At 54.6% G+C, this 140,798-nt stretch overlaps 3 protein-coding genes across 5 annotated transcripts; 2 read left to right on the top strand and 1 right to left on the bottom strand.

The window, feature by feature from the left end:
* The first annotated feature begins 1,836 nt into the window (after positions 1-1,836).
* On the top strand, positions 1,837-42,966 carry Znf469 (zinc finger protein 469). The gene is made up of 3 exons (XM_057754148.1): positions 1,837-1,884; positions 28,903-28,965; positions 30,277-42,966. Exon 3 carries the CDS (start codon positions 30,404-30,406, stop codon positions 41,822-41,824), a length of 11,421 nt encoding a protein of 3,806 aa, XP_057610131.1. The 5' UTR covers positions 1,837-1,884; positions 28,903-28,965; positions 30,277-30,403; the 3' UTR covers positions 41,825-42,966.
* A 9,800-nt stretch (positions 42,967-52,766) lies between these two features.
* Zfpm1 (zinc finger protein, FOG family member 1) lies at positions 52,767-111,327 on the top strand. Of its 3 annotated transcripts, none has more exons than XM_057754401.1 (10): positions 52,767-52,877; positions 76,153-76,275; positions 79,256-79,405; positions 96,849-96,982; positions 105,711-105,810; positions 107,224-107,430; positions 108,035-108,265; positions 108,455-108,550; positions 108,636-108,782; positions 108,953-111,327. In XM_057754401.1, the coding sequence occupies exons 1-10, from the start codon at positions 52,829-52,831 to the stop codon at positions 110,716-110,718; spliced, it is 3,003 nt and encodes a 1,000-aa protein (XP_057610384.1). In that variant the 5' UTR covers positions 52,767-52,828; the 3' UTR covers positions 110,719-111,327. The 3 variants fall into 3 exon arrangements, with proteins under 3 accessions (XP_057610384.1, XP_057610383.1, XP_057610385.1); XM_057754400.1 differs by lacking the exon at positions 52,767-52,877 and adding an exon at positions 53,299-53,685; XM_057754402.1 differs by lacking the exons at positions 52,767-52,877; positions 96,849-96,982.
* A 13,701-nt stretch (positions 111,328-125,028) lies between these two features.
* On the bottom strand, positions 125,029-133,999 carry LOC130863297 (thyrotropin-releasing hormone receptor-like). The gene is made up of 4 exons (XM_057753209.1): positions 133,785-133,999; positions 130,556-130,946; positions 128,686-129,082; positions 125,029-127,867 (listed from the first exon to the last, which is right to left on the bottom strand). Exons 2-4 carry the CDS (start codon positions 130,912-130,914, stop codon positions 127,472-127,474), a joined length of 1,152 nt encoding a protein of 383 aa, XP_057609192.1. The 5' UTR covers positions 130,915-130,946; positions 133,785-133,999; the 3' UTR covers positions 125,029-127,471.
* Positions 134,000-140,798: the final 6,799 nt, after the last annotated feature.

The raw sequence follows: 140,798 nt of genomic DNA, 5'->3' as shown, positions 1-140,798 counted from the left end.
TGTGTGTGTGTGTGTGTGTGTGTTGGGGTGGGGGGAGATCAAAACAAACATCAAAAAGAAAAGAAGGTAACATCTTCCAAGGTCTCCGAGGTGGGGGACTCAACTCTAGGGCCTAGGAAATCCAGTTGCTGAGGCACCCCTGCATTCACAGTTGCTCAGAGTGTTTTCTGGGGAGCAGGAGATCCTGGGTCCACAGGCCAAGAATGATGCTGAGGAAATGTGATCAGAGTCCCAGTCCTGGGGTACAGGGCAGGACGGGGGGCCTCTCAGCTACAGCCCAGGTTCCGTTTACATTCGCAGCCATTTCTGGCTCACAGCCACGAGCCAGGCTGAAAAGTCCCAGGAAGATCAACTTTGCACCACGGTTCGCTAGAGCTCATAGCAAGTCACAGGTGAGTTGTTCAGTATAGGCCTTGGGACCTGCCCAAGGCCAGGAGTTTCCCAGGAAGCAGTCTGGGAAGCCTGCGCGGAGCCTTGCTTTGCATGATAAAGGTGTTCCTCAGAGGAGTGAAACCGGAACTTCTGAGTGGCTGCTCGACCCTCGGTGCGGGTAGGGAGCTGTTGAACTGGCTAGCTCTAACAGGGCCCCGTTCCGTTCCGTTAAGAGCCTTCACCTGATCATTTACCATTGAGAAGCCAAAGATCCATGGTCAGATGAACCATGACCTGGTTCATCTAAAGTGAGGAGTGTCCTCAGTGGTCCTATCTCTCTCGGGATCTGGTTTGTGAGCTCACATCTTGGATGTGTATGGTGTCTGCATGCGTCTGGAAACCAGAGATCGGCCTCGGGCGTCATTTCTCAAATGTTGTCCACTTTGTTTTTGGAGATAGGGTCTCTCGTTGCCCTGGAGCTCACCAATTAAACTGGGCTGCCTGGTTAGCAAGGCCCGTGGTTCTGCATGGCTCTGTCTCCCCCCCCCCACACACACACACTTTTTACCAGCATGCTGGGGCATCAAACTTAGGGCTTCATGCTGAGCTCAACACCTTAACGGAACCTCTTCCAGTTTTGTGGCCCCTGTCAGGTCCCTGATCTGTGAAGCTTAGGTTAATGTATTGGATGTAGCACTTGGTCAGATGATCTTAAAGAGTTCGGTCCCTCCTCTCTAGGGACCTAAATGGCTCCCCACTGTGTTTCGATGGGCCCAGTCCCAAACTGGATGAGGGCCCAGCAGGAAGTCACCAAGGTTGGGGACCGCAAGCTCCACTTTTATGACAAGAGCCCCCTGTAGCACCTTGGAGGGCCAGACTTGATGGGGTTGGGGAGCGGGTTCCTCAAACTGAAGTTTCCCTTAAACAGGTGCCAGTTGTGACCGGCCTCCTGACCTTCCGGGCCAGAAGCCAGAGGAAGAGGTTTAGTTGCTTTTGGTGACCCGGGGACTGGGAGGACAGGGGGATGGATAGAGCTGCGACTAGAAGCCACACAGTGGAATGGTGGCAGCTGTTTCCCAAGTTGCGCCGAAGCCAGGCTTTCCGCCCAGCGGCGTGCCAGCTGTAAAACTGGCCAAGGAGAGGGGAGGGGAGGAGGGTGGCCGGGGAGAGAGTTTCCCACCAGGCCGGCGTGGCTAGGTGGATCCCATGAAACCAACACCTAGGAAAAGCCGTGCTAAAAATAGCCGGGGCGGGGCGGGGGGCAAGCGTGTAACCCAAGCCGGGGCGCTGCTGTCGGGCTGCGTGTCCGGCCTCCGCGCGAGCGCTGCCCGCGGACCGGCCCGGGAGGCGGCCCTCTGCTCGCACCCCGCCCCAGGCGCAGCGCGGCGGCTCGGTGCCCGGCGGGCGGGCGGCCGGGGCGCTGCGGGCGGGGATGAGCGCTGGGGCTGCGCGGGCCGGGCGCGGGCGCCCCGCGCGTCCCTGGAGCTGGAGCTGCGCGTGGCCAGGGCGGAGGTGAGTGGTGCTGTAGTGTGCGGGGACGGGCGCGGTCACCGCGCTGCGCTCAGGGCGCAAGACTGGCCTCGGGTCCCCACTCGAAGTGAGACGAGCTGCGTGCGCCGAGTACCAAACACGGGGCATCTTGACCGAGGCCCTGGGAGAGCCGTTGGCGATGTCGCCGGCTCTTTGCGAAGTGCAGAGCTAGCATCGCCAGCGCCCTGGGGAGTCAGAGCTGCGGGGCTGAGGGAGGTGGTGCGGTGGCTCATTCATTGAGCCCTGGAGCCTTTGGTCTGCGACCTCACTGCTGCCCTCTCGGGACATCCTAATGTCCGATGCCGCGGGCTTGATGGGGTTCTGTTAAGGTACTGGAGGGTCGCCACGCTGTTGCTTCCGCCTGGAGGCCCATCGCGCCCCCACCCACCCTGTGCTTTGGGGCAGCTCCGCTAGAGAAGTCCACAGAGTTAAGCGAAGCCTACCGCGGGGACACTGCGCCCCTCGTGGCGATGGTGGGAAGAGGAGGGTATCGGGATTCATCCCGACTTCAGTGACCGCCCAGACCCTGTCCTGCACCCGGGACCCCGGGGTGGAGACAGCAATGCACACAGGGGACGGTGGAAACGGGGCAGCTGAGCTGCTGAGTGGGGTTCAGGCTCCAGCTGAGGGAATGGACTGATTCTCTGCCGGCTGGACTGACCGGACTGTGTGGGGGCTGTGCCACGTGTTACTACTGTGTTTAATCTTCAGCCGTGAGATGGGTGGGACCCCATGCTCTAGATGAAGAAAGAGAGGGTCGGAGTGGCCTGTGGTGCCCCGCTGGAAAACAGCAGAGTTGCTGACAGTGTCTACCCACACTGCCAGCTGACTCTGGTCCAGTCCTGCCTGGTAGAGGGACAAAGGTGTGTTGAGGCCTCTGTGTCCTACGCTGTCCCAACTGTCTTGACTCAACCAACACCCAAATCCGGAAAATAACAAGATGAGCAAGTAAAATGCCTGGGCGTATTGACAGGGCTAGTCAGGAAGAGCAGGAGCCGGGCAGGAGTCCCTTTAAGATGGCAGCCTTCTTCCCCCCACGAACTTGACCTGACAGGTCCCAGAGGGCTGGGCAGAGCCAACAGAGTATGTCTTCCTAATGGTGAATGGGAGGAGGACCGCCCAGGGTCGCTGTGAGGTGCAGTCTGGGAGATACAGGTGAGAGCCAGTGAGTGAACTCCCTGCTGGCAGTATCCCAGGGCTTTGTGGAGGTCAGCAAGTTCCAGGATTTCAGAGCCAAAGAGGGTTCTAAGGAGGCCATGAACTTACAGCGTTCATCAGTGTTCTGGCCTCCACAAGACCCTATCCTCCGGGTCATTGGCTGCTTGCATGCCTCCAGTGATGAGATCCCACCCCTTCACGGCAGCCTGAGCCTGCTGTCCTGCCACTGGTAGAGGATCTGTTTAAGTTTGATCCAGAGCTCCTAGCTGTCAGTCATCTGGAGTGACAGACAGCACATTAAGCTAACACCCACAGCTGCCCTTCACTTCCTACCAAGTCTTTGGTGAGTGTAACTTCTCTGACTCAGCACTGCCAGCCAGAAAGCAGCCTGCCACCTGCCCTGGGGAGACATGCCCTGGTCTCTGCATGCCCCTCACTCTTGCTAAATACCAGGGTGGCCTGGAAGCAGAGGCCAGGCCACACGCTTACCGGTACTTATCTGCAGCCTGGACTTCTGGGCCAACCACCCCTCTTGAGAATAATTCCATTTCTGTGCCTGCTTCCAACTCTAGAGCTGTAACCGAGTGTGGGGGAGGGGCAGACCTTCCAAAGAGTACCCAGGGTGGGAACATTCATGGCAGGCTGTGTGGCCTTGGACAAGTCACCAAACCTCTCTGAGCCTGGGTAGCAGAAAGATAGAAAGACCCGTGAGGGTGTAAGGTTCCAGCTGATGGTCTACGCGGAGGCAAGTAGCCAGGCACATGGGACGCCATCTGCTTCTTCTCTTCCTCAGCACCCTTCCTTCTTCACCTCACTTCCCCCTGGAACTCCTGGGTTAAAGGGAATGAGGAAGAGTGAGCTTGCCCTCAGTGCAGCTCCTACATCCCACACCTGCCCTGGGCTCCAAGCTCGGGACACTCATTTCCCTTCCCACCTGGGACACCTCCCATTCTGTCCCTGTCCTTCCTGGCCATCACCAGAGCAGGTGAAGCAGTATCCACTCCCGCAAAGGAACAACACTGCCAACATGGTCCAGCCCCTTTCCAAACAATGCTCTGCCCCCTCGGACTATGACTGATGCCCTTAGCCCCACTCTCTGTGATGAGCCAGGATACTCGAACCCAAGCATGGCAGGAGGGCGATACCAAGTGGGCTCAGGGCTTTGTGTTGAGGTGAGATGGCCTGACCATTACCAGGAAAGGTTTCTGTGTCCTCCCCCTTTCTCTGTATGCTTACTGTTCCCCCTGGGGGCTGGAGCTGGGGCAGTAGATGCCGTCTAGTGTTAGCCTACAGTACCATCATGAAGTCTACCAACAGCCACCAATGGCAGAAAAGTGGGTCAGTGCAGGTGGGTAGCTGTTCGCTGCACTAGGGTACTTAGCTCACCAAGACTCCACACACCTCAGGGTTATTTCTCCCCAGAAGAGCATTTTATCTTATATATCAGAGCCCCCACATTGGCCCCATGATGTCTATGCTGTAGGTGAGGGGCTGGTTTTGTTTCCAGTGATTGCACTCAACCGTGTGTGTGTGTGTGTGTGTGTGTGTGTGTGTGTGTGTGTGTGTGTGTGTTGGGAAATGACCTCCCTCTCCAGAGACCCCAAAGATTCGGGATCCCCTCCTCAGGTGTTAACCTTCTAGTGTACATCTCTCTCTCCCCACGATGTAGGAAAGGTTGAGAAGTGGGCAGGGAGGCTATTGGGATCCACCCAGAGGTGCTGCAGGCCTGGCTTGGCTGTGGTCAGCAATGAGCTCCTGCTCCAGATGTTCTTCAGAGCTGGTCTCTGCCCGCCTCTCGCTGCTGCTGCTGCTGCTGCTGCTGCTGCTGCTGCTGCTGCTGCTGCTGCAGAAGTTTGCATTGAGTCCAAACTGGAGCAAGTGTGCCTGGCACAGTAAGCTGGGGGCTGTGACCTGCCTTTAAACCACCCGCTTCCACGTCCAGCCTGGCAGGATTGAAGTGGTCACTGGGAATTACACTGTTGTTTAAATGGAGCCTGCCCTAGGGAGGCAACGCCCAAGCTAAGCTCTGCTTATGAGCATGGAGGACACTGGCCATACACCCAACACCCAGCCATTCCAGACCTCCCCATCCAGTCCTTCCCATCACCCTGGGCTTAAAGAAAGAGGGCTCCATTATCTGCTGGGAGCTGGGAACCAAGTTCTCTTTTCTTCTAGGTGGTTCTCACCCCCACCCCTCCTCCACTCAGTCCTGCTTCCTCCAGATCAGAAGGGTGATCCCCATGGGTGAGGAGAATATGAGCTTGGGGACCTGTGAGCTCCAGACCTAGTTTCTTTTCTCCTGGCCCTTGTAGTATGCAGGACCAGGATAGACTTGGAGCTGTGATCTGCATAAAAGTGGCCAGGAATGGAGACCTCTCTGCCTAAGCCCTCCCTAACCTAGGACCCTGAGTTACTGAACAGACTGTTTGTGAGAGTCCAAAGACAGGTGAGAGCTATGGTAAATGGCCTCGCATGTGAGTCGCTGCAGACGATGCCCAGGAGACAGGCTGAGGAAGCTTCCCCTCCCATCCCGGCTCCTCCTGCCGGTGCCGGTGCCAGTGGCCAATGGGGGACATTCCGTCCCCTGGCTGCCTCTCACAGTGTCTGTCCTGTCTTTGGCTGCTCCATGGCTGGCATCTCAGCCAGCCACCTAACAGAGTCAACATTCATGAGCTGCATGAGCAGCAGTCAAGGCCCCAACCGGCTGGGGCCCTGCAGCGCCTGCAGAATGTGACCGTTAGGAGCGCCCCTGAGTGGCATTTTCCACATTCCTCGGGGGCCACCGGCCAATCTGGCTGTGGCCATGTGTAAACAGGTTGCTCTGCAGGACCTGGATGTGGCCACTGGGCCACAGGAGCAGGAGTGTGGAGTCCTGAGACCATGGCTTTCCAGGCCAGGAGCCAGGCTGCTGGTCTGGTCCTAAAAGAATCCGCTCTTTTGGCAGAGGCTGGGGTGCAAGCTGTGGTGGGTACCATCACTGTCCACGGCAGCCTACAAGGCAGGGGCCTTTTTTTTCCCCTCACTTACCACACAGCACCCTTTCAAAGTGTAAAGTTCTGTGGACTTTAGCATGCAGACAGAGCTGTGCAATCACGATCTAGTTCTAGAACATTCCATCCCCTCCCCCCAACTCCTCCCAGCCTCCAGCAACCACTAATCTCCTCTCTACCTCTATGGATTTGCTTATTCTGGACATTTCATGTACATACGCTCATGCTTTGCGGCTTTCTGCGTCTGGCTTCTCTCACTGGATGTCATGTGTTCAGAGCTTGAGAGGCTGCTTCTGTCAGAGCATCGGCCTGTATCTGGCTGGACAGTGTCCTGCTTTGGGCACCACATACTCATCCCTGAAGGAGATGTGTGGTCACTATGCATCTTGCTGCTATGGGTATTTGTGTTCAGGTGTTGTATGGGCGGATGTTTTCGTTTCTCCCTAGTGGAGGATCTGGGCCCATGGTTGCTCACTGTGTGTCCCACCATACCTGTGCCTTGTCAGATCTGCACAAGTCAGTGAACAGTAGGAGCCACTTACTCCTTCTGAGGATGAGGGCTGTGGACTCTGGTGAAGAATGCATTGTTCCGGGTTGGATACCCACTCCGCAAAGAGAGCAGGGGACAGATCTATCCTGTGAGAGGCTTTATCCCATCCCTCCTGAGATGCCAGAGCCTCCACTTTCTCACCTCCGTGGGCTGTGCTCCAGTCCCTGAGCAGAGAATACCCTGCCTTCCTCGTGAGACGCTGAGCTACCCAGCCCCTGAGCCACTCCTGCAGGAGACTGGTCCTTGAGGAGGGATCCTAGAACATGATCAAAAAACACATCCTACCAATCCTTCTTGCAGCCCCCTTCAAGAGAGCTGGCAGTTGACTAGGGTCACCGTGTGTCCAAGATGGTGGCTATCAGATCCTTGGGTAGCCACTTGATAATGTCTCTGAACCACCATTGAGTGAGCGTGGGCAACCTTCTTGCTCTGCACATAGAAAGGGGTTTTCCTAGGTCAGATGGGCCATTCAAACCTGTCTCAGTCCCGTCCCATCGTGCATCCCTGGAATGCACTCAGAAGAGGCAGACCAAGTGGGCAGGATACACACAGCTCTTGGTACGGCACTTACCCCAAGCTACCCAGTGATAAGTAATGACGGTCAGAGGGACTAGGCCAGGCTGCCTAAACCCCTGTGGGCCCTGGACAGGAGGTTACTGCTACACATGTGTTTCTGCTGATTTAGACAGAGCAGCCATGTAAGGTGGATATGGGCTTGATAGGAAGAGGGCTGGGACTTATGTGGCCCTAAAGTTGGCACCAAACACCTAGAAGCCAGGCTGCATCGTAGGGACAAGGGCTGTGAGAGTTCACTGTGCCGGGAACACAGGCTGGGAGAGGAGGGAATACGGAACCAGCACCTCAGTGGGGAAGATGAGGAGAAAGACTCCAAGGTGGTTCCAGGAAATTCAGGGAGAACATGGACAGGCTGCCGTGGAGCCCAAGCCATGCAGACTGATAGTTCAGGGGCTTCCCCTCCTCGAGGGCCCGGAGAGTGGCCAAGGGGAGGTGCCCAGGCAAGGCCTGCAGGGGTGGTGGGACTCTCCCTAAGTCTGCCATCTCCCCAGGCACAGGCTCCTGTTGCCCTGTTTTATAGGTGAGGAAACAGGTGAAGGGACTTTCCAGGACATTTATGGAGAGGGTTCAGGTGCACTCAGAAACTCACAGGAAAAGGATCTCCGTAAAATGCTGCTCCAACGGGTACTGGCCCAGTGTGAGGCCACCAGGGCCGTGCTGTGGTTTGTCACCCAGGGCTTGTTCTGTGGCTATCAGGCCAGGCCCATGGTACCTGTACTGGCCCAGCCTGAGAACAGAACACAGCTGTGGCCAGGGCATGTCTACGTACTGTGGTGTGTGTGTGTGTGTGTGTGTGTGTGTGTGTGTGTGTGTCAGAGGTCAACCTCAGGTATTATTCCTCAGCCACCATCCACCTTGCATTTTGGAGACAGGGTCTCTTACTGGCCTAGAATTGGCCAATTCAGCCAGGTTTGCTGACAGGGACTCCACCGGTCACCTCCTCACCAGTGCTGGGGTTACAAGCACATGCCACCATGCCTGACTTTTCTTGTGGGTCCTGAAGATGGAAGTCAGACTCTCAAACTCAGGGTGTAAGCACATTTTGGCTGCTGTAATAGACCATTGTTATAAAGAGTTTGACCTCGCTGTGTGTTGGTGCTGGATGATACGTTCTCCTTGTAAACCTGTGATCCCATCGTCATTATGCCCGCTTGGCTCCTGGCTTTGCGCTGAGGGCTTCCAATGCCTTCACCTGCCGCCTAGCGTCCATAATGTTCTGCCTCTTCAGGCTTTTGCGCGGGAATCGCCTGCATTGCTGGTTGGCCAGCGGCAGGGTGAGGTATAACCCTGTTGCTCCCTTTGGAGCAGGTAGCTAACGGAGACCAAGAAGGCAGGTCAGTGCCTGAGGACCCAGGAAAGACTCCCTGGAGCTATTGGTCTCTGAGGTTGATTTTGAAGGATGGCAGAAGTTTGTTGAGCATTCATGATAGGACAGAGGGGTCTGAATAGAGGATACGGCACGCGCAAAGGCTAGAGACACGCCCCCGTGGGTACGGCACGCGCAAAGGCTAGAGACACGTCCCCGTGGGTTGTCCTGGACCCCTCGTGTTTCCTGTCCACAGCTTCTTCTGCACAGCTCCTATCTGTATACCACACCACTGCCCACGAACTCAATCCACTCCAGCTGGCCTCTATATTGCTGTCATGAGTTAGCAAATGGAATGGAGCTATGGGCCGCCATGTTACCCATCTGTTGAAGCCCCAGCAAAAGCCATACTTGTTGAGAACGTATTTCCTCAACTTCCCAATAGAGAGACAAGATGTGACAACCCTGGGAGAACTAAGATGTCCAGAGCATATGCTGAGTCCCAAGGGGACAGCACTGGCACCAATAAAGAGGCTCAGAGTGTCCTGGGTCAAAGTCACCAAGTAATCCCAGGGGAAATAGGTTGTGCTATTTATTCATGTGCTGTGAATGTGGCTGTCCGTGTCTCTCAGCTCTGGCATCCATGGTCCGGGTCTACCTCTGGGTTAAGCCCTTGGGACAGCATCTCCAGCCATCTGTGGACCAAAAGAAGCCTCTGCTTCTCAGGCCGACGCACACTACTTACTGGAGAGAAGGCTTCTGGGCCTGCGGAACACCAAGAATCCGCTTCCACAAGCCTTGACTACGAGAAGGGGGCGGGCTCATCACAGACACCTCTGAGGCTCCCCAAGAAATCTCTCACTTTGGAGAATGGCAGCTGATCTGGGAATTTTGGGAATGTCCAAACATTGTGCAGGCTCTGGTCAGAGCGGCTCAAAACCCAGGATCGTATACTAAGGTGACCCAAAGACAGAAGCTGGGGGTTACATGTGGACATGGAAGGAGTGGTAGGATGTCTTTGTTGGTCCGTTTGATTTTCACGCTGGCCTCTTTCTCCCATTCCTGGATCATGACACCAGTTGAGGGCTGTCACCCTTCAGAGTTAAGGACCTCGTGGAGCCCTAGTGCAGAAGGGCCTCTGGGCGTGGACGTGGGGTGAGTCGGGATGTGGGCGGACAAGTTGGTCCCTACAATCTCAGTAAACATCTGGCCACAGGGCCCGGCAGGAACCTGACCTTGTGGGTACCACTCGGCTGGCAGCTGTGACCAGTCTATAAATACATTCTGAACTGGACCAGCCCACATGCATTCCTGCCTCCGCACCCCAACTGCCCTCCCAGCGGAAGACAGGCCGCCAGGGGCCTTGTGCCTGGCCAGGCAGTCACTCCTGGTGAGTGGGACTATGTCCACCCTGAGGTCAGCTCAGGGCTCATAGCATCCGATCGTTATCTGAGTACCCGCAGCCAGCCCAGCACCGGCGTCTGCATTTAGCTTGGGGAAAAGCTCCCGTGCCGGCAGCCTGCTTTTCTTGGATGTCTAGGCTGTGTTTATGCCAGGCTGGAGCCTGGGGAGTAATTAGAGTCTCCAAGGGACCTGCCTGCCCTGGGTGGCCTGGGTCTGGGCACCAATGCTCTCAGAGCCAGGGACCCTCTTGGGGAACGGGGAAAGGGGGAAAGGTGGTTTTGGCCCAGGCTAAGCAGCCAGCATTCAGCAGGAGGGGACTTCGAGTGGGGTTAGCCCTGAAGCTGTGAAGCTTTGTTGAAGTATGTTACCTCTTGGAGCCTCTGATTTCATCCAGAGATCACAGGCCCAGCCTTTTTTTGAACAGGGTGAAGCTGGCAACTGATCTGACAGCCTTTGCACGCCACGGGCTGGCTCTAGTGCCCCATGTTATTGTCCCCACGGAAAGTAGAGCTGGTGCTGTCCCCAGATTCTCACCCGGGGGTATCTTAGATACATTGTCTAGCCAAGGCCACCAGGGCTCTCAAAACATGAGCAGTATTGACCTCAGGCAGGAAGGTCCACATCCTCACCTGTACCGGCTACGCAAGATGTGTGTGACATCCAGTGTCCTTTGAGAAGTTGGAGTGGCCACATGAGGAAAAGCAACGGGTGGCAGGACCTTGATGGGTGTGACTTATAGCAAACCACTTATATTCTACATGAAATGTGTGTTTTTAAGTATCTGAGATATGTTGTCTGGTTTTTAACTCCCAGCTTCAAAGGCAAGGGTCTGTTTGTGTGCGTTGCATCTTGGGAGCCACACATGGCATGGAGCAAGGAGACCTGGAGCACGCAAGACAAATGTCCCAACCCTGGCCCTTTGGGCCATTCCTAGAGTTGTCCTGGGGTGGTTTCCCCAGGACACTAGCTGTGAATCATCATTGACTTGGTTCTAAAGACCAGGGGCATCAGGGGTTCAGAGTCGGAGGATTGCAAGTCTCCCAGACGGTGGCTGTGGCATCTAGAGTCTGTTCAGTGTGGCTCCCCTTGTGACCTGTGGTCACTGCAGGCACCCACGTCGACTGCACCCATGACCCTCCCAGCAGCCTTTCCTCCCTCCCTGTCTACAGGTGATTTTATCTGTCTCATCCTCTGCGGCTGCTTTACCAGCCCCTGCTTCCCTCTCTCTTCTGGGATCCGGACTTTACTACCAGCTTGCCTCCTGCAGCTTTGGGATTTCACCCGTGGCTCCCCTGGGAATGAGTTATCTCTAGCGACCTTTAACCTGGAGGGAGTTCCAAACAAGAGACAGTTTCTCTTATGACTGTGGTGAGCTCATTTGGGGGGCCCCATGGGCAGGCAGATACATATATTTCATACATCCTTGTAAACATGTGTACTCTTATGGAGCTATATGTTATTCATGTTATTACATAAATAACGTGTAAGTATACATAAAAGTATATACTGTCACATGTTTGCCATATATTTTTATGAATTGCTTGGTGATTGAGTTTGAGTGTGCCATTCTTGACTATCTCAAACATCGAGTGGGACTTCACCCTGATTTTTGGTGCCTGTAGCAGGTGACAATAATATGCCACTTCCCACTTGTGAGATTGCAAGACCCCACAGGCAGACAGGATGACGACCAATGCGTAGACTCTAAAGTCAGACTCCTGAATTCTGCACTGGGTCATCTCCAATCCAGGGAAGCTACGGGCACACGGCACTTGGGATGTCGTGTCAAAAGCACGTGTGAGCTGGCATCTTTGGCCTGGATCAGTTAGAAGCAGGTGCCACATCCAGAGAGCTCTTGCTTTGTATTCAGTGCCTGTGCCCAAATGCTGTGACTTTGGCTGTGTAGGTATCCTTGGCAGGGCAGAGTGAGGGCGTCCACTGACAGTGTCCTAATGGCAGAGATGAGAGAGGGTAATGTGCTGCCTGGGCTCAGGTTTCACATTCAGCAAGCAGAGGTCCTCGGAGGGCACCAAGGTCACCCGTCATTTCTAGATTCTGCTGTACACTTGACCCTGTCTCATTTCTCCCCATGACTCTGCCCTTTGTTTGGCTGTCCTTGTACTCTGGGCTCAAGTGTGAACAATAGAAATGCAATTCAGACTCCACCGAAAGGAAGTTACTGCCTTGTGAGCCTAAGATATATGCAGAGTGTGTTTCAGACAGAGGTGTATCCAGGTTCCCTGGCGGTGCTGTCAAAATCAGCCACATCCCTTGTCTCCAGTCTCCAGAAACCCTCTCCAGGGTAGCTCAGAGACCACACACCTCAACCAGTTTCTCTAATCTATGATGGACAAGCTCTTCTGCAGCCAGCTCAGGTCATATCTATTCCAGAACCTGCAGTATGATCAGATGATCAGCCCCTCCCAGGGCTCCAGGGTGGGACTGCTCTTCCTCCCTGCCCTGCGTACCTTTGTCCCCAGCTCTCTAAGGCTGTTGTTTGGGCTAAGATGATTGCTAGAAAGGACACAGTGGTAGAGAAAAGAGGCTGGGCGGTGAATTTCAGACTCTCTGGGCTAGAAGGCAAGGGCACACGGCTGCTAAATTAGCAGTATGGGCCATTCTGTAGACATGAATTTGGTGTTAATACACACGAGAATGCATGTCTTCCGTATGTGAAGTAGATAGGTTGAAGGATAGCAATGAGGAAGACAGATGATAGGGGGTCCTATGAAGGCATACATTACACAGATGATCAGGGAATGGATGACTGGAGAGAGAGAGAGAGAGAGAGAGAGAGAGAGAGAGAGAGAGAGAGAGAGAGAGAATTGATAGATGCATAGATGACAGAGGAACAGATGATTTTAAAAATTGTTTAATGATGCATACTTCTCGGTGAGACTTAGGAGATTTGAACAAAGATTTCATGGCCTGAGAGTGGAGGGTCCGCACGGGAGAGGCCTAGGACTCTGTGCCACAGAGCACTTGGAGCTGTGTGTGGGCATGGGCACCAAACTCAACAGTGGTACATGTACCTGTGCCCAGCTCCCACTGGAGATGAGAACACTATACCAGAGGCTGTCGCAGGGGCCACAGGGTGCCCAGCAGCTGAGTGGGCAGAGGCCTTCATTAGGTAGCTACACAAAGCCTGTTAGGAAAGATGAACCGGGAGCCAAAGGCTCTGTCTATAAAGAACACACAGGAAGAGGGTCCTGTGCCCAGCCTGGCCCTTGTTCCTGAAACCTGTGTGTGATTCTGTCACTGGGCCCAACTCTAGTCCCCAGCTCTTTGAAGTAGCAGTGGGCACTGGGTTCTCCCCAGCACTAGTCCTGTCCTCACACACCAGAGGAAGGGTCTCAGAGTGGGCACTGCCCTTCACCTTCAGAGATGTCAGGCAAGGAGCTGCTACCAAGACACAGGACAGCCGTCTGCAGCTTCTCGTCCTCTGCAGTTTGGGGCTCCTTCTGCTCTTGCCTACCCACTCATGGGGACTGCTTTCAGTTGGCAATTGGATTCTGAGTTCAACCCCCGGGGGGCATTTCGGGGAGTCTCAGTGCCCTCTACTCCCCTCCCTCTACATGAGAGCAGAGGCAGCAAAGCTCCAAGGCCCAGACTTTCAGGATGTCACTTCCTCCTGTTCATGTTAGTTGAAATAGGACAGGGGCCAGCCTGGGCCCTGGGAAGGAGACAAAGTTCCTGTCTTGATGTGAGGGGCCACAGACCCTTGGTGGCCACAGGATGTTCCCTGTGGTGTCTGTTGGTTCAAAGATGGTAACAGTAGAGACTGAAACAAGTTTGGGTGAGGAGCTCTTTATGGTGAGTGTCTGGGAGCCACAGATGGCCAGGGAGTGCAGCAGACATGAGCCTATGTGGGGAGACAGTGGCATGACAGAGACAGTTCCCCTCTAGTGAGCCTGATGTCCAGATCGTCCACAATGTCTGCATTGTTCCTGTGCAACTACGCATCTAATGGTTGGGGCCTTGGTAACTACAGCCGCCCCCACCCTTCTCCTCACCCAAGTCTCAGGAAGCTGGAGCCAGGACCCTGGGCAGCCGCCCCCTCCCTCACTGCCCCCTCCACCCACCCCAGGGCTCTGCCATGCTGGGCTCAGCAGATGAACAGGAGTCTGGGACACAGTGATGTGGTTGGAAGAACACCTTCCCGTCCCTGATTTGGCTTCAAGTGGTAGAAACGTGGTGGCCCTGTCCCAGTGAGCTGTGTCCTGTGTGAGCCACTCCTATACTTCTCGACCTGGATTCTTTTCCAGGAATCCAGGAATTATGTCATTGCTACCCCAGCAGGGATTAATACAAAAGTCAGCCCAGATATGGCAGTAGATCTTGGGGTCAAGGTGGCGTCAAGGAGACATCTTTATTGTGGGGTCAGGTAGTTTCAGGGGAACACTTCTGTCACCTAGTTCCAGAGCCACTGCTGAGGCCCAGAGTCCACAGAAAGTCTTCTGGGATTGCAGACCTGAGTTGGGTTCTCATTCTACCCCAACCTAAGGGGTCACCCTGAGCTCCCATCCCTTGATAGGGTGGATGGATACTGGATAAGTGGCCCTGAGACACAGCCTCTGAACCCTAGCATCCATATGACCCCACCACCAGGAGTCCAGAAAGAGCTGTACACGCACAGGCCGGCAGCCCACAACCTGGCTGAGGGACTAGCCAGCAGGGACAGCAGCTGCTCTTCCAGATGCAAGAATGAGATAGACAGGGCCCAGGCTCAGCCTCTGCCTTCCTAGGGTCATCCTCTGCCTGCCAGTCAGGCCAGGAAGGAGCTTCATCTGGGCCGCTGTGGGTCATGGGACCTCCATGCCAGGTGGTCCCCTTGGAGCATGAGATGAGATGTTTTGTAGCAGCCACTTCCTCTCGACTGTGAAAACAGCATTGGCATCTGAAGGGCAGACCTTGTCAGTGCCTCACAACCTCTTTAAAAAACAAAACAACAACAACAAAGAGTATATGTGGTGTGGTATGGGGGTGTGTATGTGCGTGCGTGCATGAGTGTATGCTTGCGTGTATGTGTGTGTATGTGCGTGCATGTGTGTGTGTGCGTGTAAAGAATGTGTGGGTAGGTGAGTACCATCTGCTGGGCACTGTGCCAAATGCCAGAAGCACAGCAGTGACCCTGTCCCAGGCCCTGCCTTCTGGAACTTCCTGCTGATGCAAATTCACCCTCGTCTTCTTGGGTGCTCTTTCCGTGCTGAGATCTTTGCATTCTGAGCAGACACTGCAGTTGGAACACAGAGTCACAGATGTATGACAAGCGAGGCCTTTGAGGGAGGAGAGGCCTGGAGTGCCTGTGGGCAGAGGGTGCTGTGTGACCACGTTGCCTCTGAAGATCCCCACGGAGATGGATGTATCCCTGCCTCAGTTTACCCTACGTAAGCTTACCCTTTGTGGTCGATGGAGTCCGTGCCTGCGCCAAACTGGGTTCATCTCTCCATGGGCTGGCTCCCTTAACCACTCATTTTACTGGAGGGAAAACCGAGGCTGGAGGGCCAGCCCAAGGACACTGATTCTGTTAGGCTGTCCCAGGGCTCTGCTGACTAATGGCTGGCTGGGACTGAGAACAGGAAATATGACATCTCCAGGGAGATGACAGCAGAAACCATCAGCCACATACATCAGAACAGAAAGCCATGGAGATAAGAGTCTACAAAAGCTGCGTGAGCTCACAGAGGAGAGAAGCAAGGAAGGAAAACAAGCGTAAAGGAGGCCCCAAAGGAATCAGGGCCACACTGGTAGCCCCATGCAAGGTCCTGCTCCCCAGTTTCCTGCCTGGTATAGATTCCCCCTGGTCTATGGTAAGCCAAGGATTCACCCCTGTATTAATGTGGCTGCTTCCTCTATATGTCTAGCAGGGTGATCGTGTGTCAGGGTTTCCCTAGAACGGTCCCTGATGCCCCATCCTAACTGGCCAAGTCTTTCCTGTGTTAACTCAGTTCAGTGGCCTCTAAAACCCTTTGACCTGGTGCATAACCCTGGGCAGGTCTCATACATGTCCTGGGAGATGCTCAAGACTGTCTTAACTAGAGTAGAATCAGACAGGCTGCCCATGGGACCACTGTCCCACACCTGCAGGCCCGCTGCCGTCTCAAAAGCAATGGGAAACAGGGAGGTGCTGCTTTCTGTGATACAACAGCTTCCTACCAGTGGGGTTTGATTGAATCCGAATGCTTTCAGAAACAGCCAGAACTTCCCCAGTGATGGTTGCGCTCATGTTTTTACTGTAGATCACTTTTAAACTTCCGCAAAAACAGCCATTGAGGTGTTGCCTGCCCCACACCCAGCCACCAGACAGACAGGGGGTGCCACCCTGGGCATCTGATTTCATCAGCCTGTGTTCCTCACTCGTTCTGTATTGTCAAAGAACATCAGAGATGCCAGGCTATACTGCTGTAGGAAAGCCATATCATTGTAGAGACTTCCGCCAAGACAGCAGGCACCCTGCGTGGCAAGCATGAGAGACAGGGCTGGCATCTACAAGGTGTGCTGACAAGCCATCAGTGTGAGTTGGTCACCTATGCCATCTCAACTAGCACAGTGTCTTGGTGACTGTGTCCTAGTGGTATCCTTTCCTCAGCCTCTTGGAGAGAGGGAGGACCACAAGGAGACCCTACCCTAGCTACAGGGCAGGCCCCAGGGCTACCTGGAATCTTCTGAGACAAAAGTTCCTAAGCACACATGCGCCAACGCATAACTGAGTGCACTCACCAGCCGGCTTAAGTCTTCTGGGCTGATGAATGTGGGGCGTGGGCACAGAAGGGCACCCTGGAAAGGAGCTGCAGACAGCCAAGGTGGGCACAGAGGGGCACCCTGGAAAGGAGCCGCAGACAGCCAGGGTGGGGCAAGCAGGTGTTAAATGAGGTCTAGTGTGGTTGTGAGGCCTAATTCCTGTGGCAGCCACCCAGATGTGTGACAGACCCATGACCCAGCAGTGAGTACCCAGCAGAACCACCTGTGAGTCCCCACGTGGGTTCAGGTTAGTTAGATACAGGGGGGAAAAACAATTTAAAGTAGGCTTAGCAGAAATGATACCATTGGCTCAAACAGCTTGCCTGCGGGGGAGTCCTTCAGGTGTAGCTAAATCCAGGTTCTGAAGCATGGACTAAGATGAGCGATTGGACAACGCCCAGGAGGAAATGTGAAGTGTTGGTACCAGCAGCAAGAAGATGGGAGAGGGGACCAGGGACAGATGCCCATAACAAGGGCCTTTTACAGGACGTGCCAGGGAGGAAAGCAGGCAGAGGAAGACCCCAGCCCAGACCCCCAACTGCAGACTGGCAGTCTTGGCCATCCCCACGCAGCGTGTGTTTGCAAGCCCGGATACTGACTACCCAAGCTTTTGTAGAAGCAGGAGAGGTGTCCAGGCTGAGCCTGGGGGCAAATATGGGGTTGGACTAGGCTCTGGTGCTTGGGTGGCAGCTGTTAGTTCTCATATTGCCCTGGGTCTCCAGCATGGTCTGTTTCCCACCTGCCTCGATTACCCCCTCACCCAGCACCTAGGGATACTGCCGACTGGACCTTGCTGGAGAAGATTTCCAGGGAGTGGACGCAGGTCTGCACTGAGGCATGCGAGGCTGTTCGCACAGCTGGGCCTGCAGACTCCAAGGGAATTTAGAGACCCCCCAGGAAATGCCAACAGATATTGAGGTCTCCAGACCCCAAAGCCAACCCCTCTACACCTCCGTGGTGGGGACCTGACTCATCTGACCTGTCCCAGGCCTTTCCTGCCAGGACCTTGCCCTACCTCTACCACTGACCAGGCCAGACCTGCTCTCTGCTATGAGCCGCAGAAGCAGAAAAGTCCCTGCAGCTCCATGTGGCCCTGTGTTCCCCGACACCCCCCCCGCCCCGACACACCCCAGAGCTCTTGGCAGCTGGAGAGCGCTAACGTGGCTGAATGGCTTTGGGGGACTTTGAAGGAGACTAATTAAAACCAGCTGAGATGTGGGAACTGGGAGGTGGGGAGCCAGGGGCGCTTTCCACAGGATGTGGAGGGTACAAAGGCCCTTGTAGTGGCCACTGCCTCTATGCTGTGACCAGGGAGTCTTGCTGGACCCATGACCCTCCCAGTCCACCTCAGCCTAGCTAGAAGTGAAACCCTTCTCACATGACTGTGTTTATAAGTGCACACATGGGATGTGTGACTCTCAGAGTGGTTCTGTGTGCATGCCTCAGTTTACCCACTATCCAAAGTTGCCCTGCAATCTTTGCTCGGTTGAGTGCTGCCTGCGGGGTCAGGGCCAGCCATTCAGCTTGATCAGCCTGTGTGGTGTTTATCAGAAGATGCAGGACTTTGTGGAAGACTTGGCTCTTGGTGTTTACATTATTAAAGCATCCCTTGCTGTGTGCCTGATGTCTAGAGAGGACAATGTGGGGAGAAGAGCCGTAGTCTCCACCTCTGTGGGAACTATTGCCTCTAACTGCACACACCTGGACAGCAGAGGGCTCTCATTGGCTTTGGTGGGGTCAGAAGACATGTTTGTGGTGGTTACTTTTCCATTGCACTGTTCACAGTGTCTGACAAGAAAAAAAAAAAAAGAAGGGAGGGAGGGAGGGAGGAGGGAGGGAGGGAGGGAGGGAGGGAGGGAGGGAAGGAAGGAAGGAAGGAAGGAAGGAAGGAAGGAAGGAAGGAAGGAAGGAAGGAAGGAAGGAAGGAAGGAAGGAAGGGCTTATTTTAGCCCACACTTGCAAACCGTTGGTTCCCTTCCATCATGGTAGGGAGAGCCTGGCAGGCAGCCCCATTCATGGCAGTGGGAAAGTGTGACAGAGGCTATTCACATCACCATGGGCCAGGAAGCAGAGAGCACACAATAAGAGTCAGTGGCAGGTACAGCCTTGCATGGTCTGCATCAGTGACCCACTTCCACCAGCCATGCCCCACCTCTTGGGGTTCCTAGGACCTCCCAAGATAGCTGGATCGAGCACTCAAAGCATGAGTCTGCAGCGGCGTTTCGGATCCTAACCACGGTAGTGCCCCCCTGCATCAACCCAGCTGGATCTCCCCCTTTCCTTAGGGCAATGTGGTATGCCCCACTAAGTCAAGGGGAAACTGTGGCTGCTTCCCCAGAAGCCCAGGTATAAGAAAGCCTCAGCCTCACAGCCAGGGCCAGGGAGATCCGTCATGCCTATTTTTTCTGATAGGAAAGTATAGTCTGGAAATGATGTTTTCATCGCTGTTGTTTTCATTTGAGCTAGATGTGGTAGCACAGACCTACAGTCCCCGAACTCGGGAGGCTAAGGCAGAGAGAAGTCCACTCTGGTGTGTGTGTGTGTATGTGCGTGTGTGTGTTTCATGGAGCTAAGAATGACCTTGAACTTCAGATCCAGCTGCTTCAGATCTGGTGCTGGGATTGTAGGTGTGCACCGCCACACTTGGGGGTTGCTTTTTGGGTTTTGTTTGTTTTTGTTTGTTTAAATGTGGTTCTGAGAATCAAACCCAGGGCTTCATGCTTGCAAGGCAAGTACTCTACCAACTGAGCTATAGCCCCAGCCCTCAGCTGTTTTTAAGTCAGAACCATTTATTTCCCTCGAGTGCTGGGTTTGAACCCAGGTACTCACTCAGGCAAGACAACACCTGTAGCTACACCCTGGCCCCCAAATCACTTTTTAAGTAGCTGCATCCACTCTATGTTTAGACCCTATGTCTGCCTCCCTAGTTCAGGTTGGGACAGATAAATACACAGCAGTGAAGCCACAGCCAGGGTCACTGAGAACGTCACCTGCTGGACAGTGTGCTCCCACAAACCCCAAGAGACAAACGGTTCTCAGACCTGTTTGCAGGTAGCACATTAAGCTCAGAGAGGCTGAGTCAGTTGTCTGTGGCTGCACAGCAAGGAAGTGCAGAGCCTGCCCTTTAACCAACACCTACAGAGAAGGATTTATGGCACAAGTGTGTGGGGCCAGGACCCTCTTCTCTGGGTCATCCTATCATCAATGGCCTGGCTGACCAAGTCCATGCATCAGGACCACACGTCATGGACTGTCAACTCCAAGGAGACTGGATCTGTGAACATGTGCCACCATGGCTGCCATCTTGGCCGGTGAAGCTTCCCCTCCAGCACAAGAGGCTCTGGATTCCCAGAACAGTGAGCCCTGCAGGTTGTGGATACACAGACCACCCTGAGATCCTTCCCATCACCTTCACTAATTGCATTAGACTTTCATACTTTGGGGTGTGATGTCCCCAGGGGTCTAGACTGGTGAGACGACCTGTGATGAGGCCCATGCCCGACAGTTATACCCCACTTGTGGAGGGGGTCTGAAGTGAGTGATAAGGGACTTGTCATGCCTTGACTCATGGGCAGCTGGGCACAGGCATCTAGTCAGATGTGGCAGCGCCGTGGAAAGCGAAGGGGGTTCCGACTGGTTACGGCACCTGTAAAGTGGGAATGCACCGAGCATCTGTGCTTGGTGTTGGCGTGTGTGTGATACACACTGCCTCCTCTAGATCGCCACATATTGTGGGGGCAAGATTAGTTAAAAGAGTTCTCAGAGGACACTCTGACACCCTTCTGTACTCCCCTTTGGGCAGAAAGTGGGAGAGACAAGCTCACTGTGACTTATTCCCTTTTTTGCTCTGGACATCAGGAAGCTCCTTCCATAAGACTTACCCTTCCCCTTTGTGTTGTGAGCTCCTCATCTTTACTAAGCTTGCTTTAGTACCTTTTGGGCAGAGAGTGTGCAAGTTTTGAAGAAATGGAGTTGGGCTGAGAGGATTAAGGAATACATGGGGAAGGCTGCCACAGTAGGCCACTGTGGAGACAAGCCTCAAAATGGCCAGATGACTAGAAATCTGTCCAGCAGTTATATATAAAGCCCCGCTGTATGCATAGAACTAAATATAAACTCACTCCTTCCCTCTGTCTCTTTCGTGCTTACTCCTGTTCTCATGGGCTTCTAAGACGGCCCTGTCCTCTTACCTGGGTCCTCCCATGTGGGACTCAAGCTGGCCTCACACTCTTCACCCAACTCCCAGGCCTCTTGCACCTTAGCCCAGCAAACACCCTCCAACTGGAAGAGGAAAACACCACAGAGAGGGAGCAGAGCAGGAGGGAGGGAGGAGAGGGGTGGAGGGAGAAGGAAGGAGGGAGAAAGAGCTGTGCTGGCCCCAGCCAACACAAGCCTGCAGCCCATGGAGCTGCCTGTGAGATGAATGTTAGCCTTATTCAACAGCACCCCATTTCCCTCAAACGGGCCCCTCTGTAGCCAGCTGCAGGAGCTGGGGCTGAGCCCAGTGAGGGGCATCCCTACTAGGCCCCTCTGCATGAGTGGGTCACATGACCCGTAGCCACAGACTCAGGTCAGTGTGATGTGTGAGGAAGTTCCTGACCTCATTGTGCCTCAGTTTCTTCACCTGCAAAAGTTGGGTGGTGACCGAGCCAGAGTGGGTGTGTGAGACCAGGACTCAGTTGTATGATCTGTGATTTTGGCAGGACCCACAGCAGGGATGCAGGCTGGAAACCCATCCATACTGGGGCAGGGGGAGACCACAATGGAGAGGAGTGACCTTGTGATAGAAATAGGAAGACCCCAGAGTGGGGAGGGAGATGGAGACCCTGAGGAAGGAATGGGGAAACCCCATGGTGTGAAGGGGGACTCTAGTGTGGAAGAATAAACCTGCTTAGCACGCAGGAGACCACAGCAGGGTACGGGAAATGATATGCTGTAGGTTTCGTGTGTGTGTGTGCATATCACATCTTGCATGTGATCCCTGCGTACAGGGAGAAAAACAGTGCCCTGGAGACAAAGCTGGTTGAAAACAGGAGGAGCACACACAGGTTGTGTGGCTGCAGTCAGGGGACTTTGCTGCTACCTGGCCATCTGCTGGCAGCTTGGCCAGACCCAGACTTCTAAGTCTTGACAACCTCTACCCTGCCACATCCCCAGAGCTGACCCTCACAGGGTCCTTCCCACAGCCTTCTGTGCAGACTTTAGCACATTCCTGATCCCCTCTGAGCACTGCTGCATGGGCAGCCTACAAGGTGGTTGTGAAAGTCACTAGAGCTTTCCAGAATATGTAAACCCTTTTAAACCCAGGAGACCTCTGAGGGTATCCCAGCTGGGCCAGTGGGACCAGTCAATCTCAGCCACAGCAGTGCCCCATTGGTGAGGCAGGATGCAGTGTGTGGGTGAATGAATGAGTGTGTGAGTGAATGAGTGATTACATGAGTGAGTGAGTGAGTGAGTGAGTGAGTGAGTGAGTGAGTGAGTGAATAAGTGTGTGAGTATGTGAGTGTGTGATGAATGGGTATGTGAGTGTGTGATGAATGAGTATGTGAGTGTGTGAATGAATGAGTGAATATGTGAGTGTGTGAATGAGTGAGTGTGTGAGTGTGTGAATGAGTGAGTGTGTGAATGGGTGAATATGTGAGTGTGAATGAGTGAGTGTGTGAATGAATGAGTATGTGAGTGTGTGAATGAATGGGTGAGTATGTGAGTGTGTGAATGAATGGGTGAGTGTATGAGTGTGTAAATATGAAAGAGAGAATAAGTGAGTACATGGAAAAATGAGTGAATAAGGGGTGTTTATGTGAACAGTGAATACGTAGGTGAATGTGTGAATGAACAAGTGAGTATGTGAGTGTGTGAATGAATGAGTAAGTGTGTGATTATGTTAGTGTGTGAATAAACGAGTGTGTGTGTGAATGAATGGGTGAGTGTGTGAATGAGTGAGTGTGTGAGTGAATGGGTGAGTATGTGAATGGGTGAGTGTGTGAGTGTTTGAATGAATGGGTGAGTATGTGAGTGTGTGAGTATGTGAGTGTTGAGTGTGTGAATGAATGAGTATGTGAATGGATGAGTGTGTGAGTGTGTGAATGAATGAGTGAATGTATGAGTGTGTGAATGAATGGGTGAGTATGTGAATGGGTGAGTGTGTGAATGAATGGGTAAGTATGTGAGTGTGTGAGTATGTGAGTGTGTGAATGAATGAGTGAATGTATGAGTGTGTGAATGAATGGGTGAGTGAATGAATGGGTGAGTGTATGAGTGAGTATGAATGAGAGAATGAGTGAGTGAGTGCGTGGACAAATGAGTGAATAATTGAGTGTGTCTGTGAACAGTGAATACGTAGGTAAGTGTGTGAATGAACGAGTGAGTGAGGACACGAGTGTCTGAGCCAGCTCTGGTGAGGACAGCTGACCCCGTGTGCCGAAAGGATGGTCACCGTCCGCAAACCACAGGCTGGATCCAGCCGACGGCTCCAGCCCACGCGGTAGTTATTTTGTCGGGTGAATTTGTTGCCAGGTTTCAAATGGGGAGATTTCGCTTTAAAACTTGCATTTCAGGCTTTTCCTGAGGAATCCTTAGTGTCCTGACAACTACAGCAGCCTGGCTGCCACGGCACCCACTGCCCAAGCAGGGCTTGGGAAGGGGGAGGCCCGGGGTGCGAGAGCCTGGGCAGGTCATCCATCATACCCTTTCCTCCAGAAGATGCAGGCCGTGTCCTCTGTCCCAAGCAGTGTCCCTGGCAATGGAGGACATAACTGTGCACATGACACAGAAATGCCAGCCCTCAGAATACAGTGGAAGAAGAGGTGTGGAGGCCAACAATTCTATGTTGGCAAGAAGGGAACTGCATAGGTCAGTCACCTGGAAATTGTCAGTACCAAGGAGGTGAGGGTCCCTGGAAACGGGTGGGTTCACACAGGGACCCAAAGGATGGGAAGAGTGGGGTGCCACCTCATCAGCCCCCCGGTGGCCCTTGGCTTTATAAGCCAAGGTGGATTGAGACTGCCCAGGGTTCCAAGCCCCAGGTTGCAGAGCAGCCACGCAGACAGCAAATTACAGGCTGGGTGGGGCAGCAGCACTGGGAGGATGTGGTAGGCCAGAAGAGCTTGCAGAGGAAGCTCCAGACTGTGAAGCCTGCTTAGGCTTGGGAGAACGGACATGGTGACCACCCTATTCACCTGTAGGCCCAGGCCTCTGCAAAGCCATGTATTGGGGCAGGGCCTTGGGGATGACCTGAAGTGGTGGGGTAGATCTGTGCATTTGGTCATTCCAGCAGGCTATGGCATTAGGAGCAGTCAATGTTGGGCTATGGTCACTGTAGTAGGCTTCTGATGTGGAGGGGATTGGGGGTAACAAAAGGGGTTTAGAGTCAGAGACCCAGGTGAGAGGTGTGTCTTGGAGCAGAGAGCAGCCTGCATTTGCTGTACGGTTTATTTATTTATTTATTAAATTTATTTATTTATTATGTATACAATATTCTGTCTGTGTGTATGTCTGCAGGCCAGAAGAGGGCACCAGACCCCATTACAGATGGTTGTGAGCCACCATGTGGTTGCTGGGAATTGAACCTTTGGAAGAGCAGGCAATGCTCTTAACCACTGAGCCATCTCTCCAGCCCCTATGCTGTACGGTTTAGAAAGCCCTGACTATGAGGGAGGGTCCCTGGGACTGCAGAGTCCTAGCAGCCCCTATGGCCTCAGACCCCCCACAGGGGCAGCAAGAGGAACACATGGTGTGGACTCCTGTGTGAGCCATCCGCAAGAGCAGAGCAGCTAGGGGAGCCGGGAAGAACACAGCAAAGAGGAGGGTCTGGTACCCGTCGGCAGGAGCACCTGTGAATACGAGGGACAAACCCATGTGACTGAGCAGGACCGGAAGCCAAGGGGGCCACTGGGAGAAGACAGTGGGCAGGCCCTGCAATAGGAAGCCATGATGGGATCCCGCAAGGCTTCCTTTGCCCTCCCGGGCTGGGGCCTCCTGCCATTGCTGTGGGCCATCTGGGGAGGACATTCTGGTAAGAGTCAGCTCTGAGCAGGTACTTCGGAGTCAAGGTGCACTGGGCCACCCCTTCCCCAGGCTACTGTAGCCAGAGGGCACGTGTGACATCCTCTGCCTTGTACTGGTTACAGCTGAGCAGGAACCTCGGCAAAGGGCAGGGACATCTTCCATCCACCCAAATGGTCTTTCTCGACCATTTTGTTTTGTTTGTTTTTCTGGAGATAGAGTCTCACTATGTAGCTCTGGTTGTTCTGGAACTCACTCTGTAGACCAGGCTGGCCTTGAACTCACAGAGATCTGTCTGCCTCTGCCTCCCAAGTACTGGGATTAAAGATGTGTGCCACTGTGCCCAGCCGAAATTGATACTCTTAGATGTCCCCATTAGTCACTGGCCAGCCAGTCTAGACGAGCAAACCAGGCCTCTCGTTTCCAGCTGCCCAGTGACTGAGTGAGGTCACACACCTTGAGAAGGACAGCTATAATTGAGACGGCTGCTGCTCTGAGCCACGAAGAAGTTCATGGTCCCAGATGTCTTCTCTCTGTTCTATGGCCTTGGAAGAGTCCCTTCCCCTGAGCCTGTCCCTCACCTGAGTAGACTCTTAGAGAAGATGGCTGTGGTAGCTGTCTAGAAATGTCCTGGGCCTTGGGGCCCTTGCTGGCTACAGTTGGATGGGAGCCTTGACAAAGAACAGGGACCATTGCTGTTGGCAGGCAAGCCTAGGCCCACCCACTGCCCTCCTTTGGCCTCTCAAACCTCCACCAGAGCCAGTCCTAGAGGACAGAAGACAGCAGCTGGGCATGGCTTGGAGCATCCCATCCAGAGGGCCCTGTGCCATGGGAGATGCCACACCCATTTTAGAAGTGAGTAATCTGAGGCCAAGACCCCTATGCTGGGCTTGCACCACAGAGCTAGCTGGGATACTATTGTGGGGAGAGGCACAGACATGCTTCCCATGGGAGATCAGGACATTCCTCGTGTTCCCCAACCAAGGGGAATCTAGCCCCTCAGCCTCACTCTGCAGACAGTTCCTGGGGTTACAGCCACAGTCCAGGTAGCCACTGAGACAAGTTTGCCCAGGTGCTAGCAAGAGGCAGTAACTGCGGGCAGAGCCTAAGAGTGAACACAGTTGGAGAGAGTACAGCCCATGTGACAGGCGTCTGACCTGGAGCCCACACTCAGTGCCTTCAGTTCCTTATCTGTACTTGAGAAATGGGCGCCTGCTTCCTGGAGAGTGACAGCAACAGTGACGCCATGTAGCTAGTTCCCTGCCCCGATTGACTGGACAGGGCTTGTCCTCACATGGTCAGCACTTGGGGGCTTCCTTCCTAGAGCCGGGGCAAGTGTGTAGCCCTAAGCAATGCCAGTCCTCCCCCCCCCCCAGCCTCTACTCAACCCTCTCCGGCTCCTGCTGACCCTCGTATCCTTAGGCAACAAACTTATAATCACTTTTGGTGGGAAAGGGGTAGACAGGATCAGGAACGAGATGCAGCAGGGGAACCATACGCAATCCCTAGGAGTGTGTCAACCTCATTCATTCCTTGGGACACATTTCTTTGCCCATACACGGCCAGTGTGAACCTCAGGAAGGGGATAGGCATAGATGATCACCAGGTCACATTGTCCCAGAGGGGCAGCTCTTAGGGGCTACAAATACAGTTCCCTCTTATTTGCCCCAGGCACCGTCAACCCCCTCATCAGTGACCTGGCTTTGATAAAGCCCCAAGCCCATAGGAAGGTGGGAAGACAGCCCGGCCCACCTCATGCCCACCCTCTCACGTGTCTCACACCAAGTCCTGAGACTGTGTATGGCATCATGCAGCCTTCCTACTGCATGCCCAGACCCAGCCTAGGGCGCCAGTCTCGTCACAGATAAGACCACTGAGAGCCAGGCAGCACAGTCAGTGTGGTCATGGAAGGCACCCTGGGCTGACACCCCAGGTGCTGGAGCTGTGGAAGTCAGGTGCTCCCTCCTCAGTACACAGATGTCCACTCCAGACCCCATCTGTAGCTGTCCTAGAGCGGGGTCCACAATGGGATCCCCATTTGGAGTTCCCGGGACCACTGAGCCCAACCACACCTCTGCGTAGCCCAGGATCTTCATGATGGCAGGGGCACATGGTGTAGGGGCTAAGCTTGGTATTGAGTGAGAAGTGAGCTGTGTGCCAAAGCCCTGGCCATTGGGCACCTCAAGACACAGGGCTACCCCTCTGTTCCTTGGTGCCTAAGAAGTGCAGGTGACTGCCAAGGGCCTTGGAGAGCCGAATCATAACCCTGGGCTGTTGGCAGCACTCACTCCAGTCAGGGATGGCTTCCTAGTGGTGACAGCGCCTGATCAAGGCTGGTCCTGGAAGGTGTATGGTTAGCTGAGGAGCCTGGGTGCAGAGAAAGGTTCTAGCAGGCTTGTGCACAGTTGATGTGTGGAGTCTGAGTGAGCTAAACATCCCTTCTCGGGACCAGCATCATGTCTTTGTAGCACAAGGGATGAGGAGAGAGTGGCCAGTACCTGGCCTTGCCCTATGCCAGCTCTCAGATATTTGGGCAGCGGTGTGGTCCTGCCTTCAAGCAGGAATCTTGCCTTTCCCACTGCTACCTCCTTGTCATCTTGGACAACATTATTGTGCCCCCTCCCACTTACACTCCCTTATCTCCCTTCTGCTAAAGGATCTCATATATGCACCCCGATAAGGCAGTGCAGGCCCCGCTTCCCAGCCCCGTCCCAATGCCGGCCTCTACTTTCCCCAGAGTAATTAAGATAAATGCACCTGATAGCGTGCGCCGTATTCTTAAGCGCACCCTCTGGGCCACATCGCAGATATAATTTTACCTGCAGAGGTTTATCTGAGCGCTCGGGTAACAGTTTGTAAGGAAAGCGGCAGCGTTTGAAGAAACAGGAAAGGGGAATGGCTGAAAGGAACATCAAGGCATGGCGGCTGCAGCCCCTCCCCAGGACTCTGAGCAGCCCAGGCCGCTGAGAGAAAAGGAATGCCCCACCCCTCCAGGGATGCTGAGGCCAGCTGGGGATCTGGGGCTTGGATCTCTCCTCCAGTTCAAAAGGGTCTTGGCCTGCTGAAACCCACACCAACAGCGCCGAGGGGGTTTGCTGGGAGCCCAGGCAGGGGAGAACCCTGCTTATGGTGTCCATAGTCCTTGCACCTGAACAGGGAGCCAGGGCCTGGTACTCCAGCTCTAGGGTACTGATGGCAGAATATGGGTGCAAAGACCAAGGACAGAGTAGATTGAACAAGTGGAGACAGCTGTCCAAGAACCTGGGACCAGCCAGGATGGAAAAGATGAGAATCAGGTGCTGAGACAGGGACTTCAGGCTTCGTTGGGTGTGAGAGGCAAGGAAGGGTTTATGCTGTCTACATTTGTGTCACTGCTTGGCAGTGTTCCCACTGTGTCTTCTTGGGCAAGTCACAGACCTCTCTGACTTCTATAGCTGTTCTTTGCCTGTCTTTACAGTAACCTGGAAGCTATGAATCAGTCACACCTCATGCTTGCCTGGCACAGCATCTGGTGCAGGCATTGGCTAGTGGATGAGGGTGAACAGATGGATAAATAAATGTAGTTTGAATGCTAATGGGTCTTCATAATAAAAATCTGGAGTCAGGGATTAGGGGGTGAAGGCTGCTCTGCTTCTCTGATTTTTAGGCAAGCTTTATTAAAGCACAAACAAAAATATCACCACGGATAAATGGATGGATGATGGGTGGTAAATGCATGAATCACAGGTGGCTAGGTAGATGGATGGGTGGATGGATGGATGGATGGATGGTGAGTGGACGGGTGGATGGATGGATGGATGGATGGATGATGAATGGATGGATGGATGAATGGATGGATGGATGATGGATGGATGGGTGGATGGATGATGGGTAGATGATGGATGGGTGGATGGATGATGGATGGATGGGTAGATGGATGACAGGTGATGGATGTTGGGTAGGGGAATAGAGTTCTGAGCACGCTGGTGGGATTGCCAGTTTCCGGGCCTACTCTTCGGGGCCTGTAGGTGGTTTGACACAATGGCACTGGGCAGGCTAGAAGCCTCAGGTCTGATAGCTCCTGGAGTGTACAGTAGCTAGAACGCAGCTGTGGCAGAATGACTTACAACACCCGCCCCAGTGTGGCTGGCATTTACTCTCTCTGCTTCAAGACACACTGAAGAAAAACAGCAAGCTCTGTTAGGGCTCCCCTCTCAAGCAGGAACAAGCAAGGATCCTCTGGAGGAAACAGAACACCCCAAATTCTAACACATTGTCCCCTCTCTTTGCAGCCAAGAAGATCCTGTTCCTCAGGCAATTATTCAGAAGTCCAGTGAGGGGCTCCAGGTCCCCAGGTATGTCATGAGTACATGTGGGGGCCACTGTCACTGACTGAAGGAGGTGCCTTGTCCCTGAAGCTCCCTCCATCCCAGCACACCGCTCTTGTCTCCCACTCAGTAAATTGGCTGGCCTTTTTCTGAGCCAGGCCATCTGACAGGCAGTTCGAAACCGTAGCTCTGAGCAGCGTAGATGGCAGGGTCACCTGGGACCCCAGGAACCTAGCTCTGACGGCCCCTGGAGTGTGAGTGGCTAGGGCACAGCTGTGGCAGACTGGCCCACACCACCCACCCGCCAGTGAGCTCAGTTCTGCCCTAGGATGCTTCCTGAAGCCAAGAGGTTCACTAGGAGCCCTGCCTTCCCCTTAGCCCTCCATGAAGGCTCCTCTTCTTAGCTGGTGGTGTCACTCATCAAGTAGGGGCTTCATGGGGACCCTGGTTGCTCATGTACCCTGCCACCTAGTCCCTGGGAGTTTCTGGATCCAATGTGGCATGGCTGAGTTCCGCATTGGACTGGAAAGTGCCCCTCTGGAGGGCTCACTCCCTCCACTGGCAGTGAGGCCTTGGGAAAGTTGCCTGAGTTCTTTACCCATAATCAGAGGTGACAGAAGCAATTCTGACTGTCTGAGCCTCTGTGTGGACAAAGGACTCATATTGAGCAGCGCAGTGATGGTGTTAACACCATCAGCCCCACCACATAACAGGTCAATAAATAAGTCTTTCCCGAGGACCCAGTTGTCTGTCACAGTGAGGACCATAGAAGGGAAGGAGACTCTTCTCCAGGTGGGGAGGCTGGAGAGGAGCCTAGATGTGACAGATGAAGTCCCGTGTTGTCCTGTCCTGTCCCTGCCACCCAACCAAGTCTACCCTGCTCTCTGCTCTGCTGTGGTTGCTTCCCAGTGTGAGCGGTATGCTGCCCACTACTGGTGGACACTGGAACTTCATCTACCCTGAAGATCTGAGACAGGCCTGCCCTAAATTAATGGGGCTTTTCATGCCCAGCAGGTTGCGATTGGGACTCCTCTGTAGAGGCAAGTGGTCTTCTCCGATATTCAGACCCCTCTCCCTTTTTCATTTTCTCCCCCCACCTTCTTATCATACCTCTCTAATATCCCTGGCTCCATTTGTAGGGGGATCCTACTGTCCGAGCCAGTCACCCTCTTTACTGAGACAGGTGTTTCTGTGACAGTCACACAAGTGATTGCTGCTTTGGGCCTAGACATGGTCTCCATAGGAGACTTCAAAGTCTAGCATGGGCTTCCTGCCCCAGCCCACCCATAAGATCCAGCCCCCATGAACCTGCAGCTCATTTATGGTCTTTCCTTGCAGGTTTCACGCAGGACCATGAGTATAGGCTTCCCTGAGCCCCATCAGGGGGTGAGGATGGCCCCCCAGTCCATTACCTGGGCTGCTCCTCCAACCACTGCATCCTCCTAGCATCCGGGACCGTGGGGCCATGCCAGGAGAGCGGCCCCCAACTCTGCTCAGAAACTTGCAGCCCTGCCAAGTTGCCAGCAGCCTCGGGTGTCCCTCTCAACAGCCCCTCAAGGACCAAAGCTCTGCCAACAGGACCACCCGGGGCATGAGAGATGAAGGCAACAAGACCCAGACCCAAGGTTCCCCTGAAGCGCAGCTGTCTCAGGCCAAAGAGGTGAAGCAAGAGGACCTGCTCCTGAGAGCGCAGGCCCCAGCAGGAGAGAGCTGTGTACAAGCTTACTCATGGCTGGCTGGCAGGATGGAGAGCAGCCACCCACCGCTCCACAACCTAAGTACTTCAAGGATCAGATGCATCCCGGATGAGCCAACTGCAGACCCACGACATGAAGCCCTCCAGGTGTCAGACACCAAGGCTCTTCGGGTCCAAAAGACCAGAGCCCGCCGCAGGCCCAGCATCCCAAGGGCCGAGGCCCTCCCCTCCCCGGAAGAGAATGATTCCCAAAGGTGCTTTCAGGAGGCCCCTTCCAGCTTTACCTCCACCAACTGTACCTCACCAAGTGCCACCCCTGGGTCCTTCCCCCAGAGGGCCTCCCAGAGCAGTGGCACCAGCCCCCATAGGCCTGCTTCTGGCCCTAACATCCAGGCCACTGGGACCAACCCCTGGCCTCCTGCTGCTGAAAACAGCTTCCCTGGTGCTAATTTTGGGGTCCCCTCTACAAAGCCCAAGCCCTTCCCTGAAGGGAGCAGGGCTAGCAGCCCCCAGGGGGTCTCTGTCCCCTACCCTTTCCCTGTAGAGACGGCCCAGCATGAGCAGGCACCTGGGACAATGTTGTACACCTTCCGCCAGCCCTTGGTGGCTTGGTCTGAGGAGGTCCTGGGTACAAACCCCGCTTACCCATCCCTACCCTGCAACCCAGGCCAGTCAGTGGGAGCTAACACTCCCAGTGATCTTGGAGGTGCCCTCTCCCCACCTGGTGCTGCTCACTTGGTCCCAAGCCCCTTCCATGACAGTTTGCACAAGAGCATGACCAAAAGCCTTCCTGAAGGGCCCTCTCCCATTCGTGATGGACTGGGAAGTCCCAGGGGTCCCCCAAATCATCCACCACAAAGGCACTTTCCAGGGCAGGGGTACAGAGCTAATAGGGTGGGTACCAGCCCAGTGTCTCTGGACACAGAGCTGCCCACCCCTGGGCCACCACCCACTCATCTGCCCCAGCTATGGGATTCCTCAGCAGCTTCTTACCCCACGTCCACCCTGGGACCTGCGGTTGCTGCCAGGACAGCCTTCTTCGAAGACCAGCAGCTCTGCCTTCCCCAGAGTCCCCCGCTGCCCTGGTCCCCGGCGCTTACCACCCCTATGCCAAGTTCCCACCAAATGGGGGTGCTGAGCCAACTGACATTCCCCAGGGGGTCTTCTGAGTGGCAGGGAGACAGCCAGGGAGCTCTGAGTGCTCTTAATACAATCTCCAGGCCTGGGGAGACACGGACAGCTCTCAGGAGCAGCCCCGATCAGCCAAGCAGTTCCCCAAGGCTGCTAGCCTATGGTGGGCTGAAGGACCCTGGGACCCAGCCCCTGTTCTTTGGGGGTAACCAGCCCCAGGTGTCACCCCAAGGGGCCCTCAGCCTGCCCCCACCCAGGGTGATGGGAGCCTCTCCCAGTGAGTCCCCTCTTCCGTCACCTGCAACCAACACAGCCAGCAGCAGCACCTGCTCGTCTCTGTCACCACCATCTGGTAGCCCAGCCAACCCCAACTCTGAGGATAGCCAGCAACCTGGACCCCTCAGGTCCTCAGCCTTATTCCTGCCCCCGACCCATTCCCAGGAGACCAGCAGCCCCTTCCCTTCCCCAGAGCCCACACACACCCTCCCTACATGCTACCAATCAGAGTCAGCCAAAGCCTTCCCTCTCCCCACAGAGGGGCCAGGAGCTGAGGATGCCTTCAAGAGCCTGGAGGGAGCCCCATTCCCCCAAAAGAGCCCCTCACTGGGCAGAGACAGGGTGCAGGGCTTTGCTCCACAGCCACCACCGTACTCTGCCCAACACTTCTCCCTCAGCAGCGCCAGCCTGGACCAGCTAGATGTACTGCTGACCTGCAGACAGTGTGATCGCAACTACAGTAGCCTAGCAGCCTTCCTGGAACACAGGCCATTCTGCAGCCTGCTGCTAGCCAAGACCAAGGATGGCTCCCTGCAGCCCCCAGGGCTACCCACACCCACCACCACCTCAAAGGCACCCACCAATGCACACTCGGGCTTGCTTGAACACAACCAGACTGTTCCCTTCCTGCTAACCAGAGATGATCAGGGGGACAGCAAAGAAGACTCCCTGAGAACAGGCTTTCTGCCCCCCAGCCTGGTTGTTGCCCCATTCCCACTCCCCCCCACCTCGGACCTTGACATGGAAGATGATGCTAAGCTGGACAGGCTCATCACTGAGGCGCTCAATGGCATGGAGTACCAATCAGACAACCCTGAGATAGACAGCAGCTTCATTGATGTCTTTGCTGATGAGGAGCCTTCAGGCTCCAGGGGGCCCAATGCTGGGCATTCCCTCAATACCCAGCTGGGAGCAACTCCTAAGAACGCGACCCAGCCCCAGCTCCCGTCCAGAGTTGTCATGCCAGAATCTCAAACTCCCTGCACTGAAGACAGGGGCTGCCCGGCCCGAAACAGGCCCAAAACCCGCTCCCTGGGCTTGGCATCTACAGAAGCAGATGCCACCACCCTGGTCAAGCAGCAGAGGAGAGGGAAACAATTCAAGTTGTTTCGGAAGGAGCCGGGTGTGACCAAGGGCACTGATACCCCTGCCAGAGCCATCTGCCTAAGACCAAGGAAGAAGGGCCACAGTGCTGAGAGGCCCCAGCCCAAGGACCGTAGAAGTCAGGCTCGCAAGGGCCATGCTCACGTAGACCACAGTACCCCCAGGACCACCTCTAAAGAGACCAAGAGCTCCAAGCACCTGCAACTGCCCTCTGGGAAAGACACCAGGAAAAGGAGGGGTGGAGGTGGCTCCTGGAGCAAGGAACTCATCCACAAGATAGTACAACAGAAAAACAGATGCCACCGGCGGCAAGTACCACGTGGCCAGGTCTCCTGTGTCTCTCTGTTGCCTGCAAGACCACCTAGCACCCAGAAGGGCAGGCTCAGGGGCCAAGGCTATCCCTCTGAGTCTGAGGAGGAGGGTGGCATGAAGCAGCGGGATTCGGGGGGTTCTGCCCAAGACTGTTCCCGCCACAGCCGCCAACGGTGGCGCCAAGGCAAGAAGAGAAAGAAAGAGGATGCGACCCAGGACCCAAGAAAGGTCATGAGGCAAGAGCCTGGTGAAAACCTGGGCTCCCTGACTCCAAAGAGGACACACAGCCTGTTGCAGAGTTTGGATGCTAGAGAAGTCCCTGTGGAGAGAGGCTCTGAGCATAGTGATCACCCCACAGTAGCCCCAAAACATCCTCCACACGTCCTCACCACCACCGAGACCCAAGAGGAAGCAACCCTGGGCTTCCCCCAAGAGGTCAAGAAGCTTGAAGTTGCTGCTGAGCTATACCCAGACACCACAGAACTCACAGAGAGGTCCGGTTCTCCAGCAAACTGTGGTGAGAAGAGCCCCAGACCCGCTGCTCCAGTGCTCCCACAGGCTGACAGCCCCAGGCCATCCAGCAGTCACCCTGAAACACTATCAGGAAAGAGCATGCCAGCACCAGATGTAGGCTATCAACTGGGTACCTCGGGGTGCATGGAGTCCCCCAGTTTGCATACCGGAGAAGACTCCTCTGCTGCTCAGCCTGGAGGGCACCTGGCACCCATTGATAAGGCGGCAGATCCTTTCCACACTGAATCCACAATCCCGGTTTTCGAGAACTCTGGTTCTGGTTGTGACCTTGACCACTGTGACGGACACTCTATAGGATGTCCTGCTGCCAAAAGAGGGCCCCTGCCTAACAATGACACCCCCTGTGAATTGTTCCTCGGATCCAAGGACCTAGCTAACTGCTTCCCTGAAGATCTGTGCTCCAAGCCTTTAGCTATGGACACACCACCAGCGCGTAGCTGCTGCCTTGGGCGGCAGAGTATGGAGACTCTTGAGTCAGCTCCACCAAAGAATCCACCCTACCCGGTTGAAGCAGACCCAGGCAAGGTGCCTTCGCCACTGACCTTGGAGTCCACATCCCTGTTTGCAGGGCTGCCTGAGGATGGATTTGACCCACCGCTCTTTGACAGCTTGTCTGCAAACAGGGTCACCCATGTGCCCCTGGTGTGTACTGACCCTCTCCCTAAGAAACCTCTGACAGATCCCCTATATCCCCCGTTCTTGCTGCTGGAGGAAGTTTCTCCGGTGCTGCCTGGCCCCTTTCCTGGCCTCTTCAAGGGAAAAGTACTCAGTAAGAAGTGTGGCTTTGAGCAGACAGTGCCTCCCAGCCCTCCTCCTGTGCCTGAGAACGGAGGTGACTGTAGCGTTAGCCTAATGAGCAATCTGTGCGCGGATGAACTAGAGATCAAAAGGTTGGTGACTGAACTAGAAAGCCAGCTGCAAGGGGAAGGGAGCACACAGGGGCCCTTGGGAGAGCCTGAGAAAGCTGCACCAGAAGGCAGGATGGACCCGAGCCCACGGCAGGCCTCCCTGATGCCCGCACCTCAGGCCACCTCACCCCACAGAGACATCCTCTCAGCAGCCAACCTTACAAGTCTTGAGAGGTCAAGTTCACAGCAGGAAGGGGCCCTCAGGAGCCCCCAGAAACAGTGGTCGTACCTAGTCTCCTGCCACACAGGCAATGCAGCAGCTCCCCCAGGTACCCAGAAAGACCCTGGTTCTGGGGCTCCTCTCAGTCCTGAACATTTCGGCCTCAGTTTTCGGACAGTGCAGGAGGCCAGCATCTCCAGCACAGACTGTCCAGTCCCCCTTAGTGAGCCTTTGCCTGACTCCAACAAGCGACAGGCACCCTTGTTACATGCCGAGAGCTTAGTCAAGTACAGCCCAAACCATGAGCTTTTGTTTTCTAAAAATAATGAAATTTCTGGGACAGGGGAAACTTCCCCACAGCTGCTTCCCAGTAAACATAAAAGAGGGCATTCTCCAGACCCCTGTGAGGCCCAGGAGCCCTGCCCAAGTTCCTCTGCACTAGAAGGATTCGACAACCCCGGTGTCTACCTGGCCTTAGAGCCCAACTGGGTGCTTAAGGGTGAAGAGGGTGTCACCTCCCCTCCAAGTGTTAGCTCCAGCCATGACTCCAAAGGACACCTTGAGGGTCAAGCAGGAAGTCCCATGGGAACTATGCTTACCAACCCCATTGCAAAGGATCCTGGCTTTAAAGATGAGTCTGTCCCTGCAGGGGCCTCTCCACTCTCTACTCTCCAGAGTGGCAAAGCTTGGTCCCATCCCATACCAGATCCTTCCTGGGTGACCAGTGCCCCCCATGGACAGAGGCCCCAGGAACCAGCCTGTGCCTCCTTTCCTCTGCTCCAGATCCTGGGTGCTAGAGCCAAGAGTGAAGACAATACTCAGGGCCTTCATCCTGGGGACCCCTCGGAGGCCAGTGTGAAAGGGGGCTCCTCAGGGACTGTAAAGATGCCAGCTCTAACTACAGACATCCGAAAGAAACGAAGTTCCAAAGTAGATGGACATCTGGGCTCACCAGGTCAATCTAAAAAGACCAAAGGCCGAGGTCAAGCTAGCAGATTTCAACCAAATAACTGGAGGAGCCTGGGGAACCCGGACACACTCACTAAGGTTGGGGCCCGTTTGGAAGAGAGGCCGGCCAGGAGCAGAGGGGCATGTCAGGGGAACCGAGCAGCCCGGAGCTTTAGGGAACAAGCAATGCCCTCTGCAGGTCTCACCCACCCTGATGGCACATCCTCGGCTTCCATCCTGACCACACTTCCTCTCCAGATGGAGCGAGCAGAGAGAAGCCCAGAGAGGGCGGTCAGCCCACCGCTGCTGTTTAGTAATAGGGACCTGGCCCTCTCCGCCACCTCCCCAGCCACACCTACTCCCAATGACCTTGAATCCCTACCACAGGAAGACCCTGGGGCCAGAGTCAAGCCTATTGGGCCACCAGCACCTTCCTCCTATGCAGAACTACCCAGCCCCTTCCATCAGCCAGCCTATGCTGTCTTGGCACCTCTGGGAAAGGCCAGTCATGGCCAACCCTCCAAAGATGCTGGGCCGCTAACAATCCCTACATCACCGGTAATAAGCCACTGTGGCTCTGAAGTGACTTTATCCCACCACTCACTCCCAGGGACCAACGGTCCCGAAGACCCTTCCTCGGGCCCACTTGGCCCTATCAATTTCTCAGCCCCTGTAATACTTGACAGGGACAGCCCCAAAGGTATCACAGTAAGAACGTTAGAAGATTCTGGAAAAGAGGAGCTGAGGACATCTCCTGCCCATGCCACTGCTCCTCCCCCAGAGGGTCCCAGTTCCCCCAAAATAATCATCAAAACTGCCCCTCTGACCAGCATTCCCACCAAAGATGACCTAGATTCAGATGAGAGACTTGAGGTGCCAGACCCCCACTGCGTGGAAATCCCACCCCTCAGCAGCCCAGAAAGGACATACCGTAAGGACCCTTCCTTAGGGACCCAGAGCAGCACACCCTGCCCTGGCCACAGCAAATGCCACAGCATTGTAGCTGTGCCCACAGACCTTGCTACCCTGGGGACTACAGGACCAGACTCTCAGATCTGCCAAGAAGATGAGGCAGCAGCCAGCATGGAGGAACAGGACAACCCAGGGACACCTGGGGCAAGACACTCTGATGTGACACAGGTACCCAGAGCCAATGCCCGAGGCACGCCTGCGGGGCTCCACTCGGCCCTGACAGCCTCTCTAAGCTGCACAGCCCCTGACTCTAGGCCTGAGTCTCCTCAGCACGGAATCCATATCTCTCACCCTTCTCCCCAGAAGGGCCCCTTCAGCCCCCAAGAGTCTAAACGGAGGCCCCGGGGCTTAAAAAATAAGCCAGACTCGACAGGGAAGACCCCAGCCGGGCTACCCATGACCTGTGAACTCTGTTCAGCCTCTTTCCTCTCCAGAGCAGGCCTAAGCCGGCACAAAGCCAGGAAGCACCGGCCACGCAGGGAGGCTAGCTCCCAGCTGAGCCCCATGACCGTGCCAGCTTGCCAGCCTCCAGATTCCATGACCCAAGCATGCCAGACCCCTGGGAAGAGAAGCTGCAAGGTGCTTGGGAAAAGGAGATCAAGTCACTCACCCATAGGCCCTGACCACTCTTCTGAGCCACCTCTCCTCCAAGCCTCTACACCTGAGGACACCATGGGTCCTGAGATGCTGAAGGTGACTAGTGAGAAATCTGAGGGACGCAAGACACCAGCTGTTCCTCTCAACCAGCGACCACACACCCCGGGTCTGACTGAGCAAGGAAAGGGTGCGAAGGCTCCGGCCTCAAAACCAAAGAGACCAGATGGCTGGCCAGCAGACCAGCTCCATCCCAACCTTGCAGAAGTGAGAGGCCAGAGACAAGGTGGGAGACCTGCTGATTCCTCCAGCCACCCAGAGAGGAAATCAAACAGGAAAGGGAGAAAGCCAAGAGTGATGAGGGAGAAGCATGGTCCTAGAGGCACTGCCCACGTGATTTCAAACAGGGACCTCTCAAATCCATCCGCCACATGTGGTGATCTTCTGACCCCCTTGAGCCTCTCGCCCGAGGGAGAATGCAGGGCAGCTGTTAGACGACCACCTCTATCCCCCACGGTAGAGCCCAGAATGCTGGAGGATGATACAGAATTGGACACAGGGGTCCTGGGTCCAGAAGCAATGCCGGCACAGAATGCCCCCCAAGAGTGGCGAGTCTGTCAAGGGATGATAGAGAGAGAACAACCAGATGAACAGAAGGCAGCCTGGGCACAGTGGTTCTGGGGACCAGGAGAGGCCAGGCCATTGGACAGTGGAGGAGAACCATCACAGGCTGTTGAGAGTCAACCTGCAGAGGACGGCAGAGGGACCAAAGGTAGGTCAGATGGAGGCGTTGGTAAGGGGACATCTGACTTGCCTGATGGCACACACAGTCTTGAAGTGAACAGCACCATCGGCAGCTACCCCCAGAGTCCTATCGATGACTCAGAAACCCCGAGGGAAGTTCCAGGGCCCAAGGGCACCACTCCTGAAGCCCCCAGCCCAGGTCAAAGGGAACCTCTAGACTTCGATGACGAGGTATCCTTCTCTCAGCTCTTCCCCATGGATGGCCGCCTCGCTCAGAAGAAGAACCTACGTGTCTACGGGAAGCGCTGCAAAAGGCCAAAGCGCCCACCACCAAAGGAGCCTAGCCCTGAGGTGGTAGACAATGCTGTGCTCCTCTCCACACGCCTGCCCACAGATCTCAGTGACTCGGGCTCCCTCTGCCTGTCCCGTGAGGAAGAGGACCTGTGGGATGATGAAACCAGGAGTTTGCCCGAGTCCCTCCTCCTGGATGGGCTCCTGAGCAGTAAGGCACCTGGCCTTGACCCCTGGACCCCCAGCTTCAGCCTGTGGGCCCTGGATTCCAACAGAGAGGCCACCGATATGGAGGATGAGCCCTCCTGCTTCACCGAGAACCAGGATGAGTGGTCTGAGGCCATCCCTCAGCTGCACATGGTCCCAGCAGCCTGGCGAGACCTGGAGCTGTGTAGCCCTGCCTGTGAAACACCCTCTTCCCTTGGAGACATGAGTCCGGAACCCCCTAACCTGGAAAGAGAACATGATGTTAGGCTTTCTGGGAATGCTAGCATGCCCCCACTTTATGTTAAAGACTTTGAGGTGCTCAGCTCCCAGCTGGAGATACAAGACCTGTGCTTTCTAGGACCCTGTGATGACCTTGCTGACCTCCCCAACCCGAGCATCTTAGACTTCCAAACCACAGCAAACCCACAGGGGCCTCCAAACAAAAGAACAGAGGAAGCTGCCAGGGCCAGGGGAGCCAAAGGCAGAGATCGGCCAGTGAAGGGCAGGAGGGCCTCCTACAAGTGCAGGGTGTGCTTCCAGCGCTTCCACAGCCTTGGTGAGCTGGATCTACACAAGCTGGCACACAGCCCCTCACCACCCCCTACTTGCTACATGTGTGTGGAGCGCAGGTTCAGCTCTCGGGAACTTCTTCGGGAGCATCTGTGGGAAAAGCACGTGCAGGGCAAAGCTGGGCCATGGGCCTGTGGCATGTGCCTGAAGGAGGTGGCCGATGTCTGGATGTACAACCAGCACCTGCGGGAGCATGCAGCCCGCTTTGCCCGAAACGGACAGGCTCGGCGAGCCCTGGGAGACCTGCCAGGGTGCTTGGAAGGGGAGGACACTCTCACACACTTCCTGAACAGTATTGTGGAGCGAGCATCCAAACCCCAGAGGACGAAGCACTCAATTGGCAGGGCCAACAAAGAGGCATCAGAGCAAGAAGGAGAAGCAGGGAAGAAAATCCCAAGGAGAAGGGTAAAACACAAGGTGCCTGGCTCAGTCACTCCCAGCCAAGGCCAAAATGGTGCCTTGCTCCCACTCAGTCCAGCAACTGAAAGAGGCAGCCCATCTGTTCTGACCAGCAGCTCTGCCATCTGCTCTGGCTCTGTCAAAACACCCCCGACTCCATCCCCAGACCCCTGGTCCCACAGTGAGTCCCTCCTCCAAGCGGTCCCAGTGCATGAGGACTGCAAGGACCCCTCCCGTGACTGCCACCACTGTGGAAAGCAGTTCCCCAAGCCCTTCAAGCTGCAGCGCCACCTGGCGGTGCACAGCCCACAGCGTGTCTACCTGTGTCCCCGGTGCCCACAGGTCTACCCTGAGCACTGGGAGCTGAGGGTGCACCTGGGCCTGACCCACGGGGTGAAAGAGGAAAGGGAACTGCCACACATGCCTCTCTATGCCTGTGAGCTCTGTGCCAATGTCATGCATGTCATCAGGAGGTCCTTTGTCTGCAGCTCTTGCAACTACACCTTTGCCAAGAAGGAGCAGTTTGACAGACACATGGACAAGCACCTGAGGAGCGGCCAGCAGCCCTTCGCTCTCAGAAGCGTTAGACGGCCCGGAGTTCCTGGGAGGAAGACCCAGGTCCCCCAAGACGTGCTACCCAGCAAGCAGCACAGGGTGGCCGTGCCCTCCAGCTCTCCTGGGCCCAGCACTGACCCAGTCCCATCCACAAGCAGCCCCCCTCCTAGAGAGGGCTCCCTCCCTGCACTACCCCTGATCTGTTCAGAGACAGCTCCTAGCCCAATACTAGACCAGCCCAGTTCTCGAGAGAGGCCTCTGGACCAGGCAGACCACTCACTCAAGGGGAGCAACTCACCATTGACTGGTCAGGACCTTCCACCGCCATCCCTGTCTCCTTTCTCGGCTGCCTCAGCTGAAGGTACAGGTGACTGTAAGCTGGACAGAGCCCTGGAGAAACCAGAAAATGAGGCTTCCTTAGGCAGCCTTGATCCATGTAAGTGGCAAACTCCCCCAGGAGAAAAGAGAGCCCTTCAGCTGTTCTCAGGAAAACACAGGAGCCCGGGCACCCGAGGCAAGTGTGCCCCTGGCTGTTCCCCAAGAGACCCTTCCCAGCTCCAGAAGGAGAGGCTAGCGACCGCACACCACACGGTACCTGAGGGGAGACAAGAGGTTCCCTCCCAGAAGGGAAGTGCCACCAAGCCAGGGACCTGCTTGAGTTCCTCCAAGCACAGATCAGCAGCGCCCCCTAGCAAAGTGCTGAAGCTGCCCCCACCGCCAAGAAAACCTATAGGGGTGGGGACCCCCACATGTGGAGGGCTGGTCCAGACTCATGAGGAAAAGGGAAGAGCCAGCACTTCTAAAGTTAAGCTGAGACCCGGCTCTCAGGGCAGTGGGGGTCTACAACCCCCCACTCAGACAGGGGGTGGCAGCCAGCCCCAGCCAACCAGTGGACAACTCCAAAGTGAGATGGCTTCCACCCCCACTGAGCCCAACTGTCCTAGCTGGGGGAGCTCCACCCCTGACCAGCCCCCACCTCAAGCCCACACCAAGGGCAGCACCAGGGGTCCCAGAGAAGCTGATCAGCAGGGGGTCCAATTGCATTCGAGTCCCAGGGAGAAAAGAGAAAACAATGAAAAAAAGAGGAAGGGCCAGGCCCTGGGACTAGCCAGGCATGGAAACATGGAGAGCATGGGGAGAGCCCCCTCCGCCCCTGAAAAGTCATCCAGGGCCCCTCGAAAGCAAGCAACTCCCAGCCGAGTTCCCCCTGTCAAGTCCAGACCCAGTAGCCAGAGCGGCAGGACAAGGCCACAGTCATCAGCACAGAAGAAAGGGGACCTGGGCCACACTTCTGAAAAGGGCTCCTTCCCCCAGGCAAGACCCCTGTCCAGGCCGTACAAACGGGTCAGAGCTGTCTATGGCGTTGAACACACGGAGCCCCGAGAACACCGGACGGCAGAGGCCCAGAGCGACCTCCTCAGCCAGCTGTTTGGGCAGAAACTGACCAGCTTCAAAATCCCTCTAAAGAAAGACAATTCCCAGTAGTCCACAAGAGAGGGTGCCTGGGGGCCCAGCTGATGGGCTCTCTGTCTGGCCTTTGGAGTTAGAGGCAGCTCAGTTTGAGACCACTCGTCTGTTTCTCTGACTTCCCACAAATTCTGCAACAGATCAGAGAGCTGATTGCTGCTGGGGCCAGGGCTTTGTGCTGGAGGGCTAGGGTTGAGGGAAGGACCAGCCTCAGTTCCGCTGAGATTGTGCACCTGCTTTCTTGGTACCAAGTACTTAGAGTGGATCACTGAAACCATGTCCTGTTGGCCGGGTGCTTCCCACGGTAGAACCGCATTTGAAGGTTTTCACAGGGTCCCCTATCTCCTAACAGGGAAGCACATTAAGGCAGCCAAGCCAGACAGTGGCAGCTGCCTTGTCTTGCTGCTGTTGCTAAGATTCCACAGTGACCTTGGAAGTCACATGAGAGAGGACCCACACTCTCTACTTGGGCCATTTCTGAGCCACCTGGTCCTTGAGAACGTGACAGGACCATCCCCCAACCACAAAGTCATGCTGGCCTCCAGCTGCACTGCTCATGTTCCCAGCACCTTGTCCCCAGGGACTGGGTTCCTCTGGGGGATGCAGAGAAAGCCGTACTTTGGCCAGTGCCCAGCGGATCCCTCGGCCCTATGGCCCCTTCCTAGTGCCTTCCTCCCCCATGGGGCTCTGTTTCTAGGTCCCAGAAAGCCTGATCCAAAGGTTCTGGTGCTATTCCCATGCTGTAATGTGAATACAGGCTCCCTGGTCTTCTTTGACCACAGGATAGTTAGGGTGGGGAGACCTAACCAGGGAGGCTCCAGCCCAGGCCTTGAGCCTCACAGGTTTCCCCAGTTGAGCTCCAGTCCCAGGGTCCCAGCAGTGAAGGGACCCTCAAGGCTGGACTGTGGGTGTGGTTTGTGCACTGGCATGATCCTGCCAACTACATACCTGCCGAAATAGCATTGTGTATCAAAATGGGCAGGAGGAGACGCTTCCCGTTTCTCCTAGTGAGTCTTAGAGTTTCCTGCCTTGTTTTTGTTGTGTAGTTTTTAGCTTGGGTGCAATGTGAGTGTCAAAAGGTTTTATTTTGACATTTTAAACAAGACCAAATCAGGCCCGAACTGCCTCCGTAGAAGGTGCTGGGGTCTTTCAGAATGCCTCTTTCAAATGGAAAAAGACGTGGGCAGGGGCCCCTGAGGTCGTACTGTAAAAGTTACAGCTAACTCGTCTTTTCAAATATATTCCCACTATTTTCGCAGAAACTGCCTGGCTCTGTGGCATCTTTTCTTGCTCCTGCTTCTCACTGGAGCCCATATGTGGCTCAGGAAGCACTTGTTTTGATGGTCATTTCCCAGGGCCACTGTGTGCTATGAACCAAGCCGAAGCTTGGGCAGGCCAGAGAGGGACTGAAGGGGGATAGGAATCCTCTAAGATGGATTTGGGAAAGCAGAGACGTGGATGAGGTGGCATAAACAGGACCAGGGAGGGGCGGGGAAGGGATTTGACCTTACAGGGCCCTCGCTAGTAGTGTTTGGGCCAGAGATGCTCAGAGGAGTGGCTTATCTGGTTTGGGTCTTAGAAAATATTTGAAGGACTCCAAGACGGAGACCCAGTGGACCAATAGGGTCCACTGTCCTCCCCATCCTTCATCAACAGGGTTCAAGTAGCTCCCCAGTTAGCAGCAACCCCATCACCTAGGACTAGAGTTGAGTTACTGGTCAGATGTCAGAGACTGGTGGAACTCTACCCTCACACACACCCTAAAGAGCTGACTTAGGGTCAGTTTCTTAGAGACATACAGGCTCTACCAGAGCTTGACATGAGCAAGCCTCAACCCCTGTCCATGCATGCCATCCTGTGACCCATATACACACAGAGGGTATAACCCTAGCCTGACCACCAGGTGGCAGCATCCACCCAGCCTGACTTGTCACCTGAGCACAAAAACAGTCCTGGGGAACCAGTGGGTCTCAAAACACTGTGAGGGAGCTAGGGATTTCCAAATGCATATGCATCCGGCAGGCAGGTACCAATGGGAATACACACTGCACACATGGTCCACACGTGAGTGCTCTCACGTGTACAGGCACTCTCTGAAAGTACACCTGCTCAGCCTCCAGGACACATCCAGGTGCCCACTGCCTGACAAATACCTGATCTGTGTGATTTGGGATGCATTTGACAGGCAGGGACTTGACTCTAGAGAAGCACAGGGTAGGCTTATGTTGAAGTGAGAGCCAAGAAACCATGAGTTACCCAGAAGGGGGACTGCAGGGACTCCCAGGCCTGGGAATCATCAGGGCTACTATCCCACAAACCTTTCCCATATCCTCAGGCAGGGCCACTTCACCCCTGAGGCACCAAGGCCCCTCCTGGCTACCATTTCCCCTCAGGAGCTGCCTCAAGGGGAGGAGAACATAGGCAATAGCTTTCCACAGCGTCCGTTACAAATCCCCAGGTCTATCTCAGCCTGCCTAGGGAGGAGGGGAGGAGAGATGGCCAGGCCTAGGATCAGATGGGGGACAGGCAGAAACTCTGAGTTTCAACTGGGGACCGGACAGCAAGAGGTTCAAGAGAGCCATTGGCAGCGTGGACAGACACACTTGGTGTTTCTATGGCTTGAGCCCATAGTCTCTGGGGAACTGAGGCTGGAGGTTCATGGGAATGTCTGCTATCATGTCAGCGTGGCTCCAGGGATGGATGACTGGGGAAGGAAGGAAATGAAGAAAAGGCAGGCACAGAAAGACAGAGAGAACTGGGCTCAGAGGGCCTAGGTTCTCTGATGGAAAAGCCGCAGCAGCCCCAAAGCTCAGCGTGTTTATTATATAGAATCGAGCAGACAGGAGGCAGGGTTATTGCAGACAGCTGAGCAAGGAAGAAGGGTTTATGGCATACAGCTGGATGGAGGAGGCAGGTTGAGATCGTCTCAGGAGCAGTCTTTGGATCTTGATGGTCCACTGGGTCTCCACCTCAGAGCAGTCTCTGTAGGGAAGCGGTCTTCAGGCCGTAAACATGCAGGGTGAGAAAGCTATGGTGGCCATTTTCTGTACACATTGTCAACAGTTACACATGGACCAGAAGAGAAGACTTTGCCATTCCCCTCAGGTTCTGGGGTCCTTGACATGGCTGTGCCCGTGTCAACTACACACATTTACTCAGGATCTCACACACTCAGGCCTTCCTCTGCTCCCCCACAGCCTGCTTTGGACACTTCCTCGGCTTGGCTTGCTGTAGCACCTCACAGAGTCTGTGCTCCTGGGCCTAGGAAAGTGTGACTAGTGTGGGAAGAATGGAAAGGACTAGTGTGGGCAGGCAAGATGGCTCTGTGGGTAGAGGCATTGACGGTGCAGGCCTGGTGGCCTGTGCTCAGTCCCCAGAACCCACAGAAAGGTGGAAGGAGAGCTGGCTCTGGTGTTTTCTGCCCTCCGCATACTCATGCACTGTCACACACAACAAGGCAGGAAGGACAAACGGACAGGATCCAGAAAGTCACCTTTAGGGAAACAGAAGCTGCCCAGGTGTGGGAGGGTACAGTATAATGCTAGGCGCCCATGGCTGGGTTCCTTGTCATGTTCCCATGAGGCGTTGGGGCTTGTAGATTCCAGGGATCCTAGGAACCCCACCCTGGCCCATTTGGGCCAGGCAGACCCAGTTGCAGCCTATAGGTTCTTCCAACTTCCAGCAGCTGAGGCGAGTGACACAGGGCCTGCCCCAAGCCACAGTCCCAAACACCCTAGGGGTGGGACATCATAGGCAGGCAGGCACAATGAGACCGGTCTGTTGCCCTCCCAGTGTGCAACGGGACCCAAGGTCACAGGCCACTTTCGCGTAGAACACAACACCGTCTGCCTCCCTAACTGCTGGCATGGCCTTGAGGGGAGAAGCTCAAGGCCCCTGGTCTCCAGCCCTATAGAGGTGGGGAGAAGAGGCGGGCGTAGTCTACCTAGGCCCAGGATTTGGTGGGGAATGGATAAATAGACCCCCAGTCTCTGTTTTCCAAGACACCCAGTGCTGTCTCTGGGGCCCCAGGAAGAGAGTATGTGACTGTCACGGTGATGAGAGTGACAGGATTTGGCTGCTTTGCTGCAGCCCTAAGTGGATATCATGCTCAACACACATCCTGCCACCCTGGCACCCAGCAGCTCTCTCCTAAGCCCCAGCTCCAGATGCAAGGCTGGCTGGCGCAGAACATCTGGGTATCACGACCAAGCCTTGGGCTTAAACGGGCTCTGTAAGGTCTCATGAGCGGCTGTGAGATGGGGAGAAATGGGGTTTGCAAGGCTCTGGGCTTGCCCCCATGATAAGCAGTCAGTGGAGAGAGAAAGCAGACAAAACAGCTGGGGTGTTCCACAGTGCTCCTACTGCAGACCTCAGAGTGACATCACAGTAACTCCCACAGTCCCCAGCAGGCCAGGATGGGGCCCCTCCTGTGGTGAGGAATGGGACATTAGACAAAGGCCACCCATGTTCCTCGATGGGGGCAGGATGAGTGGCACACAGCAGCTGCAGGCCGAGAGCAGCTGAGATCCAGCCAGGTGATGCTGGTCTCCTTGTTCCAACCCTCCTGAGCGCCCACGAGGGTGAGGGCGAGTCTAGCTTTGCTCTTGAGGTCCTGCTCTCAATAGACTGTCCACTGCTTCCTTAGGACAGCTGTGACCGCCAGGCAGACCTCTCTCCCCTCTACCTGAGCATAGCTGAGGGTCGGAAGAGCCCCTGAGGACGCTGGGCCTCTGTCCATGCCTGCAGTTAGCCCAAGAATCTTGGCTCACATTTTCACCAAGGGCTGCTCTCTAAGGACATCATGAGTGCATCCCAGACACACACTCCAGTGTGCAGGCATCTCTCTGAGTGGTCCTTTCTGACCCCTGGCAACGGGTCACGGTCCTGTCTTCCACCTGGCATGTCAGAGTCCTTGTGTCTTGCCTTAGTTCTGTTTGAAAGCAGCAGTTTGTCCCCCAGCATCTTGTCATAAGCAACTGTAGGAGCCACTGCACATGGACATCCAACCTGGCCATAGCTGGCCAAGACCTGAGATCCTTGGCACCTTGTATCCCACAGGTCCCCATGCCTAGGGTATAGCTGATGACCCTGGATGTCCAGACAGGCCACTTCATGGCCATCATCTGCAGCTGGCCCCACAGCTGGTGCTGAGTACCCCACTCCATACATGACTGCTGCCTTGTAACTATTCCAGTAGTCAGTGCTAAATGAGGATTCAACATGGGTGCTGGGTCTGGGTGCTGACCGAGCAGGTCCTGCTTCTGCCTCCCCTGGCCTCCCTCCAGCAACTGCAGTCAGCTGAGGTGACCGAAAGCCAAAGCAGGCTTCCTAGTGGCGTCTGCCTCAGGCCAGTCCATTGCCGGAGGGTTTAAAAAGCCTGTACAGTCATAGTCATGGTCCTTGCTGACTTCCCATTGGCTGGAGCAGGGCTTGGGCCAGAGTGGGGGTGAGCCGTGGAGGACTGGTAGGTGTGGCCTGCTCAACCCCACCTGGCCTCCCCCAGGTATCCAGCTCCCTCCCTTACCTTCTGATTTATTCTGGTCATTTTATCATGGGCCTCTCCTAGCCATGGCTGTACTGAGGAAAGCCCGTGAGTCAGTTTTATGTTGCTACAAAATACCGCGGTAACCATGCAGTTCAAATAAGAAAGGCTCCAATTCGCTCATAGCTCCCGAGCGTCAGGGCGAGCACCTGCATCCGCCCGTTTTTGGAGGGTGATGGATGGAGGGCATCTGTGGCCAGAGATTATAGGAGAAACAAAACCCACTTGTTGATTAGGAGAGAGAAACACCAAGAGGGGATAGGGACTCCCAGTCCCCTTGTGTGCAGATCCCAGTGACCAAAGGGCCTCTACTGAACCACAATTTGTAAGGCCCCAGCACCCCCAAACATTGCCACCTGAGAAAAACTCCAACATAGGCATTGGTGGAAGAGAGACTCAGCATCCTACAACCCCCATAGCACCTCCAGCTACAGTGTCCCCCTTCTTGACTTCCCAGAAGGACACATATCCTTCCATATTCTACACCTACCCATTGCATTTAGCCTTCCAGAGCTACCACAAAACTGGAGCAGCTGACCTTCCACTGTGCCCACCTCTGTCGCCATGTTCATCTTTCCCTGCTCTCCTCTGCCACCCACTGCCTCTAACCTTCCTGTGTGGTCCAAACCACCCATGACTTCTGTCTATTGTCTCCCTCTTTCTCTACCCTGCACCCTTGTGGCAGGGATGTCTGGTTCCTCGCTTATCCCACTGCCTCAGCTTGGCCCATCATCTTCGTGAAGAGAAGGAAGGACAGAAGGAAGGGGGGACAGAAGTGAGGCTGGGGGAGGAAGGAGGGATGAAGCAGGAGTGGTAAACATGCCGAAGGAAGCAGGTCCTGCGGGTGACATGTTCTCTGACCTCCGGCTCAGACTTCGGTGATGTCCAGGGAAGGCTGCTTCTGCCCGCACCCCTTCCTGGAGCAGGGATAGAAGTCACACGAGGAGTAACGTGAAGGGTGGATCTTGGCTTATGCTCGCGATATCCAATGACAGTGTCTTGGGGTAAGCCTGTGGTCCCTGGCTGTCAGAGGGCATGGCTTGTTAGAGACCTCAGCTGTGTCCATGGCCCTGGAGGAGGTGAAGGGCTTAGGCTGGTGGCCCTAGCCAACTCCTTCTCCCTCTGCTGGCTTCTGACCTCTGCAGTGGCCATGAACGGGACAAGGACTGTCTGAGCCCTCTCCCCAGAGCCCGTCAGAGCCATGGAGAACAGACCAACATTCCACACTGCCTAGACAGCCAGCCGGATCCGGGAGCCAGCCCCACTAGGCCTGCCTCCTTCAGTGGCCTCCTGGTTCCTAACTTAATTTATTTTGACATCCTGGCTGCCATTTGACCTCCTTAGGGAGTCACATGGTGTTTAAAACTCATTATCCTCCATTGAAACAGGAAGTTAATTAAACCCTTCACACAGCTGGCGCTGACGAATGTCAGGATGGGCCCCTGGCACGGCTGCCTGGTGTCTCCAGGGCCCAGAGTGACTGGCAGTAGAGGAAGAGAAGCCTGACCCAGGCAAGGGGTAGGGGAAAGGTCTGGGCCTCTTCCCCAAAGCAGAATTCAGCATTCATTCTAAGGCAGAGTGTGAGCATTTTTTTCAGGGGAAATCCAGCTCTGCCCTTACCTGCTGTGTGGCTCCAGGCAAATGACTTTACCTCTCTGAGCCTCCATTTATCTAGCTGGCAAATGGTAATTCTATCAGTTCCTCCTTCAGAAAGCTGTTATGATTGATATATGGACAAGGCAGTGCTCAGTTTGGAGGCTGGTACCATGGCGCCCGTCCTTGTCACTGCTAGTGAGGGATGACTACGTGCCTACTGCTGAAGGGCTGGCTACCTGCAGCTGCCTTTCAAGCTGGAACAGAGAGGAAAAGGGATTCCCTCCAGAAAGGTGAGCAGGATGGGCCAGGCGATGGACGGGAAGGGAGTACACAGTACCCAAACAGCTAATGCAAAGGCCCTGGGGCCACAGGACTTTGGGATCCACATGTAGGACCTTTAGAAATTAAGGCAGGGGGAAAAACAGGGTCTTATTCGAGGCAAGGCAATACTGGAACTTATGGCAAGCCTCTTGCTTCAGCCTCCCTAGTAATGAGATTAGAGACATGTACCACCACATCCAACTAAGACAAGTGTGTGTGTAATCAACATAATGGCTCCCATTGTTTCAGCCTCTCGTGGGGATGCCAGTGAACGTGGGGACCAGCTGGAGATGGAGACACTGGTCAGGGTGATGGTAACAGAGGGCCAGAGGAGATGGGGGCAAAGCCAAGTCCTAGAGAACCTGAGCCACCAGGACATGAAGCCACAGAGACTGGATGATCGCAGTAGCAAGTGGAGTTTGGGGGAGACTGAGGAGCCACTGCAAACTGTCATCTTGCAGTCCCGATATCTGGCCCAAGGCCACATTCCCCACATCCATTCTGGCCTCAGGTAGTCAGCCGCATGCTCCTGCCTCCCAGCCTCTGTGTCAGGGCTACTTCCACTCCTCTATTCTAAGCATCCTCAATCCTTCAAGGTCTAGCATAAGTTTCTAAAATGGGCTCTGCGTCTCTCAAAAGCCAGTGCAGGGGTGAATCGACACAGAATATGCCCATCAGTCCAAGGAGCCAGCCTTAGGGGAGAGGACCCAGCCAGACAAGACATAAACCTAGACCCCCAGGGCTGGGGGATGGGGACTGAGGTCTGAGAAGCTCTTGGTGATTGTAACCCACTTCCACCACCAGGAGGAAACCAAAGTCCTCCCCAAGGTCCCACCCTTCAAAACAACAGAAGAGGATCCAAGGCAGTTGGATCTGCAGTTTGGGCTGCATCCAGCCCAAAATTTAGCAGAGGACTCTGGGATTGCTTTCTGAGACCACATCCCAGCTCTCTGTCTCTTAGAAAGGATCTAGGCCTGTCTGAGCCTCGGTTTCTGTATCTGTGATATCCTTGGGCTGTTACCAAAACGGCAGCATTAAATGTCCTTGAATCACCCCGCTGCTTTCCGCCTGGAAGATGTCTCCTCCACAGCATAACCCTTTGAGATCTACACAAGGTTCCAGAAAATCCAAGCCACCTCTGATGGGAGCTCAAAGAATACTGACAGTAACAAAACCTCCAGCCTGTCCTGTGTGCTCATAGCCCCCTTGGCACCTCTCAGCAAAGCCCCTGGAGACCTACTACTAAGCCTTGGGTCTCCAGGAGAGCTGGAGCCCCTGCAACCACAGCAGGACTTCCCTGCTCTGAACAGAGTCTTCCTGCTCTACACAGGGAGTTGACCACAAGGCCCTTGGCTGAAACCATCCTGTTTCCCTGCTGGCTCTGGCTGTGAACTTGCCACTCCCAGTAGACACTCAGAAATCGGGGCCCACAGTGGGAGCCTGTGGAAGGTAGAGGGGAGGGAGGAAGACACTCGGGAAGCTGCAAGTCTAGGCAGTGGCAGGACTTTCCACTTGTCACAGAACCCTGGAGACACACAGCCCCTGTAGGGTTCAGCGTTCTGCTATCGTCATGCTGGGAATCTTCATTTTCAAACAGGACCCCCATATTTTCATCTTGCTTTGGGCCCCACAAATGATGCAGCCTGTCCTGGTCGACAGGCTCTGTGTGGTTGAGTGACGGACCTAAGCATGTCCTTTTCTCCCAGCCTGACCTCTGGACACGGCATCATACAAATAAATCAGATCAGACGAAGAAGGGTCCAAAGAGATGCCATCTCCTTTTCCTGCATCCCAGGCAGACATTACTAATCAAAAACCACAGTTTCCTCTCACGACTCTCAGATTCCAGCTCAACACAGGTTTTGTCCAGCAGCTCCAGCCTACGCGATACTTCCTGAGTACCCAGCTTCTCACCACTGCCCTACATGCCAGCTCCTAGCCACCTCCCAGGACCCCTCAAACTCCTAAGCCCCTTCCTGAAAAGCACCCTTCCCTTGAGAAGAGGCAGTACCCATGGAAATGGACCAGATGGATGCCTTGTCCAGTGCTGACATATCTTGGGGCCCCTAGACTGAGGAGACCCAGCAGATGTGGGGTTCCCAGTTCATTTGGGGAAGGGGTGGGAAGCTGGGCAACCATGTGCAGATCTTGGGTCCTGGCCTTGGTGTTCCCGTATGACCAAGGGAAAGGGTGCAGCATCCTGTCCCACTGGGCAGTCCTGCACAGGGGCCTTCACTGCATGGGAGTGATGGTAGGGAGGGGCTAGCCACCCTTCTCCTTTCCGCAAGGGCCTCAGCAACAGACACTGGAAGGAAACGGGTCTCACACCAGAACACCTGATACCTGGCATCTGGCAAACTTCCAAGGGGACATGAATGGTGACAGTTGTAACCCACTGAAGACTGTCTACCAGCTAGGTGGGGGCCAGGTGGCTTCCCTGTGGAGACTTTGTTTCCCCATGTGCTATGAGGAGGGGCAGTAGACATCAATGACACCCATCTGGATGTTCCATCTGGATGAGGACCTGACTCCTATCCCCAACTGTGACATCTTGAGCATGTCTCACATCTCAATGTCCTCAAAGAACATGAGGAACGTTCTTGACTGTGTGGGCCACTGTAAATCTGCCTGCTTGGGGCTGTATGAACAGGGAAGACTGGTGGGGGCTAACACCTTCTTAGCAGATGTCCACTGTGTCCGGCTGTAGTTAAGCAAGGACAACTGACCTCTGGCTCCTTCCGGATTTCCAGACAGGTCTGAGTTCAACAGAGTAAAGCCTGAGTTTCCCCAGCCCATTAGAGACAAGACGGACCCACTAGAGGCCACAACGCAACATCAGAAGCTGCAGAACCCAGGGTTGCTGCCTCCAGGAGTCTCATATTGAAGCCTCCTTCCATAGCAGAACCTTCATCACACTCCAAGTCTTGAACAACACAAATTCTGTGTCCAGGCCTGGGGCATCAGGACCCCACCGCTGGCTTCCTAGAACGCGCAGCACAAGGGGCAGCACAACTTAGGCCATGGGGGTGGAGCTCCAGAGCGGAGGGGCAGGGCCAGACGAGCCAGGGGCCTGCTCTGCAAGGCGGCTGAACAGAACAAGTCTCCAAGTCCTAACCAGGCCTGCGGACATAGCCTCGGGAAACTGAAACTAGCGAAGGAGGCTAGAGGTCTACCAAGAACCGAGGCTGGGAGTTCGGGACAGGGCCTGAGCGGCCTGGGGCCAGCCTGCAGGAGGTGAGGACGAGGCTGAGGACTGGGCAGACGTGGGCAAAGCTGGGGGGGGGGGGGAGGACCAGGCTAGTACGAAGGACAGGGCAGGGGCGGGACTGAGGAGGAGGGCGGGCCTGCTGAGGAGGGGCTAGGGCTGGGAAGGATGAGATGTGGGCGGAGCCAGCACTGGGAAGGACGGACTCCGGGCAGGACCAGCGCAGGGTGGTGGGGAATCCAGGGGCGTAGCCCGTGGGAAGGACGAGCGAAGGGGCGGGGTCAATTTGAGGACCGCAGAGCTTGCGTTCTCGTGAAGAGGACGAGCTGAGGGGCAGGGGCAATGTGAAGAGATCAGAATGAGGAACAGGGTCAATGTGAGCCTCACAACTGAGGGGCAAGAGCATTGTGAGGACGGGATCTTGGGCAGGGCCGATGGGCAGGGTCAGCGTGATAAGGTGGCTGAGGGACAGGGTAAAAGTGAGGAGGATGGACTGGGGGCGGGGTCAGTAGGAGAAGGCCGGGCTGAGGGGGTGGGGTCGGTGTGTGCAGAATTGGCCGAGGGGCGGGATCAGTGCGCGGAGGACGGGTGAGTGGTGGAGCCAGCGCGAGGAAAGACAGCCAGGCAGAGGCTGGGTGAGCACGCGGAAGCCCGGGAGAGCAGAAAAGGATTGAGCAAGAGTTTGGGGCGGGGCCAACGGGAAGGCCGTTCCGGGGGCGGGGCCGGCGGGGCGGGAAGGCGCGACGGCGGAGGATGGACCGGGGAGGGGCGAGAGGTGGAGCGGCCGCCAGCTACGCGAAGGCCCCGCCCGCCTGGCCAGCCTGCCCGGAGCGCCCTGGCGGCGGCCGCGGGATCGCCGCTTGCGGCTCGCTGCTCGCTGGTTCCATTGAGAAAAGCCGAGTGGCGGCGGCGGCGGCGTCTGAGCCGGAGCAGAGAAGCCGCCACCAGCCCGCCGCCCGCCGGGCAGTCCGCGCGCCCGAGCGCAGGGCCGTGGCCTCGGGCCTCCGCGGCGACGCCGGTGGCCCACGCGCGGCGCGGCGGGCTGGGGGCGCGGGCCGAGGCAGCTGTGGAGCCCACGGGCCGGGGGCATGAGCCGCCCCGCCGCGCCCCTGCCGCCCGCCGCCGCCCGCCAGGGGCTAGAAGCGGCCACCGCGAGGGCGCGAGGCGCCGGAGACATGTCCAGGAGGAAACAGAGCAATCCCCGGCAGATCAAGCGTGAGTCAAACTTTGCCCGCGTTGCCCGCCGGACCCCCGCTCGCGCCTAGCCTCCCTGCGCCGTCCCTGTGCGGCCGCCCAGCTCCGCTGCGCCCGCGACCTTCACCCCGCGCCGCGCCCCCCGCGCGGAGTGCCAAGCGCGCCGTAATCTAATCTGCCGGCGGGCAGGGCCCCCGCATCTCGGCATGGGCACCCAGAGGGTCCGGGCCCCGAGAGGGTGGCGGGTCCCTAGAGCCGGAAGGAGAGTGGCTGGGGGCGCGGCTCCGGCAGAGCCCGGCCACCTCGAGGCCTGCACCTCCCCCGCAACTCAGAGATGGTGCGGCGATAGGGCGGCCCTGATCTGGGCTCAGATAAAGTTTAAAATATTCCATTCTGCAAGTCCCATCCTGATAAGATCGCTCTGTCGGGACGGGCTGAAATTGTGATCTTATCTGGCGCGCTTGACTCGCCCAGGCTTTGTATCTAGAGGCAGAAGGAGAAAGACCTGGGAGTAAGGGGTACCTAGGGCTGCGGGGCTAGCCGGCGCCCACCGCAGCGCTTTGGCTGCTGAACGGCGTGGCTGCGGGGGTGAGGCAGTAGAGGCTGTTGCAGCCCAGGCGCTAGGCATTGACTGACCAAACCCCCTTTATCCGCCCCAACTCTGGAGTTTTCCATCTGACATCGTCCTGCTTGGGAACATATGGAGGTCTGACCCACCAACTGTCCCTGACAACTCTACATGGGCAAATAGTATTCTGTGTGCCCATGGGCACCTCTCCTTCCACCCCCGCATCCGAGTGGATAGTCTGAACCAGCCAGGGACCTCAGGGACTCGAGCGTCGTTTCTGCGTGCGTCCAAGTTTCTCACAGGTCCTCCCGTGGGCACTTTCCCGAATAGGACAGGCCCTCTACTCCTCCATCTCCCGTGCCCCCACAATAGGAGCTTCTTGTGCTCTCTGGGTCAGGTTGCGGGGCCACTTGGCTGCATTAGGAACGAGTAAGCACACAGGAAGAGCTCCTCCCCACGCCACACCAATAATAACTTCGCGCTTCTCCCGGCAGGGCGCGGGGCTTCCTCCCTGGAGCTTCCCCCTGGCGGGAGAAACAAGTCATCTGGGCTGCCCACGAGGTGACAAGGGAGGGGGGCATCCGGCTTCCCAGTTCCAGACGCCTGGCTGCCTCCTCTGCCCACATGACGCTGCTGCCACCAGGACCCAATGTGCATTCTAGCCTGTGAGAGTGTCCCTACCACTGAGGTCTCGGGAGAGGGGGACGAAGGCAGGAATCTGGGTTCTGGTAACCCGACTCCCCAAATTCGAGCCGGACCTGTTTTCTGAAAGTCTCCTTCTATCATGTCAACTCAAGTATTAAAGCCACCCACAGGTCCCGATCTGTGCTGGTTCTCTGGTTTCTTTTTCCCCTCCTCCCCTGTGCGCCTCTGCCGGGTTCTGTTCTTGCGTGTATGTGTGTGTGCGTGAGCGTGTGTGTGTTTCAGTCTGATGAGAAATGCAGATAGCTAGGGCAGGGAGATCTCAGGTTGGGAACGGATCGCCAGCGCTGATAAGGCCGCGGGAGCCCAGCAGAGCCCAACCCACTTGGGTCAGCGAAACCCCGTACTCTGGGAACCAAGACCGGGACTGTGCAGGAAAGCCCCTCCGACCCCCCTCACAGTACCCCACGACTGGAGCAGAGGAGGAGAGCAGGCCTGGGGGGGGGAGGGGGCCGGGCCCGGAGCCCTCTGTGCAACTCGTGGCCTGGGCTCCTCCTCCCTTCGCAGATCTAAACGCGTTAAGATGCGAACGTTGATTGTCACCAAGCGGCGGCGCCTGCCCGCCCGCCCGCTCTCTGCCCAAGGCCGTGCGTGAGGCCCTCGCAGCTGCGCGCCGGCTGCGCTGGCCTCACCTGTGGCGGGTCTCATGGTGCGGAGGGGAAGCAGGCTGAGCTCTAGGGGCCGCCGCCCTCCACGCCCCCACCAAAGCTGGGTTGCAGCTGCCCGCGCCTCCGTGCGCCTTTTGTTCTGCGCAAAGATAGATGTGCCGCTCTGATAAGGCTTGCTACCGATGGCAGCCGCGATAGCGCTTCCATTTATTAACTTCAAACGTGGGAGAGGGGGGAGGGCGAGGCAGGAACGCGGCCTTAGCCGGCCAGATGGCTGTCATGATAGACCAGGCTTCTGGAGGGGGCGAGGGGCAGGGTGTAGCTCGGGACCCCTGATGCCCTGGCCCGCCAGCTCTCCTCCTGCCCAGTCGATGTAAGCTCTGATAAGTGGGGGCCTAAGCGCGGGCTAGTCCGCCCAATGGTGATTGCCAAGAGTGATAAGAGGCCTTATCTATGGCCACCAGGCCCCGACGAGTTCGAGGCAACAGCAGTGTGGGGGCGTCCGGCGGCAGCAGGGGGCCTGGGCAGCAATAGAGGGGAAAACGGGGGGCGTCCATCTGGGACACTTTCCCCAAACACTCTCAATTGGCAAGAAGTTGATCTTCCCCCTGCGGCCAGTGGTACAGTCCATCAAAATGAAAGAAAACTGACTTCTTGCTGCCTGTGGGGAGGGGAGAGAGAGAGAACACTCCTCCCCTCATTCCAATTAGGTTGCACTGAGGCCAGGGGCGGTTTGTCACCTGCGAAGGGTGGTTTCCCCTGAATCATGCTGAGTTGCTTTTGGTTCCTGGCAAGTCTTAGGTGTGACTTGCGTGGAGTTTTATTTAAGAAAAACTCGAGGTAGTTTCCACTGACCTGACTGCTTTTGGGAAGTCCAGCAGGTAGACATCCAGAGAGATCTGTATAGATCTGCCTGAGCAGACAAGTGTTTATGGAGAACTCATTGCGTGCTGTGTGCAGTGGAGGGAGTGCTCTTTTGTGTTCCTGCTATATGCAGTTCTGTAGTATTGAGCACCTGCTGTATGCAAGCCCTGACTCAGCTCTATCCACGGTATGAAGAAGGGAGAGGAGAGAGGAGGCACAAGCAGGCGAAAAGTTTGGGGGCCACTTCTCAATACCTGGCCTCTAGACTGCCAAGGATAGGTCAGCCATGGTTGCACTTTGATGGATAGTAACCTGGCCTCAGTTTTCTGCTTTGGAAAACTGGGCTGTTTGGGGATGTGAGGAGCCGAAAGGCAAAGTGCCGGTGAGAATGAAGTCAGGAAGGCTTGCCTCAGTTTCCCTCTTTGAAAAATAGGGCTGAGATAAGCATTCAGGGTTACAGAGAGTCCCCAGGTCAGGCAGGAATTAGTGATCCCAGATGCTAAAAGACCTAGGTCCCTGGACAGAGGCTTAGAGGAGGCATCCCACCTGGTGCCGCCGCCCTCCGTCTCTGAGGAGGGGTTTTCACACATTCTTACAGTTCAGGTAAGCAAATTATTGGTAGCCACAGGATGACTAATTTGCTCCAAACTCAGAAGCCATCTGCCAACTCCCTCTGTCACCTCACACCCACCTACAGGGCCAGTGGTACTGACAGCACGGGGCAGCCCCGTTCCCAGGAGAGGCAGGGTGAAGCTCCAGCGGGAGCTGGGTGGGTTTAGCTGTATTTTATGGGCACGGAGCATTCTCCACTCCCTTGGCCGTATAGGTGGTGCCTGCTGTCAGGTCCCTCAAGGATACTGGTGGCCCATGACCCCTCCTGGAGATTCTCCTGCCTCCATGTCTTTCCTTTGTGGCTATGTCTGTCATCCAGAGCCCAACGAACGCGAGCTGCCCCCTTCAGCCTCGACCCTGATGTCCCAAGCCCTGGTCATTAGCACTGGCCTGGTACTTGATGGTCTCTAGAGTCCGAGAGCTCAAACGTGGAGCCTATGCAGAGTGGTCCAAGGCGGGAGGCCCTTTGTGGGGAACCCTTTCCTGCCAGAGGAGACCACACAAGGTCTCGAGTTCTTGCTCGGCCTTCTGATCCCACCTGCCAGTGGCTTTCCTACCTTTCTGGAGCCTGAGAGCACAGCAGATGGACAACATGGGCCAAAGACAGCAGCATTAGTGGTCATGGATCACAGCGAAGTGCTTTCCCTGTGCCGGGCCCGAATGAACTTATGAAAGCCCCATGCTCACATCGTTGTCCCTCCAGGGAAATGAGCACTAGAAATGAACTTTGTTAACTTTGTGTCCCAGAAAGTAGTGAAGCCAGAGAGAGCAGCGTGAAGTGGACACTGCCCCTTACTGTTGGGACCAGAACTCCATCAAGGTGTCTCACCATCCTCTGGCTTTTGCCTGCTCTCAGTCACAGGCCTTAATTTTCACATCTGTACAGTGGACCTATGGGCGGAGTGAAGGCCTCTGCGGTCTTTTGCAGCTGTCCTTGCCATCCTGGTGCTCCTCTCTGAGATGCTTCAACTCAAGGGCAGCCCCTGGGGAAACCTCACCCAGCCCTACTCTGGCCTGAGCCCCGGACCCAGTCCCTCTGGCCCAGGCCCCTCCCCGGAGGTCACAGGAACCCAGTATGGCACCGATTTAAGTGGGTCAGTTGGGGAGAAAGGAGGAGGAATGTGATGCCATTAATTGTGCCCCTTATCTCCTGTTTCTATGCCAACCAGACGGTCCCGGGGCTTGACGGCTCGTGAATAATACTGTAGGCCGGCCTATCTGCCATCGACAGGCCTCACGGAGGCAGCTGTTGCCTCCCGATTGGTATCACAAAACCCATGGACCCAACCCGCATGGAAGCTGCCTAGCCATGCTCAGGCCTTGGCTGGTTCCTGCCCACCACCCCCTTAGGCTGCCTGGAGGTGCCTACGGTCCATGTTCCCATTTCACAGATGGGGAAACTGAGACCACAGCCACACATTGCCTTGCAGACCTCTTCTGGCTGAAGAAAGTGTGGCACAGCGAGGGGCAGTAGCATCAATGGTCTTCAGGCATCATGTCATGCATGCCCCCACCCACTCCCATCTGCCAGATCATGTGACCTTGGCAAGCCCCATCCCTGTGTGGCTCACTATGCTCACCACGTGTCATTAGTCAGAGAGCCGACCCGTAGTTAAGAACTCAACTGCCTACAAGTTACGTGAGTGTGTGTGGCCCTTCAATGGGGTCAAGACAGCGCACTGGGGGCTCGTTCTCCAGTGGACACCTGGGGGCCCCAATCAGGCATCTTTAGCATCTGTCCTTCTTTACAAAGCTGTTCCACTGCACAGCCTCTCAGGTTCTGGGGCATCTTTGCTGCCACTCAGCTCCTCGGGCTTCTGAGGAGGAGCCTGACTCCCTCGGGTACCACTCTTTGGGCCACCAAAGCCAGATATTTGCTAGAAGGTTCTGCCCCCCCCCCAGTTGCCCATAGGACTGTGTGAAAGGCCTGTCAGGAGGGTGGGAAACTTGCTTTCCCATCCGCAATGTGGGGGTGACAGTGCCTGTCTCCCAAAGCAGCTTGCAGCCCCTCCCCTACGCCCCCCTTCCCTTTCCTCTCTCCCCTGTCTCTTCGTGATCAGGTCAGGTCTGTGGTTCCCCGCCTTTCTGAGATGGAACATCCCTGCTCCCAAACTCTTTTCCATGCGATCTCAGTGTGTTACACACAGGGGCCCTGCCCTTTGACCCACAGATGTGGAACAGATGTGGGATCCTGGTACCTCCCCTGTCACTGGCCAGCCTCTCCCTCATTCATATTGGCACTGATTTGTCAAGGGAGCACCAGGACTGTGCAGCCTTAGTGTGCGGCTTGCCTTCTGTGCACTGGTGATCCCTTGTCAGAGAGCCCAAGACCAGAGCCTCTGTGATCTTCCTTCATGTGACTCTGTCCTCTTCTCCCCTCTGTGCTCTGTAGTGGTCTGCATCCGGGCAACCGAGTAGAACCCCTCTGCCCTCCCAGGTTAGTGCCCTTCTGCAGAGGAGCTGGTAGTCTGGTGAAGGAGGGGAGTCTTGGGGTTGGGGGACACCAGTATGGGGAAGGTTGAGGAGCTGTCCATGGCACGTAAGCTGCCTGAGCAGAGCCCGTTATGTTTCAGCTGCAGGAAGCCGAGCTCTTACCTATGGGCTGGCTCTCCCACTAATGACACGTGTGAGCCCCACAGAGATGGGGCTTGCTGAGATCACGTGGCCTAACAGGAAAACACCCCTGGCCAACTTCGCATGTAGATACCCAGGCCTAGGAGCTCAGACCCTCCCTGGCCAGGACCCAGAGAACCACAGCAACTGCTGAGAGCCTAGGCAAACAGAAGCAGTCCATACTGGTGTCTGGTGATGGCTGCAATACTGGCTAGGGCTGTCCCATACCAACCCTGGGTGGTCTGTCTCTAAGGGACAGGGACCGCCCTTCCCCATCCTTCCCATTCCAGTGTGCATTCATCCTTAGTATATGGCCCTGACTGGGATACTCAGCTCCCAGGCCCCGCTTCTTCCCAGGGTCCTCATTCGGTGGCATCCCAGTGCTCAGCCAGCCTGGGTTCTGTCATCTGAGGAATGGAAACAGCAGGTGTTCCCCACTTAGGTGGGGGTGATACACAGGTACTTGAGGAACAGTGCTGTTCAGAGTAGACCAATCAGAGGGACCCTTGGTGGTATGACTCCCGTCGCTTGTGAACTCTGGAGAGAGACTCAGCCTGACTTCTCAGGAAATCTATGTGTAAGTGGCCCTTCCTGCCTCAGTTTCTCCTTGCAGAGTAGGACCCTAATAAGAGCACCTCCTTGTTGTGGTCATAGCGGGAGCTTGGTGGTGCACACAGAAGTGCCAGGTGACTTGTTACCAGGTGGACGCTGCTGGTCCTGCTGGCTTTGGTGTTGACATATGCCAGAAGCCTGAGTGTTGTGTGTTACACACCACCCTGGTGGCCTCTTCCCACCGCTGTTGTGGGTGAGAACATCAAGGCCTTGCTCAAGGCCAACCAACACAGAAGCTGGATCTGTGGCCAGGGTAGAGATTTTCTGAGCGGAGATCTGTAACCCACAGGGTCAACCCCACCATCCTGCATGTCTCTGGGGCCTCTACAGGCTGACTTTTCCCTCCTCCCTCCTCAGCAGCCCTCTGGGCTTATGCAGAATTGGGTAGGCACATCAGCAGCAGCAGCACCTCCCACACAGCTCAAGTGTGTCGTGTCCCGTGTCCCGTCCCCCCCCCCCCCCCGGTCCTTCACCTGCTGGCCGTGAGCGCTAAGCCTCTGCTTCTCCGTTTGTGACTTGAGTGGTGTTTGCAGCGCTCTGCAGCCTCTCTGAGCCCGTGAGGCGTAGGCTGGTTCCCATGCCTCGAATGAACAGGGCTGCAGTAGACGCAGCCGGTGTCACCCGTCACACCAAGTGTTCCCGTGTGCTCAGCACTTCCTCCACATCTCTCTGCATCTCTCTGCATCCCTTCCTGAGGTTGGGGTTCTCCCTCTCACCCAGAAAAAATAGAGGGTTGGAGTGCTATTTTGGTCCGTAAGAAATGGAGGACCAGAGAAGCTGCCTCCAGGTCTCACAGCCAGGCATGATGTTCTCACTGTGGAAAGAGCCTGCCTGGGATGGTCTGCACAGCCCTGTCCGCTCCTACCGTACAGGTCGGTGCGCTATAGGGTCTTTGGGGCTCTCATGTGAGTCCCAACCCTGTGAGCCTCAGTTTCCCTACTGCACATAGCACTATGATGCCTACCTGGGGTGGGGGCAGGGGGAGAAGGATTACAAAGAGCTGACAGAGGAGACATGGCCAGGAAGAGCCAGTGAAAGGGAAAGGGGCCATTGTTCCCTCCCCCTGCCGCTGATGGCCCGTCCCCAGGTATATCTGTAATTCTGTCTCCCCTGAGACATCTTGTTGCCAGTTCCTCCTGACATCTGACTTCAAGCCCTATAGCTTTCCCTTATACTTTCCATCTGTCCTTAGGCTTATACTTCCCTCAGCTACCTGTTCTCTCACCCCAGGACTAGGAGTCTCGGCTTCTTCTGCAGAGCTCCCTTTGCTGTTCAGGGAACCGGCCCCCAGTGAGGGTCAGGGCCCACAGCTGCCCCTCTAGGACCCTCCGGTTTCTGCACAGAGGTTTGTGGTAGATGGGAAACAGGTTCAAAGCCCTGGGCGCCACTGGTGAGGATGACCCACTGGTCTCCCCGCACTCAGCTCAGCTGCCAGGTATCACTGTGAGCGCAGACTGAGTGTATCCCAGCCCAGCCTGGTCCCGCCAGCCTGAACAAACCTGGGTTCAAAGCCCAAATGGGGAAACCAAGGCTTAGGAAGTTGGAGGATCAGATCCTTAGGGGAGCCACCCTCTGGATGTTTGGGTTGGGAGAGAGCTATGGCCGCTGATTCCTGGGTGGGGGTGGGGCAGCCACACCCATTTTCAAGCCCAGAGTCTAAGACTCTCAAGTGGGTCCCAACCATAGCCAGCTCTGGTCCCAACATTCTTCTCCACTGTGCAACTTTGGGCCAAGGTTTTAGCAAAGATCAGAGCTGCGCAGCCTCATTGGGCTTCGCTCCCATGCTGCCTCCTCCCAGTTCCTGGACCACTACTGCACCTCCTGTCTCAGTCTTCCCTAATGAGCCCCACACCCAGCTCGATCAGGTACAGTTGCCCAGGGACAGGAGTATCCCAACACTCGCCAGGCCGCCTGGACTGTCCATGGAAATCAGGCCTTCACCCCGTTGGCCGGCCAGCCCTCTCCTGGAGCAGCCGCAACCTGGTCCTCTCTGCACTGTCTCTGGTCCCAGCCTCCTCCAGCGCAGGTTTCAGCTCCCGTGATAACTCGGAAAGTTGAACTGGCCCCATTACTGCACTGAGATGGTTGGCAAGATACGGCTCGATAATGGAGGAGATACCCACGTCTCGGTGGCCAGCGGCCTGGGCTCCCGCCCATTAACATTCCCCACCAGCGATCCGCGCTATCTCCTCTCCTTCCACTCCTCCCGCAGATAAGAATGGAAATTCTGACTTCATAGCTCACTGATTAAAGTGTCTGGATTTCTTGATAATACACAGATAAATTATGTTTTTGAAAAGGAAGGTAGGGAGGAGGGTGGAGAGAAAGGGGCCCTAGAGGGGCGCCCTTGGCTGGCTCTGAGGAGATGGCTCTCCCAGCCTCTAGACCAGGCTGGTAGCCACCAAATGTCCAGCCACTGAAACTGCAGCCAGTTAGGTCCAGCAGGCCCCACTCAGAGAAGACGCTGGCACACAGACTCCCAAGCCATAGGGTCCAGCCTATAGGGCTGATGGCAGCCTCTGGCACACACGCACAGCCTTGGGCAGATCTCCATACCAAAAAGGCCTTGTTTGCCCAGCAGACATGGTGCCTCTGCAACCCTCCCAGGCAGCTTTGCCTGTGTGCCCTGCTGCCCTGCAGTGCCTGGTCAGACCATAGGTAGTTCAGTAGGGGTCGAGATGCCCATACAAAGCCACGTCTACCGGCCGCAAGGGCTTCACAGCACTCCGAAACCCGATGGGCTCCAGGCCCATCCTCAGCCATCGTGCTTCCCAGCTCGGCCCAGCTGCCACTCGTGACAGGCGGCACCCAGATGGGGCTCGGGTGCCATTGCAAGCTTGTCTGGATAAAGCTGCCTCCTTCAGCTGATCCGAGATCCTTGCTGATGGTGTGATGTGCCAAGATTAGGGCTGCGCCAGGCTAATCCTCCCGCTGAGGGACAGGTAAGGCAGCCACGGGGGAGTGAGGCACCTGCTGTGTGAGAAGAGAAGCCAAGGCCTGTCAGCCCCGGTACCTCTCGGGGTGATGGCCAGGCCAAGCTAGCCCCATGAAGCCATGTTGAAACCCCACCCAGCCCAGTGGGGTGGGGGCACTCAGCTTTGCCCCTGTCCTGTGTTTATAAAATCACTCCTGAGAACTCAAACACTGGAATCCCAGAGATGAGAAGGCCTGAGGAGGTATAATGATCCCAGTGATGGCCACACTGAGGATAGCTATCCTGATTGAGTTGCTGTGTACACCCTTGGGCTTATCCTGCCTACAACACTGAGTCCTCCTATCATCCCACATTTCTCTTCTAATGCCTCAAGGCTCAGAGAGGTTGAGTAAATAGCCTAAGGTCATACAGGAGGCACTCGGACCTAGTCTGAGTCTCCTTCTACCTAGAAGTTCTGGGGTATTTGCAGTTATAACCCCCCCACCTCTATAAAGGGGCCTGGTCTCTCCATTTCAGAGAGAAGGAGAGGCCACAGAGAGGGCAGATGCTCAGCCCTACCAGCCCTGGATTCAGGAAACTTGGTCTGACTGGCCTTGAATCCAGAGACCCTCCTGTCTGCCTGGCTAACCTGCTGTGTCTACTTCTGCTTATTGCTTGTCGTCATTTCATTTACCCCATAGGCTCCTTTGGTGAGGAAGTTGGTTCGAGGGGCTGGAGGGGCAGCTCGGTCAGTAGAGTGTGGTGACTGGAGTTCAGATCCCCAGCCCCTATACGTGAGGCAGCCGTGGCAGCGTGCACCTGTAGCTTCCTGCTGAGGAGGCTGAGGTCTGCTGCCCCTGGGAGCCACCACAGCCCTCTAGGACAAACGGCTCCCACAGGGCTGCGTGCTGAGGTGTCAGGCTCAGGGTTCCACCTGGATGATTCTAGAATGTTTGTCTTTGTCAACCCAGGTCATTATCTCACCACCACCAATCACCGGAATTTCATACCTGGAGTGTTGTAGGTATGAAACCAGCCAACCCAGGACATGAGAGGGGGTTAGAGTCCAACCTGCCCACGGCCCTTCAGGCATCTCCCTATTCTAAGCCTCAGTTTCTGTATCTGTAAAGAGGGCTGTGGATGCTAAGATTGCATCCTGCAGACCCTGGATGTGTTCCCCAGAACCTTTAGCCATGTTTGCCGGCCACCCCATGGGCCCCATGCCCCCTAGCTGTGCCTACCAGATCTTAACCAGGTTGTTAGCCTCCAGGCCAAAGAGACATAGCTGGACTCTTGGCTCCATCTGCCCTGGTTGTGTGTCCTTGGCCCAGGTACTTCACTTCCCTGGGCCTGACTACCTTACCCATCAGACAAGGGAGTGAGTGTCCTTGCAGGTCCTTGTGAGGAGCTGATGAGACAGAGCTTGGGAACCCTAGAATCCTGGCAGACAGGTGCCTCAGAACCCCCACCCTCTCAGGTGCTCCTTGGGGCCTGTGTCTCCCTTTCCGGCTGGTGCCTGAGAGAGGGAGGCCTTCCTCCCTAAGCTCCACCGGTGTGGGAGGGGATGGGGTGGGTGTGTTCCGCCCTCCCAGGCCCCCAACAAAAAGAAGAAAGAAAGGGAACCTTGATAAAAAGAGTGATAGGCGCCATGCGTGGAGGAGCCGCTATCGCCCCATCTATCTGCCTGCTCACTCGCAGTTCTTTCCCCTTATCTCACCCCTCCAAATGCCAGGAACAAAAGCACTGCAGACTTACACATACTGCCAAGCCCATGGCCCAACTTGGGGCTGCCAGGAGAGATAGCCCCTAAATCTAAAGGAAAACTTGGGCCCCTCGCCCTCATCATTTTGCAAAGGGAGGACTCACATGGCCCATTCTGAGACATTGCAGGCGGGAAGGAATTGTCAGGGAGTGGGCACCTAGCGGTGGGGGAGGTTCTCATAGTACCCCTTGAGTATTGGCTATGTGACCTTGGCTCAGTGTCTTCCGTCTAAGGCACCCAGGATGGATTTGAGTTGTCAGGAATAGTTACAGTGGGACCTTTCCCATAAAGTTCCTTTCTGCCTGAATCTTCCTCAGATCTCCCAGAATCTAACACTTCCCAGAACACCCCTTACACTCAGTCCTACCTCTGCCTCCCACCCCTTCACTCCCACAAACCCCAAAGCCCTATCCATGTCTTAACTTCCTGGGCTCCTACAATCAACACCACTGGGCCCCGCCCCCAGAGCGGAGCATAGGCCCCTCCCACTACTGTCCAGCCCCTGCTAGCAGCCAATGAAAACAGAGTGCAAATGAGCAGACTTGAGGCTCAGGCATTGGCTGAAGTTCCATGGAGGGGGTAGGACCTTTCCTTAAAATGAGAGTGTGCACCTGTCCAGCCTAGACCAACAGGGTGGGAAGGCCTCCCAGGCTTCCCAGCTTTCTTCAGGATCCTTGTGTTTGCCTTGGACAGGCCGGCCTTTGAGTAACCTCTGCTGACCTCAGAACCTAAGCCACACCCTCGGGCACCAAGACCTGGTCATTCCACAAACAGTGCAGCCAACTCCAGTGCCAAATGAGAATGGGAAGGTGAGAAGTGGGGCCAGGACAGACGGCAAAGGCTGGCCGCTCCCCCAGCTCCCTCCAGACCCTGCTCGTGCAATTGTCCTCCTCCCTGTCTGCTCCCCTGTGACTCATTTGCTGTCCAGGCCTCTCTGGCCTTAGGCTCTGGTGAGGACAGGGATCCCTGTTTGTCACACTCTGGCTTCCTAATCTGTAAAACGGAAGGAAACCTAGTCCCTCAGCCTGCCAGGATGGTTTCTGGACCCCTCCCCTGCTCCAGACCTCGGTTTCCCCACCCACATCGTGGGGCCATTTGGGGTGCAGCAGGGGCTAGAATTGCTCATCCCATACCTGTTTGTTCCAAAGCCCGAAATGGACGCCTGACCTTGCCTCCACCCTCTCCACTCTTCAATATACTGTGCTGCAGAACTGGACCCACGGTCACAGCAAGGGGGCACACCGATTCCCGCAGCACCCTCAAGCCACAGGTGCAGTCTAGTGGCGGGATAAGGTACACCAGAAAGAGCCTGGGATAAGACCTAAGGGAAGAAGAGTCAGCAGTGACCTCATGACCTCAGTCTTGACCCCCCACACTCTGGGTCTCTGTCATCTGTTTTTATAACATGGGTGTGAGGGTCGGAAGTACATTCCTACACTAAGCCATCACCAGGCCTTCCGGGCTGAGCCTCAGCCTCTGCTAAAGGACCTCCTTTTCACGTGGGCCCGCCCCCAAAAGCACAGGGTGTCTATTACTAGATAAAGGCTACCTGTTTGGTTTCTAGATCAGCCTGGTCTGGCTCGGGGAGAAAGGGAAAGGGACTAGGAGTCAAGTCTGCCCGAGACACGGGCATTACCACAGACAGAGGAGCCTGAGGACTCCTGAGGGATCAACCATGTGCTTTGAGATGGAGACAGGGAAGGGACCGGGACCGGGGCACTGATGATGTGGGAGTCCCACGGTGCTGAGAGCATTCTTGGATCAGAGATGGAGGGGGAGATGCTGAGCATGGTTGGGTTGAGTTGGGGGAGGGGTGTGGGCACTGATGGTGTTGGTGAGGGTGTGAAATCACACAGCACAGGGTCTGGTGTGTGAGCAGGGCACTGAGAGAATGGGGCACACGTAGTGGGTTTGGGTTAAGCACTAAGAGCACTGTGCTCTGCCCAACAGCCGCCGCAGGCTCAAGATAGGCTTGGAGAAGAGTGGGCACAGCCCAGCCCGCCGAGTGAACTGCTTGTCACACAGGAGCCATCCCCTCCTGCCATCTGCCTCCGTTCCTCTGCCCTGTACCACGCAGCAATGGCTCCATTAGTGAAACCCGCTCACATCGCTCAGCTCTTATCGCCCATCTAGAGAAGGAATCACTCCGGGCCTCAGCGCCCATCTCCACCGTTCTGTTTCCTCCTCTCTTGCTCCAGGCTCTGAGCTGTGGCCTTGGCCGCCCCTGCCTGGCACGTGGCCCCCACAACCCCAGGCCCCATCCTGGCATGGGGCCCCCAGTGCACTTAGAGACCATCCTCAGGGTGCACAGCTCCAGCCCCGGTGGTGTCCTGGGCCCTCCCCCATGCAGCCCCTCCCCCAGAAGCATAGGCCATGGGTTCCCGGAGTGAAACAATCTTGTGTAATCTATCAGTGGCTATCAGGCCCATCGAGGGGAGGGACGGGAGTGTCTGGGCCTAGAGATGGCGCCAACCTTTAGCGTTGATAAAGTTTCCGAGTTCAGCGGTGATGAATGTTGAGTAAGCGCAGGCCGCAGATAGGATGTGGACTTGGCAGGCCCGAGGCTCCGGCTGAAACCAATCTCTCTCTATCAGCCAGGCTGGGCTTTCTCAGGCCCCCAGCCCTCTTCCCTCCTCCTAGCCTCCCTTTCTCTCAGCCTTGCCCTACCCAGGCCCCTGCCCCGGGGGACAGGGTAGGACACCAACTTGCCACTTAGAAGTGGCCTGAGAGAGGGACCAGGCTCAGGTCAAGGGGAAGATCCTGAGGGAGCCCACAGGGGTAGTAACTGTTGAAACCCCAGGGAACCAGGGCCCTGCATCCTCAAGCTTGACGTCTGACAGTGCTGTTCACAGATTAGACCTTAGCTCCTCCCCAGGCCTTTAGCCCTGGGTGCTCAGCTGGGACTTTCTGTGGTCCCTCCCTGACCTAGGTCTTCCTGCACACACTGCCCGCGTGCCCTCCCTGGGGTGTTCTCAGCTGTCGCTTAAATGCCACCTCCTCTGAGAAGTCCCAGTAACCCCCCACATCCCCTGTAGACTGAGCTAGCCCTCTGAGGTCCAGAGGCCTATATCCCTGTCTCCATCCCAGACTGAATGCCCTATCTCATCTGGGATGGACCTGCCTGGAACTTCCTGATCCCTCCCAAGCATCTCCATCCACTCTTCACCAAAGCTCTATAAGGTCAGATGTGGGCCCCTGAATCTTGCAGCCTGGGCAGCTCTCCATTGTGTATGTCCCCGAATAGCAGTGTGAGCAGCTACCCTAAGGCCAGGCCTTGGCCAGGATGGCTGCCTTCTGCTTCACTTTCCTCGTCTGCCCATGGAGTCTACATTCCTGCAGGGTGAGGCTAAGTAAGACTCTGACAGACCCAAGTGAGCTGTTGAGGGCAGTGTGCATGTGCCTACAGAAATCGGGGCTGAAGGAGCCAAAGCTTCTAAAGATTACAGATAACCAAGGAGGGGGCAGGGACATCCCCACAAAACAGGGTGTCCTGACTCCAACCATGCCAGGAACAGCTGGCAGAGAACAGTCTCTGATTCCAGGAACAAAGGGACCAGGGATGGAAAGAAGCAGAGATGGGAAGGAAGATGTGGGATCAGGGAGAGAAACAGGCCCAACAAGGGGAGAAACAAGACCTCAGTCCTGAGAGCCTCATGGACCTGTATCTGAATCCTACTCAGTGACTCTAGGCAAGGCCATCCCTGCTTCTCTTCACTGTGAACCAGATTGGGAATGGCAGGGCTCCGAGAGCCTTACCGGGAGCTGCTCTGCTGGTAGGGAGACCCTGCTACTCTGTGTCTCAGTTTCCCACTTAAAGCAGTATAAGAGCAAATTGGAGAGCTAGTAAGAGTCACGTGGCACTAGAGTTAGCCTGCTCAGAGCTCCAGCAGCCTGCCAGAGGCCCTGGCACCGTCTCTGGTCTCTTGAAGCACATGCCTGGGGTGCCTGGGTCCCACACAGACTAGCCAGAACAGCAACACCGAGGCCTGGGGGGCAGTGAAGCCCACCACATTCTGTCAAGTCAGAGCTGACTTCTGTGTGAGGTTTGGAAGCAGGAGTGGGAAAGATTTCCAGGAGGGGAGAACACTAGGCAGCCCTGCCCTGGGTGGGTTCACAGCTGCGTGAAGCCCTGGGTCCTCCGGGGACAGGCCAGGGAAGATGACTGACATCAGAGATTTTCAGTGACTCCTTTCAAAGTGTTTGGAACCAGCTTGACCCCAGGTCATCAGCGTGTGTTTCTTTCCACAAGGCGGGTCACATAGCGCTCTGTATTTTATCTGGGCTGTGTGTCGCCCCCCTCCACCTGTCCTTTCAGTAAAGATCTGTGCCTTTAAAAGCCAAGCAGCAGGAAAAGCCTGTATTTCATTGTGTGTGAATCATATCTCAATAGGATCTTTTTAGTGTTTGAATGCTGAGGTTTGTCTGGACCCGTGTTTACTAGATTATGGGCCTTGACTCCCCATCAGACCCCCTACTTGGTGCCTCTGTAAGACCGCCCAGGGACTAAGGAAGGTATATATCACCTTCCAGGATGTCCTGAGCTCCAAGTCTATGCCAGTTGGGGTTAGGCCCTCCTGATCCTCACAGCCAGGCACAGAAGCAGTCAGCAGGTCAGCCACCTGAGACTTTAACAGGGTAGAGAGAATCAGGCAAGACACAGACGGTCTTAGGGCTCAGACTTCTCAGAAAGAGATGTGAGCTCCCCATCCCAGGGTCTGTGGGAGTGCCCTCTGTGATACGCTGGGTAAGAAAGGTTACCTCTCTCACCCCATATCTATTCAACCGTATGCCACCCATGCAGTGAACAGTGTCTGTGTCCAGGTTGTAGATCCAAAAAGCAGTGTGCTCTGGCTACAGCCCCAGCTTGACTGTGATCACCAGGAACCCCAGGGAGCAGGCATCTGTCTCTTGCTGGAGCAAGTTGTACACTCAAGTGAACAAGCCATGCTATCTGACCAACACTTTTGTGACCAGCCTAGTTGTGGGCAGTGCCCCCTCTGGGCTCTGTATGATGGTGTCCTCCACCATTGTACTGTCTCTTCAGCACCTCCCCAGGGGCATCCTGAGTTGAGGCTGAGGTCAAGGTTGAGACAAACACTGAGGTTCAAGTGGCCCTTCACCCTTCCCAGGCACGGTGAGCACCTGCAGGTCTCTGACCTTGTAGTGTGCAACCTGATAAACTGTGGTGCCAAGGAGACAGACCACCCCACTAGAGGACTCTGAAGGGGAGTTCTTGAAGAGAGACTGAGGAGGGCCGTAGGGAGCTCAGTAGACACACAAGGAAAGGTCTGGGCACTAGTGACGGATGCCCGACCTGGAAAGCATGTAAGGTGGGCACATGCTGAGGGGCTTGGACCTTTCCACACTGTCAAGACAGCTTTGGGCCAGGTCCAAGTAGTAAGACTGGAGGTGAAGGGGACTGTGCTGTGAGAACCCGGCCCCACTGCACCGTATAATATGGCCTGAGGTGATCCTGAGGACTTGAGGTGATGGGGTCAGAGTCATCTCCGAGGTTCCTCAACTTGACCCTGCCAGTGCCATTAGAACTGAGAGTGAAGTCGAGTCTGCCTGAGGAGGAGGCTGCGTCTCTGGGTGTCATGTGCCTCAGTTTCCATCTCCCTGCACTGGCTGGATCAGAATCCCTGCTCCTGCTAACCAGGACCCACTGTCATAGGTCACAGTGCCTGCTAGGCAAGAAGGCTTTAGACCTTAGACTGTCTGACCATCGTCCTCCCCTGGTCTGAGTCCTGTGATGCTAAACTCCCTAGATTCAGCCCCTCAGGGGGGACAGGACTATCTTGCCGCCTGTCTGTCCCCGCCATGGCCCTAGTTGCCCGCTGCCCAGTGGTGGGAAAGTCTGTATCTGTTGCTATTTTCTCTCTGTTATCAGGGCCTTATCTGGCAGCTGGGTCCTGCTGGAGGCCAGGGTCTCCTTCCTGGCAGTGCCAAGCCATTCCAGTGAAGTAAGGAGGCTAGGGTTCTACCAGCCAAGGTGGGGGGTTTCCTGTTCCCTCTGATGGCCCTCCCCAGACCTGGAAGGAACAGCATAGTCACCATAGCCCAGACCATGCTCCCAGCCACGATCCCATATGGCTATGTGGACCCCATCCTCCTCAAGAGACTGCCCTCATTTTCCATGAGGGAATGGTCCTGCGTTGCCCGGCATGTGCTGCCCCTCTACCTCACTACATTCTCCCTGGCTCCCAGGGCAGTGAGCCTCATCTCTTGCCAGTCCTTGCCACCTCCTCCAGGAATCCACCCCACAACAGCTCTCCCTCCTGCCATGCACATTGGCACCTTTGGTCATTGCCTTGTCTCCAGTGCCTGGTCCTGAATCTGGCACACCAAGAGCATGGGAAAGGTTTGATGAGTGAATTCAATGCGTATGTAAGTAGATGAAGGAACTGGGATGAGGAATGAGGCTGCCTGTTCCCGGGGGCGGGTACCTGAGATCAGTCTCTGAGCTCTCTTGTCCATGGATGCCATGGGCAGGCAGCTGGTCCAGATCATCTTGGTTCCATTTATAGGAAGGGAGGAAAGAGTCTCCAGGTGATGTTAAAGAAAGGACCCTGTGCCAGGCTGGCTCCAGTGGGCCTTGGTCTGCTGGCTCCTGTTGGGTTTGGAAAGGTGGGTGCTGCCCTAGTTCTTACAGTGGTTTCTATCCCCACGCAGTGGTCTGCAGGGGTCTCACCCATGACCAGAATTCTATCTGGACCAAAGACAACCGTCCTTGCTGGCTGGGGGACACAGACTGTGGGATTTTGTCCCTCTTCAGAACCTGCAGTGACCTCCACCCTTCCGTGCAGCTCTCCAGAGCTGGGAGAGGGCCTGGTAGGGAGTGGGCATCAGCCTGCCACACAGAGTCTGCCTCCATAATTCAGTTTTAAAGCATGAAAAAGGGAGTTGATGAAATTCCGCTATCAGCTCTGAGCCAATATGCAAAATATCTCACCCCCAATCAAATAGCTATTATGTTTTCATTCCCAAGCGGCGTCCGGCCTAATGAGCAGGAGACGGATGGGCGCTTGGGCATCTGCTCCTTGTGATAACCAAGGGGCTCGGGGCACTGTGGGGGCTGCTCCCAGCGCTGTCCTGCCTGTGGGTGACCACCATGGTGGCCTGTGGATGCCACTGAGCAGAAATGCAGTCTTGTGCCCAGACATCTCCAACCTGGGCAGTAGCCAGGCAGTAGGGCCAGCATCTGCCTAACTATGGGTAACTGGAGGTGTGGTTCGAGACAGTGCTGAGGAGGCAGCCTATCTGCGCAGGTCCTAATGTTGTCCAAGCTCCTTTTTCTCCATGCACCATCCCCTCGCCTTTTCCTTGAGGACCATGGCAAGCTGCTCTGCCTTAGTTGGGTGGGCCACAGTCTACCCATCCATAAAGTGGATGCAACCCAGACTTCCCACTAGAAGGGTGTTTGGCACCTTATGAAAATGAAATTTAGATAGGACTGGCATTAGGTTTCCCACTCTACACCCTCACTGTTATTTGCCCCCATTCCCATGACACCCAGTCTGGCTCATATTACATATTCTGTATTACCTCTACATAGATCTAACTCAGTATGAACCCTCTGTGCCTTAGTTTCCCCTTCTGAGGCAGGACTGGAAGATGGCCTCACTGGGCTATCTAAGTGAGAGGGGTTAAGGAAGGACATTTTTGAAGTGCTAAGCTAAGGCCCCTTGTGCACGGTTGTGCTTAATAACCCCTTTGCCCTGCTGGGCCCTTGGTGGCAGTCACCAGTGACAGCTGGTGTTTGTAAAGCACTGCCCCCCAGCACCCTCAGCTGCACTCTGATGGTGCCAGCAAGCTGTCCTGGGAGGCTGCAGCTGTGAGAGAGTTTCCGTTCAGAGCTGAGGAAGACGGCGTACAGAGAGGTAGCATGGCTTGCCCAAGGTCACAGAGCAAGGACACAGTTTTATCTGCCACTCTGCCTGGTTGGGGACAGTGAGGGTCCCCAGAAGGACCCTAGCAAGGGACATCCTGGGGAGGAACGGTGTCCAGCCATGGTTCATGGATACCCCTGACATATAGGGCCAACGTCCCCCACTTTTCTACTTCCACAGCCCTTGCGGGTCTAGGTGTACCCGAGGGCCCAGTGCCAGCTTAGGCTCTGCTGAAGCCAATGGAGGGCTCAGAAAGCCGTAGCGGCTCCAGGCAGAAGTGCCGCATCCCATCTGTGGGCTTTCTCTGTTTGCCATGGTGATTCTCTCCTGCATTATCATGACCATTTTAATTGTTCTGGAAATGGATTAACAACGTCAGAGTAAGCTGCTTGTCATCCTGGCTTATTTCTCCACGCTCATCCACGAGGCTTTGTGAGGGGCACTTTCCCCTTTGTTCTGTAAATTGAGGAACATCCCAGCTCTAGGTGCCTGGGTGTGGGAGGTCCACTTGGGTGGGCACCAGATTGGGCTCCATGACATTACTGGGGAAGGCTGTTTCCGCTTGTGCCCCTCCTTGGCCCAGCTCAATGCCAGTCCCAGAGTTGCTGAGAGCAGGCTTCATACCATTGCTAGAACAGGCAACTGAGACTCCACCGTAGCCCTGTTTTCCAACCCTAGTTCAAGGTTATACAGGTCAAGGCATGTGTCTGCCCCTGTAGGCCCCTGTTCCTGGGAGGCTGGGTCCAGCGCTAGCACCTACAGAACTGCAGCTAGGAAACCTATCTCTTCCTGGGACTTGTGATGTCACCCCCATGCCCCAGGCTGAAGATGGACTCCCTCCTTCCAGACCTCAGAGACCAGCGTGGCGGGGCTCTGCCTGTTCATTAGCTTTCACGCCCACCCACTGTACTCTGTTGCAGGTGTACCCATTTTCTCCCACACACACATTGCCTGGTCTCACCCCTGCACTTGCTCTCATTCCTGGCTTAGGAACCAATGTGATTCTTTGGCTTTTCCTGCCCCCAGGAGCCACAGGCAATGTCATGAGGCCTATGCATCCTGCATCCTGGAGTGGTGTCTGGCCATCTGAGGCCAGTGTGAGCAGGATGGCACTGCCCCCAGTAGTGTGGTCTGGATTGCAGCCACCCTAGTCCCTCTAATACAGAATGTCCCCTATCACTTATGAAAGATCACTCTGTAAACCTGGTCCCAGCCTGGCCTCTATTCCATCCTCATGGGTCCCCATGCCATTGACATGATGAGTACCATAGATCCCACAGTGGCTTTAGTATTGGGTGTGAGCTAACACATATTGGTACTGATGGCCCTGCCAGTGGCCTGTGGGTCTCCCACAGAATCCCCATTCCCCCTGAAAAGAAGCAGCCCTGACCCGCTGTTCTGGGGAGCAGCAGGTTTTATTAGCTGTGTAAAACTAAGGGCCCCAAGTGTCAAAGGGGGTGCATCTTAGACCATCCCCCTGAAGACAATGGCCTGTCTCTAGAAATGGCTCTGAAGTGGTAGGACCATTGCTCAGTCAGTAGAGTGCGCTTGTTTACCATACACAAAGCTCTGGGTTAGATCCCCACACTGCATATACCAGGCTTGATGGTGCATGCCTCTAACCCCAGCACTCAGGAGGTAGAGGCAGGAGCCTCTACCACATAGTAAAGTGGTTTTCAATCTTCCTGACGCTATGACCCTTTAACACAGTTCCTCATTTGTGGTGACCCCCAACCATGAAACTATTTCATTGCTACTTCATAACGGTAATTTTGCTACTGCAATGAATCATAATGTAAATATCTGTGTTTTCCAATGATCTTAGGCGCGACCCCCAAGTTGAGAGCTGCTGGCATAGTAAGTTCAAGGGCAAACATGGAATACATGAGACCCTGTCTGAAAGACAAAACAAAACCAAAGATGGCCCTTGCATACCTTCTGTCCCCTCTACCTTAGGGTGTCCTCAGGCCCTCTGACACATGGTTTTGGGGGTTATTTTCTCCAATGTCTCAGGCTTCACTGCTCTGAGACTCAAGGCCCCTTCAATGCCAGTGGGTGTACCCTAGACACAGGCTCTTCCCCTCCTCGGTGACCACAAAATGACAGGACATGTGTCTCCTGCAAGCTGTGGCTTAAGAGAATAAGCTGGGGACCAGGCTGAGCAAGGGTTTCAGTTGGGCCTCAGTTCTGTTCCCATCACTGATACCCTGGAGTGACCTCAGAGGTTGCATCACCCCTGACCTGTGCTTCGTGTCCTCTGGGAGTCATTGTGGGACCATGGGAGCTTATTCCAGTCTGCCATCTCCCACTGCATGGTGGATGCCCCCCAAATGGTCTGGAGGGAGGGGAACAGAAGCCCAGTCCCCACTGTGAAGGATACCTGTGTCCTGACCCAGTCCAGCAGTCATGAATCTGCTATGTTTGTGTCCATCATGTTTTTGCCCAGTGTAGTGAGCACAAGAACTCACTGTTGGGGAGCTCTGGACCAAACCCCAAGTGTGGGGTGGCCTGAGAGTCTTCCTGTAGGAGATCATAAGCAAACAGTAGAATGTCTTCTGTGTGAGCCCGAGAGTCTGTGTGTGAGCCCGTGAGTCTGTGTGAGAGTCCGTGAGTCTGTGTAAGAGCCCATGAGTCTGTGTGTAAGCCCAAGAGTCTCTGTGTGACCCCGAGAGTCTGTGTGTGAGCCCGTGAGTCTGTGTGTGAGCCAGTGAGTCTGTGTGTGACCCCGTGGGTCTGTGTGTGACCCTGTGGGTCTGTATGTGAGCCTGTGAATCTGTGTGTGACCCTGTGAGTCTGTGTGTGAGCCCGTGAGTCTGTGTGTGAGCCCGTGAGTCTCTGTGTGAGTCTATGAGTCTGTGTGTGACCCCGTGAGTCTGTGTGTGAGCCTGAGAGTCTCCGTGTGAGCCCGTGAGTCTCCGTGTGAGTACGTGAGTCTCTATGTGAGCCTGTGAGGCAGGAAGACCTAAAGCATCCGTCTCAGCCCCAAAGGACCCCATGTTGGTTTCTATTGGGAGTGTACGGTTGGGAGGGGCTGAGACGCTTGTCTTGGCAAGCAGGTATCTATTACCTGAGGACAGACAGACAACATGAAGGACAAGGATAGGAAAAGCACCAAGCGACACCAAAGCTTAGGAATCGTTGCAGGGTAGGGGGTAAACACAGGGAGAAGCTAGCATACTAGATTCCAGGAAACTTACACAGCCTCTGCCTCAGTGAGGGGCTGACCCTGCCCTCGTCCTGTCCACTCTTCCCAGGCACCAAAACTGAGCCTGTTTGGCCATTAGGAAACCAAGGTAGCCTTATCCAGAAGCACCTCATGATTTCCCTGCGACTCATGTCCACAGGTTCCCTCAGAGATATGGAGGTTGGAGAAGAAACCCAGGCCATGGACATCAGCCCCATGGAGCAGGAGGCCACATCCCCTGAGGACCCAGCCATAGAGGATCCCCCAAGCCCACCCAGAGAAGGTGAGTGTGCAGATCAACATCCTCCTAGAGTTCATGGAGGGACAGAGGGCCTCAGCAGTCAGCTGCTGTCCCTAGGACCTGGAGAGAGCCAGGGGAGAGGGGTATCTGCTGTGTGTGAGTTGGAGGTCCAGCCTCAGGCTAAGGTGACTGAGGCCTGGGTGGGGAAAATCCAGTCCAAGGCTAGACCTCAGGAAAGTCACAGCCACTCCCAGCGTGTTTATCCCTGTGAAATGGTGTCCACGGGATCTTCAAGGCTGTGACTTGGGCTCCACACACAACATCAAGCTGCACCCAGGAAGAGCCGCGAGGCTTTTCAGAGGCAAAGAACACGCTGTATCTGCTGAACTGAAGGATCGAGGCCCAGAGAGGTTAAGAAGCTTGTCTGGGCTCACGGCCCACACTCTGGCCAGGATCTGACCTAGGTCTGGGTTTAGACTCATCCCACTGTCACGCGGCCCTCTTTTCTTACCCACATGACCTCCTTGGACTCTGCTGGGGCTCCTGGCCGCAGTTGTCCAGGTCGGTGCATTTCTGAAGCTGGAGTGGGGCCATGGAAGGAAACCCCGCAGACACCCACACTACCCAGATCCTAGGAGGCCAGTTCAGGCCAGGTGCGGGATATAGGGCAGTGAGACTTCAGATGCCCCCTGAAGTCCAGGGAAGAGGGACTTCACAGAGGCAGAGTCCTTGAGAGATCAGCATTTTGCTTGTGTTTTGGAAGCCGCTGAGTTCTGGAGAGATGGTAGAGAGGTACCTGAGGGATGGATACCTGCATCCTGACTCAGTGTGCTGGGCTCTACCTTTGAGTCTAAAGCCCTGCCATGTCTGTCTGCAACTCTGAGCTTCAGCATCACTTCATTCCTTACCCATGAGCCTTTGTTCCACCTGCTACCCCAAGCTGCAGGGGCACACCATTCCACATCTGCTACCCTTGCAGAGTCTAGACTCTCCCCACCACCACCCCAGTGCCAGAGATTAAACCCAGGGCTTCAAACATGCTAGGCAAGCACCGTATAATCGAGCCATACCCCATCTTGCCCACCAGCCTCTGATTGGACAATGTAGCTATTGGGTTACTTGGGAGGATCGTTAACTGGTGGCATGACCAGAAGCGAAGGAGAGACCGGTGGTGACTGGAAGCAGAGATCCCCAAGGAGCCACCTGTGCCACATGCAAAGAGGGCTGGTACTCTGGCCGTGGTCCCAGCTGGCCGTGGTCCCAGCAAGTGTATAGGGGACACAGGGACAGAGCAGATGGCACAGGATAGACAACAGCTGGGGGGGACGACAACAAAGAGGACAAAAGACCTGGGGAAACGGCTCAGTCAATAACGTGCTTGCCCGCAGGCTTGAGGACTGAGCCTCAGCATCTCTAAAATGTAGGTGTGGTAATGCATGCTTCTAATGTCAACACTGCGAAGGTGAACGCGGGTGTGTCCCTGGGGTTCACTAGCCAGGCAGCCTCGCCACATTGGTTGAGTCCTAGGCCAATGGCAGACAATGTCTCAAAAAACAAGAGAGAGAGCTAAAGACCTCCAAGGATGTTCTTTGACCATCGCACATGAAGAGGAGTGCACGCATGCGCAAACACACACACACACACACACACGCACGCACGCGCGCGCAAGGTGATGAGGGATGTACGGTAGAGCAGAACAAGGAGGACGATGAGGAAGGGGGAGGACTCTGATGACAGGACAACAGGGATGACAGACAGGTAATGGCAGAGGGGACATCAGAGAGAACTTCAGGAGCCTGGATGGGGAACAAATTCCAGAGAGACCTTCACCCCTGGGCGCTCCTCACTGTGCATCCCACCAGTGTATCAGAGTCCCTGACTGAATGTCTGCAGGCCAAGGACTCTCCCACATCCCTTCTTTGTTCCAGGCCCAGCACCAGCCTGAGGCTCTGGCCCATCCTTGGCAGCAGCCCTGGGGGTCAAGCACTGACTCCATCACTCTCAGCTCTCCAAGGAGACCTGCCCCAGGAGTGAGGTGGCAGGTGCCAGGCCAGTCTCCTCCAGTCAGGAGCTTATTCATCGTTACTGTTTGCTTTTGCTGGCATACAGTACTGAGGGGTGAAGCTGTCCATGGCTGGCCCTAGACCACCTCTGAGCCTCCGTTTTTTACGGGGTGACCTCCAGAAGAGCAAGTGCCATGCTCGTAGGCTGCTGCCTTATCTCGTCCACCATCAGTGCTACCATCAGGAGCTGCACTAAGGCAGCTGTGGCTGAGCTACCAAAGGGCAAGTGGTTGGCGGCTACTGGACTTTGACCCATGGCTTCCCGGGGAGCTGGTTTTTATCTGATTGGGGAGCTGGGGCTGCTGAGAGGGTAGGCGGGTGGGGCCGGGAAGGATCTGGGACAAACAGCCAGGCCTGCACCTGGCACCGGCAGCCGTGATAACGAAGTGATGGGCGCGATAACGGCGCAAGAGCATATCTGACGTTCAGGCGGGTCCAGCGCGGCTTCTCGCAGTGGCTGGAGCTCAGATGCCAGCCACTTTGATTTATAGCCAAAAATAATAGGACTTTTATACCACGGGATTGATTTATTTGATGTTAATCACAGCCCTTATCGTGGTATTAATAATCTGCTTGTTCCCATGACGTCACCCAGGGGGCTTTACAGGAGCGCATCGATCGGGGGCCACACTGGTTATCTGGCCCGCCAGGAAGGCAAACATGCCCTTTGGGCTGGAATTGGGTGCGGGGCTGGTGGAGGGGCCCAGCTGTTGCAGAGACCAGTGAGCCAGAGGCCACAGACCTAGGAGCACTGGGTGGGCACTGGGCTGTGACAGACAAGCGAAGGAATAATTATTACAGCTGTGATCAGCAGGTACTGGGGGCTTTACGAGGCCAAGAGGAAACCTGCTGTGTTAGATAAGGCAGGAGGGCAGGTAACTGTGTGCCCCCTGGCCTCAGTTTCCCTCCTGGTTATAGGCCGTCCCAGCAAGATTGTGACAATGTTTTCCTCTCTACAGATGTAAGTCCACCCACACTGCCAGCACCCCCTGAGTCCACAGAAGGTCCTGAAGATATGGGGATGCAGGAGTTGGCAGTGAGGCCCCAGGATGAAGAGAAAGAGGAAAAGGAAGAAGAGGCAGCCATGGCCAGTCCCTGGAGTGGGCCAGGTAACCACGCTGACTAGCCCAGTACAATATTGCTATGACCCCAGGGCAGCCTTGTTACAGCCTTCTGGGCCAAGTGGGAACTAGGCTCTCTTGGATTCTTCTGGAGACCACTGGTGCCCAGGTCTGTGCCACTGGCCCAAGCAATGTGGTCTGAGTTGTCTCCAGAGTACCCACACCCAGAGCTCGTGATGTAGACAGAAGCATTTGGAAGGTTTGGCAATGAGGACTGAGGAACAGCCCCCTGGAGGGGTATCTAGAAGATGTGACTGGAGCTGCCAGTCTGGGATCTTCCCCACAGCAGACTGTTGGGATGCCAAGCTGGCTAGTATCTCGGTGAGCTCAGGCTTGTGGGAGAAAGAGAACACCCGCCCTTCCTGGGGACTGCAGCCCATCTGAGGTTCCTAGTTACCACCTGCCCCATAGGCAGTCAGGCCTGTGCCTTTGCATATCTTCGGGCAGTGAGTGCGGCTGGTCACATACGAAGCTAGAATTGGCAGCTGCCTCTCAGATCTCCCAGGTCCCAGAATGTGGCAGTCATGGTACCCTTGCTCCTGGTAAACAGATACCATGGCCCAGGAGCACAATGGGGGCATCAGTGATTTCCAGGGTTGAGGACCACACTGTGCAGGGTAAGTAGGTGAGGTGGGGTAAGTGGTGTGTGTATCAATGAGGGAGGAGTTTGGAGACTGGGCATGTGGGTGAGCAACACATGTGTGCACAGTTACTGAGTCTCAGCTGTGTGTGAGCATCTTGGTCTTATCACAACCAGATTCCCATCGGTGGATAGAAGGCATATCAAGGGTCTTGCTGAGGGATCAGAGAAGGCCTTGTCAGGGCAGAGACCCTGTCCCTCCCCTGGGGAACTTGGGGTCCTAATTGGAAAGCGACAAACTTTTAACTGGACTCTCAACAGGGGGCAACTGGGTGGGGCCCTGAGGCATCAGAGGAATGCAGGAGTCAATTGGTGATGTCTGCCACGGGTGCTAAGGAAGATGGGTGGCAGGTGTGTGTGGGGTACCCGACAGAATAACAGCCTGAGGCCAGATGGAGAGGGGGTGAACCCAGAAGGCCACAGCCAGAATGGGGGACCCACACCCTATGTGGAAATTGAATCCATTCACAGAGTGTCCCATGACTGGCTACCCTGGGGCACCCCCCCTCTGATACCCTTTAGTACATGGATGCTTACTTAGCACACCACTCAGGGCTCTAGATGACCTGGCAGAAATTATGGCAAAGATGGCCACTCCTCCTGGGGTGCCTGGTGGGAGTTGGGTACTGACCCAGGGTCCTATCTCAGTTGAGGCCAGTGTCCCCAGATCACAGTACCATGATGAGAGTAATTGTACTTGGTCACGTGATCACATGGGTGCCTTTTCCGCTCACACGCCCAAAGCCATGGAACTGGGCAGAGCCATCTTCAGACTGCCCAGATTCTAACCAGCCCTATGCTGACTTAGTTTCTCCTGCTAGAAGGGAGTCCGTAAGAAATGACTCAACATCAGGAGCGTGTCCCTGTGTGTCCCTGTTCCATGTCCACAAGCATAATATGGACAATGCCTGCTGGGGGTGGCAGGGATCATGTGTGTCCACCGACTTCAGTGGCCGCTAAGCAGGTAGAAGGCATAGATGGTCCTTCCATCAGCCCCGTGGGGCCAGCACAGTGTCATACCCCCTCAGTGCAGGGCAGAGAGGACAGTGCACATCACTGACTGGGAACTGTTCTTGCCGCCGAGGCCCAGATGCCAGGTCATCCACATCAGTGTTGAACATTACTCACCATCCTCGTCCACACAAGTGTTATTACTTCATTTTTTAGATGGAGAAGCAAGGCCTTCACAGTTTGCAGCCTGCCCTGCCCCCTGTGAAGGCTATGTTCCATGGGCTGTGGTTTGGGGTCAGGGTGCACCCCAGCTTCCCGAGTTATTTGCATCCTCAGGGGCCAGGCGGTACCCTATCGGCTCCCACAGATAGGAATTTCTGTGCAGTGGGCAGCGATGGGGTTGATAAGTGGCCGCTGGCCAACCGCCATGGTAGCCATTGCCTATCAGCTCCTACACAGGCCGTGCTTATCACCCACTGGGGAAGCTGCTGGAGAGGCCCAGGGGGCCCTTATCTCCAGGGCCGCCCAAGCCTGTGATGGGGTTGTAGGGTTAAGGCTTGAAGGCAGTGCCCAGTCTGGTGACAGACCAAGTGGCCACTTTTGCCTTGTTGGTTGCCTTTGACTCTTTGTGACCTCTGTGACCTGTAGTCCCCATTACCACCACCACCACCATCACCAAACGAACCAACCCAGCCTGTTCCAGGGAACCTGCCCGAGAGGCGTCTTCCACTGTTGCTCTTTGGAGAGAAAGTATAGAGCTGACTTGGACTCCACATCTTCCTCTGGCTCTGTCTGGCTCAGAGAAGTGCCTGGACCCGAACCCATTCCCTTCTGCTCTGCCTGAAGTAAGGTGGTCACTGGACCCACGACAGAGCTGACAGTCCAGGGCTGGGATCTCCAGAGGTCTCTGCCCATACTGGATACCGTATGATGTTGCAACCCAGATGTGTAAATATCAGGGGCCACCTATTAGATTCCTCTCTTGATGAGACAGGATTTAAACAGGCCCCAGAAAGTGGCTGTCCCGGAACCTGGTCTTATTGCTTCTCCATAGCTGGTGTACATACACAAGACAGCTCATCTCCTACAGCCCAGGCCTAGAGCAGATGAAGACCTCCAGGAGGAGCTGAAAATGGCTTAGTGATGAAAGTGTTTGCCACATAACCATGAAGACTGGTGTTTCACATAAATACAAGTGGATATAGCCCACTCGTTTTCCTGTCAGACAGAGGATCCCCAGAGCAAGCTGACTAACAGTACTGGCCATTAATGACCTCTATCTGCTTGAGACCCTGCCTCAGTGAATATGGTGGGAAAATGATCAAGGATGACTCCAAGCAGCATCAGCCTTGGGCCTGCACACACACACACACACACACAGAGAGAGAGAGAGAGAGAGAGAGAGAGAGAGAGAGAGAGAGAGAGAGAGAGAGAGAGACTATACACATGCACAGGAGAAACAGAAAAAGAAAAAAAAGACCCTCAAGAAACCCCCATGTGGCCCTGGTTCCCATGCTGCCAGTGACACCCAGGAGCACTCACTTGACTGCTGCAGACCCAAGTATAATTTTACTTCCTCGAGAGCTTTATAAGCACTAGAGTGCAGCCCCAAGGTTGTACAAACCACCATCCCTGTCATGATCTCCTATCCTCTCCTGGTTTAGTCATTGCGCCTAGCTCCCTCCTGCCCCACAGCATCCCACAGTCTGGGTAGTGCACAGCGGTGCTTTGGTCCACTGTCAGGAGTTCTGTGTCTTGCCCTGGCCACTCAGTTCTTCACGAGCCCAGCTTTGCTGAGTGTCTCTGGGTGGGCTGCCATCCAAACCTCAGTTTCCTATTCTGTACAATGGCTTTGGGGAGAGTTGTGGTGCCTCTCCAGCTTGTCACCTACTAGGCAGTGTGGTTTCCCTCCCACGGGGTGCAGGCAGGTTCAGAAACCCCTCCAGCAGTTGGTTTTGCATTACCTGTGCACCTGAGCAACACAATGGACAATGTCTTGTTGCAGATCTGATGGCGACACCCTGGCCAGAGTCCGGCTTTGCACTGACCCCACAGTGTGGTCTCAGCACCCTCTTCTGGGCAGTGGGGATGGTGTAGTCGTGTGTAGAGTATAAAACCCAAGGAAAATGCCAGGAAAGTGCCTTCAGAGCACATGAGATAAAAGTCTGTAAGTGCACACAACAGGGAAGCCCTGTTCTCAGTGCTCAGAACAAACCAGATGATGCTGTGTAGAATGAGAGGGACCTAGATGGTCCTTCTAAGGCACACTGCTTCTTTACTGTTTGAGGGGTTTGTAGATGCCGGAGAGGGGAGCTTACAAGAAAAGAATGGCCATGCAAAGGCCCGGAGAGCTTGGAGCCTTGGCAGTCCATGAGCCAAGGGAGAGTGGAGTCAGAGGGCCTGCAGCCAGGGCCCTGTGGATTTGGGCCTGAGCCCAGCAGGTGAGGGGAAAGTGGAGGATTGGAGCAGTGGGGCTTGCATACCCCTGAGGCACAGCAGGGACACACCCTGGGTCTCACAGGGCCACAGGTCACACTGTGGACCCAGAGCTCTGGGAAGTTGTGTACAGGGCTCAGGATACCCTTGCTGAGACCCAGCCCTGGCTTCCCATGGTCCTCAGCTGAGTTCTAACTGGGAAGAAGGACAGAAAGTGAGAGACTCTGAGTTGTCATCTTCAAGATGACCTTGATTGCAGGAGTGACGGCTGTTTCCAATCCAGCTATGCAGATGGCCTGAAAGTAGATCTCTGACCTTGCACGGCTGCCTTACTGCGGGATGTGGGGACCTGTCCCCAGTGCCTGGTGCCTCTCAGTGCCACAACTCCTCCTGTCACCTTCCCTTCAATTCAGGAGGACTTGGCTTTCAGACATGCCGGCCCTGTCAGGCTGCACATCCCATCCAGCTCTGTCAGCCCCTCCCCCCCCCCAGTGGTCCATCTGGCATAGTCTTAAGCAAGTGGCAGAAGAGCATAAATAAACAGACTCAGAGACTGCTGTCAGTCAGGTAGCATGCTGTGGGGTCTTCTAAGGATTCCTCCAGGGCTGACCTCAGCAAGGGAATCAATAGCCTATCCAGTTCCTTCCACAAGACTCCTCAGAACTGGGGGACCATGACCCTCCCAGGTCTCCCAAGGCTGCACGCATTGTCATCACTATACCAGCTGTGTGAGGTCTGCCTGTGCCAGCAGAGTGGAGCTCCACCTGGGGGGCCAGGGCAGGTACCAGGATGGGAGACAAACTGAGTCACTATGGGGCCCCAAACCATTGCCTTGGGTGTGCTGTCCTGTAATGTGAGCGGAGAGGCCCAGAGAGTTCCAGCCGTTGTCAGTGTGAGTGCAGCCATAGCTAGCAGCGGGGGCAGGAGTCACCAGGACTTCAGCGGTGGCTCTTCTGCCCTGTGGGTGTCTTGGGCCTGGAACTTATTCTGATCACTGAAGTTTAAGAGCAGGGTCCAGAGGCAGAGCCTGAGGTTGAGGCAGACGGTAAAGGGAAGGGCAAGAGGACCTCAGGGTGACTTGGAAAGGCACACCGGCACCATGTGAACATGCTAGGTGACCCAGGAGCACCCCTTCAGCCATCCCCCAGGCTGGAAACCCCTAGAGGTAAAGGAGAGGCAACAGGAGAACTAGCCACCTGAGCTCCTCCAGGTTCATCTGCCTGAGTCCATGCAAGGATACACATTGGGCTGGGCCCCTGCCTGATCTTCTGGGAGGGTCTTTACGGAGAGACAGACCAGCAGGGGTGAGGGCCAGGGACAGAGGGAATAAGCAGGTAGCCATGGGGGCGGGGCAGCTTCCCCATCCAAGGTCAAGGTGCTAGGTCAAGGTCTGGCAGCATCCTGAGGCCCAGGGAAGATGTGGAAGAGAGCTCTGGCTGGGAATGATGCAGCTCCCAGTGTTCAGTACAGGCTCATGCACTTTAGAAAAGGGGGTGACTGTAGAATTCTTACTGGAGCATGTAGCCCTTGGGGAGGGCTAAGACCTGTAAACCCACCCCAGGCTCCAAAGATAAAGTAGAGCAGGAAAGGGGGGTCCTGTGGTCCCTTACAGCTGAGAGCTAGGAGATTGGCTGACCCCACAGTCCTGGCCTGAGGAAGCCCAACTAGGTGCTAAGGCCCCAAAGCCAGGCTGCCCAACTAGGGCAGAGTGTGAAGGGGTGAAGGGAAGAGAAGCCAGAAAGGACTTTGTCTCTTCCACCCAGGAGTTTCTTGGAGCCCAGAACTCTTTCCAGGAGCTGCTTTGAATTGAGTGAGAGCCAGTCAGCCCATCCCAGCTCCTGGAGGCAGGGCCAGGAAGGCGGGCCATGTACCAGGCCAGCGTGTCCCTGAGCAGTGTCAGTCAGCAAAAGGGGTGCCTGAGTGTCAAGGCCAAGTGGGGGAGCAGATGGTAGCACTAGAGAAGGACGAAGGACCCTGTCTCCAAGATGATGACTGAAAGGCAAATCAGGGGGGAGGGAGCTATTCAGACAAGGAGCTGGAATATGCAGTGAGGCATTGGGGCGTGGCATGATGGAGCCTTAGGGCTAGGGTGGGCATGGGGGAGAGTGCTGGGCACAGACAGGTCAGGGTTCTGAGCCATAATCTTTGAGGGCAGCCCTCGCAGCCTTGTCTTGTCATGGTGCTAGGGTTGGAATCCCAACCCTCAAACACTAGGAAAGCACTCCAACCCTGAGCCACACCCAATCCCCAAACTCTTGGCTACACAGTGGAGATGCGAAAGACATTGGGAGGTATTTGATCAGCTGCTGGGGAAACTAGATCAGAGTTAAAGCATCCCACAGTCTCGGGGTGGAAGGGGCTGCTGCTAGGGCCACAGGAGGTGTTGTTGGCCATTTCCTGCTGGAGGCCCCATTCAGATCTCCTGCCCAGGGTCCCAGGGAAGCAGGCGACTGGGACCCCTCCCTCCATGGAGCGGTAGCTTGTTATCTAGACTGTGTCCGGCTAACTAATCTCGCAGGCCCGGGGTTTCTGTGTGAACCTCAAGGCCTGTTATCTGGCGGCTGAGGCAGGACGGCTCGTCCTGATGGACAGCCTGGGAGATGGGCCGATATCTGGCCATGCTCCCCTCCCCACGGCTGACTAGCTGGCATGTGTGGGTGGGAAAAAAATCATTCCAGCTATTTTGTGTTATCATGGGGCCTGGCGTGAAGGGTGATAGGCCTATTTGTCTTAGATTAGCCTGCGGGGGAGGGGGCACTGGTAGATGACAGGGGTCACTCTGGGGTCAGCTTCAGAGTCCAGTCCAGCAGCTCGGAGCCCCTTTGAAGACTGTTCTTATGAGACTCCAGGGTTCCTGAGCGATCTGAAGCTAGGATGAAAAGACCTAAGGAAACTGTATCTTTACAGTCAGGCATATTATATTCTTCCTGAATCGTCACTGAGTTCCTCTGGGGCTGGAAAGACACAGGGAGGACCTTGCTTTTCTGGGATGTATTGGAGACACTGCCACCCCAGACATGATTCTAGATGGTGTCAGAATGGGACTTTCTGAGCCATTATATGTATATGTATCATCACCCACCCAGGAATAGTGTGTTGGGGCAGAAGCCACAGTGAAAGGCCTGAACTGAATGTACACAGCTAGACCTAAACACAGGGTGAGGAGAAAGGAGGCTCAGAGGTAGAGGAGCCCATCGAGTAAGGACTGTGGTAAGTAGGTGATTATCCTGGAAACAGGGTTCAGAGGTCATAGCCTTGGGTCAGCATGGGCCATGGGAGGATGGCTGACAGATGGAGATGAACCTCCCACTCCACCCCACCCGGCTGCCTGCTGGCCCTGCCCACATGAATCCTGGGCTAGCCTTGGCTCTGATTCTACCTTGATAACTGTTCTGAGGCACTGGGTCCTAGAAACCGCAGAGGACGGGGACTGTCACTAGCAGGACTACACAGGTGACCCATCATTGCCCTCCTCCCCATGCTGGCTCCCACTCCCTCCTTGCTTCTCATACATTGAGCATTGGGTTCTTGCCAGCCTGTTACAGATCTCAGGATTGAGGACTCCCTCTGAGCAGCAACTAGAGTGGCAGAAATGTGGCTGAGACATGGGGGCAGGGATTGGCTAAGAACCCCAGGGTCCGGGACTCTTACAGAGCTCTTTCTGAGACCTGATGAATGGCCCCAAGGCACAGCTGGTGGACTGGCATCAGGAGCAGTAGGAGACGAAGCGTGCAGGAAGGTCTGCTCTAGGAGCAGATCCCACTGGTGTAAAGAGAACCCCAAAAAGACTTCAGCAGAAACTAGAGTACACTATTCAGGCAGCAGGAGCCACTGTGGTACCCCGTTACAGATGTAGAAACTGAGGCAGATGAGCAAGTTGGACAGTTCTGGAGACAACTGAACAGGCCTACCTCTTAGGAGTGTCTACCTACCATGACATCTCAGCACAAGGGCATCTCAGTGGACACTGTAGGCAGAGGGTAAGTGGACGGACAACAGGACATCCAGTGGGAAATGCAGGTGGAGCCCTAGAAGGGGCCCCAGGCCAGGCTGCCCACCGCATTTGTCCTACTGACCTCACCCGCTTCCGGGACCCGCTGTCTGTGGCCAGGGCAAGCTATCTCGGTGGCGGCACTAATCAAGTCGCTTCCTTCTCCGCCCTCCCACCGGCTTCCTGCCCAGCTAGCAGCCCCACAGCTGGCCTAGACATCAGCAAGGGAGTCCTAGCCTCGCCGGGGAGCTTCCACCACTGCCTTCCAGCAGTTTCCCGCCTGTCCACTCCCCGGTTGTAAGGTCTACATGTCATTTCAACCCTAAGAGTCATGGCCTCTTCAGAATGGTGGCCTCAGGTCTGCCTTGAGCCCCACAAAGGATGGGCTGCTCTTGATGAGCCGTGTGTGTGGTAGGGGACAGCTGTTGTTACTGGTGCCACCTGTGTGGTCACTGCTGCTGTCTTGAGTTCCAGTGTTGGTACTGTCTTCAGCACTGCCTCTGGCTTACTGGCCACGGGTACCCTAACTGGCAAATCGGTCCTGCCAGTACCATCATCACGAGAGTAAGACCCAACGCCAACTGCCAGTCTCTTCTCTGTCATGCCCAATCCTGGCCAGAGCCACAGCTGCACCAGCTGTTTCTATCATGACCACCAGTATCTAGTAGAAATAAGACAGGGGCGTGAGGTGACCTTGGGTCTCCATCCTCGTTCCTCCCGTTTTTTACGGGAAGCAGGGATGGCCTCCTCCAGAAAGCTGTCCTTTCTCGCTGGGATGTGGAGAGGGGGACTAGGGTAAGGCAGAGAAGCAGAAGTGGGGCAAAGTTGTGCTTCCCTATACCCACGACTGCAATCCACACAGGTCCAGGGTCCACAGTACTGTGACCCATGGCTACTGGGACATGTTACCTCCCCTCTCTCTCACCCTGCCCTAGAAGGGAAACTGAGGCAGCATCACTGCCCTCATATGAGCAGCATTTATGAGACACCCCCCCATGAGACCCAACATGCTGCCAAAACTTACCCAGACCCAGGATGGGAGCCAGGAAGCAACCCCCATCCACTCCCTGCCAGCCCTATGACATACTGCTGCTCTTTGAGAGGCGCCCCTTCCCCATAGCCACGATGGCTCCTTATTTATTTATTTATTTATTTATTTATTTATTTATTTATTTATTACCCTTCTATCTCTGTGCGTAACTTTTTATTTCCTCATTGCATTTTTTCCATTATGGAGGCGGTGGACGCAGCTGATAAGATCGGTCCCCAGAGATGGGACAAAGGGGCCGCCGTCGGCTCGAGGGCTGGTCATATCCTGCACGCAAGGGCCCAGCGCGGCCTGAGATGAGGCGAGATGCTATCATATCTTATTGTGTCTCATGGGGGCCCTGCCCACCCGGCCCTGCCCCCAGCTGGGTTATCCAGGTCCCCTGGAATCACCATACGCCTTGGATTCGTCCTTCAATCCACTGAGCTTCTGTGCCCCCCAACCCCCACAATATGACTGGGTGCGTTAGATCCCAAGCAGGGACTTGATGGAGCCCTGGGCATTTATCCAGAATGACCATGAGTGTGAACTGAAGGGCAACGAGAATGGCCATTGTAGTGAAGCCTGAGGACATTTTGACCTTTAAAAAAATCTCTACAAGAGCTGGGCAGTAGTGGTGAGCGCCTTTAATCCCAGCCCTTGGGAGGCAGAGGCAGGTGGATCTCTGAGTTCCAGGACAGCCAGGGCTACACAGAAATCCTGTATTGGAGTAAAATTATACAAGAGAGTGGGAATCATTCTGAGAGATGCAGACTCCCTGGAAATGCTGTAGGAAGTCCCTGAACTGTCAGGCTTGTCACAGCTCCATGGCGCTTACGTGGAGCCAGCAAGATGCATACTGTCTCCCACCCCTGCCTTTGGCTAGTTCTGCCCAAATTCCCCCTGCCCCTAGGCCTACCCTGCAGACTCGCTGCATTCTAGATCACATGCAGAAAGTGGAATGGTGTGACAGGGCACTGTGCCCCCGGGGCAAGTGCCCCAGGACCACAAGCTGCAAGGCCCAGCCATGCTGGGTGCCTGAGCAGGGAGCGGCAGCAGAAGAAGTGGGGAATCTAGGGCAGGTCCAGCCTGCTAGGTGCTCCCCTTTTCTGAACCCACAGCAGCCCCTGCTCACACCATGTTATCCCATCCTCTTCCCTTTTCCGGTCAGGAAGCTTAAAGAAGGACAGAGCTCGGTCAGAGGCTTGGATTTGAACTCTCAGTGCCCCAATATGACCCCTGGCCTCCAAGTTCAAGATGAAGCTGACAGAGGCCTTGAAGGCCAAGGCTACTGCAGATGGATCTTCTGAGAGGAGATGCTAAAAAGCCCTTAAACCTCCTTGTCTCCCAACTTCTTCAGTGTCTGACCAACCCCGGGGCCAAGGCCGAACAATACCCAGAGCGACTGCGACCCTATAGTCAAGGCCTCAGTTTCCCCACTTGGGTATACCTCCTTCATAGGGGCCTCTGCTCTGTGTGCAGAGGGTCAGCAGGTGCTCGGGCCCTGAAGGACCAATGTACTCCAGGTGGTGGCTGCATCCCGACTTGCTGGCCTCCCCAGCACCTGCCTCGCTCTCAGCTGTTGGCCCCAAGATGTGGGTGCCTGTAGGCAAGGCGGACAGCTGTCACTCCAGGTCAGAAAGGACTCACCTTCCCACCTTGGCAATAGCAGCCACTTTCCAGGCCTTCACATGCCCTCAGATCCACCCTTCTGACCACTTAGACCAGAAACTGTGGCACCAGGAGGCACAGGACAAAAAACAAGGTGGGTGGGTACACTGAGCTGAAGCCAGGTGAAGCCAGGCTCTGGGCAAGACCAGAGTGTCCAGGCCATCACAAGTAGACAGGAAGATGTGGGGCCTCTAGGCTGATGGGGCTTTCTGTCCTCATCCTGGGAGAAGATGGGGGGAACATCTAGCATGGAGCTCTTAAGGAAGCCTAGTAAAGACATATCTGTGCTTCAGAGCAACCTGGAAGCCATGACTTGCAGCCTCCTCAGGCATGTGGGGTAGGTAGGAAAGAGCCTCTCACCTGGGTGTGGCACACAAGCCGCTAAAGGATCTGTGTGTCTGTTAACACAGGCCACGGCTGCCATGGTACTTCTACTTGTCTGGCTGCTGTGGCTGTTCCTGAAGAGACGAAGGTAGTGCCCCTCTCCAAGGAGTCCTGTCTTTGGGTTCAGTAGGGGGTGATCAGAGCTAGAAGCCTGGCTCCAAGCCATACCGGGGCCTAGGAAGAGCAAGTCACCGTCCTCTGGGCACTGTCCAGGAGGAAAGCATCCCTTGCTCGGTTACACCTATAGATGTACCGTCAGTGAGAGCCAACCCTTCCCCAGAACAAGCTTGGTTACCCCAGGTTCTGAGAGGCCGCCACAGATCCTAGAAAGGAAAAACCCCACCCTGCAGAACCTGCTCTTCCCAGGTGAACCCAGATCTGCCATTAGCAAGGGCCAGGGTTCAGCCGATAAAGGCTGGCTGTTGCTCCATGTCAAAAAATCAATACTCAACAAGCACAGTCCCAAAGACCAGGGAGGCGCCATGGGCTAGCTGCAAGGGGCAGGGCTTCAGCACTCTGGACCAGCCCTCCCACCCAGCACCAGTGATTGGGGTTCCCAGTGGCCCCAGACCCTAGGCCATGTTGACTACGCACACATACCCCACCCTGCACCTTTTCCTAGCCAGCAAGCTTGAGGCTGGCCTTTTCCTCCCCAGGGCCACCAGAGTGGCGGCTGGACCCGAGGAAGAGGTGGATGGGCAGGCAAAAAAGCTCCCAGAAGTAGGGAACAGAAGCAGCGGTGCTCTCCCGCCCCCCTGGGACCAGCTGCCCCTCCTCCCAGGCACAATACCCTCCTGGGTCCGGGACACATGATGCCTGGAATATCCCTGAGGGCTGGCAATCAAGGGACCTAGACACCTATTTCCTCTAAGGTTTGAGTCACTGTGAACAGGTGGGGGTGGGGGTGGGCGCAGAGAGGAATACAGCATGAGGTTTCCCGGGATCCTGGTGCAGCACCCCATGGACCAGCCCACCCTGAGCTGTTGTGGACACTGCTCTCCACCTGTGTGGCCCAGCGCTGTCTTTTGCTGCCATCCCAGGGGTGGGCATACATGATTCAGAGCAGAACTGCTTTCTGGTATGAGTGGGTCACATCCTTACCGGACTTGAACCCAGCATTCTGGTGACCCCCAGTCATCCCAGCCTGGCCAGAAATACTAAATGCTGTCAGAAATCAGACTTTAACAAAGCCAGCTGACCAATTCCCATTTCCCTGGTAGCTGGCAGCTCTGGGCACTCGCGAGGTCAGAACCTGCCTCCTGAGAGGCAGGGCAGAGAGCCTCCCATTTCCCATGGAGCTCATCCCAGCCTGCTGTGCCTCCGTTTCTGAAAGTTGTGCTTAAGCTTGTGTTGATGGTGTCTGTTGCTCTGCAGCTTTGCTGGTTGGTGCCATCACCTCCCTCTGTAGAATACCTGACAGAATCCTTCCATCTTGGCTGTGCCAGTGACCACAGGTTTGATGCTCCCTGCAAGTGAGCACTGAGGCCCTGCTGGGCTTTCAGGATCATTTTCTGCGTTTATTGCTGCTCACACTCCTATCTGTAAATGGGAACTCTTGTGACCAAGGTTGGCATACCCAGCTGCCTGACACAGGGGATTTGCTGTGAGTAAACCAGCACCACCTGAGTTGGGGTCATGAGTTTGGGGTCAGAGGGTACTGGCTGAACTCTCCTTAATAGCCATGTAACGTCAAGAGAGCCCCTTGACCTCTTCAAACTTGTTTTCAATACCTTCCCCTCCCCCACCGCCTCCCCCACCATCTTCTCTAAACATTGTTTAGCAGACAGAGAATTTGAGGCCTCAGCAACCAAGCCAGGGCAGGCAGGCATAACACATAGGCCCCTTTTTACAGCCGGATTTGCCTTTCAGTGTGACTTGGTCCAGAAAACATGTTCCCACCCCTCCTTCATCTGCTGTGTGACTCTGGGGGTCACCTGATCTTTCTGGGCCTTGGTTTTAGCGTGAGCAGATGTCCCCTGGGCCATACAGTTTGCCTACCCTGTTCTATATTCACGCCTGCAGAACCTTCTAGATGCCGCCAGACTGGGGCTTCCCTCCCTCCCCGCTCATGCCTTTTTCTTTCCTTTACTATGACTTTTATCAAAAGCAAACAGGGCGATTCTTGTGATAGGGGCCGCTCCCCAGCTGCCCTGTAGGAGCCACAGGGCGGGTTGGAGGGAACGATGGGCTGATTAGATAAAGTAGGTACTGGTGGTGAGCTGGTGGGCACCCACATACCAACCACAGACTCCACAGGGCATGGTGGGGGCTTTGGGTGGTTGGTTTGATGCTCCAGAAGCCCTGGTCATTGACACAAGGTCTGGTCCCATTTGAGGTAAAATAACCCTTTTGCTGACTCTCCAACACGCCACAGCCTCCTAGATGGGGCCATACTCACACGGGAAAACTGGGGTGACTCGGGTCTCATCAGAGGGCACTCTGAGGTCAGGGTTTAAGAGTAACCGTACGTGAGCCAGGCGGTGGTGGCCTTTACTCCCAGCACTTGAGAGACAGAAGCAGGTGGATCTCTGTGAGTTCGAAGCCAGCCTGGTCTACAAAGTGAGTTCCAGGATAGCCAGGTCTGTTATACAGAGAAACCCTGTCTCAGAAAAAAAAAAAGAGTGACCATGCTTGGGGAGCCAGAAAGATGGTTCCGTGGCTGAGAGCACTTGTTGCTCTTCCAGGGATCCAAGTTTGGCTTCAAGCGCTCTTGTCAGGGGGCTCCAACTCCAAGGGACTCTGACGCCCTCTTCTGGTCTATGTGAGCCTAGATACACACATGGCATACCTACACACAGACACACACACTATAAATAAAACATTTTAAAAAAAGGAAAAGAAAAGGAATGGCTACACTTGGAGTTGTGACCTTGGAAAATTTGCATAAGGTCTCTGGGCCTAAAGAGACCCAGACTCTCCCCGCCCCTGCCCAGTTTTTCAAGACAGTGTTTCGCTGGGCAGTCCTAGCTGTCCTGAAACTAGCTCTGTAGACTAGGCTGAACTCACAGAGATCCACCTGCCTCTACCTCTCAAGTACTGGGATTAAAGGCGTGGGCCACCACTGCCCAGCCAGACACAGGCTCCTTCAACAACACAGTAAACTGAGGCTCCAGCAGGACAGGAACACAGCCACTAGGGTAGTGTCGAGATGTGGCCTGTTGGTTTGAACACAGTTCTGCCACCCAGGGCACCCTAACAATAGCCAGATCCACCCCCAGCCCCAGCCAGGCTCCAGCTGAGGAGGTGGATCCTGGGGTGGGAGGGCGAGCGCCCTGAGGGCCGTGCATGACTAGCATTGCAAACAGAGAAATATGCATTAGGTTCCTCGAAGATGGTTCTGGGGAATGCAGTTAAGTCTTAGCACGTGTTCTAGAAGCAATGTGTACAGTTGTTTACTTGAATAAATTAGCCCTTGACCCAGTGCTGGGCCCAGAGTGACAGCCAGGTTCTTGTCAAGAGTCTACCAGAGAGCATTAGAGAAACTGAGACCAGGTCCAGACTATTTCAGCCCTGGAAGACGCCAACTGCTCCCTCCTCCGTCACCCTTCAAAAGGGTACTGAGGTTGTGTGGCGACTCTGACTCAAACCCAGCCTGTCTGCTGTGCACATTGCAGGTGGCTGTTGAGCCTCCCAGGTACGCCAGGAGGAACCCCGTAAGTCATATCTGGTGTTGGGCTATGGCCCAGAGGAAGAGGCCAAGGTTCATGTTAGGACTGCAGGCTTTAAGAGACAAAAGGCACCTTCCCCATCCTCCAGCTGAGGGAGCAGGTGACCAAGGCCTGAACCAGGCTGGAACCCATCATAACAGCCCACCATAGGAGCTGCCTGTGCCCATGAGGGCATCGGAACAGCATCCTGTTCCTAGAATCCCCAGGCTAGAAGCTGTGGCCCCAGTCCCTGCCCCCTGATACCTCTCAGGGCCCTGAAAGTGAGCATGTGCCACAAACCCAGAGACGAGATCATGACCACAGGGCCACATCCAGCCCAGGTCTCCTGTCACCACTGTGGAGCTCCAGGTTTTCTAGAAAACTCTCTGTCCAGCCCTCACCTGCCAGGTCTCCCAGCATGCCATTCCATCCCTAAGCCCGGGCTTGCTTTCTCGCACTAAGTCTCAGGGTCCTCAGAAAAGGACAACTTCTTCAACCCCGCTTTTCTGATCCTGTTTGACTTGCTAGGTGAGCATCTCTGCTGGGTGCTAGCTTAGTTTTTGGCCACAACGGGTTGGGGCAGGAGCTAGGTTTTCTACAAAACTGAATGTTGAACAGCACCAGGGCTGCTGTGCACAGTGGCTCAGGTCACCCTGTACAAGCTCCTGGAGTGGGCCTAGGATGAGGCCAGCTGCCCTCCCCTTACCTATCTGCCTCAGAAAGTAGCCTCAGACTGGCTGACCTGGATCCTGGACCAGAGAGGTGTGTTACCATAGTGATTGTTGTACATCCCCACCTCTCCTAGGCCTCTCCCAGTCCCTGAGCGCAGAGTGGGGGTGCTGTCCCTCTGGGAGAGGGGCCACAGCCCTTATCAGCAACCAGTCCTCTCTGGTAGTGCGTGATACCCAGAGGATGGGTTGACTGCCGTGGGAAATGCCAGCCATGTTCTTATCTGGAAGGCTGAGCCGTGGCCGTGAACTCTGATTAGGGTGCAGGGCCGTTTGCCGGTGGGTGAGTGAGGGGGTGGCACCGACTGCCTCCTTCCCCATGGGGGCTAGAGGCAAGTTAGAGCCCAGGGCTGTCCAAGAGGGCCTGGCCCCCACAGATGGCAGTGCCTGTGGGACTGTCCATGCCACGCCCTCAGGGTGACCTGCATCAACAGCCTCCCTACCTTGTGCCCCAGTTTGTGAGGACACAGCCTCAGACGAAGGTGTCCCCATCTCCTGAGGAATGTTCTAAACACAGAAGAGAAGTCATGTGGGGGCAGATGACTTATCTGTCTCAAGATCCAGGTACACCCTTCTCAGGATAGAACTTCTCTGTCCCCTTCCTGACACCCTAGGTGGGATGCTGGGTGGCCAAGCTTTAAATACAGACTCTTAAAGGAACTCTCTGCTCTGATCCCACTTCTGTCCTGAGGGCCATTATATGGGGACCAAAGGCATAAGCACCCAGAACAGGGGAAGCTGGCAGGTCACTGTCACAGCAACAGGTTTGGATACTGACACCTGCTGCCAGCAATGGGCCTCTCAGGGCCTCAGTTTCATCATCCACACTGGAAATAAATGTCACAGGAGCTGGTCTCTGCATCCCTCCTGGGACAGTGCTGCCCAGGCCTTGTCCCTGCTCCTGTAGATGGCATTGGCCCTCCTGGTGTCAGCTCTGCCCCTGTGGGGCAAGGAAAGGTGAGGGAGAGGGAGCCAGTAGGACAGCCCTGCACCAGGACAGTATCCTGGGTGAACTGCCGAGGGCTGGTCGCTTTTATGAAGGGTAGAGCCTGCCTTCTGGCCCCTCAACCCCTCTCCCACTCCCAGGCTGATAAAGGGGTGCGGGCTTCCTTGGCCTCCAGCCCTGGTCCACTGCCATCTTATCAGCCCCGGGGAAGACAAAGGCCCAGTTACAGCTCTCCACGGGGCCTCCTGGCGTATTTACACCTTATCTCCACCATTAGCTGGCCAGTTATCTGATGATCGTGCCCATTAAGGCCACAGCCTGCCTGATGGGGCTCCAGGAAGTGGGGCCGCCACAGCACTCTGGCCAGGGGACCAGGTCAGGCCATGTGAGGTCGCCACAGGCTGGCAGCCTAGGTAGCAGGTGGACAGGGCAGATGGTGTGTGGCCTGGGGAAGTACCATCCTTTGAGGGAATGACCATGCTCCTGCCTCATTTAAAGAAACAGAGGCTCAGCTAGGGCAGGTGGCTGGCCAGGTGTCTATGTGTCCCACAGCTAATACCAATTAGTATAACCAAGGGTCTTCTTGTCCCAGCCTGCAGGCTATGATCCATCAGAAGTTCTAGAAGCCTCATGTGCCATGCCCTCTGGCCTCTGTATTCTCCATCTGCCTTTCTTAAAGACAGGCTTTTATTTAGAACCACCTGCTAATCCTGGGTGATCTTATCTCATCTTTAATTTAGTCACACCTGCGGACCTTTTTCCACATGCAAGGGACAATCCCCTTTATAGGTGATGTCTTGTGAAGGGCCCCCATCAGGCCTCATGCACAAGGTTCTGCATGTAGTGTGTGGCCTACCTGTCCACCCCTCAGTGGTGTTTCTGCAACCCAACGTGTCCTCAAAAAGGACAAAGGTCTGGCCCTAGGACCAGACCAGGAGTAGGAGCTATGGGACAGAAGTGGGCTGGGGGGTCACCAAGCAGCCACCTCACCCCGCCATGTTTCCCTTCAGAGGAGCTGGAGCTGGCACTGCAGGACGGGCAGAGGTGTGTGCGGGCCCGACTGAGCCTCACTGAGGGCCTGTCCTGGGGCCCATTCCAAGGGAGCATCCAGACCACAGCCTTATCCCCTGAGCAGGAAGAACCGGTAAGGAGCTGAACCCTGACTGGCCAACCAAATCTCTCACCTTTACCCAATGGGGAACTTTGGTGGAACCCAAAGAGTCATGGGTAAATGGGAGGGATTTCCTGGGAGGACTCTGAAGGGCGTGATACTGGGCTTTGGGGGTTCCAGGGTGACTTCCTAGAGGAATGGAACCCAGCAGAGAAAAGGAAGGGGGTCCAAAAGGAGTGAGCAGCAAGGTTGGGAGGGAAAGGTGGTGGGGGATGGGGCGGGCAGCAGCTAAGGTAAGAAGTTGCTTCTGACAGGAACAGGTGCTGGCGTGGGCGTGGCTTTCCGGCCCTGGCTCAGCTGGCTCCCTATAGCAGCCCTGCCTGGGCAGATATTTCCTAAGGCAGTCTCCTTCCCGCCACACAACTGCATTGCCGTTTGTCTTGGACTTGCTTCTGAGACCACTTCTGTTATGGCAAGTCAGCCTGGCTTCCTCCTGCTGGAATGCGTGGGTTCCTTTTGAAATCATTTCAGATGGAAAAGGACACCAGGACACAGAGGTCTGAGTACACACATGGGGCAGCGACATAGACAGCTGATGGGCAGGAACTGGAGGGGCTTGCAATGTCCAACAGCTCCGAGGCTAGCCCTGTCAAGCCTAGGATGAGGTGTCTCTATGTGGTGTAGGCCGTGCTTCCTGATGTGGCATTTGGGTGTCGCTTGACCCCAGATATTCACTGGCCAGCCAATGCCACACGATGCTGGATTCCTTAGTCTGGACAGCCTCCTTAGTGTCCTTTGCAGGTGAGGCAGGGACTGCGAGCTGTCCTTCCCCTGCATCTGGAGGCCAGAATGCCGCACACACTCTCTCCTTCAGAAACGTCGCAAAAGCACAGACTGCTTGCACAGCGTCCATCGGCAGGTGGGGACCAGCAGACAGGTCCCTGGCACGGACCTCCTCTCACAGCCTTTTCTGCACCAGCCATATGTCGTGACTCAGAATCTCTGTTGGGACAGTCTTTCTCATGTTGGGAAAGGTTCACTGGGTTCAAATAAGCCACCTACAGAGGCTTGTGGCCTAGCCACATAGCCTTTCAGCCACCAGGATAGGTACACTTGTCCCAGGCTGTCTGGTGAGAGCAGGAGCTGGCCCTGGGCTGAGCATGTCCACCTGGGGTCTTCTGTGTGTTGTCCCAGGCAGACCCCTTCCTGCTCAGAGTCCTTGGGACCAAGGCAGTTCACATGGAACCAAGAGGCTTCCTTGAGCCTAGGCCTGCAGAGATGATAAGGTCAGTCTGTGCTCTGTGGAAATGGTGCCCTTGCCTGCTGGCGACCACATGGAGTAAGTAAGATAGGCCTAGAGTGGTAGTTGACCCTGTACATGTCCAGGTCAGCCTGGGGAAGGAGACTGGCCCAGGGAGAGATGTCATGACACACAGCACAGCTGATTAAGGCCCCGCAGGAAGGAAGCCAGGGCATTCTTGTGGACCTACTTGGTGAGCATGTCACTGCGCAGCAGACAGCAAGTGACTTGGAGTCCGTGTGCAAGCATGAACCTGGTAGCCCCTGTCTCCATGTTCAGTCAGGAAAACCCTCAGGTAGCAACAGGAGCAAAGGCAAGTCTGCCAGGAACTGGCACCCAGGTCCCGGTGTCCCCTGTGTCAATCTCCTCTCTATTCCTCGGGATGGTCAGCCTAAGCTAGGACAAATAAGAATGTCCCAGGCACATTCTCCATGGCATCCTCCCCAACCCTAGGGGTTTTTAAAATTTATTCTCCCCTTCTCTCTGTTCATCCATGTTTCCGTACACACGTACCAACACATACGTGTGTAGGTCAGAGGACAGTTTACAGGAGTTATTTGTGCTTTCTACCTCTTGGGTCTTGGGGAATGAACTCATATTGCCAGACTGCATATTGCAAGTGTCTTCACCCACTTACCCATCTCCTTATCCTCAAACGTCCCCATTTTATAGATGGCAAAGCTCAGGCCCTGAAGCTCTTACCTAAAACACCAGGATCCAGAAAGCTGAGGGAAAGCTAGAACCCAGCCCAAACTCTTCTCCTGCCATCTCAAGTCACCCCTCCTCACAAGAGCCTCTGTCCCTGTCACCTTTTGTTTCCAGTTTGTCTCCTGGCATAGCTCAGCCTGGAAAGGTGGCAGGAAGGTAGACTCCTGCCCAGGTGTGAGATGCTGGCCAATCCAGTGCAGTCACAAAGCCTCTGAGGCTCCTAGAAGAGGGAGGAAGCACCTCCCTCCCTCCCCTCTATCTCACAGAATTAAATCCTTGATTAACCCTTATCTCCCCAGCAAGGCACTATCTCTGCCTTGGCGCCAAGCGTCCAGACACACGGTACAGATGATTGATTTCTGAAAGATATGGGCGCCTTTGCGATACTTCGTTTATTGTCTAAATATTTTTGCTAACATTCAGCGGGCTCTTATCAAGTTCGACTGATGGGTCCCAGTTCTCCCCGCAGCCTGAGGAAGAAGTCGCCTCCTGCCCCATGGCCCTATCAGCCACCAGGCAGTTCCTCCTCTCCCCTTGGAGAAGGAGGAGGGAGCGCGTGGAGATATGAGGCCCCTTTCCTGGGTTTCTCTTAGGCTGGGGGCTGCTCACCATGGGGACGAGTTGAAAAGAGAAATTCCCCCCAACATGCCCACCCACACGAGATATCCAAGGTTAGTGTCCAGGAGAGAAACTGAGTCACGCAGCCCTGAGTGGAGAGGTGATGGTCTTGAATCTAAGGCTTGCTATGGTTTCCATTGCCTTTAAAAGGCGACAGTTGGAAAGGCTTCTTGGGGTCCCAGATCCAAGATGTACCCTCCCCAAAAACATTCAGAATGGGTTCATGAGGGAGGAGGGGGTGAGGGTGCTAAGTGGATAGTGGACTGGTCAGTGGTGGCGGGTGCATGGGTGGGTAAACGGGAGTAGATGGGTGGATGGATGCTGAACAGATGAAGATGGGTGCTAAGTGGATGGATGGATGCATACATGGTGACTCAGACAGATGGATAGATGAGTAGATGGATTCTAGGTGCACGGGTGAATGAGCGGGTGGGTCAATGGATAGGTGGATGTGTGGATGTGTGTTCACAAATGGGTTCATGTATGGATGGACAGATGAGCAGATCGAGGGTAAGAGGGTGATGGGTGGAAAGACAAGTGGATAGATGGTTGGTAGGTGGGTGGATGGACAGGTGGAGAAGCGGATAAACAGACACAGAAATGGGTATATAAGTGTATGGCGAGATGGATTGTGACTGCATAGCCATCCACCCCAGCCTGGCTCTGCTGGTTCTGCCTGTTCATTGTTCCCCTGAACTTACTTACTTTGGCCAGGAGCCCACCATAACATCAGTGAAGCCGGGGAAGGCCCATGACAGCTAAGCAGGGAAAGATGCTAGAGAGACTGAAGCGAGACCATCTGGACCCAGCCTCCACATGGCTTTGGGCAAATCTTAAGTATGGACTGGCCCCTAATGGCTTGGGGCCCTCTCACCTGAGGATTGAACTAGGGAGCCCAGACTCACCTCAGGCCCCATCCTAGCTAGGGACTTTAGGGAGTGCTGGGGCAGCTTGGTTTTCGAACCACATCCCTGTGTAACCAGGACATGCAGCCCAGCTGTGCCCAGACAGGGATAGGCTGTGTTTGTCCTGCCTTGCTGACCTGCTAAGGCGTTCCAAGCCCTGTCTTAGCACCTCAGAAGAGACAGTAGCCCAGCCTCAGGAACCTCAGCTGGAAAGGGCTGACTGGTGCACTCAGAGAGCAGGAAGATCCTGCATAGATGCCCCGAGTGCTACAGCCTGGTGTCTCAGTTACGCTCTGAAATAGTTGAAGACAGAGGCCACGACCCTAGTGGGTGGAGCCGATCCTGTGGGTCTCTGAGGCAGAGTCTGCCTGAGGCCTCTGGTAGCCCCAGGACCCTTGGCCCTCACTTTGTCTGCTACAGACTTCATGTCGGTCTCCTCTCCCCTTGCCCCTTCTCCTGTTTTTTTTTTTTTAATCTTATTTTACATACCAGCCCTAGTTCCCTCTCCCTCCCCTCTCCTGCTTCCTCTACTTCTTCTCGCCCCACCCCCATCCACTCCTCAGAGAGGGAGAGGCTTCCTATGGAGAGTCAACAAAGTCTGTCTCATCACTTGTGGCAAGACCAAGGTCCTTCCCTGTATCTAGGCTGAGCAAGGTATACCCCCCCCCCATAGGGAATGGGCTCTAAGAGTCTCTTCTTCTTTTAGGTCACTTGTTATTGGGCCTGCTCCAGGCACTTTCATATCTTCATTTTGAGATTCTGAACAGATTTGCAAAGACCCTTTCTCTAAGTGAGATCACTCACAATTCTGGTGACTTCACAGAGACTGGGATAGTCTGGAGTGTCATCCGGCTGGGTCGCCAGTCAGAAGCAGAAGTGGACTACTTCTAGTCTAGACTTGCGCCTGGCCTTGTGGGGGCCTGGGCACCCTTCTTCTCCAGGCTTCAGTTTCCCTGATGCTGTGGTAGGAGCTTAGGAAATACCCAACCGCCAGGCTCGCCATAGCCTTGGGCCACCTGCAGCTAGCTTGTCCATAGGCCCTGAAGCCCACTCCACCCCACCCCCCACCCCCAGATAAAAGGCTGGGGCCTGGAGGTGAGCAGCAGGCTCTTCCACACAGAGGGATGGCTGGCAAGGATGGCAAGAGTCATACACCTGTGACCTTCCCCAAGGTGATCGCTGCTCTCCTGAGTCAGAGTTGCTGCTGTGTTTCTCTGCCTGTGGTGGCCAGCACTCTCCCGGCTAGTCTAACACAAAGCCCAGTTAACAGCAAGCCCAGGCCTGATACTTGCTGGTCCCTTGTCTCCTGTTGTCCTTGGCCCTTAGCAGGCCCTGGTCCTTCCTTTTTACTATTTCCTTTGTCCCTAGAACCTGGCACACAACTGGCCTTCAGGAACTTAGGTGTGAATGACCGAATGAGTGACTATGTGACCGAAAGGCCACTGGGATGGGGCGGAGCTTCTCAGACCTTGGTTCTAATCCCCTGTGCATGGCCATCTTGGTGAAGTGGGCCATGGGCATCTAGGGAAAAGGAAGGAGCCCTGGGCTGCCCTCACTGAGGAAGATGAGTGATCAGTATTCGCACAGTGGGGGGACCAGGAGAGGGGCTATAACTGGAGTCACCCTGTGACCACAGGCCTCAGCTCTGGTTCTCCAGCCCATGGAGACCTGGAGTCCAGGCAGCAGTGTGGGATGCCTCTTCTGGGCCAAGCTGCCCACCCAAGAAGGCCTGCTTTCCCTATACATGGTTTTATAGCTGGACAGCAAGGTTTGAGAACAGCCTCGGATAAGACTGTCATAGCGGATGGTGCACAGATATGGTTTCTGATGGTTATCGGCCCATAGAGTTGAGACACTGACCTCTCTGTTGTTGGGGGAACGAGAACGGGCTCAGATCCACAAGAGAACTTAAAGTGGCTGACGTTATCTTAGTTTGGGGGCTGGGGATGAGTTTCAGCCAGGAAGAAGAGACAAATGGTGGCTTTAGGGGCAGCAAGTGAGATGAAAGCCAGGGCCCTTCCCTAACCTGGACACACCTGTAGAGATCGAGTGGAACCTGGGTGAGGCACTGAGACCAGGGAGAGAGACGGCTGCACTGTGCCTCTGATGGTCTCAGCAAAAGGGCCAGGCTGCGAGAATTAAACACAAGCCCCATACAGAAGATAGAGCTTGACTGGTACAATATGTGCCTAACATGCAGAAAACCCTGGGTTCAATCCCCAGTGTTACATAAACCAGGCATGGGGTACACACCTGTCATCCCAGAAGTCGGAAGGCAGAAGCAGGAGACTGATAGCTCAGTTATCTTTGACTATGTAGCAAGTTCAAGGCCAGCCTGGATTACGGGAGACAGGAGAACCTGTCTCATAGCTCTCCCCTCTGGAAAATAAAAAGGACCCCATGCAGGCCTGTTCCTTGCTGCCCATGGGTGGGGCTGGAGGACCCTGTGGGGCTTTGGCTGGTGCCTTCAACACCAGAGACGAGCTTCTACTCCAGCACTGCTCAGAAACAAGAAAGAGACTAAAGGACCTCAACCTGTCCTGCCAACCAAGCCACTACCGGAGGGGGTCAAAGAGTAGCCCCGGCTGCCGTGGAGGTTCTGGGCCAAACCAGGAAGTGACCAGGGATGTCAGGTGAGATTGAGCTGTGCTCCAATCTCCAGGGCCTGAGAGATCCAGACAGGAAGAAGAGGGAATATAACCCCTGTTCCAGATCCCAACCTACCCTGACACAGTTGGATGACAGCCCCCCTCCCCCAGAAACAGAGGAGAAGGACCACGGATAGAGGCGCAGGACATCTGTTTTGGGGCAGTCAGGATCTCATGACCCGTCCCTGGGGAGCTGATGTGATGATGGGCAGCAGCCCCTCCCCGCTCTGCTCCTCTAAGTTGCAGCCCATGCCGCAATGCCGAGGGGCGGGGGATGCGGTATGGTACTCCCTACACTGGGACCTCCACAGAAAGAGCCGCTTGTGCAGCGTCAGCAAAGTGGTGCGCGCGTTTTTTATCATGCCGTGAACATGCTGCTCCAGAGAGCGATAAGCGTTAAACCGACCGCGAGGCTGTCAGTCTCAGTTTGAGGGTTTAGAAATATTGGGACGAATAATTAGATTTCATATCGTTACCGCAGCGCCCATCAGAGGATCAGGCAGATTAATTTTCTCACCCTCCTCCGCTCATTAATATTCATTAGAGACGTGGAAGGCTGAGGCAGGGAGGGCCAGACCCAGTCACCTCACTGACAGCCACCTGCTCTGGCCTGGAACAGCTAGGCTATGGGAATCACAGGCCCCCATCTGGGTGCATTGCCCCACCTGGTTTGCTCCAGGCTACCCAACTGTAACCTTGAAGGCACACCTAGCCTCTGCATCCCTGGGGGTCAGCAAGGTACCCATTAAAAATGAGCCATGAAGCAGGCTCTTGGGTGGGTGAGATGCACTCCCTCTGTGAACATCTGGCAATTGACAGCCTGGCCCAAGACCCTTTAAGGCTCACATCTGGACCCAGAGATACCATCCTGTTCATGTCATCCTTCAAACAAGGAGGCGGGCAGTCGTGGCCAGTGTGTCTGCTCCCTGCATGCCCACACTCATCAGTGTCCCGGGAGGAAAGGGCCATAGAGAGAGTCACAGCCTGCCTGGGGTCCCCTGCGAGCTGGTGGCAGGACAGGGAGGAGTCCACAGCCAGCAGGGGCTTCTCTTACTCTATCTTCATAGCAACCGTGTCATGTGGGCTCCATTCTGCTGCTATATAGGAAACTGAGGCCAGAGGTATAGGTGTCACCTGCACGACTCTAGGCTTCCCCCTCAGAGCCAGCTTATCTCCACTCTCTGCTCCATGACAAGCCACGTGGCAGCAAGCAGATGACGTGGAAGCCACCTGACTGGGCTGTGCTGACCTCATGTTACATGGTCACTGGGAGTTCCCAGCTAGTAGACTTTATCTTGCTGGCTCTGTCTATGCTGTGTGCATGGGGGTCTCTGAAGAGTTGGCCCACAGGGTCGCAGGGGAAAGGTCAAGCCTGAATTAGACCCCCGACATTTGGCCTTGGAGTCTGTATGGGCACCACGTACGAGGAAACCTGGGAAAGCCAAGCACAGTCCTGGCAGGGTGGTGCCCCACACAATCAGTGGCCTGTTTCTCCTCCTAGCCCAGCCAGTTGTTTATCTTTCCTACCCAATGAGCCAATTGCCATGAGCACCACAGGGCTCCTTAGGACCTACAGAATGAGCTCTGGATCTCCGGTTAAAAGTTCTTGAGGTACAGGTTTCTGATTAAAAGGTATTTATTTGAATAAAACAGCAAGTGACCGACAGGATAATACACGGGCGTGATCTGTACTTTTACACATAGTGCCTAAGTCCCTGGGTCCAGGGGCTGAGATTCAGCCCCACAGGAGGGGAGATGCCCTGGGTGGCAGGAGTCACACACACCCCAAGGACAAACAGGACAGGGCTTCATCTGCCCCTGCTTTCCTGCCTGCCACTGGCTGTGTCCCATCTTCCACCTGAGACTAAATCCCAGCTCAGCCTTCCAGTCTGGGCTGCCCTGAGACACAGCCACGTAGACTTCCTTTGCTGCTGGGCTGAGAGCCAGGGTGTAGGGGGCAGGAAATAAGCAGCTTTAGTGGCCCTGGGGTCTGAGCCCAGAGCTCTTTCCTTCCAGGTCTAGACCAAGCTGCAGAGGAAGTGTGTGGCAAAGACCCAGGCTGGACCGTCTACCCCACCCCCACCCTTTAGCAGCCTCGGTGTCCTTGCCTATGTGATGGTGAGGAGGGCACAGAGCCGCGGCTACCCCTGTCCTTTACTGGGCTCAGCAGCACAGCTGGCTGGGCTGGCCCCCACCACAGGGGTGTGCCAGTGCTGCCAATGAAAGGACAGGATAAAAGTTCTGCCCTGCACTAGAAAGGAAAGCTCTACTGCAGGGGTACACAAGGGTCTCTCTCCCTCCCTGGTATCCTGTAGCTCCCTGCAGGCAGCCTCTGTTGCAGCAAGGGAGCAGGTCTACAGACCCTTGGGCACACTGCTGATCTCTCTGGACCTGTTTCCAAGAGAGACTAATGCCTACCCTTGGAAAGAGCAGCTCCCTGCTGTGCCTCCAAATATCACAGTGTTTGGACTACGCACGTCCCAGCCATATCAGCTGCCAGGCCACTGACCACCACTGCACAGGGAAGTCCCAACAGGCACTGCTATTTAGTCTGACTCTTCCCTGCCCCTGCTCTTCCCTAGGGCCCGGCTGTGACCCTGCTGGTGGATGAGGCCTGCTGGCTAAGGATGCTACCCCAGGCCCTGACTGAAGCAGAAGCCAACTCAGAGATTTACAGGAAAGGTCCGTGTCTCCACATGCCTGCCTCCCTCCCACCTCCCCTCTAAGGTCTTTCAGAAAGTGGGGCCATTTGGCTCTGTCTGGCCCAGCTCTTAAAGGGACACCAGCCTATCTGGGTGAGGGTGACAGTCTTGAGAGAGCGCCCATCTGAGAGGATGAGGAACAATCTTGGGAGCTGCAGTCCCAGGCAAATCCTATCTACTGACACAGAGCTAGATGGCCCAGACTGGGCCCCTCTGTGGCCACTGAGATCGCTGCTTCTCCACCTAGGCTCAGGTAGAGCCTGAAGGGCAGCAACCTGAGGCCCAGCCTGGGTTCTGTTAGACCGACTGTGCTGAGACCCAGACGCACCCCTTACTCACTGTGGGACCTGGCATAAGTCTCTGGCCTTCCAGGTTGTTGCTCCATCTAGAAAATGGGAACAGACTGTGGCCAAATGACTTTCTCCTACTTGAGCTCCCTCTGTCCCTCCAGGCTTCTAAAAGTGAGAGATCCAAAAGTTTCTCTATCTGCAGGACCAAGGGGACCATGCTCCCCACCTTACCAAAGGGTGGTCTAAAGACCCAGAGAGAGCAGCCAGAAGGCAGGCAGCCTGTACTAGAGAGCACCATGCCCAGCACCAGATTCGATGCTCGCAAGCCATGTGCTTGGACCACTACGTCTGCCCTGCCCATAGGTGTTGATAACAGTACAGCCCAAGTGTCCTGTCCACAAAAGACAAGGACCCTTCTAGGGCTGATGATGAAAGTCACATGATCTGGGTAGGACCTGCACTTTGGGAAATTTGAGCCAAGCAGACAGATTCATAATGACCCCAGAAATCCTATGGTCTTTGAGTCTTTTTTTTTCCCTCTATCACCTTTTGTCCCCATAATGGAACTTACTCAGGCTCTACACTGCAGCTCAGCTCCTCCTGCTGCCTTAGGACAGACACACTCCTCTTTCTTTTTCCACTTTCTGCTGGGACTGGCCACTGACTTGGAATTGAGGCCAGCAGTGACCCTGCCCACAGCTCACAGGAGAGCACAGCCTCAGGGTTCCAGGCGAGAAGGTAGACCTGCTGGCTGGCACATTGGCTTTTGTTGATTTAGGCTGCCCTCTACAGGCCACTCTGGGAACAGCAGCTTGCCAATTCCCAACAGGATGAAGGAATTGTCTGTTCTGGGGGCCCTCCCCCCCAGCCAAGTGGCTACTCAGGATCCCCTCAGTTATTGTTGCCTCTCCCATACACACCTTTTACTGGAAATGTAACAGCCACAATCCTTGCTCAGACACAAGATAGCACCCCTCAAATCCAGTCAGCCACAACTGTGGACCTGAACACATTTGCCTCGCAATGTGAGGGACAAAAGGAAGGACCCCCACTGTAAGCCCAGGATTACTGATCCCAGCATTATACATGCCTGTACCCTACAGATGACGCCCTCTGGTGCAGGGTCACCAAGGTGGTACCTTCTGGTGGACTGCTACATGTGCTCCTTGTGACCGAGCCCCACAGTACTCCCAGACACCCCGTGCAGGAACCAGTAGAACCTGGAGGCCCAGCTCCAGTGCACACAGACATTCAGTTGCTGCCCCAGCAGGCTGGCATGGCGTCCATTCTTGCCACCGCAGTCATCAACAGTAAGTATGCCACTCCTCGGGTCAGATGGGTCAGACTTTGGGTGACGCTCAAATCAAAGATAGGGGCTGGGGCGCAACTCAGAAGTACTGGGTATTCAGCATGCAAGAGGTGCAGTTTCTACACACACACACACACACACACGCACACACACGCAGTGGGGGGGATGAATTGTGCTCCCAGTAAGACACTGAACCGAAGCACAGTACCCAGCTAATGCAGGGTGACCTGAGCGCTAGAAGATTGCACATGTCCTGCTGAGGTGGAAAGGGCTCAGCCCCCAGGGGATCTGCGTGCATGTCTCTTGAGGAATGGGCAGTGGAAGAGGGGGGCATGTTTGCCCTAAGGCAACGGTAGAGACAGAATCCCCAGAGCCTGGGTGAGAAGAGGACTCATGAGAAGAGGACTCATGTTGTGGGGCGTGGGTGACCTGATCATTCAGAGCTCCCGTTCCTGACAGGACTGTAGCAATCTGGGATAATACGTTGACAGGGGAGCTGGGTTATCAAAAGCTGGTACCTCAGGTTGGAGTCATCACAAACAGGCTTCCCAGGCCAGCCCCTACCATCAGATACCCACTACCAGTCTGTTCTTCACCCCCACCAGAGGATGTCTTCCCCTGCAAAGACTGCGGGATCTGGTACCGTAGCGAGCGGAACCTACAAGCCCACCTGCTGTACTACTGCGCCAGTCGCCAGCGTGCAGACTCCCCTGCCTCGGCGACTGAGGAGAAGCCCAAGGAGACCTACCCCAATGAGCGTGTCTGCCCTTTCCCCCAGTGCCGAAAGAGCTGCCCCAGTGCCAGCTCACTGGAGATCCACATGCGCAGCCACAGTGGTGAGTGCCCCCTGCCTGCCCCTGGTGCATCTCTCCTGCCCCTCTCCACAGCCTAGGCATGTAATACAGGGCTAGGTATATGCCTGGACCCTGGGAGGAATGTGACTGATAAGAAACTAAAGGGGCCTGGGTCCAGTGTCCCTTTCTTGTCACTGGGATCCGAGACAGCCTCTCATCTCCATGTTCTAGGAGAGCGTCCCTTTGTGTGCCTCATCTGCTTGTCCGCCTTCACCACCAAGGCCAACTGTGAACGCCACCTCAAGGTGCACACGGACACGCTCAGCGGTAGGTGGGCTGGAGAGGGTCGGGATGGGGTCTCTGGGGCCACACCTCAGCTCCAGGACCCTGACCACAACAGCATGGCCCGCAGGTGTCTGTCACAACTGTGGCTTCATATCCACTACAAGGGACATCCTCTACAGCCACCTGGTGACAAACCACATGGTGTGCCAGCCAGGCTCCAAGGGTGAGATCTACTCGCCAGGGGCTGGATACCCAGCAGCCAAACTTCCTCCAGGTAAGCAACCATACTGGGACCCCACTGACCCTCTGATAAGAGGATATGGAGGGGGCTTGTCATAGGCAACACGTGGCATCTTTGACAACCTTTGTCCTAAATCCCTTCTGTCTGCCCCATCCTACACTGGGCCTGCCCCAGGCCTGACATGCAGTCCTGTGTTCTTGTAGATGGCCTGACAGGCTTCCAGCAGCACTCACTGATGCATGGCCCCCTGGCTCCTGCTGATAAGGCACCCACCCCATCCTCAGGACTGGACAGTAAGGCCTTAGCCGAAGTCACCAACGGAGAGACCAGAATGCCCCCCCAAAATGGAGGCAGCAGTGAGTCCCCCGCAGCCCCCAGAACCATCAAGGTGGAGGCTGCAGAGGAACCCGAAGCAGCCCATGCCTCAGGTCCGGGAGAGCCAGGTCCCCAGGCTCCTTCTCGGACACCTTCACCGCACAGCCCAATTCCAGTCAGAGTGAAGACAGAACTGTCCAGCCCCACGCCAGGCTCCAGCCCGGGGCCTGGAGAGCTAGCAATGGCCGGGACGCTCTTTCTGCCGCAGTATGTGTTCGGTCCGGACGCGGGCTCGACCACCGGCTCCGCAACGCCACAGGCCTCAGAGATCCTGGCCAAGATGTCTGAGTTGGTGCACAGCCGGCTGCAGCAGGGCGCAGGGAACTCCGGGGCAGTGGGAACGCCTACCGGCCTCTTCCCCGGAACTAAGGGCGCCACGTGCTTTGAGTGCGACATCACCTTCAACAACATCAACAACTTCTACGTGCACAAGCGCCTCTATTGCTCCGGCCGCCGCGCGCCCGAGGACACGCCCGTTGTGCGCAAACCCAAGGCAGCCCCGGGGCCGGCCCGCGCAACCCCAGGAGCTGCTGCAGAGGCAGATCCACAACGCTCGTCGCCGGGGCCCGGGCCGCGAGAGGAAGAGGCGGGTGGCGCGACCACTCCAGAGGCCGAGGCCGCTGGCCGGGGCAGCGAGGGCAGCCAGAGCCCGGGCAGCTCGGTGGACGATGCGGAGGACGATCCCAGCCGTACGCTGTGTGAGGCCTGCAACATCCGGTTCAGCCGCCACGAGACCTACACTGTGCACAAGCGCTACTACTGTGCCTCGCGCCACGACCCGCCACCGCGCCGGCCACCCGTACTCACACCGACCCCGGGACCCGCGGCGCCGGCACTGACAGCTCCGCCTGTGCGCACGCGCCGGCGACGCAAGCTGTACGAGCTACCCGGAGCCGGTGCTCCGCCTCCCGCAGTAGGCCCCGCCCCTGTGCCTGTTGTCCCCGCCCCCACGTCGGAGCTGCCCTCCTCTCCGAGACCCGCGAGCGCAAGCGCCGGCCCCGTCCCCACGCCCTCGCCAAGCCCAGTGCCCGACGGCCCCATAGACCTGAGCAAGCGACCCCGTCGCCAGACTCCGGATCCTCCTGCCCCACTGCCCGCCCTAGCCGATTACCACGAGTGTACCGCGTGTCGCGTAAGCTTCCACAGTCTCGAAGCTTACTTGGCTCACAAGAAATACTCGTGCCCCGCTGCGCCTTTGCGCACTGCCGCTCTCTGCCCGTACTGCCCGCCCAACGGGCGCGTGCGCGGCGACCTGGTGGAGCACTTGCGCCTGGCACACGGCCTGCAGGTAGCCAAACCCGCGACCTGCCCGGGCGCCGAGCCCCGCACGCCCACTGAACGTGCTCCGCGTGACAGCCCCGAGGGCCGCGCGCCACGCTCCCCATCCCCAGGTCCTGAGAACACGCCTTCTGACCCCACAGATCAAGGCGTGCGGACACCCTCCAAGGGCCCGACCGTGTCTGCTCCTGCGTCAGGTGGTGGTGGTGGCCACCGCTACTGCCGCCTGTGCAACATCAGGTTCAGCAGCCTGTCCACCTTCATCGCACACAAGAAGTATTACTGCTCCTCTCACGCCGCCGAGCACGTGAAGTGAGCCTGCGGGGCCGCACCGCCTGGACCCTTGGCACTTAATAAAGACGTTCGGTGTGACAAACTCGCTGACGGGCCGACCTGTTGTCGTAGATCCAGTGGGCCTCATTCCATACCCCAGCCTGTGCCGACCTGCAATGGGCACCCAGCCATTTCCTCACGACCTAGCCCACTCCAGGGACTCACCCTCACCCCCACCCCCATGCAGCACTCTTTTCCTCTGCTTCTAGCTCACCCGCAGCCCTGCCACCATGCGCGTCTAATTGCAGACCACTAGAGAGGATAAAGCCTTGTACTTGCTGAGTCTGCCAGGAAGGGAGGGCACCACGTCCCAAAAGGCCCCTCCTATCACAACCCGGGTGGGTCCCTATGACTACTGAATTGGCACTGGGGGTACCAACTGTAGTCTGTTGTTGGCTGGCTGTACACCATGCCTGGCAGAGCCCATCCAACCTCGGTCTGGCCATTGCTTGGCCTCTTCTTTCCTTGGTCCCCTGAAAAAGCAAACATGCCTGATCTCCAACTCCGGAAGTCCTGACCAGCAGCTGTGGAGGCTGGAAGTTTGGGGACCTGGAGCCTGATTTGCCTCTCACCCAGGCATCTGAGGTGACCTGCTAAGGGGCCTGGGTTTGCACAAAAATAAATGTTCCTGAGAGTCATTCACAGGTCCCGCCCAGCTTACCACAGGATACACAAAAGCCACATTCCCAGTAGGAGCTGCCACACACCACCAGGTCAGCTGGAGCTCAAGATTTGGCTAACAAAGGGTCCTGAGGAGCCAGGCAGACTCCGTCTTGGGCTCCCTTTTTATAAAAGCTGGTGTGAATTTACATGAAGGGCGCAGGTTTCCACTCAAAGGCTGGTAGAAGGCAGATGCCTCCCACGTCTGCACTCACTGCTCTTGAGCTGTTTAAACAGTTTTACAGTGTGTACCTGAAGTTGTCTACGGGGGTGGAGAACGTCACGGAGATGGACTGGCTGGTCATAGATGCCTGAATGACAAAGGCCCCAGGTGACTCCCCCTCCCCCCTGAGCTCAACCCCATGCACAAGTGCAGACAAAGCCCTTTCCGTGGCTGTAAAATAGAATTAAGATCCCTTCTGAGAGCTCAGCGAGGAGACCCTGTGACCCTCACCCAAGCTGAGCTGCAGGTCAGGCTGTATCCTGTTCCCTAGAGCTCCCACCTCTGTCTATGTCCACTTTGGACTGTAGGAGAGTGTTACCATGGCCTGTAGGAGGCTCTGGAGCAGAAGTGCGAGCTTCATATGGTCCCTGCAATGGGATGCTGGGTCCTGCAGTTTCCCACAGATTATGCCAGATGCTCACCCCCAGGCCCATGCTCAGTCCATCCACACCGATGCTCAGAACTCACTCAGTCCTGGCATGCTTTCTCAGATGCCAACAATCCCCGTGCACCCTCAAGTTTACACCCCATCCTCCTCTCCCTGAGGTCCCTTTGGCTTCCCAGCACCCGCTCTATGGCCTCTGACATTTCATGTTACCTCCTTTGGGGTCTGCCCTCTGCTCCCTGGAGGGCTGTCGTCTACATGAAAGGCATGGCCCTGAACCTGTCTTAGCCTCCCTTTAAAGATTTGCAGGAGCTGGGGGCACTGGGATGCCCCCAAGTTTGCCATGAGTCTGCTCATGCCTCCCCCCTCAAGCTCATGACTTCCTGTCCAGTGATATTACCCCAAGGTCTCCCTAGGGCATATCCACTACCACATACGAACCTCTGCCTCTTATGCTAGTGTGATGAAGGCACCAGCTCCACCTGCCACACTGTTTGTAGCTATAAAGTCAATGCTGTCCATGTTGGCCCAATCTACATCCCACAATCCCAGTCTGGAATGTTCCTCCACATCTCACATCTCCCCAGATCCCTTCTTACTCCCACCTTCCAAGGCCTGGCCTCAGTTGCCCTGTAAACCCCCTCTCCACCCCTGCAGAGCAGGCTCCCCTCCCCAGCCTTCACCATGCAGAGGTCCGCTGCAGAAGGGACAGAGACTTTCTCTGATCCCAGTCAGAAGCCCAACCCTGCTCCGTCTACCACACTCCTTAGCTACAGGTCTCCATAGCGCCTCCAAGGGGCTCCCCTCCACGAGCTTCGCACCCCAGTGGGCCTCCTACTAGATTAACCTCATCCCGAGGCACACTCACGACCACCAGCTCTTTCCTAACCTTCCTGCCCTAGACAGCTGACCTCTTTCTGAGAGGGAGGCCCCTATCCTAACCACCAGGCAAACTCACTAACCACCTTCTTCCAGACCCCAAGGTCAGTCACCATCAGCCTCCAAACTGGTCTGCCTGTGCCTACCCGCCCTCCCCAGGTAATCCACCCATGTCACCTCCTTATGTGACACCATCTCACCCTCTTATCAAACCCATCATCTCTACCCACCATACACACAGTTGTATAACACAGTGGCCACACAGTGATCACCACTGAGGGCCCAGGAGCCTTTCGCTAAGCCCTGATGGCTTCCTTCAGCCCTGCTTGTCACACTCCTCCCCTCAACCCAGCCTAAGACCACCATGACCTGCCTCTTAGTGGCCTGCAGGCAAGACAGACTTCCACCTCGTCCTCTATCCTCCCTGCACAGTGCTCCACTCTGCTGGAGGCCTGCGTTGGCCAGGCTGCTGCCACCAGAGCTGGATGGGGTTCACTTGATGGGATTCATCTTCCCTTGCACCCCTTCGCCACCTCATGAAGCTTGGTACATGAACATCAGTGAAACAAGCCAGGGAACCGCACTGTTCCCGGTAGCTCATCTCTGTCAGGTGTACAGCCCCTTTTCTTCCCCGTGCACGGGGATTATTTCACGGGTAAGGACACCCAGGTTTAGTCATGCTGAGCCCCTGCCAGGGCATCTCTGGTACAACTGGGCTTAGCCATATTGGCTGTTCTGCCCCCAGCACTGGAGATCTCAAGCACCGTCTCCCCCGGCTCAGCCATTACCTGTGTGGAGCTCAGCCCTGTGTAGAAGTCCACCTAGCTGACCAGGGAAGGTCATGCTGGCCATGTTTCCCCTCCAAAGACCCCATGTACATGTCTGGTTGAGGCAACACTATCTATTGGATCTTCTGGGGACCCCCATCTAGGTCTTTCTCCCTCCCTCAGCCGAGCGCCCCTACTCAACACTGGTGGAGACTCAGGACGGTAGAGGCCAGTGATGGCTCATGCAAGCACCTGGCCAGCCTTCCACCATGCTTAGCTAGTGCTGCCTGCCCACCGGGAGATGTATGCCGTGACCTCTGAGGAAGAGGAGGAAGGGGCAGAGGTGGGCAGATCCTCGGCACACTTCTGTATCTCCTGCCTCAGACCACCTGAGCGCACAACACGCCACAGGGCTTCTAGACACGGGGAATCAGGCCTGCTCAGGGAGCTCGTTCACGTGGCCTGGCAGCTGCACAGGTGCATACAATTCACATCTTCCTTATAAGCTTCATGAGTGGGTATAGGAGCCACTTGCTGAACAGACCGTCCTCAGCCCCTGAGGGAGGGACTGTGCTGGGAGAGGCGGAGCTGGACACAATTTCATCCAGGGGAACCCGGCTCCTTACATGGCAGCTCCACTCTGTCATTCACGGATCCTGGCATGAGTACAAGAAGCCCCTGCCCTCGCCAAACCCAGGATACCCTGCCCAGAGCAGCCGCGCAGCAGCTCCACTGAGCACACCAGAGGACAGCTGGACAAGGTTTGTCCTGGCACTGATTAGAGTGTTGACTAGGGATTAGGGGGAGGGAGGAATCACACCCTGCATGTCCTAGGAGTGGCCTGTACTTTCCAAATGTTCCAGGTTGAACCCTATGCCTCAGACAGGCAGGCAGTAGGGGCTGGAGCAGGCCTTGCACCCCAACTCCATTCTGAAAGTCTGGGTTCCTAGCAGAGCTGACTTCCTCAGGGGTCAAATGGCCTAAACAAGGGTATACACATCCATTCTGGGGTAGAGCCCTGCCTCATCCACCCATGTATAAGGACCCTCCAAACCCTCCAACCATAGTGGGGCTCCCAGGCATTTCAGGGTGCTCTTCCTCCACCCTCACTTCCACTCCATAGTCTCCTTTAGCCTTGGAGCCTCATGGGTCCCACAGGTGTGGACAGTGAGGCCTAGGTGCCCTTGGGGCCCAGCATCTATCTGCCTGTCTTCAGTGTGTCCAGTGTCTGTTTTAGGACTAGGTACTTGTCAACCATTGATACACTTTATGGAGTTCCTGCCTCTTAGTTTTGGGGTTTTTTGTTTGTTTGTTTTGTTGGTTGGTTAGTTGGTTGGTTGGTTGGTGAGTTTTTCGAGACAGGGTTTCTCTGAGCAGACCTGGCTATCCTGCGTCTGGATCAGGCTGGCATCGAATCAGAGATCCGCCTGCTGTGCCTCCCGAGTGCTGGGATTAAAGGCATGTGCCATTGCCACCCGGCTCCTACTGTCTTGTTTTAAACCCTATATTACTTTCACCCCTGTTTTATTTTCCTATTTTCCATGGGTCTGACTCAACAGGCCTTTTCCCAGCCTTCTTCCTTTGATTTTAAATGTTTATTTCATTTTGGATTGTTTCAGATGTATTTTATTTTATGTGTGTGAGTGTTGGACCTGCGTGTACATACGTGTACTGCATGCACGCGTGGTGTCAAAATGGTCAGAAGAGGCAACTGGTCCCCTGGAACTGGAGTTGTGGATAGTTGTGAGCCACCATGTGCATTCTGGGAACTAAACCTGGATCCTCTGCAAGAGTAGCAAGTGTTCTTAACCACTAAGTCAGCTCCCCAGCTCCTGGTTTTTTTGTTTCCTTGAGATAGGATGACTGGCCTGGAACTTGCTATGTAGATGAGGCTGTCCTCAAACTCACAGAGATCAGATGTCACTCCAGCTCCGCCACTTGCTCTGTCACTAGGTGTTTTAATGTCACGTGGAGTTGCACGGATGAACTTGTATCGTCTTCGTTTTCTCTCTGCCGTTGGCCTTGCTTCCCTGGTCTCGTCCATCTTCCCTTTCATAGCTATTATTTTTCTCTGGTTGGCTCAGGAGCAAAGCACCACAAGCTGATTTTTCTGTACAATTATTTTGTTTCTACTGCTGTTCACAAGGTTGCGGAAAAGAAGGGATGATGGGATGTGCCAGGACAGGTCTACCTCCAGCTCAGACATGTCTGCGACCCCCACAGACCTGTGTGCCTACAGCCTGACTGCTGGAGGCCCTCTGTCCTCAGTGTGGTGTGGGAAGTCTCTGGAGGTCCCTGTGGTGCTTTGGCAGAGGCCCCAGGCTAGTGGCTTACCCAGCACCTGTGGATTCTTTCAGTCATGGTGTACAGGGCCCAGAGCTGCCAGAGTGAGCTGAAGGAAAAGGGTCAGTAGAGCAGCTCCTGCCAGACTCCAAAGAGAATCCTCTCCTTGACTTCACCGTCTAGAAGCTTCTATATTCCTTAGCTAGCAGCCCCTCCCTCTTTAGAGCCCAGACTCTGCTCTCTCTCTGGCCTCCTTCTCCTGCTGAGAAGAGTCATGTGACCCTCTAATCTTATCCAAGCATCCAGGACAGTTATCCCAGTATCACCTAAGGAGGGGCATCTAGTCCACTTCAACCCCATTCTTACCCGCGATGGTCTGTAAACATCTTTGAGATCATTCTGGTTCTCACGTTTTTCTCTCTCTCGGAATACATTTGCTGCTGTGTCTGTGTGTGGGCATTTGGGCACCTGCACAGCCTGTCCAATGCTGTTGCTAAAGTTCCCTCTGCTGACTCATGGCCACCCTGTTCTTCTCTGGAGCACAGACACCTGTTTCATGCTGAGCCTGACCCCACCTTGCCTTGGACAGGGATAACAAATGACATTCATGTCAGCTGCAGGAGCTGGGCTACGGCGGGGAACCGGAGAATGACTCATAGAGCAGTGTGAAGGTCACATCGTGGAAACCAAACACACACACACACACACAGCCCAGCCACAGGGTTACACAGTCCCAGCTGCTCAGGGGAAGCAGGGCTGAACTGAGGTACTCTATGAAGCCCAGGCACTCTGTGGGACTACACACCCCCTCCTCTGGAGGGTACTGCCACCAGCATACAGAGTTCCCATTTCCTTCCACAGGGGCAAGTCTAGTGTCCCCTTCAGTGTGTCCAATACAGCCTACGGGTGGGCATGATGTGTACCGTATGTGCGTTGACAGCTCTCTTCCTCCCCATTCTCATCTGCACAGGGTCCTAAGAGCGCCGTCTCCCAGCTGTGCAGGGTCTTGGGCACATAGTCCCCAAGTCACATGAGGTCCTGGTACACTGTTCTCCTATCTGCACAGGGTCCTGGGAGCCCTTGACTCCCAGTTGCTTGGGGTCTTGGGGGCACCAGGATTGCAGCTGTGCTGGGTCCTCAGAGCTCCCGTCTCCCAGTGGCATGGGGTTCTGCCACACACACACGGCACTGCAAGATCCCAACAAGGGCTGTCTTCAAATATTAGTTTTAGCGTTTTCCAGAAATTAGCCAGCATCTAAAGCTTCCCAGACAGCTGACATTGGTTCAGTGTTGTACAAAGGACTCAGTTTGGCTTGGGTACCCAAGGTCTGATGGTCGGATAGCATCCTAGCACCTTGAGAAGTGACTACTCACACAGCCCCACACTCCCTCTTCCCGTTGAAGAATTCTAATGGTGAAATCCATAGATCTGCCTATTTAAAACCAGAAAGATGAGCATTGAGTCTGTTGTCACCTGCTGATGACTAGCTGAAGCTCCCGTAGGTCTGGACTTTGGCCATTTTTATAACCACATACTTGATTGAAAGCAACTTCACAGACAAACTACTTATTTTAGCTCATGGTGGGTTTTAGTTTTGGTTTTGGTTGCGCCTTGAAAAAGAGTCTCAGCCCAGGCTGGCCTCAAACTTGCTGTGTAATCAAGGCTGGCCTTGAACTCTTAAGCCTTCTGCCTGTGTCTTCAAAATTCTGGGATTACAGACCCGTGGCAACAGTATTCTAATTTCCTTCCGGCTGTTGTGATAAACATCATAGACAAAAGCAGCTTAAGGGAGGAAAGGGTTTGTTCAGCTTCTACTCCTAGCATTGAGAGAAATGGGGGCCAGGAACTCAAAGCAGGTGCCCGGAGGCCAGAACCATGGAAGAACACTGCTTGCTAGCTCACTTTCTAGATCAACTAGCTAGCTTTCTTATACAGTCCAAGACTGCCTGCCTAGGAACGGTGCCATCCATGGTGGGCTGGGTGGGCCCTATGGCACTGATCAGTAATCAGAGGGGTCCCCCACAAACATGCCCACTCATCTGCCAGTTCCTTAACTCAGGTTTTCCTCTCACACAGTCTAGGTTGTTTCCAAGTTGACAAAGCTAACATGCCCAACTGTTAGGTAATGAATTGGGAAGGAATCAGGGTGGGAATGTGGGGAGATTGGTCACAGTTCCATCCACCATTAGGAAGGATAAAGAGATGGACGCCGCTGCTTGGCTCATTTTCTTCTCACTCAGTCCAGGACCCCAGCTGTGCACGATGCAGTTAGGGGGTGTGTCCTCACCTCAGTTAACCCAAGCTAGACACTCACACGTGGAAGGTTTGTCTCCTTCCATGACTCTGGATCCTGTTGCGTTGAGAAGGGGCCTGGCTGAGGTGTTCTGTTCCCGCTCTCCCGCCAAGCCAGGGACTCCCTCCCATGTGAACGTGCAGCAAACCGCTGGCCAGGAAGAACATAGCAGCTATGCCCAGCATGTCTGGCAGGGTCTGCTGAAAGGAGTCACTGGCATCCAGGAAATTTTTCATGGGCACAAGAAGCCAGAGGGTCTGGGTAGAGAAAGGTATCCCCTGGCCAAGACCTGTTGGGTTAATGGTACAGAAATGGGGTGACAAGCATGTGCTTTTCATGGCCTGTGTCCTCAGCCTCATCAGGGTGAAGGAGCCACTACCTAGTGAGCCCAGGCTTGTCCCTGTGAGGATCTGAGCACCGCATCCCTATGAGCCCCACAATGTGGACCCATCCTCCTCACAAGCCTGCAGAGAGAGCCAGCAGGCAGAACCCTCTGTTAGAATTAACCTTGGCTTGTCTAGTCTCCATTTCCCAAGTCTGGAAGGAAAAAAAATGGAAAGGGTTTCCCAAAAAGGAGGATCTGTGAAGATACTGGGGGAAGAGAGGAAAGGGAGGTATGGGGGTGAAGAAGGTAGAGGGTGGAGGAAGGGGGCGGGGAGAGAGACGGGAGACAAGGTGCACACAGTGTAATTACAGCTGCTCCCTGGGGCTCTGTTCTTAGCTCTGTCCCCAGAGGAAAGCGAGCCCCTGCCTACACAGGGCAGACAGGTCACCTGACTGCTTGCTTCTTCCACTTGTACCTAATAAAGCTTGCTGCTATCTACCAACCACCCCTGTGCTTAGGAGGAGGAGGGAGAGGGAGGCAGGCAGGCTGGAGGACTGCCTTTTGTCCTATGCAAATTACAGTGGGGTAGAGAGGGTGTGGTACCCTGGGAAAGGGCAGGGGCTGCAGGTCCCTCACTTTGCAGTGAACTGTAAAACAGCAGAGCTGCACCCTAAACACCTGGCTGTACCCCAAACCTTTCCAGAACCTCAGCCACCTCAGGTCCCAGGAAGCTGTACCCAGCCAAAGCTCTCAAACACTGTAACCTATCCAGCGCACAGTTCCTTGGCTCCTAGGGGACTCATGGTGGTGCATGTTCAACTTTAGAACAATGTCATCACTCCAAAAAGAGACACGGCATTGACTATTTCCCCACGCCTCTCTAAACATCTGTTAACCAGCCTTCTAGTTCTGTGAATCTGGGGGTTCAGACACTTCATGCATACAGAGTGGTCTCTTGGGTCTGGTTTCTTTGACTGGGCTCCAGAAACTCAGGTCACGCATGCTATGGCGGGTCTCGGTGCTTCCCGTTCATGGGTGAACAGCGTCTGCTCTGGAATCTTGGTTGATATCATCTTAGCAACAAGGATGTTGTAAGTGTCTGTGTGGTCCTCTGTTATTGGCTTTCTTGGGTACACCTGACTGGATTTTCTGATTCTGTGATGACTCTAGAATCATTGTAAGATACTTCTTGTGGGGCTGTGTGAGGGCTCCCATTTTCCAGAGCCTTAACCAATTTATGTCGCCTGCCCTTTCCTGCCAGCCCTCCCCACAGATGTGATGTGGCCTGGGTTTTCCTTGGATGAAGAGGGGTGTTCACTACCTTTATATGAATTACCAGCCTTTGTGGCAACATCAGCCAAAGGTCAGGAAATTTGGAAGTTATAAGAGTGTACTTGAGCCGGGCGGTGGTGGCGCACGCCTTTAATCCCAGCACTTGGGAGGCAGAGGCAGGCGGATCTCTGTGAGTTCGAGACCAGCCTGGTCTACAAGAGCTAGTTCCAGGACAGGCTCCAAAACCACAGAGAAACCCTGTCTCAAAAAACCAAAAGAAAAAAGAAAAAAAAAAAAAAAGAGTGTACTTGACCCCATCTTCTCTGTGAGCCCCAAGATGGGGCAGCTCACTTCCAGGACCCTCAGGCCTCACTGGTCAAATGGAGTATAGACATTTCTGGTCTCCAGGAGGGTGGTACCTAGATGCAGCTCTCTGCACAGCATTGGTCGTCCATCCAGACATGGAACTGTTGAGCCCATCCCCCACCCCAGACAGGAGCCTTTCAAGACTGGGGAGTTGACTCAGTCACTAAAGGGCTGGCCTTGCAGTGCAAGGACCTGAATTCAGATCCCCAGGAATGCACTCTGCAAAGTTTGTTGGGGGCTGGGTTGTGACTTAGTGCTAGAGTGCTGCCCCAGCAGCATGAGGAAGGCCCGGGTTCCGTCCCCCAGTACCGTAAACAAACGGGAGGGTTTGCAACATTGTTACTGTTTCTATCCTTAATCCGTCTTAGACACATTGTCTCAATTTTGTCTGAGAGGCCAACAGGGGTCACTAAACACCACAACAGGGGGCAACAGAACTGGCCTCAGCCCTGAGCCTATACTAGAGAGCATTGTAACTGTTGAGTTGTAAACCAAGGTCTCTAGGGTGTCCTACCAGGGCAATGTGAGGGGGGAATTCTACAGCCCACGTCCCTCAGCTGTCTCTCGGTACACCTTGTTCTTGACTGAGATAAAATTCCCAGACTCGCCCTCTCTGCTCTTGAGCAAGCACAAGTGAGTAATATTTAATGATTTACAAAGCCGTACAGCCTTCACCTGTACCTCGCTCTAGAATCTTCCCACCATCACATAGGGTCTCTGAGCACATGAGGATGCATGCCTCTAGTCCTTCCTCCAGCCCTCAGGTACCTGGAAACCTCTCTCTATTCTGGATGTTTCTGTCTTGGGTGTTTCAGAGCCTGTGGCCTCTGGCTTGCCTTCCCAGCACTGCATCCCCTGAGATCTTCCCTGCTGAGCGTGCTGGTGCTTCATTCTTTTCCAGTCTGGATGGCGTTCCACTGTGTGGAGTTGCCATGTTTGTTTGGCTACTTACTAGCTGATGAGTATGTGGCAGGCCAGTTGTTTTTTTTTTAATATTTATTTATTTATTTATTTATTTATTATGTATACAATATTCTGTCTGTGTGTATGCCCGAAGGCCAGAAGAGGGCACCAGACCTCTTTACAGATGGTTGTGAGCTACCATGTGGTTGCTGGGAATTGAACTCAGGACCTTTGGAAGAGCAGGCAATGCTCTTAACCACTGAGCCATCTCTCCAGCCCCTGGTTTTTTTTTTTATTATTATTATTATTTTATAGTATGGATATAGCTTCCTGCTCTGTTGCCCAGGCTGACTTCAGTCTTTGGTTCAAGCATGCCGCGTGTCTGTGTGTGCTCCTTGACAGCTCACAGGCGACAACTCTGAGCTCTGTGTTTGCTGGAACCCTGGTACCTTCAGCTCCTCCTGCCTCTCCCTGCCCAACCCTGGAATTACAGATATGCACCAATATGCCCAGCTTTTTCATGGATGCTGGGATCTGAGCTCAGCTCCTTATGCTTGTGTGGTAAGCACCTTATCAACTAAGCCATCCCCCTAGCCCCTAAAGCCACAGTTTTTAAGCATGTAGATGTAGGGCCTTTACCCCCCCCCCGCCACTACCTCCCACACCACCATTGCAAAGCAAACTAAATGGGCATTTGGGAGGCAAGGGCCATCGGTTATTCAATAAAGCTGTACAAACACACATCATCTCAGCTACAATAAGCAAGATTAAAGAGCTTATAGACTTTCAATTAAAAGATAATTTATGCACATGTGGAATGGATGGCTGTGAGGGGCAGAGAAACTGTCCTGCTTAGCTTGGGGGGGAGGGTGGGCGGCGGAGTCGGTAGGGGTTGCAGAGAGGAATCTGCAAGCCAAGCCTCAGCTGCCTGCAGGTGGGAACCAAACACCGAGTGGGAAGTGGTGTCTTTGGTCCTTTATCCAAGCTGTGAGAAAAGTCAGAAACCATTGGGTCTAGAGGTGTCAGCCAGCTGGTGCCTTGAGCAATTGGTATGAACAAAAGTGAGGATGGAGGACACTTATTTGCCAGGTCTGTGCCTTTTCAGGACCAAAGGCTTCTAAAGAGACACACATACACCCGCCCCCTGTCCCAAAGGCTCCATCTTCCTCAGCCACTCCTGCTTCTCCCAACTTCCTGATCCCTCAATCTTTTGGAGGCTCCTGGGACCATCTCCTTCCCTCCCACCTCTTCTCATGCGGTCCTCATTATCTTGAAGTGGGTCCCCCTGGTCTCTGCCTCTCCCTAAGCAGCTTTTTCAGTGTTGAATCAGAACAGCACCAGCCACGCAGGCTCAGTCTGAATTCTGGTTTTCACTTGAACTAGAAATGTCCTGTGTGGCATCCTGTGGCTGAACCCTTGGGCTCCTCCCACCTTGACCTTTGCATCCTGGGTCAAGGGCACCTTCAGGGTCAGGACAGGCTGTGGAATCTTTCCCTCCACCACCTAGAGAGACCAGGAACCCCGATCACTTTCAGGAATTACAAAACCTGCCACAGGGCCGGGCGGTGGTGGCGCACACCTTTAATCCCAGCACTTGGGAGGCAGAGGCAGGCGGATCTCTGTGAGTTCGAGACCAGCCTGGTCTACAAGAGCTAGTTCCAGGACAGGCTCCAAAGCCACAGAGAAACCCTGTCTCGAAAAACCAAAAAAAAAAAACAAAAAAAACAAAACAAACAAAAAAAAAACCTGCCACAGCTCTGTGTACATGCAGTTCCTCTACGCCACATGGGGACCTGGCCATGAGAGACTGTCACTCTTGCAGGCATCAAGCAGTGAGACCCAGGACAGCATTACTAAGAGAGACAGGCAAGTTCCTTCTCTTCCGAGGGCCTGGGTTTCCCTGCAGAGAAACAGGAGCTTTGTTCTGCCAAGCTTTGATGCTGTGGGTCTCCTCTGGTGGCCCTGGCCTGTGTGAGCCATGTGAGCTCAGCTTTCTCCAGTCTGTCTAGGGGAACTGAGCCACTGTTCCTCTGCATCCATGTCATTTGCGAGCTGCTTAGGGGACACCCACTAAGCACCTCACTCCCTGAGCTGCCCTCATCATGGTGGCACCACCTGGCACAGTGCCTGTGCTGAACATGGTGTCTTCTCCACGTATTTCCTCATTTCTTGCACTCAAGATCAGGGACCGTGTGCTCTGAGGGCCTCAGTGATGCCATGCCTGTAGTGGATTCTCTGGGTGCCCCACCACCTACCTCAGCCCCACTCCAACCCATTGCCATGTGTGGGTACCCAACACTTAAGTCACTTGGTTCTCTCTCTCACAAAATTAGGGGTTTGATACTAATACCCAGGACAGCCATCAACCAATGTAGATGGGGGTCATGACAAATGCCATCTGTCCTTAGGAGGGAGGACGCAGAGGACAAACCTCACAGCTGTGCATAAGGGCCCCCAGTGGGACCAAGTCAGGTGACTGTCTCCATATTGTATCTTTAATTCACTTCTCTTCCTTCCCTGCCTCTTCCCAAATCAAATCACCCCTTTCCCAGAACAGCAGCTGTTTCTGTCTTCTGTTCCAGTTGGTCTTAGGGGAGCCAACGAGACAGCACAGCCTGCTTTCCTTCTCAGTGGCTGGCACAGGGCTGAGGCTCTCTCCTCTGTAAGGTCTCTACCCTGGGCTTCATCCTGGGGCATCCTTCCTTGGCCGGCTCTAGCTGTCATTTTCCCCGCACTGCCCCACAGATGGCCACCTGGTCGGGCGTCCTGAGCTTTGTATATTTCCTGTGCTTGACTCCAACCCTCAAGATCTGCCCCTCCCTGTTCCATTCATGAGCTCCCCTTGCCAGACACTGTGAGACAGAACCCCAGCTTTTGACGCAGCTCAGAAGAACAGCTCCTAAGTGCATAAGCTGTAGGTAGGCGGATCTAGGGTTCAAGGTCAGCCTGGATTAACTTAGCAAGCAAAACAGACACAGGGCTGGAGAAATGGCACAGCAGCTTAAAAGCCCTTGCGATCTTTGCAGGGGACCTGAGCTCAGCTCCCAGCACCTATGCTGAGGTGGCTCACAATCGCTGTAATTCCAGCTCCAGGAGCTACACCGCCCTCTTATGGTCTCTGCAGGCACTGCAAACATGAGCAAGACCCCCACCACCACCACCTCATCATATATACATACACTTATATTGAAAACGTAAAAAACAAAACAGGGAAACCCAGCACAGGAAGCGACTGACATGCCAGGTTGTTTAGAGTAAGATAACTATGAAGATGGAAGTCCTTTCCTCTCTCACCAACAAGAATTAAACTGTTTCCTTCTTTTTTTTTTTTTTTTGACTCCTGTTTGCCCTTGTAGGCCTAGCAGGACCCTCAAAGAAAGATTAGTGGGTCCTTTGTCCTCTAGCATCTGCAGCTCCAGCAGCTGCGGGGAATGAAAAGGGCTAACAAATCCCACGACACCCACACTGGTGGTCCTTCCAATTACCTACATAATTTTAAGATGAACTGCAGGTGACAAATGGGCTGCCAGGCCCTGTGCTTGAAGACTAATTACTGCGCCTCCAGACCCCACTCCTCATAGGCTGCATCTGCTTGTCCATGGGAACTCCTGAGCAAGCACCTCGCCTCCTCAGGGGAGGGGAATCATCATGTCATAGACTAGGCCAGCATCTTTCAGGGCTGAGTGGGTGCACTTGACTGGGGAGGACCTGGAGTGTCCTGGGTCTCATGGGCGAGACAAGGTGTCTGTAGTGTGCTGTGACCTAAGAAGGTTCCAGAGCCCAAGCCTGGGAGCAGGCATCCATAGTCACCTGACCTCCAGAGAAAACGTGCATGAGACAGGCTGTCCAAGCTTGTTCCAAGCACAACTCATGTGTATGTAAAAGACTTTGTTACATATGAGCAAATTATACATTTACAAACATCTGTGTGTCGTTGGGCAATCTTGAGGAAGGCTCGTGTCTCCCAAGTCTTTCTCAGCAGTCTTTCCATTCGAAGGTTCTCTGCAGTCTTTCCATTCGAGGGTTCTCTGCAGTCTTTCCATTCGAGGGTTCTCAGCTGCCTCCCAGGACAGAGCTCTTGCCACAGGTGTAAAGCAGACGCTGACTCAGGACCAGAGGGACTCTTGAGGTCTGCTCCGTGGTTTTTATCTCCAGGGTGTTCAGCATATCCCAGGCAGCCTGCTTCTGAGGCAGGAGTCCGCAGGGCCGAACATCTCTATCCTTTATAAGATCCCTGCAGTCCCGGGGCTGCTGCTAACCTGCTTCATCCCATCCAGAGGTTAAGGTCACCACACCACAGAGAAAGCTCAGTATAACAGGACACCATATACCCAGGCAGCATTCACCAACCAACCAGCAATTTTACCAAACAAAGGATTCCAAGCCAAGAGTGGGAGGGGTCACTGACCACATGCTGTACAAGAGAAGCTATGGGAGGCTACAGCTGGACACCGTGTTGAAGTGCAATGTTCTTGGAGGATGGCATGGAGCTGACCTCAAGAGCTCTGCCTAGCCACAGTCTGAGCTGGCCCTTCAAGACCAAGTTCACCCAAGAAAGTGAGTACTACCCGGTGTGTCGCACCAAGAGGCCTGTCTGTCATAATGTGATCTTCAGTTCTGCATTTGACAAAGGCCACTCCCCTGGTGCTGTGCTTCAGGGGAGCAGGTAACTAGGAAAGATGAGATAGGACAGGAAAATATTTGGAGTGCCTGATGTCGGCAAGGTTTTGTCCGGGCCACAGTCAGAGAGAGAGAGGTCACAAGTCTGGGCCGGGTGGTGCTTGCAGCTCACACAGGCAGACCGGGCAGCCTGGGAGACCACAGCTGGATCTGACAGCCATACCTCCATGTGTGCCCCCACCCCCATCTGACTGCTTCACATAAGCTCTGATCTCAGTGCAGGAGACGGCGAGGAGCTAGGGATCAGGTCTGTCTGGCCACATCCGCCAGGGGACACGTGCATGTCCCATGGGTGTGGTAAGGAAGATCATTAAGTCACAGGGTGAAGGGACTCTAAGGATGGCAGGAACAGCCGGCTTACGTAGAGGGTGGAGCAAGTCCTGCCCTAGCACAACCAACCCAGTGTGGGGGCGTCCAAAGAACATGTCCCTCAGTCTGGAGACCACAGCATGGGCAGGCCTCAGGTAGTGCTCTCGCTGCCCTGAATGACCCCCAACTGTTGTGTTGACTTTCCCTCTAGTAAGCTCCTTTATTTCCCCATATGTGAGGTTCTAAATGTCCTACCCCACAAAACTGGACTTAGCAATCAGGGCCCCTAAAAAATCACTTCTATTTTGGAGTAGCCCAGGTACCCAGAGAAGGAATGAGTCAGTAGGAACACATCCAGCCGGGAAGGCAGAAGCCGTGTGAGTAGGCTGACTCACCTGATCCAGCTACGCGCGCGCACATGCGAGCACACACACACACACACACACTACACACACCACACCCACACACACCAGTATCCACCAATTCCTGCCTTCCTGAGGTCTCCAGTCAGTGTGACCCTTCTGCTTATTGAAACATGTTTACTATAGTGTCCCTCAATGTTGGGGTCCCAGGACTAAGGCAGGGTCACTGGCCCCATTTTACAGTGTGGGACATGAAGCCTACTGGTCCTCAGGCTCAGCCAGTATTCCTATAGGCAGTGATGGGGCTGGTTCCCAGCAAAGGCTTCTCCTGACATCTCTCGAGTCTGCAGCGTGCCTCCAGTAATGACATAGCATGCAGGACAGCAACTGGCAGAGAGGGTCCAGACAGCCAGGCTTGCATGTTTGGGGTCAAGGAGGTAGAGGTGACTTCTTGGTGCTGGTTAGGAAGACAAATTGTTTCCTTCAAGAACATCTGTGGTGGGTGAGCTTGCTTGGTGGGCTCTCTTACAGGGCTGCCCACCTTAATGGAAGACTGGAAGGGATGCTGGGGCCAGGGATGAACATCATGGAGCAGCCCTGGGTGACTGGCTGGACACTGGTTCTTTGTAATCCCCACTGTCCAATGACCACATTTGAAACCTGTATGCATGGGCTCACCAAGGGACAGCAGTGCTCAAAGCCTGGAAGGACGCTCCTTCAATAATAAACTCCAAAAGATGCTTCAAGTAATGAGCAGGAACAGATGAAAGATTTTGAAGGGGTAAAGACTGGGTCTCCAGCTTCCTCTCTGTTCCCACCAGCCTGACTTCAGAAGAGAGAGCTACCTACACAGGATCTAGCTGAGAACATTCCAGTGTCCTCCTTCATGGTAAAGGGACCTCTGGTGACCCATGGGCAGTGAGCTATCTGTCCCTCTCCTGGCCATCCACCAGTGCTCAGAGCAGATATCAACCAGACCAGTGAGCAAGCCAGCACAGGGAGCAGAGTCAGGTGCCAGGCAGGAGCCTTCAGAGCACACTGAAGTGGGGCTCTTGCTGGCAATGCAGGGACCCAGCGGCTGTGGGACCTGAGGCCTCATTGGAGCCCAGCTGCATCTTCTCAGTCCCTCCTGGGGTCTCCTGGACAGCACTGAAGCTGCTGGCAGTGACACATGCTGCACGCTTCTGCGGCCCAGCTGCCTTGCACCAGCACAGCTTCAGGAAGGCCGCACGGAACTTCTGGGACATAAGGCTGTAGATGACAGGGTTGATGGCACTGTTGGTGTAGACACAGGTGCGGCAGAACAGCAGAACCCAGGGATCCAAGAAAGGCTGGGCCAGGAAAGAGTTGAGCAACACCAGTGTGCGGTAGGGGGTCCACAGCAAGGCAAAAAGCAGCACTACCACCGCCAGCATCCTGGTGGCCTGTGGAGAGGAAAGGCGGGAGGGCGTGGCTGTGAAACACACTCAGCAAGCATAGCTAGAAGCTGACAACAGGGATGCCACATGCACCAAATGCCAAAACCAGGGATTCGGGGCATCTCTCAGAGCTGAGACTCAGACAACCCAGGACAGCCACCGCCTGAGCTTCCCAAGATACTGAATTTCCAAGGATACAATTCTATTACAAAGTCTCTGGTGCCAGATAGGGTCCCCACTGTGACTTTGGGCACCCCACCTCATTTTCAGCTACTCATCCCTCTTTCTCTCCCCATTCCTGAATGTTCCCATTCCATATATTCAAAGTCCTTCTCTGCTCAGCTTGCCACCTCAGCATCAACCTTGGCTGTTTCTCTTCTGGGAATGCTTCCCTGCACCTGGCTTGACTGCTATTCCTTGCCAACACTGGGGCTCTACCCATCTGTCACCTCTTAGCAAGGCCTCCTGAACTGCTCCCTAACTCCTGTTCCCAGCATCATGTGTTCCCATGTTTCCTTCCTGCCTGTCCTTAGACTTGTGTTCACTTAGTTCCACTGTTGTAGTTCAAGGAGGGCATCTGACTGTGTTTCCATGTTCTCTCTGTGTCCCAGCTTCCACTTGGCATATGAAATGGCTTGGCAGGCATTGCATAGATGTATGCATGCATGTATGTATGTATGTATATATGTGCAAATGAGAGACCAAATGACTTAGACACTTTGCCAGTCATGCTCTGCGTGTTTTATGCTCTTTTGCATATCTGTGCCTCTCCCCATGATTCTCCTCACATGCAACCCCCACCTGCACCCAGGAGTCCTCCTAACCTGCTTCCTGGAGGACATGGAGCCCTTGGACCTAGAGCGGCAACTGCCTGGTGCACCCTCACCCTGCCCAGTGGGTTGTCTCGCCTTCTGCCAGGCCTCCTGGGACAATGAGCTCTGAAATAAAATCCTCCCGATGAGCCCATAGAGCACCATGGTCACCAGCAGGGGTGCGATGAAGAAGACAGTGAAGTCCAGCAGGTAGATGGGCAGGTAGAGGTCTCGGGACACCTTGTAGCCACATTCCAGGCGCTGATTGTCATGGACATTGAGGTCCACCAAGAAGAACCAGAGTAGGCAATAGAGGGATGTGACCCCCCAAATACCTGTGATGATCCGTTTAGCCCGGGCCACGGTGCACACAGTCTGTGCTTTCATTGGGTGGCAAATGGCGATGTACCTGTGGGGCACAGGAAAGGCATGTTAGCTCCTGGGGCCATGGGACTGCTCGGCTTATGTCTGAGACACCTGACCCAAACTGAGCCCGGCCTGAGTAAGGGTGGCTGGGCTGTACTTGGCAAGGGCAGTGGGGGGCTGCAAAGGTGTAGGGTGAGGACACTTCAAGGACAGGCAGAACAAGGCCAGACTCCCAAGGACAGAAAAGCAGCCTGGAAATGTCCTGTCCTGTGACTCCATGCCTCTCAAAGTCGCCTTTGAATGCCACATGTGGTCAAAGCGTTTTTTGCTACTCTCCACTAAAGGCAGGGAGTTACACTGTATGCCCCTCACAGGCAGATCTTATTGCTCACACTCAGGGCCCTGGGAACAATCACATGGCACAGATGAGACATCCCCATGCTAACTTGTTCCCAGGCAAGCACAGACGGGGATTGTAGAAGTGGACCTAGTGTTTGGCTATGGCAGACCTGAACTCTGCCCAGATTCTGGGTATCCCTAACAAGTTGATGAGCTCAAAGTCTCAACTCCTGCCACCCCAAATTGAGGCTTCGGATCAGCATGTTCAATCTCTGGACCATTTGTTTCTGGTGTGTTACAATCAGAACTAAACCAGACATGGTGGTACACACTTGTAATTCCAGGACCCAGGAGGCTGAAACAGCAGGATTCCAATGAGTTTGAGCCATCCTCGGCTACAAAAAGAGTTCAAGGCCAGCTTGCTATTCCAGTATGTAATCATAGTGAAACCCTGTCTCATAAAATGAACAAATAAACAAAAAATTCAAGCTGGTGGAGATTCAAGAGACACACCATTGCTGAGCACAATAGCGCAGGCCTGTTCAGTTTCTTGAGAGGCTGAGGCAGGAGGATCACAAGTTTATAGTCAACCTGAACAAGTCCATCTCGCTGGGTGGTGCATGTCTTTAATCTCACCACTCAGGAGGCAGAGGCAGGCAGATCTCTGTGAGTTCGAGTTTGAGGCCAGCCTGCTCTACAAGAGCAAGTTACAGGGTAGGCCCCAAAGCTACAGAGAAACCCTGTCTTGAAAAACAAACAAAACAAAACAAAAAGGCCATCTCAAGGTTAACTTATTTTAAAGATTAGAGATATGGATTGCCTAGTATGTGGAAGACCCAGGGTTCAATCTCCAGTAGTTGGGGGTGGTGAAAAAGATCATCCAAGTGCCTGTGTTCTGGATGGGAAATCAAGACTCAGAGGAAGCAAGAGGCCTTTCCTGGTGCCCTACAGCAATCTAGAAGCAGAGCAAGTGCCCACATTTGTGATGGTTCTTCTAGCACCCCACACTGGTTTAGCTCCCCACACTGGCTCTAGCACCCCACACTGGCTTAGCTGAACAGAAGGTTCAATGGAGCCTCAATTTACCAGAAATCCCTGCTTGAATCCAGGCTCCTTGAATTCTCGTTAAGGAAGACAATGGAAAGGAGAAGGCCTGGGGTAGCCTGCAGGTACTTACCTCTCCACAGTAAATGCCAGGATGGAGCAGGAGGAGACATTGATGCCTAGATACTGGAAGTAGGTGATACCCAAGCAGCCAGCATGTCCATAGATCCAGTGCCCCACCAAGCTGTCAGAGACATTGGGCAGCCCTGCGGCCACCAGCACTATCAGGTCAGCTAGAGCTAAGCTGACCAGGTAGCAGTTGGTGGGCGTGTGCATGTCTTGTGAGGTCAGCACCACCAGGACCACCATGGCGTTGCCCACGATGCCAGTGATGCACACCAGGAGCACTAGGAAGACTGAGACCACCTTGTACTCTGGCAGGCCCAGCGTGGTATCACCATGGACCAGTGAGATATTGCTGGGGCCATCCATCTTGCTGGTGTTTTCTGTGATGCCCTGCAGGCCTGGAGGGGTAGGAAGAGGCAGTTCTGAGAGGCAGCCGCCATGGGTTGGGCTGGACTACAGACTGGCTCTATATCCTAAAAATAGCTGCCCAGGGCACCACATTCAGAGACCTGGGGCTGTGTGGCAGGAATACTGCATTGGGGCAGGTCAAGGAGTGTGCAGGGTATTTTGCCATTCCATCCTGCGTGGATGCAGGAAACAGCCCACTGTGGAAGGGGGACTGCACATTATATGCTGTCAAGCTCTCTGCCAGGAAAACTGAGGGCTCAGCTGCTGAGTCTGCAGCATCCCTAAGCCTCAACACACCCACCGTGGACATAAAGGACATACACCTGCTTCTCAGGGTTGTCAGGAGCATAGAAACAATGAAGCCTAAAATGTCCCTGGCCTTGACCTTGATAAGTGATCTGCGTATGTTTCTTTAATATTATTTAGGGTTTTTTTCCTTTTTATTTTTTTATGTACATGGGTGTTTTGCCTGAATGGATGACCATATACCTAATACCTGTGGAAGGTACAAGAGGGCATCAGATGCCCTGGGTTGGAGCTACAGACAATTGCAAACTGTCATATGGGTGCTCAGACTTGAACCCGGGTCCTCTGGAAGGGCAGCCAGTGCTCTTAACTGCTGAGCCAATTTTTTCCAGCCCTCTTTAAAATTATTATTGTGGAACTTTAAGGCTCAGTTTCCCCATCAGTCTGTCTAGTGGGTGGTGACAGCAGCTTCTTCCCAGAAAAGAGTGTTGGGTGCATTACATTATGGCTACGGGACAGATACTGTGTGCCCGCGCTGAGGCTGAGTGAGGAAGCAGGGAAAAGGGCCAGTTACAGCCTGTGAGTCTCCCTGACGCAGGGTTTATTTTTTTGCAGCATAGATTGCCAATGGCTTTAAGCAAAGTAGCAACATGCTCTAACATGCAGCTTTAAAGGGCTTCATAGGATCCACAGACCCCAGGAAAGTCAGTAGAGGCACAGGTAGAGGTGAGGAGGCCAGGTTGACTGTCAGGTGAGAAGGATCAGGGTTCAGCCAAGCAGTAGCTGGAGAAGGGATAAGGATAAATCGGGGTCTCTCTCTCTCGATAGCACGACAGGGCGTTAGATACCATCAAGGCAGTCTATAGGAAGTGGGAAAGTGCTGGGACAGGGCTCAGGTGGGAAGACCAAGAAAGGAGTCCATGTAGGGGTCAGGTGGATGCATGTTTGAGAGGCCATGGTCTGAGGCACTGTGGACCCTCCACTGTGGGGCAGAATGAAGAGACATGAAGGAAAGCTCTAGAGTCAGGGCTGGAGGTGGAAATACAGCAGCATCAGCATGGGAAGATGGATGGTTCTGCCACCATGTGGAGAATCATCTTGGGACCCAGCTGCTGCTGCAGTCCTATAATGTTCCAAAATGCATGATGTGATCCCAGCCTACGGCTGAGCGTGGGAGGGCTCAGCTGCTGAGCCTGAAGCCCAGAGCGGCAGTTCCAGCCTTGAGCCTCATAGACTCTGGGTCTTCTATTTGTCTGCAGGAATGCAAGTGTCTATGGCTCAGAGACTCGATGAGCCAAGTGGAGGAAGTGGGTATGAGTTCTGAGAACAATGGCTCGCTGGGGATGACAAAAAGGAGTTGTGCTGGGATCCAGCCCAGTTGCAAAATGGGGCTGCACATGTGACACACAGTGCAGACTCCAGGCAAATACCCCGCTACACACAAATAGGGCACAGGATACAACACATTCAACTGACACAGCACACATACCTTGTAATATTCAACACACACATACAGCAAGCACTATACAACATACCCAACATACACACACATACACACACCACACACCCATGGCCCTACACACGCACACACCTCAATGCTTATTCCCTGTAAGTGTGATTGGCATGTAGGCAAAGGTAAGCTAAGTATGGCATAAACACTAAGATGACCTGGAGCAGGGAGCAGCAGATCTCCTCGCTCAAGGTCAGGTCTTATCCACTTCTGCTCAGCCTGATGCACAGTCCCACGGCACTACTTCAGCCCCCGGGACAGAGGCCAAAGCATCAGAACAAGGCAGGGTTCGTGGAGAAGCTGTACCTCCACAGATGCTACCCACACACAATACACAGCTGTACACAGGACACATGACACCCACAATGCTCCTGTGCCTACACACATGCAATGTACCATGTACCTGTGCTGAGCATACATCTAGGTACACACATGCACACACAAAAATACAAACCAAGCATTGTACCTGACTCACAATGACTGCCCACACAGGCATTACAAACCTTACCCACATGTGCAACACAATTCTGTGTACGCACTTGACATTTAGCCCTGATGTGCATGCCCTGTGCCCACAGTACAGGATGGACACATGCACACACACACACGCGCACACACATCACACTACAGGCTGACTTTCTACAGTCCAAGCACATACACTGTTCATTCTCACATGCTCACATGGAAACATACTTGACATGCCTGTCCCTACAGACATATCCACATGCTTGGGACATTCTTGAAAACCAGCCTTTTCCCGCTAGCTGGAGGAGAGGACCACAAGATCTGCGGGATTTAGCAGCTGCTTCGACCCCAACAGTGCTCCTTCTCTGCAGTCAGCGGGAAACTGGTAACCAGGGCTGAATCCAGAGACCTCACAGGGCTCTTCCAGATGTGGGAGCCAGAGCTGCAGAGGTCCATTCCTGACGTCTTGTCTCCAAGGACTCTCACCTGCTACTACACCTGTTCTGCAGATACCTCTGTGGGGACCACTGCATACCATGTCCCGGCCAGACCCTCCCTCCAGCAGCCCTTACACACCAAGGGAAACTTCTAAGGTCAGGGAACTTACCCAGTGAGGACTCAATGCATTTTCCTCCTTCCAGGTCGGGAGGGGAGGAGGGAGGGAAAAGACAAAGGGAAGAGAGAAGGGGAAAGGGGAGGAAGCAGAGAATAAGCGAAAGAAGAGAGGGGGAGAGAGGGAAGCAGGGAGAGAAGGAGTGGGAGAGAGAGAGAGAACAATGCCTGAGCTTCAGTCATTCCGTGGAAGGCTTTATGTTCTGCCGACTGCAGTATCACACATTACGCGGGTGTGCACCTCACACACACAGACACACAGCCCCGCCAACTTCTCCTCAGCTCCTCCTCTCTCCCTCCCTCTGCAGAGCTGAGAGCCCCATGCCAACCTGCATCGACATCAGCAGCCTAGGCCTCACCAGCAGGGGGACCCAGGAGGAGGAAGCAGCGATGCTGTCTCTTACCCAGCTTGGGTGGGAGTGGTCCCAGGAGTTTATCTGGCTGCCAAGGAACCTCTGCTAGCCAGCAGAGCAATCCTCTACCTGACAGGAAGAAGACAAAGAGCCCAGAGAGGAACCTGGGGTGTGGGGCCAATATCTCCCGTGGCTAGATAGCACTGCAGCTCCAATCTGAGCCCCATGGATAAGCCGCTGTTGTCCATGAGAGAATGAGCTGGGAGGGGCTGGAGTATATAGGACTGGAAGGACTTGGGGAGGGGCAGGGAGGACTCCATCTATGCAACTGAGAAAGCCATTATCCCTGCTGGGGTGTGGAAGAGAAAGTACCCACATTCTAGTAATAACCCAGTCACCTATGCTCTGGAAGGAGGCCTCATAAACTGGCTCTCCAGAGTGAACTTTGGTGGAATTGTGCCTCAGTTTATCCTTGGGACCCTCAGAGGAGGAGATGTTTATCTCTCCCTGCTGGGAGCATAAGGTATGGTTTCCGGAAGAGCAATGGTGTTGTCTGTGATATGGGGAATGAGACAAACTAAACAAGTGAAGTTGCATGGAGGAGGGGAGAGGTTGTTTACAGAGGAAATTTTGACAAGGTGGATATCTCTATAGGGTGTGCGGCATAGTGACAAGGGGTGGTGACTGGGACATCTAGGGTAAAACGCTTAAGCAATGGAGAGTGTCTGTGGGGAAAATTCCAGGACAGTTGTCTTCCGGTGGTATGGAACGTCATCTCTGCTTGATGGGTGGGCTCACCTAGGGAGTATGGAGATGCTCTGAGAACAGGCGTCACAAGCCCAGGAGCGATGCATGAAGGACAAAGATGTCGGCAAAGAGCTGCAGAGGCAGCCTGGCCTCTGCCATAGATCCAGTCAAAGCAGAAGCGGCAGCCTGAAGGGAGAGAGGGAGAAACTGCTGAGGGCGGGACAAGAGGCTGGCTCTTCAGTACTGGCCAGAGACATAGCAGGTAAGGTAGAGGAAAGAGGAGGATAATTGGGGATGCTGGCCCATTGTTTTAATGATTAGGGAGCCAACTTAGTAATATAGAGCAACCAGTAATATAAAGCCTCTCCCAGAACCCCTTCAATGAGTTTAGACTCCTCCACCTGTATGGTTTTATCCTCCATAGCCATCCACCCCCAGCAGCCCACAGTAAAGTGAGAAACAAGGATGTGGTTTGAGGAGATGGCTGACTGGCTACCCAGAGCAGAAAACTAGCTCCACAGCTGACTGCAGAGTCTTCAATAGATTCTCCACGAGGCAGCACAACCTCTGTCAGTATGGTCACCACCCAAATATAAATTTCTAAGCAAGCTAGTCTGCCTTGTGCCTTTATGCTGACAACTTCATTTCCCTGTATGCATCTGGCTTGTGTAGCCATTGCTGGAGCCTTGGTGATTACATCCTCACAATTCACTTTCTGCATTTGACCTGAAGCTGACCATGCCTCCAGCAAGGGTTCAGCGCAGCATACTTCCAAAGGCACCAGGAAGAGGTTCATAGTCCTTAGATGATAGCCGCCGACCCAGCTATAACGCTCAGAGCTGTGGGACAGACACTAGCCCTTTGTCTTGGGCCCATGGAGAAGGTCGAGAGGGGCCTTTTTAAACTTTCTGCTTGTGATCTCTGAAAGTCTAAGAAAATTTTATATGACCCAGGTTTGTATGTACATGAAATATATATATATATGTGTGTGTATGTATGTATATATATATATTACTGATAATCTCCAGTTTATCTTTACAAAATTATTTGGAGCTGAGAGATGTAGCTAAGTTTGGTAGGGTGCCTGCCTAGTGAATGCTCAGGCCTCGACTTCAATCTCTAGCACCACTTAAATCAGGCTTGGTGGTGCATACATGTAATTCTAGAAACTTGCAAAGGCATAGACAGGAAGAGCAGAAGTTTAAGGTCATTCTTGCCAACATGGTGAGTTCAAGGCCAGCCTGTGCTGTGTTACATGCAACCCTGCATAAATAAATTTCGGGATATGGGTAGGAGCGGGTCCCACATAGGTCCTTTGTCTCAGTCATTGGCTCACCCAACTGAAGCCCTGCAATGCAGAAGCCAGAGAAAAAGCCAGAAGCTTGGAGGTCTAGAGATCCTTTGTTCAACCTCCCTGGGGTGAGACCCTTAAAGGGTAGGTGGGAATCCCAGCTGGGCACAGAGGCCTAAAGCTGACAGGGCTGATAAACCCCTCCACCTGAGAGCAGGCCCCCTGCTGATCCAGCCTGGCTCTTTCTCATTATCTCAGAACCACGTGGAGGTCCAACACATTCTGAATGAGTCCTTTTTAACAAGCTGAGTTCACAGCTGGCCGGCCAGTTTAGGGCCAACCACACAGCAGCAGCTGGCCTGCTCTGGTGCACCCTCTGCTGACCATACAGAGGATCTGCAACACTGTCCTTTCTCAAATGGTACCTTCAGACAAAAATGCTTTTCAGATAGTCTTGACATTACCGACAGAAAGGCTGGGCAAACATGTTTGGCTATGCCCATGCCTTGAGAGTGTGGAGAGCAACATTTAGGCCTGGGATGCCATGAGTCTGGAGTGAGGGGAGCAGGAAATGAGTCCTACAGCTCCCAGCTTTCCCTCCTCTGGGGTTCAGGGGGACAATAGGTAGCACTCCAAACCCACAGTGGTCAGAACCTGGGCCTGGCAGCCGCTTTAAATAAATCTCTTTCCTCTGCTTTGCATTATCGCTTGTCTGTTGACTTAGCCTGTTGAGGAGGAGTGGCTGAGTTGATGTTGTTAGGACTGCAAGACCTAGGGTTCTGACTCCGTGCCTCATGTCCTGAGATGTGTGCCATACATGGCAACAGGTTTGGGCAGTTTTCAGCCAGGTGGTATTTCTTGGTATAAACTTGGCAAAACTCAGATTGTACACTTTCTGGGACGTTTACTACTGCCCATTGTCTCGGTGTAGTCGCAGTCTAGAAAATCAGCGCCTCTCTCCTTCCCACACTCAAGGAGCAACTACTTTCCATGCTTTTATCTTTTCAGGCATTTTGTTGTCATTGTTTTCTGAGACAGGGTTTCCCTGTGTAGTCCTGGTTGACCTGGAACTCACTCTATAGACCAGGCTGGCCTCGAACTCCCAGAGATCTGCCTGCCTCTGCCTCCTGAGTGCTGGAATTAAAGGCGGGCACCCCCACCGTCCAGCTTCAGGTAGTTTTCTTAGCATTCGTACTGATATTTTTCCTCTGTTGTTTCCAAGAGATTCACTCCTGGTGACTTTGAAGTCATCTTCCTGCCAAAGCCTCCAAAGTACTTGGATTATAGGCATACACCACCATTCCTGTTCATACTGGTTTCTTGCCTTCTAAAATGGCTACACCATTTAAACCCCTACTGGCAGTATGTTGATGTGGGATTTCCCTCTGTATGCTGTGATTGCCATTAATGAATAAACAAACTGCTTTGAGCCAATAACAGGGCAGAGGTAGGCGGGGAAAACTAAACTGAATATTGGGAGAAAGAAGGGCAGAGTCAGAGAGACGCCATGAAGCCCAGCCAGAGACAGACGCTGGAACTTTAGCCGGTAAGCCACAGCCATGTGGCAATACACAGATTAAATTAAATTAAATTAAGAATTAGCCAATAAGAAGCTAGAGCTAACGGGCCAAACGGTGAATTAAATAATATAGTTTCTGTGTGATTATTTTGGGGCTGAGCAGCTGGGAACTAACTAGTGGCCTCCTTACTACAGTATGTGTGTTTCACTTCCTCCACACCTCCAAAAATATTCACAATCATAATCTTATGTGAGCATGATCGTCTTGGTTAGTTGGTTTTTTTTTTTTTTTTTTTTTTTTGCTTTTGCTTTTGCTTTTTTAGAGACAGTGTTTCTCTGTGGTTTGGGAGCCTGTCCTGGAACTAGCTCTGTAGACCAGGCTGGTCTCGAACTCACAGAGATCCACCTGCCTCTGCCTCCCAAGTGCTGGGATTAAAGGCGTGCGCCACCACCGCCCGGCAGTTGGTTTTGTTTTTGCCAACTCGACACACACTTGAGTTACCTGCAAAGAGGAGCTCTAACGGAGAAACTGCCTCCATCAGATTGTTTGCAGACAAGTCTGTTTGGCGTTTCCTTGATTAATGACTGACATAAGAGGGCTCATATCATGGAGGCAGTGTCACTCCTGGGCAGGTGGTCCTGGGTGCTGTACGGAAGCAGGATGAGCAAACCACAGAAACAAGCCAGGAATCAGCAACCTTCAATGACTGCGCCTGCTCATACCCTGACTTCCCCATGGATGGTTTATAAACTGTGAGCTGAAACAAACCCTCTCCTCCCCAAGTTGCTTTCGTCGTGGTGTTTGCCACAGTGGAAACAATGATCTATCTGTATTTCTTCTGCCACTTGGCCTTTTAGTTCAATATCATTTTGAGCTTCACCCCACTCAAATATTATTTTTATGTATTCAAGATTCACATCATTTTTAACCATTGCAACATTGTAAGTAGTATATAGTATTAGTTACAGTATTGTAGTGTCTTTTGGTAAATATTTGGGTCATTTGCAGGATTTTTTCCCATTTTTCCAGTTACTATAAGATCTCTGTGACTGTTCTCATCCATGTCTCTTGGAGCCAAAGGTCACGGTACTCCAGTCTCACATGCTCTGAACATCAGAATAGCCTGGCCTGTTAAGCGGAGACCACCGGGATTTCTGGTGTGGAACCCTGCCAAGGGCATACCCTCATTGGCAGGACTGAGTGGTCCACGCAGGTGGCACTTAGCTCCAGTGTGTCTGAAAAGAAAACCAGCCATGGTAAGACTTAAGTATGAATAAATGTGAATCAGGCAAAAGAGTTTCAGGTAGTTTGAGAGACCCATGTCTAGAGTTGGAGTCTTAGGGTTTCTGTTGCTGTGATGAAACCTCGTGACCAAAGCAAAGTGGTGGGGTGGGGGGAGGGTTTCTTTGGCTGACACTTCCACAGCATCGTCCATCATCGGAGGAAGTCAGGACAGGAACTCAACAGATCAGGAACCTGGAGGCAGGAGCAGATACAGAGGTCATGGTGTATTGGGGGGAGGGGTGCTACTTACTGGCTTGCTCAACCTGCATTCTTATAGAACGCAGGGCCACCAGCCCAGGGATGACGCCTCTCACAATGGGCTCGACCCTCCCCCACCAATCACTAATTAAGACAATGCTTTGCAGCTGGATATTATGGCCGCGTTTTCTCAGTTGAGGGTCCCTCCTCTCTGATGAATATAGCTTGTGTCAAGTTGACATCAGACTATCCTGCACACCTGGGGACAGAGATTAGATGGCAAATTGAAGGGCCAGGAAAGAAGATATGGTGCCAGAGAGATGGGCTGGGAGCACTGGGCCATAGGGAAGTTGGTACATTAGTTTAGGTTTTATCTGACAGTAAAAGGAGCCACAGAAGGAGTCTTAAACCACCAGGGAGGTGACTGAAATTGAGTTAGAAAATGTGGCTCTGACTGCTTAGGATAGTCCCCAGCAGGGACAGGAATGAGAAGGGAAATCTTTAGCATGGGCTCAGTCAGGAACCAGGGGTGGAGCACACATTGAGAACAGGAGGGAAATTCAAGATACATCTAGAAGGCCAAATAGTTCCCCAGTTCATCACTCCATCCTGTTAATTGCATTTTTGCTATGACCAAAAACCCAACATAAACAACTTATGGAGGAAGTATTTCTCTCCTCTCATCATTTCAGAGTTCAGTACTGTATTAGTCAGGGTTCCCAGTCAATTCGACAACGGCTGGCTACCAAGTTCAAGAATCCAATAGGCTGGATGCAGTCCAACAAGCTTGGATGTCTCAACTGATCTTCAATATTCATTGAAATCCTGAAGAAGTAGCCCTAATGCCAATGAACGAATGAACTTGCCAGAGTAAGGGCAAGCAGGCAAAGAGCGAGGGCTTCCTTCTTCCATGTCATTTAAAATGAATCAAAAGGTGTGGCCCACATTAAAGGTGGATCTTCTCACCTCAAATGATCCAGATTAAAGGCGGCGGGGGGGGGGGTCGTCTCGCCACTTCAAATAATTCAATCAAGAAAAAAAAAATCCATCTCAGGCATAGCCAGCCGCTTGGGTTTCATGACTGGCTTCTCTCAAGCACCTTTCTAGGGTTACTCTGTGCTTATAGTATATGTCAGACCTTCATCTCTTTCTGTGACTGAATTAATGTGCCACTCTAAGAACAGAACAATTTCTTTTTTCATCAATTTATGGGCATTGGGTTGTTTTCACCTTGAAATTGTCCGAGGAAGACAGGCAGCCCCCAACTATGTAAACCCAAGATCAGCTCCAAGATTTGCAAGGGGCCCGACCTGGCTACCCTTTGTCAGTAGCGATGAGGAAGGGGGTTTAAGCCAGCATCAGCAGCAGAGCCCCAATTACACTGGGTCATGGTAATCACATTTAATGAGACCAAGAATATTTAGCGCCGCTCTAAACGCTACACATAGCTCCAAAAACTCCTCTCTGGGGAAGAGGGGGCGTACCAGGGCCTTGAGCACACTTGCTAGGTGCTGTCTCTACTTCAGAGCTACCCTCCAGTCCCCAAAACACTTTTGGTCAAGCACTGATATTTAATAAGGAAATTTGAGCCTGACAAAAACGAATCCCAGTCGGGC

The sequence above is a fragment of the Chionomys nivalis genome, chromosome 21 (genome assembly GCF_950005125.1).
Source record: "Chionomys nivalis chromosome 21, mChiNiv1.1, whole genome shotgun sequence".
Lineage (NCBI taxonomy): Eukaryota > Metazoa > Chordata > Mammalia > Rodentia > Cricetidae > Chionomys > Chionomys nivalis.
This window is presented reverse-complemented; position numbering and strand designations above follow the sequence as displayed.

Coding starts and splice junctions, on each gene's coding strand:
- Znf469 (XM_057754148.1), top strand. CDS start 30,404: ATGCCAGGAGAGCGGCCCCCAACTCTGCTCAGAAACTTGCAGCCCTGC.
- Zfpm1 (XM_057754400.1), top strand. CDS start 53,559: ATGAGCCGCCCCGCCGCGCCCCTGCCGCCCGCCGCCGCCCGCCAGGGG. Junction 79,406..96,848: donor CAGTCCCTGGAGTGGGCCAG/GTAACCACGCTG, acceptor GTTTCCCTTCAG/AGGAGCTGGAGCTGGCACTG. Junction 105,811..107,223: donor CTCAGAGATTTACAGGAAAG/GTCCGTGTCTCC, acceptor TGTACCCTACAG/ATGACGCCCTCTGGTGCAGG.
- LOC130863297 (XM_057753209.1), bottom strand. CDS start 130,914: ATGGATGGCCCCAGCAATATCTCACTGGTCCATGGTGATACCACGCTG. Junction 129,083..130,555: donor CTGGCATTTACTGTGGAGAG/GTAAGTACCTGC, acceptor TGTGCCCCACAG/GTACATCGCCATTTGCCACC. Junction 127,868..128,685: donor CCATGTCCTCCAGGAAGCAG/GTTAGGAGGACT, acceptor TCCTCTCCACAG/GCCACCAGGATGCTGGCGGT.